Source organism: Acinonyx jubatus, chromosome B3 (genome assembly GCF_027475565.1).
Source record: "Acinonyx jubatus isolate Ajub_Pintada_27869175 chromosome B3, VMU_Ajub_asm_v1.0, whole genome shotgun sequence".
Taxonomy (NCBI): domain Eukaryota; kingdom Metazoa; phylum Chordata; class Mammalia; order Carnivora; family Felidae; genus Acinonyx; species Acinonyx jubatus.
The window spans coordinates 48,240-171,003 of record NC_069386.1 but is presented as its reverse complement, the minus strand read 5'-3'; the positions used below and the strand labels follow the sequence as shown (position 1 = coordinate 171,003).

At 46.9% G+C, this 122,764-nt stretch overlaps 3 protein-coding genes across 5 annotated transcripts; 1 reads left to right on the top strand and 2 right to left on the bottom strand.

Moving 5' to 3' along the window:
• The first annotated feature begins 14,994 nt into the window (after positions 1–14,994).
• On the top strand, positions 14,995–63,977 carry CHRNA5 (cholinergic receptor nicotinic alpha 5 subunit). 3 transcript variants are annotated; one of them, XR_003423390.2, is made up of 7 exons: positions 14,995–15,331; positions 49,835–49,986; positions 55,275–55,319; positions 56,425–56,534; positions 58,371–59,202; positions 61,547–62,086; positions 62,637–63,977. XR_003423390.2 is itself a non-coding variant. In XM_027068330.2 (7 exons), the coding sequence occupies exons 1-7, from the start codon at positions 15,205–15,207 to the stop codon at positions 61,888–61,890; spliced, it is 1,329 nt and encodes a 442-aa protein (XP_026924131.1). In that variant the 5' UTR covers positions 14,996–15,204; the 3' UTR covers positions 61,891–62,254. The 3 variants fall into 3 exon arrangements, 2 of the variants coding, with proteins under 2 accessions (XP_026924131.1, XP_026924133.1); XM_027068330.2 differs by lacking the exon at positions 62,637–63,977 and having other exon boundaries at positions 14,996–15,331; positions 61,547–61,576; positions 61,858–62,254; XM_027068332.2 differs by lacking the exons at positions 14,995–15,331; positions 62,637–63,977 and adding an exon at positions 15,899–15,984 and having other exon boundaries at positions 61,547–62,254.
• On the bottom strand, positions 63,439–80,276 carry CHRNA3 (cholinergic receptor nicotinic alpha 3 subunit). Its single transcript, XM_027068328.2, has 6 exons — positions 80,056–80,276; positions 78,515–78,654; positions 78,357–78,401; positions 77,142–77,251; positions 71,342–72,353; positions 63,439–65,593 (listed from the first exon to the last, which is right to left on the bottom strand). The coding sequence occupies exons 1-6, from the start codon at positions 80,150–80,152 to the stop codon at positions 65,465–65,467; spliced, it is 1,533 nt and encodes a 510-aa protein (XP_026924129.2). The 5' UTR covers positions 80,153–80,276; the 3' UTR covers positions 63,439–65,464.
• A 2,398-nt stretch (positions 80,277–82,674) lies between these two features.
• CHRNB4 (cholinergic receptor nicotinic beta 4 subunit) lies at positions 82,675–98,305 on the bottom strand. Its single transcript, XM_027068336.2, has 6 exons — positions 98,141–98,305; positions 94,054–94,202; positions 87,986–88,030; positions 87,774–87,883; positions 85,934–86,882; positions 82,675–83,077 (listed from the first exon to the last, which is right to left on the bottom strand). Exons 1-6 carry the CDS (start codon positions 98,193–98,195, stop codon positions 82,937–82,939), a joined length of 1,449 nt encoding a protein of 482 aa, XP_026924137.2. The 5' UTR covers positions 98,196–98,305; the 3' UTR covers positions 82,675–82,936.
• Positions 98,306–122,764: the final 24,459 nt, after the last annotated feature.

Here is a 122,764-nt window from a genome sequence, read left to right as displayed (position 1 = left end):
TTCACAGAGGGGCGCACACTTCTCTGGCTGGGTGGACGGCCTGTCTCCTCTCCAGGATTGTTCTGAGGAAGCACGTGAGGCCAGGCCAAGCCAGAATTGATGTTGGGCGCACAAGGAGGGAACGCTGAGGACCCTGTGATGGGCAGGCTGCCCAAAGCCACGTGGAAGGTTTGTGCAAGAGAAATTAGGGCCACAGAGAAAAGTGAAACCAAAGAGAGTAGTTTAGATGTGACAGAAGGGATTCTCATTGCCGAGTTTTCCTGTCATTAGGATAAAGTTCTTTGACGGAAGTACTGTGGGGCAGTGCTATGTCCTTGTGCGGACCATGTCAGCATCACCTGGGAATTGACTAGAAGTGCAAATTCTGGCATCCCATCCCAGAACAACTGAGTAAAAATCTCGGAGTAGAGCCCAGCAGTCAGCGTTAACAGACTGTGTGTTCTGCGCATACTAAAGTTTGAGAATCCCTGGGAGAGCTTTTATGCCTCCTGTGCCCAGGCTGTACTCCGTATCCATGGAACCAACCTCGGGGGTGGGACCCTGACAGTACCAGTTCTTTAAGTACCACCCTCCACTCCACTCCCACCAGCGGCTTCTGCCAGGGATGAGGACCAGCGCACCCAGCCATAGCTAACCCATCTCGCCTGTTGTCAGGCAATCAGACGTGGAATCTCAGCCGAATCCCTACCACGTGCTCTTAGGGAATAGCCATTTCGGGTGCTTTGTGCACACTAACCTCATGTTCATGCTAAGGTGTTTTTTCAACTCACCTTTGACAGTGCTTTTTTTTTTTTTAATGTTTATTTTGAGAGAGAGAATGTGAGTGGAGGAGGGGCAGAGAGAGGGAGACCGAGGATCCAAAGCAGGCTCTGTGCTGTCAGCAGAGAGCCTGATGCGAGGCTTGAACCCATGAACCGTGAGACCATGTCCTGAGCCGAAACCAAGAGTCAACGCCTAACCGACTGAGCCCCCCAGGTGCCTTGACGTAGTGCTTTTTAAATCTAAATTTCCTTTTTTTGTTTTTGTTTTTAGAGATCATGTGCAACTGGGGGAGGGGCAGAGAGAGGGACAGAGAATCCCAAGCAGGCTCCATGCTGTCGGCGCTGAGCCCGTTGGGCTCCATCTCATGAAACGTGAGAACATGAACTGAAACCGAGTCGATGCCTGAACAACTGAACCCCCCTCCCCCCCAGGCTCCCCTAGGTTTCCTTTTACTCTAATTTATACAGTTGGATGCTGTTACTCATAGCAGCTTTGTTCTGGAAGTTCATTATGAACACTGAATCAGCAAGTGCTGAACCATGGCTCCTGGGGGAGATCCCACGGAAGGTGCCTGTGAGTCTCTGGCCGCAACACTTGCGTCAACCAATCAATACGTAACTTTGTTTTATGCCTCTCTGTTAAAGACCTCTTAATACATGTTGGTAATTCATTAATCTTGAACTCGGGGCCAACAGCTGCAACACTTAAGTGAAGCTTGTCTAGTGCATTTTCTCTGTAAGGCTTAGCAGCCTTCCTGCACTTAACACTAGCCAGCACTTCAGCACTATGCTTAGGGGCATTTCAGCACAATCACCGACAGCACAAAGATGGGAAAGCTGTGGCGCAAAATAGAGCTAAAGAAAAACACTGGTTTACAGTGCCAGAGCTGAGGCGTGGAGGCAGTGTCCCCTCTTTTGATCTCAGCTGGGAACACGCACGTCAGACAATTCAGATCATTGCACGTCTGCGGTGACGTGGGTTTGGGGTCACAAGCAAATTTGCAACTGCAGAATCTAATGAGGATCCGCTGTGTGATGTAAATCGACCCTTTCAGTCCCGCTGTGCACAGACGCAGGTAGATGGTTTGCCCAGCAGGGACCCTGTGGCCACAGTCCCACACTGTGGGTTTCAGCAGCCTTGTGACTGGTCTGCTTCCGTTTCCTTCCTGTCCTTCAGTTCCCGGGACGGCAGCCACTGTGATACCGCTTTGCTCGAGATGCCGCGGTGGCCGCCCTTCCTGCTCAGGTGTCCTGTGTCCGGCCCCACTGCTGCCCTCTCCTTCACCAGTGCGCCCTCCTCACACTGTGTGCGTCCGGGTGAGCCTGGCTGTCCCCTGAGAGACCAAGCCTCGTCCGCCCCAGGGCCTCTGTTCTTGCCAGTCCCTCTGCCTTGAGGACACCCTTCCCTGGGAACGTCCGCATAGCCTGCTCCCTCCTGTTCGAACGTCCTCTTCTTGGGTCTTGGGCTACGTCAGGAGCAGCCACTCCCCCACGCACTCCTCTCTCACCCTCCTGGGTGTTCCCCACGCCCTCGTCACCGTCCGGAGCGACTGCTTACCGTCCGTCTGCGCCGCTGGAATGCAAGCTTCCGGAGCAGGGGCTTCGGCAGCTGCGTTCCGGTACCTGGGAGGGAAATGGGCACGTAACTGTTAGGCTTCAAATAAGGATTGACGAATGAGTGGTGGCCCTTGGTTCGCTGGAGTGAAACCCTAAAATCACTCCTTTTCCATCCAGGTCAGTAGAAGTGGTGGGTTTTCTATACTCTGACCGCCCCTCCAACACTTCCTATAGTTGTGGGCCCTGCAGAGGCTGTAGGGGACGAGAGCCCAGCCTGTTTACCACCACGTCTGGAGCAAGTCTTCAGAACTTGATCCTAATGACGGAAAGACCTTAACGGATGCACCCTTTTGTTGAAGTAATTTCATGCTGGGGGAAAAGTAAAAGATGGGGGCAGGGCGGGGGCTGCCCTAACTGGTTTTTTCCTGCACCAAGGCTGACTAGCCTAGAATCTCTCCCACCCTCTTCTCTCCCTCTGCTCTGTGGCGTATTTTTAGCTCTGGTTTCCAGGGCCTTGCCTGGTGCATCCCGAATGTAGCTTAGCAACCATCGGGAGAAAATGGGCTCTTTCTCACAGGCACGACCAATGCAGGAGAGTCTTGATAGGAATAAGTAGAAAACCAAAGAGCTAAAGGTTTAAAATCTTGATTTCATTTGGGTGAGTTACAAATTGTGTTTTTAAAAATAAATCGTGGGGGGGAAAAATGTATTCCCGTGTATAATTTGGCTTCCGTGTTTTTCTTAATCAGAAAGTAAGCAAGACTCAAATTTCTAGTCTGGCACTTTGAAAGCACCATGAAAGTATTTGTCTTAGCAGTGCAAAAATATTCCACGTTCTGAAAAAAAAATCACAAAGTAGTTTCATTTCTATTCCTATTTACCATGTTCCTGGTAATTTTAGGTGATGGCAATTTGTGGCTGAGTAAGACACGTTCTCAGTTATTAATGTGCCGTTTGCAGGACAGGCAGGGCTGTAATCAAGCGCTTGCTAATGTGGACACGTGCTCGACCCCTGGTGGCTGTGAACTGCGGCGAGGGCGTGAAGGCCTGGCAGGGGACAGCTTCCCATATTTATGGAAAGCCTGTAGCTGAGCAGAGCTAGAGCAGAGCTGGTCGGGGGAAGATGATTAATGACCAGAGATGAGGTTGGAAAAATGTACACCAAAGAGACGAGAGCTTCGCAGATCCTGTGAGAGATTTGAGAGAATCAGGGACCCAGGTTACGCTCTAACTCGAGTCCGGGAGCTGGATTGAGTGGCAAGAGCCAAGGAGGGAGACCAGCTGGGAGGCTTCAGAAATGGGAAGGGTGAGGGTCTCAGTAGTAAAGGGGACAGAGGAGGAGGAGTGCCCCTGGAATGAAGGATGAGAGAGGAGGAGGAGAGCATGATCCAGGCCTCCGACTCCCGAAAGTAGTTACACCCTGAGCTAAAAAGGCATCGAGAACACGGTGACCTGTCCCTAACCTTGCTTCCATTTTTGTTGTTGCTTCGGCCCGAGACGGAGGAGGCTGGTAAACCCTAAACAGCGAGTGAACCCATGTCAGCTTTGCCCCCTTTCTCTTCCAGAAAAATTTTTTTTCTTCTTCCGAGCTCTGCCCATCTCCTTGTCCCGTTTCCTGTCCCGGCACTTAACTTAGAAGCTCATCTGCGTTACAGCACCTTCTCATTTTAGTGTTTACAGTTTTGTTTTTAATCCTGATGACCGAAGGGTTTTTTGTGTTTAGGTAGGCAAAGCTCTTAATCGTGTATATTTCTTGTTGGTATGATACACATAAAGATATTCTCCACCCCAAAAACACTAATTTAAAGAAATACATGCACCCCAATGTTTACAGTATCACTATCGACAGTAGCCAAATTATGGAAGCAGCCCAAATGTCCATTGACTGATGAATGGGTAAAGAAGATACGGTGTACATGTACAACGAAATAGTCCTCGGTGATGAAAAAGAATGAAACCGTGCCATTTACAACAGCATGGATGGGGTGAAGTGAAATCTGTCAGAGAAAGACAAATACCATATGATCTCACTTGTATGGGGGAATTTAAGAAACAAAACAGATGAGCAAAAAAGAAACCAAGAAACAGACTCTTCACTACAGAGAACACAATGATGGCACCAGAGGGAGGTGGGGGGACAGGTGAGATAGGTGAAGGAGATTCAGAATATACTTACCTTGGGGCGCCTGGGTGGCTCAGTTGGTTGAGCCACTGACTTCAGCTCGGGTCATGATCTCGTGGTCTGTGAGTTCGAGCCCTGCGCCAGGGTCTGTGCTGACAGCTCAGAGCCTGGAGCCTGCTTCAGATTCTATGTCTCCCCCTCTTTCTTCCCCTCCCCTGCTCACACTCTGTGTTTCTCTGTCTCTCAATAATAAATAAACGTTTAAAAAAAAAAAGAGTATACTTACCTTGATACACTGAGTAATTGAATCTCTATGTTGCATACCTGGAACATAAAACACTGTATTTTAACTACACTGGAATTAAAATTCTTAAAAAAGTTTAAGTATGTACACGTTCCTCTAGTAAATTTGTGGTCTTATTACCTTTATCATAATTTGAAAAATATAATTGGTATCTTTTTTTTTTTTCAACGTTTATTTATTTTTGGGACAGAGAGAGACAGAGCATGAACGGGGGAGGGGCAGAGAGAGAGGGAGACACAGAATCGGAAACAGGCTCCAGGCTCTGAGCCATCAGCCCAGAGCCCGACGCGGGGCTCGAACTCCCAGACCGCGAGATCGTGACCTGGCTGAAGTCGGACGCTCAACCGACTGCACCACCCAGGCGCCCCATAATTGGTATCTTTTTAAAAGTCAGTATTTAGGGGCACCTGGATCTGGGTGGCTCAGTTGGTTAAGCATCTGACTCTTGATTTGAGCTCGGGTCACAGTCTCGTGGTTTGTGGGATGGAGCCCCACGTCGGGCTCTGCGCTGACAGTGTGGAACCTGCTCAGGATTCTCTGTCCCTCTCTGCCCCTCCTCCCTGGCTTGTGCTCTCTCTCTCAGAATAAATACATAATTAAGTCATTATTTAAATTAATTATGCAACTTTAATTCTCTTGTTCAGACTAATTTTCTTGAGTTAATTCAGAATTAGATGAATACTTACCTTTCTTTCACACATTTATAGGGACACTAATAAATAACAGTTACCTCAGCTTTATTGAGAGGTAGCTTTTATATCCCATGCAACTCGCCCATCTGAAGTGCTCACTGCAGTGGGTTTTGTTATCTTGCAGAGCCGTGCAGCCAGCACCGGTCGGTTTCAGAACACTTTTGCGAACCCAAACAAGCCCCACGCCGCTTTGTGGTCACCCCAGTCCTCCAGCCCCAAGCAGCTGCTGGTCTGCTCTCTGTGTGTGCACATCGGCCTGTTCGGGACGTTTCATGTGATGCAGCTCTAGAAGCCGGTCTGCGGGCTTCTGGCATCTTCCACGTGCTGTAGCGCTGCCAGGCTCACCGATGCTGGGCGAATGGTGGAAATCCACAGCTTACTAGATAAGGGAAATAATAGCGGGAGTCTGTGTTTGTTATTGCCGAATAAATGTCCCTCGTGTGATTACACTGCATCTTGTTCATTCATCGGGTGGTGGACGTCGGGGTTGCCTCCGACTGGGGGCTGCTGTGAATACTCATGTACAAGTTTTGTGTGGACTTATGCTTTCCTTTTTCTTGAGTATGAACCCAAGTGGAATTGCTGGGTCATATCTTGGTTTATTTTTAATCCGTCTTTGTACCAGACATTCACATTCGTGATTCACATTTAAAAGGAGTCTGCCTTCCCCTATTTTCACCTATAAGAGCCCCATATAAATGGAAGCTGGACTGACTCTTGAGTGAATGTATATGAATTTGTTAGTTACTGTTGAAGTAGGTCTCGCGGTTGGAGAGGACTTTTGATTCCTTTCATGTTGGCAGGAAGAATTTCTTCTCTAAGTTCCTTTATACCTAACACGAGGAAGGGCCAAGTCTTTGATTCTGTACCGAGAGCCTTATGTAATAACATTCTCTGAAAAATTGTGAATCATACAGAATGAGAGAATCCAGGGTAAATTGTCTTCTGAGTCCTGAGCAATCTAATGACTTACTTTTCTGATTATAATATGCTCGCTTTGGAAAATACACAACAGATTGAATAGAAATCGCCCGTATGATCTTCCTTAGGGTTAGCCACTGTTAACTCTCTCACTGGTCCAGTTTAGATGCTGAGTAAGTGTACTGGTGGACTGTGGCAAATTACAGGCCATCTATTTAAAAATAGTCTCCAAAAAAAATAGTCCCAAAGAAGAAATTAAAATATGTTTTTTTTCCTTCTCACTGGTCTTCGAAAGTATTTTGAAGTCTTAGAAAACCCTTTCTGGTCTACGGACACACCATCCTGAACGCGCCCGATCTCGTCTTATCTCGGAAAACCCTCTCTGTATACCACAGCAGAAAGTATCGTTTGTGAAGTAAACAGTATGTGTCAGTTACCTTATATTTGCTAATTCTCATAATAACCTTATAAAACATTTATTATAATTACAGCACTCAGTTATTGAGGGCCCACGACATGCTTGGTGATTTAGGGGCAGTCTTTCTATTATGTAGCTGAGAAAACGAAAGCTCGGAAAAGGACAGTGACTTGTGCCCCCACACAGCTCCAGTGCCCCCAGGCTGTCCCTGCCATCCTGGCCTGGGCTTCCGTGGTGCCTCTCACTTCTGTCCCCCTTCACTGCTAGAGTGACCTTCATGTGACAGAGCACAGAGCGCATGCCATGACCCTTTCACTGGTTTCCCATCAGAGAACTTCACAAATTTACAGGGATACAAATGAAGCTTAAGCTCTGGAGCCCCTCACTTGTGTGCCCCTTCCAAGGCCCCAGGGAAGGACCCTAACAATGTGTTCTCATGCTGACCTGCTTATGAAGTTTGCAAAAGTGAGACCTTTTAATGCAATTGATGAGTGCCACTGTCTATTTCCAAACTTCCCCTCCTTTTTGCAGTCTTTGCAGTGGTCAAGGCCATAAAGGAATCTATTTATTCTCACTTTTGCTAATCATCCCAGTGTAGAAACGGCTCCAGGGCATTTCCTTCCAACCTCTATGCCAGCCTACTCAGCATCATGACGGGAAGATGTCGCCACATGAACAGCCTCTTCTGTGATGTCCGTCATTGGAAGTGTCTGGACGGGGGTAGAGAAACAAGGCTGGACGGCTGGCGTCAGAATCTAGTGCATGGCAAACTCTTCCAGTGTTCAGATGTGCAGAACTGTAGGCTGAGGATTCAGTTCTCAGTGCAAAACAGAAGAAAAATTACAATATAGGTGTGTCAGTTCATCAAACCCAGTAGCTTTCTAGGCACTGCAATATTTGCCAACTTTTTAAAGATGTGTAGTTTATTGAGTCTTTTAAAATTCTAATTAAATATCCAATTTCATGCCCAAGTTTATATTTATACTATTGTATTCTTTTGCTTTAAGAGGACTCCCACCCAAACAATATGATAATTTTCAGTATGAACCTGGGTCACCACTGCTCTCCGTTGTCCCAAGAAGGAAACCCATTCTCTTCATTCTGACCTCTCCTCACTCCCCCATCTTGATGATTCACCTCTGTCCTGCCCTCACACCAAGTTCTCTTCTACCTTAGGGCCTCGCCCAAGCTGCCCCTTTATCTGGAATGCCCCCCCGCCCAACACGCACTGGACATGACTGATGTGTTCTCTGTCTCCTAGCTGAGGCCACCTCCCCAGAACCCTCACCCCAACCCCATCACTTTCTATTTATTCCCTCAAGAATTCTTAGCAAATTCTGAAATTATTTTATTTTCTGCCTTCCTCCCCTAAGCAGTAAGTTCCCTGAAAGCAGGGACGTATCTGTCTTGTTCACCACATCATCCCCAAAACTGGGCATGTGGTTGATTCCCAAATATCTGTTGAAAAAATAGCTAGGAAGTGACAGAGCGAGAATCCAAACTCATGTTTATTTGATATCAAAGACCAAAGGCTGTGCACTTCCCAATACGCCACCATTTTTCTGTGTTTCCTGTCTGTTATCCCAGAGCACTGGGGAGTGACTGAGAAGATCATATGTAATCAAGGATCCAAATTTCCTTTGGCATGCAGGTGGCTTCAAGTATTCTTTAGTTTTCAAAAAATTGAAAACACCTAAAATTAATCAGGCATGTTCTAGAAGAACAGGGAAAGATTGCATCTCAGGTGAGACAGCTGTGGACCTCGAAGTTACCAAATGATAACTGATTGTCGGAGACTTGGATCAGGTGGCTTAGAATTAGGTTAAAGATAATCAATTCTCTGGGACAATCATGCCATACATTACTCTAACCTTCAGAGGGAGCTTTTTGAATTGCCGAAACATGCTCATCTGGTCTTGCTTCTCCTCCATATACAAAAACTTGACATCAGTCGGCATTGTCTGGGAAATGAAGCTGGATGGGAAAGTCCACCCTTGCTAAATAAATATGGGTGCATAATTAGAGCAGATCCCCAAACATATTCTCGAAACTGCTCCATTTTGGTTTCCTTTTATCCTCATTTCCCTAAAAGCCTGATATGGCAGTTTGCAAATCACAAATGAAAGTGAAATCTATTTAATTTTGAATTTTTTGTGTGCTTCTGAGTTTCAGAATGTCATAATATCCCTTGATTGGAGTGGGAATAATCTGGAACAATTAAATTGGCAAGCATTAAACTAAATTCTAAGATGGCAGTTCTCCTGGTTGGTGTTGTAGCCACAAGTTTCTGGAGCATTTGTGGTCTATACCTGCAGTATAGTTTGTCCTGTGAACTTATTTTTGATATATGTAGCAGTGTCTATAAAGACCTCTCAGTTCCTGAATAGGAAGTGAGTGACATACAGGTTGTATGTTTGGTAAGAATAGTTACATTCTACCTTTTGCACAGAATTGAACATTTACAATTGTATCTTGCAGACATTAAAATAGGGGCATAGGGGCACCTGGGTGGCTCAGTCCAGTTGAGCGTCCGACTCTTGATTTCGGCTCAGGTCATGATCTCACAGTTCGTGGGTTTGAGCTCCGCGTCAGACTCTGCGCTGACAGTAGGAAGCCTGCTTGGGATTCTCTCTCTCTGTCTCTCTCTCTCTGTCTCTCTCTCTCCCTTTACCTCTGCCCCTCCCCCACTTGCTCTCTCTCTCAAAAATAAATAAACATTAAAAAAAATAAAGACAGGGGCGCCTGGGTGGCTTGGTCGGTTAAGCGTCCGACTTCGGCTCGGGTCACGATCTCACCGTCTGTGAGTTCGAGCCCCGCGTCGGGCTCTGTGCAGAGCCTGGAGCCTGTTTCAGATTCTGTGTCTCCCTCTCTCTCTGCTCCTCCCCTGTTCATGGTCTGTCTCCCTCTGTCTCAAAAATAAATAAACGTTAAAAAAATTTTTTTTAATAAAAAAAATAAAGACACTGTCCTAAAAAATAAAAATAAAATAGGGCATAAATTTATTTATTTTATAAATTTATTTATATATAAATTTTATATATTTATAAATTTATTTTTTTTATTTTATAAATTTATACTAATATGCCACCTATGAAGAAGAGGTCACTTAATGCAATAAATATTTATATATAATGGGTTGTGCTTATTTAGTATACAAATGTTGAGCTTAGGTATATTTAAGTAATTGCAAATCTGCTGAAGAAATTTATCTACAGAAATCCATATTTGTATTTTTTCACTGTAGAAATTTTTATTTTTTAGCAGCTTTATTGACATAGCATTGACATATAATAATAGTATCTATGGCACCCAACTTGATGTTTAATAAATGTATACATTGTGAAATGATCACCACGATGAAGCTAAGTAACCTATCTAGAACCTCTACATGGTTACCATTGTGTGTGTTGAGAGGATTTAATTAAGATATATCCTTTTGTATTTATGTTTTTAAATTTTTTTAAATGTTTATTTATTTCTGAAAGAGAGAGACAGAGACAGAGTGCAAGAAAGGAAGGGCAGAGAGAGAGAGGGAGACACAGAATCCCAAGCATGACCCAGGCTCTGAGCTGTCAGCACAGAGCCTGACGCAGGGCTTGAACTCACGAACCGTGAGATCGTGACCTGAGCCGAAGTCAGACACTCAACCGACTGAGCCCCCCAGGCGCCCCTTGTTTATGTTTGTTTTAAATGAAAAATTCTTGGGGCGCCTGGGTGGCGCAGTCGGTTAGGCGTCCGACTTCAGCCAGGTCACGATCTCGCGGTCCGTGAGTTCGAGCCCCGCGTCAGGCTCTGGGCTGATGGCTCGGAGCCTGGAGCCTGTTTCGAGTCTGTGTCTCCCTCTCTTTCTGCCCCTCCCCCGTTCATGCTCTGTCTCTCTCTGTCCCAAAAATAAATAAAACGTTGAAAAAAAATTAAAAAAAAAAAAAATAAATGAAAAATTCTTTCATGATGTGATTCATCACTCCCACATGTAAAAGTTATGACATTTAGGGGGCATGGGTAATTGTACTGCACTTTCTTTAGGTGGAAAACAGTATCTTTATTTGTAACAAGAGCTGATATTTGTCCAGGGTACCTTAATGTGTGTGTGTGTGCGCGTGCGCTATTATTAAAGTCTATTGAGACAGCTCAGTTATATATATGGTTTATATTTTTGTGATATGTGATTTTATGCACTACTATTCAGCTATTACAATCTAATAAAATATGGCCAATTACTTTTCTTTCTTAAAGCTCCATATATTAAAATATGTCTGCCCTTTTACATTTTGATTACAGCCATTGAAATAGCCCCTGAAAAGGAACTTTTATTTTTGTATCATTTCTTTTGAAGGATTGAATATTAATACCCTATCAATACTTGCTTTTTTTGCTTTAATCTGTGAAAACATTTAATTGCAGCAGGAAAATTGACAGCATCCATTTTTATCTTTAATTAACTTTTCAGTTTGGCTTTCATCTTAAAGGCTCATAGCAGAATTTATCACCAAACTGCAGTGGAAATGCTGAATAGGAGATTTAGACAATCTGCCTGGCCTTGCATTTAGCTCAGTTGACCCCATTATAAGAAAGGAAGTCAACAACAACATCGGTGTGCAAGACGACTCATCGGGTCAGTCCACTTGCAGATGACAAGGCCTGTCTGACTCCTGGTTCCCTTCCTAGGTGCTCTTTTTTCCCCGCAAAGCACCAACAGCCCTTTGCTTAAGGGTTTTGTGAGTGCAAAAGCACATCAGAGAATAATTGCCCCATAAAAGGTAACGGCTGCCAGCTACTGGACACTGGGCCAGTGGCTGAGCCCCTACAGGCTTCCTCTTCTGCCTCCAGGTTTTAAGGCACCGCTTAAAAGGTGGGGCCCAGAAAGAGAAATTTCATGTAGAATGGTTGTCTCTGAAGCCAGTCGCTTGGGCTTGAGTCCCTGCTCTGAGATCTTGGGCAAACTACCCAACATTCATTTATTAAACCAGTAAACATCTTGAGCATCTATGTGTGCTCCATGTATGGGGCACACACTAGTGAACACCACAGACACAGCCGCTGCCCTTTGGGAACTAATTTTCTATTGGAGGAATCGCATAGTGAAGGGTGTGTAATTACAAACTGTGCTGGGTGCTGAGGGGAAGTGTAGAGAGTAATAGGCAGAGGGAGTGGAGGACCCAACTTACATAGGCTGCTTTTGTCTCTCAAGTGGTGACAGTTCTGCTCACTCTTGGAGGAGTAGGAATTAGGCAGAGCAGGGGAGGTGGGGGGTAGGGAGAGAAGGGCAGGCAGAGAGAGCAGTTATGGGAAGGGCCTTGAGGGGACACTGCTGGGTGGTTCCTGCAAGGGGGAGGAGCGTGGTGTGGAGCTGGTGAGGGCAGCGGGGGCTACTCGGGGACCCTGGCACGGATTTGGGCTTTGGCTTCTGTGTTGGGACGATCACTCAGGCCGCCATCTGCAGAATGTGCTAGAGAGTGCAGGGCAGCAGTCTCAGCTGGAGATCAAGCATGGACATTACCACAGTAGTAGGAAGGAGGAGTCGGGCATGAGTCAAGGTGTAGCCAAGGTGAGCAGCAGGAAAGGAAAGGGGATTAGACGTGCTGAGTGAAGCAGGGCCGTGAACCAAGGATGCTGTCCAGGTTTTCAGCTTGAGTCACTAGTTGGATGGTGATGGCACTGAGTGAGATAGGAAGACAAAGAAGAGACAATGGTTTGGGACATACTAAGTGACATGTTCGTCACATACCCAGCGGGACATGCTGGAGCTCAGTGGTGAGATCAGCACCTGTGCATCTGGTTATTGTCAGCATGTGGAAGATGTCTACATGCATAAGATCACAGGGAGTGGGGTGTGCACACAAGAAAATTGGTCCCAGATGCGCGAGTGTGGAGTTCCCAGCGTGCAGTGAAAGAGAGGGAGCCTGCTAAGAGGACTGAGGAGAGGGCAGACAAGGGTAATACACACACTGCCCTTGTTGTCCTGCCTGAGAACGAGTGCGCAAGTGTATTTAAAAAGTGCTTCAATTATTACATTTCCCTGCTGCTTGGCGAGGTTAATAGGACAATGATTAAGCTCCACTTTCTATGGCAAGGCACTGACTGGTAGTGCATATTGTAACCATGAATAAACCTAGATTCTAGTCCCAGGAGCTCATTACCTAGTAGAGGACAGAAGATTTATGGAGAAATAGAGAAGAAGATGGGAAGTAGGAAGTGTTGTCAGAGAAATAAAAGTGAAGTGTTCAGGGACTTGACGGACGTGGCTGTGGCTGGGGGACCCGGCTGTGCTTCATGGGGTGAGCGGCATTTGAGGTGGGTCTGGAAGAAAGGGTGGGTGTGGATGTTCAGAGAAGGGGAGGAGGAGGATGGACGAAGGCAGGGAAGTGTAATACAAATCCCACACAAATCAGAGGAAGTGTGTCTGGGAGGCAGGTGCACTGTGATGACTGTGCAGCAGTCCCTTGGGTCAAAGCTCAGAAATCTGGCAGACAGATGCCACGTCAGGGGACTTAGTGGCTGCAGTAGCTGCGGTATTAATGCCTTTTGTCAGCCACGTCTCCTAGCAGTGTGAAGATGCCTCTCATCCGAGTCAGGTGCAGCCACTGCGTCCAGCAACTGGGGGTAATTGGCATATCCTTCTAGAAAAAGCCATCCAAAAAGCATACTTTATATTCCATAATTATTTGCTTGGATTTTAAAGCGCCCAACAAATTACTCACTTTGCTTTCACAACTAGTAGTCCTTTTCACAGATTATGTAAATAACCATTGTTCTTGTGGTTATTGATAGGATACCCCAGGGAGGTCCAGGAGTTGCAATTATGCTTGCTGTGGCTGAGCTAACAACCTTTTAATTCTGGTTTTTCCACTGACAGGTACTGTGACCTTCAGCAATTATTCAACCACTCTGTTTCAAGTCCCCCAGCTGTAAAAGTAGAATAACACTTGACTTTCTCAAACACTGTTAGGATGAATTGCATAAGTGTCTGTATGCCCCATATATTGTTCATAGCAAAAGAGAAAGTTGCAGTGAGGGGACGACGACTTCCTTCCTATGCAGGAGTGTAATTAATGACTAACCTGCTTATCATCTTATGGATCCCTTTTCTGTGGCCCCTTTGGCTTAGGCAGAGTTGCTTCATTGGATATGGTTTCCATGTTCCTGGTTGTACTTAGACATAGGAAAAAAGTCCTACCTAAATTTTATCATTTGCATTCTTTACAACCAGGTTTTTAAACAGATTTACTGAGTCTGGAGCTTGGTGTCAAATTCCTGCTCACAAGGAGTGTTAGAGGTGTCAGCTCCATAAAGCTTTCTGTGAAGAATCAGTGAAATGCTCTGCCACGGAAGTTTAAAGTTAATTTGCCTGAATCTCTTCAGCCAAATGAAGCTTTCGAATCAATTACGAACAGAGAGGATGAAACGTTGGGTCTGCAGAGATTAGAGACAGTCCTCCAGCCGTCAGCCCCAATCACCTTCCAAGTGGCTTCGTGTTGGTGGATGGAGCCACCAATCTTTATAGACCTTCACTGCTGGCCACACTGCGGGGGCTGGGGGGCGGGCAATGGTTACAGATGTTCACTGCTGGCCACACGGGTGGGGAGCACTGGTTACAGATGTTCACTGCTGGCCACATGGGGGTGGGGCTATGGTTACAGATGTTCACTGCTGGCCACACGGGGGTGGGGGTGGTGGGCACGGTCTGTGCTGAGGAGCTGCACTTCATTTTTTGGGACGTCTGAAGGAGGGTCTGGGCTGGGCCCTCTGGTCCCCCCGCCTCGCTTCAGAGACGAGGGAGCGGGCAGGGGGAGAGCCCCCTCCCCCCCTCCCGAGCTTCAGCCAAGAGCTCTGTTCTGGGGCAGAAACTTCCTCCAGTCGGCTGGGCGCAGTCTGTTCGTCTGCTTTCCCCGGGTGGTGAGCACAACGCAGACGTTAGTTGATGGTGGTGAACACAGGGAGGCGGGGGCCTGCCCGGGTCGCCGGAGGCCAGACGTCTCACCGGCCGGCCGACCAGCTGCACGGTCCTCTCGTCCTCTGTTTCCCGGGCCTGAACGCAGGACCCTCTCGGCGGGCTTTCGGGCCCGGGGGCGGAGCCAGCCAGGGGCGGGGCCAGGGGCGGAAAAGGCGGGGCTCTAGCTCGAAGCTGAGCGAGGCCAAAGGCGGGACCGGGAGGAGGGAGGCGGGACTCCGAGCAGACGGGGCGGGGCCAGGGCGAAGGGGCGGGGCCAGGCGCGCGAGCCGCCTCACGCGCCCCGAGCCCGCCGGAATCTTCGCGGCTGAGGTGGCCTCGCCGGCCGGGGTCTGAGGAGCCGAGCGGCCCCTCCTCGGCGGCGTCCGCTCTCCCTTGGCTCCCGCCCGCCTCCCGGCTCCGACCCTCCGGAGCCCGCGTTCCTTTCCCGCGCGGCCGTCGTGAGGCGTGTGCCCGCGTTCCCGCGTGGGTCCCGGCGATGTCGGCGTGGGGCTCATCGCCCGCGGTCCTGGGTCTCGCGTCCCGCCCGCTCCGCCTCCTCCTCCTGTTTCAGCTGGTCGCGGGGCGCTGGGGCCCGGCCGGCGCGGGGGGCGGCGCGCCTGGAGGTGAGCCTGGGCGTCGGGAGGGCGGCCCTCAGAGCAGGGTCCCGGGGGCGGCCGGGGGTCGCGGGGCGGCTCGGGGCCGAAAGACGTGGTCGCAGAGCGCGGTTTTCTCCTGGGGCTTGAGTGAAGTTTCCGTTCAAATGGCCAGATGCGTCCACTTAGATGCCGAGAAGGCCACTTGGGGTTTTGTTCCCTGACCCGCATCACGGCGGACTGCGGGGTGCATAGCGTACACCTCGGCACAACTTTCTCAGGGACAGATGCCATGGTTCCCCTCGGGCTTTCGGCCGGGCTTCCCACGTTGTGACTTTGTCCACGGCAGGTCTGCGGGCTGGCCCCAGGCGTTGAGATTTGGTCTTCTTCCCCTCGCCGCCGTCCTCCTCCCGGGCTCGTCCCGGCAGCCAGCTCGCACGAGGGTGGCAGGTGTCAGTTGTGGAAGGCGGGGCGGCCGGCCCCCGCCGCCCCCCCACCCCCCCGCACCCTGAGGTCTTGTTAGCCCCTCAGAGCGTCGTGCGTGTTCAGACCCTTTGGACGGTAGAAACGACAAAAGAAAATACTTAGTACGTGCTTTAGAACATTTCAGGGTCCTGTCAGTGTCTTCGAGAAAAATACGACCGTTGATGCAGCGCCTGTGATGTGGTCTAAACACAGGAAAGGTAAGGATCTCCTCGGGGAGATGAACGCCGACGTTCACATCAGTGTTTCGGTTTTTAGGCGTTAGTTTCTTGGAGGAGACGTTATTTGGGTATGGGGAGAGGCTTTTCTTGTCTTAAGCTTTTTTTTTTTTTTTTTTTAGCGTTTATTTCTTTTTGGGACAGAGAGAGACAGAGCATGAACGGGGGAGGGGCAGAGAGAGGGAGACACAGAATCTGAAACAGGCCCCAGGCTCTGAGCAGTCAGTACAGAGCCCGACGCGGGGCTCGAACTCACGGACCGCGAGATCATGACCCGGGCCGAAGTCGGCCGCTGAACCGACTGAGCCACCCAGGCGCCCCTGTCTTAAGCTTTTTAAGCTGATTTCTGGTTCTAGGAAGTAATGATCTGGAAGATGAGCATTATTTGTTGCAGGACGCACCGCCTCCCTAGACTGACGAGAGAGAACGTGGAGGTGATTGAAACATTTGGAGAAACCCCTGGGCTGGGGCGCCTGCGGGGTTCAGGGCGTTAAGCGTCTGGCTCTTGGTTTCAGATCAGTCACCGTCTCCCGTTTGTAGGTTCGGCCGCGTTGGGCGCTGCGCGGACAGTGCCGAGCCTGCTTGGGATTCTCTCTCTCCCCCCCTCCCCCCCGCCCCTCCCCTGCTTGCCCAGGCTGTCCCTCCAAATAAATAAATAAACATTAAAAAAAAAAATACAAAAATTTTGGAGCCAGACAAACCTGGGCTCAGATTATGACCGGTGTATTGTTTGTTTTGGTTGGCTTCCTTTGCAAAAAATGGGGATAATATCGCTTACCTCTGAGTCATCTTCAGAATTAAGTAATATGTATGAAATGCCGGGTGCTGTGCCTGACAGTTCCAGAAAATGGTGCTTCCCTGCATCTTTTGGTGAAAGTGGAACTTTTCCTATGTTTTTTTTTTTTTAAATAATGTTTATTTATTTTTTATCTTTGAGAGACAGAGCTCGAGCAGGGGAGGGGCAGCGAGAGAGGGAGACACAGAACCCAAAGCAGGCCCCAGACTCCGAGCTGTCAGCACAGAGCCCCACGCGGGGCTGGAACCCAGGACCCACGAGATCATGACCTGAGCCGAAGTCCCACGCTTAACCGGCTGAGCCGCCCAGGCGCCCCTTACCTGTTTTAATATAAAACATTGCAGCCAAGCATTAGCCAGGGCCGGTAGCTATGTGTTCCTGCCTGGTGTTCAGTGCTATCGTCAGACAATCAGGGCTGATTAAGCCCTCCTTTCTGCCCCCACTCTGCTTAGCAAATGTCTCTTTTAAAGTAGCTTTCATGCCGTATTACTTTTATGTTCTCTTTTCCCTTTTCCCCACACGAGCTCCTTAAGAGCTGGGATCTTTCTTTTTCAGTTTTAATTCCAGTATAGTTGACGTACCACACTACATTAGCGTCAGATGCACAATAGAGTGATTCAAGAATTATGTACGTTAGTCGGTGCTCATCATAAGTATACCCTTAATCCCCTTCCTCTATTTCACCTGTTCCCCCCACCTCCCTCTGGTCACCATCAGTTTGTTCTCTGTAGTTAAGAGTGCGAACTGGGATCTTACCCTGTTTATCTTCATGTCTCCAAGAGCTGGCTTGTTGTAGGAGTCCCGTAAATGCTTGTGGATGAATAAATGCAGCAGTAAAAATCTCTCTCTGGGTATTAGTTTACTCATGTGTAAGATGAGGGATCATTAATGGCTCCCCAGCACTAGCTCTAACGTTCCAAGATTCTGTGTGCTCTTAGTCAGTGATCATTTGTGGACACAGTGATATTAAGTGGATGATGGAATTGCACACTTGCTCCTAAATGTTGATAGGATGTGTGTGTAACCGCCTTTGAATGTAGGGTGGCAGAAAGTACTATCTGGAGACCTGCCCACTAGCTTGCTGTTTCCTTGGGCAGATAACTTGACCTTGCTGATTTTTTTATTTCTCCCTCTTTAAAATGAGAAGGTGGTAGTTGACACTTATGTCCTTTCAGTCATAATTAGTTTTATAATTACATTTTGTTGTTTTTATATTTATCTTAGAGTTTTAGTAGTCACTCTTATGGTTTTATGTGAGCCAGTCCTCGGGGAAAAAATTGTCTTGTCTGCCAGCAGCCATACTTACATGGGTAATGGAAGATTGCAGAGTTTGAAAGTGGCTCAAGAGGCAATTTTGTCTATATTAAAGAATAATTAGTGTGGCGCCTGGCTGGCTCAGTCAGAAGAGCATGCAACTCTTGCTTTTGGGGTCATGAGTTCGAGCCCCCCATTTTGGGAGTAGAGATTACTAAAAATAAAAAACTTAAAAAAAATAATTATGCATTAAGGTAATACAAGCCTTTTAAACTGACCTGACCATGGTTGGGACAATGATTTATGGAAAATAGTCATTAGTTATATTTCTTAGCTGTGTGACATTTTAAATGGTTGAAACTTTATTTTTAGTGTGTATGGTAACTGAGTTCTGTCATTAAGAGGGAACTAAAATAACTATTTAGTAGAAAATGAGAGCTATGAAAGATTTTTTTCTTCTCATCTGTAGTTATTTTCATTAATATTTTCAGAAGCTAACAGAAACACACATAGTGGCTGTCATCTCTACTTTTGTGATTACATCCAAAAGAGTCTCTAGGTGCCTCAGGTCGTTAGGCAAACTTTTCATACTATTTATAATTAAAAATTATTTTGGTTTCCTTGCAAATACTGAACATGCTCTATGAGCTAGAGTGCGAACACCTGGAAGGTAGGGTTGTCTGTACATTTCCTGATGTAGCTGAGTTTATTAATGTAGTCTATTAATGTTTCTTTGAAAGGTTTTCAGTCATTTGTCAGAATGGGCTTTTTTCCATTTATAATCTACAAATTAGATCTAGCAGGTAATTTTTTATAATTAGGATATGGGTTTTTAGTATAGTAATTTTAGGACAGAACATTTTTCTTCTAATAATATTATTCTTCTCCCTTAAGAATTGAAATTAATTTTTTTCAGATGTAATTTTAAATTTAATAGTAAATAAGCATGTCTTGACAACGTGAGTTGGTAAATATTGGAATAGTTTTTGAAAAAAAAAGCTTATAACTTGTTTGATTAGAAGTTTGCTCCCCAGAATAGGATAGGTATAGTTTTATAATGACAGTAGGATAGAAGAGGTTATTTTAATGATCCTTTTCTGTCTTTAACTAAAATTTTAATTTAAATGGTCAGTTTCCATTTTAGGGAAGCATGATCTTATCTCTCCTGTGTTTAATTCAGAAAATGTATACTCTTTTTTTCTTAAGTAGAATTATAAAATAAAGCCTTTTACCAGTAAAAATAGGAATTAACTATGAATATTTGAATTCTGACAAAAAGCATAGCGTGGACTTTTTTTTTTTGAGGAGTGAATCTAATATGTTTTGACAGTTACATAAACAAACATTTGCACCAAAGTGTGGTAGGGGCTTTAGTAGAAACATGCCAGGCATAACAGTCTCAAAGGAAAGTGAGGTCAGGATTCTACAAAACATTCTCTCCACCTCTAGGTCTTAGCAGCCTGGCTCACCTCAAACAGATTTCTCTGTAGCCCTCTCAAATGCTGCTTTTTGCCCCATTTTTATATATGGTGGAGCCTGGAATGTGGGTATGCTAGTACTCTATTGCTACATCCACACCATTACCTTTTGTTTTTCTCACTTTTGAAAAGAGTATTCTTTTCTAGTAGGAGTTTACATGTTGTTTTTTTTTTTTTCCTAAGGCATAGTATGGACTTTTTATTCTTTGAATCAGCATTGACTTATTTTAGAACCAGAACATATAACATAGAAAGCGTGAAAGTTTTTGAATTTGAAAATACAAATTTATACAACATAAAATCTCAAATACACGTGAAATATTCAAGTGAACAGAATTAAAATGATAAATTGCAAATTTTCAAACCTCTTTGAAATTAGTACTTAATAGTTCTAACAATATTAGCAGAACTCTTAGTATTCTTTCCTTTTCCTTGCTTCTTCTTCTTCTGGTTTTTCTTGTCCTCCTCCTCCTCCTCCTCCTCCTCCTCCTCCTCCTCCTCCTCCTCCCTCCACCTCCCCTTCTCCTTTTATCTCTTCTGTTTCTTCTTCTTTTTCTCCTCCTTCTTCCCTTTCTCCTCCCCCTCCTCCTCCCTCTCCCCTCCTCCTCCTCCTCCTTTTCCTTTTCTTCTTCTTTGTATTCGTCTTCTTCCCTTTCTTCCCCTTCTTCTTTTTGTTTATTTAAAGTTCATGTCTATAGGATAAATCCAAAGCATGCTACAGTTCATTTTACATTTTGATTACAAACAACCTTTTATATTATTTTATTTTTTAAATTTTATTTTTAAAAAATTTACATCCAAATTAGTTAGCATATAGTGCAACAATGATTTCAGGAGTAGATTCCTTAGTGCCCCTTCCCCATTTAGCCCATCCCCCCTCCCACACCCCCTCCAGTAACCCTCTGTTTGTTCTCCATATTTATGAGTCTCTTCTGTTTTGTCCCCTTCCCTGTTTTTATTTATTTTTTTCCCTTATGTTCATCTGTTTTGTATCTTAAAGTCCTCATGTGAGTGAAGTCATATGATATTTGTTTTTCTCTGACTAATTTCACTTAGCATAATGCCCTCTAGTTCCATCCACGTAGTTGCAGATGGCAAGATTTCATTCTTTTTGATCGCCGAGTAATATTCCATTGTGTGTGTGTGTGTGTGTGTGTGTGTGTGTGTGTGTGTGTACGTACACACACACACACACACACACACCACATCTTTATCCATTCATCCATCGACGGACATTGGGCTCTTTCCATACTTTGGCTATTGTTGATAGTGCTCCTGTAAACATTGGGGGCATGTGTCCCTTTGAAACCGCAGACCTGTATCCCTTGGATAAATACCTAGTCGTGCAGTTGCTGGGTCGTAGGGTAGTTCTATTTTTAGTTTTTTGAAGAACCTCCATACTGTTTTCCAGAATGGCTGCACCAGCTTGCGTTCCCAAGGAGTTTAACGTGTTTAATGCAAAAAAAAAAAAAAAAAAAAGAAAAAGAAATTGGAAAGTTTGCCCTCGTACACCAACACCTGCAAGTGCCAGCTAGTAACTGCTAACAATTTGGTATTAGTCCATTCATATTTTTCTCTATGCATGTGTGGTTCCCTTTGCTGTGCACAAGCTTTCAAGTATTGTGTAGCTCTACGTATTTTTGCTTATGTTAATTTTGCTTTTGGTGTCAGATTCAGAAAATTATCACCAAGACCTGTGTCAGGGAGCTTACCACCAACATTTTCTTCTAGGAGTTTTGTGGTTTCAGATTAAAAAAAAATTATTTTTAATGTTTATTTATTTTTGAGAGAGAGAGACAGAGCACGAATGGGAGAGGGGCAGAGAGGGAGGGAGACACAGAATCCGAAGCAGGCTCCAGACTCTGAGCTGTCAACACAGAGCCCGATGTGGGGCTCGAACCCACGAGCTGTGAGATCATAACCTGAGCTGAAGTTGGAGGCTTAATCAACTGAACCACCTGGATGCCCCGCAATTTTTTTTCTTAACATTTATTTAAAAAATTTTTTTTAACATTTATTTATTTTTGAGAGAGAGAGACAGAATGTGAGCAGGGGAGGGGCAGAGAGAGAGGGAGACACAGAATCCAAAGCAGGCTCCAGGCTCTGAGCTGTGAGCACAGAGCATGATGTGGGGCTGAAACCCACGAGCTGTGAGATCATGACCTGAGCCAAAGTCGGACGCTTAACCGACCGAGCCACCCAGGCACCCCATGGTTTTCAGCTTTTACGTTCAAGTCTTTAAACCATTTTGAGGTAGTTTTTGTGCATGGTATAAGGAAGTGGTCCAGTTTCATTCCTTTGCATCTAGCTGTCTAGTTTTCCCAACACCATTTATTTATTTATTTTTACATGTTTATTTTTTTTAAATGAAATTTATTGTCAAATTGGTTTCTATACAACACACAGTGCTTATCCCAACAGGTGCCCGCCTCAGTACCCATCACACACACCCTCTCCCACCCCCCCAGATGTTTATGTATTTTGAGAGAGAGAGAGAGAGCGAGCAAGCACATGCATGAACATAGGCATGGGAGAAGGGCAGAGACAGAGGGAGAAAGAGAATCTTAAGCAGGCTCTACGCTCTCTGTGTAGAGCCTGACATGGGGCTGGATCGCAAGAACCTGGGAGCATGACCTGAGTGGAAATCAAGAGTCAGACACTCAACAGACTGAGACACCCAGGTGCCCGTTACCAACATCATTTATTAGACTGTCCTTTCCTCCTTGTATATTCTTGGCTTTTTTGTCATAAATTAATTGACCGTGTAAGCATGAGTTTATTTTTGAGCTCTTTATTCTGTTCCATTGATCTGTGTGTCTGTTTTTATGGCAATTCCATACTGTTTTAATTACTATAGATTTGTAATATAGTTTGAATCCAGGGAACATGATGACTCCAGCTTTGTTCTTCTTTCTCAAGATTGCGTTGGCTATTCGGGTTTTTTTTTTTTTTTAATGTTTTTTTTTTTTAGTATTATTTGTTCTATTTCTTTGAAAAATGCTATTAGAATTTTGATAGGGATTGTGTTGAATCTGCAGATTGTTTTGGGTAGTAGAGACATTTTGACAATGTGTTCAATCCATGAGCATGGAATATCTTTCCATTTGTTTCTATTGTCTTCAATTTCTTTAATGTCATGTAGTTTTCAATATGGGTGTTTCATCTCCTTGGTTAAATCTATTCCTGGGTATTTTATTCTTTTTGATGCAGTTGTAAATGAGACTTTTTAAAAAAATTCTCTTTCTGATAGTTTGCTGTTAGTATGTGGAAATGCAGCACATGTTTTTGTGTGTGTTGATTTTGTATCCTGCAGCTTAACTAAATCTAACTGATTTTAAATCTTAACTTTAACAGTTTTTTTGGTGGAGTCTTTATATATAACATGTCATCTGCAAATAGTGACAGTTTTACTTCTTCCTTACCAATGTGGATACCTTTTATTTCTTATTCTTTTTTTTTTTTTTTTGAGAGACAGAGAGAGAGAGAACAAATGAGTGAGGGGTAGAGAGAGAGGGAGAAGTGGGGCTCACCCGCATCAGGGCTTATGCTCACCCAGTGTGGGGCTTAAGCTCACCCAATGCAGGGCTCAAACTCATCCGATGTGGGGCTTGAACTCATAAACTGTGAGATCGTGTCCTGAGCCGAAGTTCATTGCTTAACTGACTGAGCCACCTAGGCGCCCATTATTTCTTATTCTTGCTTTATTGCTCTGGCTAGGACTTTCAATACTATGTTGAATAAAAGTGGTCAGAGTGGGCATCCTTGTCTTGTTCTTGATCTTAGGAAAAGCTTTCAGCTTTTCATTATTGAGTTTTGTGTTAGCTGTGGGCTTGTCATATATGGCCTTTATGATGTTGAGGTAGATTTTCTCAGTGTCCACTTTGTATTAGTTTTTATCATGAATGAACATTGAATTTTGTCAAGTGCTTTTCTGTATTCAGATGATCATGTGATTTTTATCCTTTAATTTGTTAATGTGGTATATCACGTTGACTAGATTGTGGATTTTTTTTTTAATTTATTTTGAGAGAGAGAGAGAAAGCACTAGTGGGGGAGGGTCAGAGAGAGAAGAGAGCGAGAATCCCAAGCAGGCTCTGCACCAACAGTGCAGAACCCGATGTGGGGCTTGAACCCATGAACAACGATATCATGACCTATGCTGAAGTCGGATGCTCAACCAACTGAGCCACCCAGGCACCCTTACTGGATTGTGGGTTTTTAAAAACAGTTTATTTATTTATTTTGAGTGAGAGAGCATGAGCAGGGGAGAGGCGGAGAGAGAGAGAGAGAGAGAGAGAGAGAGAGAGAGAGAGAGAGAAAGAGAAAATCCCAAGCAGGCTCCACGCCATCAGCACAGAGCCTGATGGGGGTCAATCTTGAAAACCACTAGATCATGACCTGAACTGAAATCAAGAGCTGGGTGCTTAACAGACTGAGCCACCCAGGCACCCCTGGTTTGTGGATTTTAAACTATCCTTGCACCCATGGAATAAATCCCACTTGATCATGTTGAGTGATCCTTTTAAGGTGTTAGTGATTCAGTTTGCTCACATATTTTGTTGAGGGTTATTGCATCTATGTTTATTAGGAATATTGGCCTGTAATTTTCCTTTCTATGGCATCCTTGTATGGTTTGGGTATTGGGGTAATACTGGCCTCATAGGATGAATTTGAAAGTGTTCCTTCTCCTTCTATTTTTTTTTTTTTTGAAGAGTTTGAGAACAATTGGTATTAATTCTTCTTTGAATATTTGGTAGAATTCACCAGTGAAGCCATCTGGTTCTGGGTTTTTCTTCTTTGGGAAGCTTTTAATTACTGATTCAATCTCCTTACTAGTTATCAGTCAGCTCAGATTTTCTATTTCATCATGATTCAGTCTTGGTAAATTTTATGTTGGTAGGAATTTATCTATTCTAGGTTGTCCAATTTGTTGGCATATAACTGTTCAAAGCAGTCTTTTGTGATCCTTTGTATTTCTGTGGTATCATTTGTAACATCTCTTGTTTAATTCTGATTTTATTTATTTGGGTTCCCTTTTTTTTCTTGGTGAGTCTAGCTAAGAGTTTGTCAGTTTTATCTTACAGAGAATCAGCTCTTAGTTTCATTGGTCTTTGTTTTATTTTTTAGTTTTATTATTTCATTTATTTCTTCTCTAAGCTTCATTATTGGGCTTTGTTCATCTTTTTCTATCTCATTTTTTTTTAATTTTAAATTATTTTTATTTTTTATTTTAGAGAGAGAGAGAGAGCACAAACAGGGGAGAGGGGCAGAGGGAGAGAGAGAGAGAGAGAGAGAGAGAGAGAGAGAGAGAGAGAGAGAGAGAATCTTAAACAGGTTCCATGCTCAGCATGGAGCCCAATGCAGGGCTTGATCCCACAACCCTGATTTCATGACTTGAGAGGAAGTCAAGAGTCTGAATGATGTTCAACTGCCTGAGCCAACTAGGCACCCTGTCTAGCTCCTTGAAGTGTAAAGTTAGGTTGTTTTTTTTAGACTTTTCTTGTTTCTTGAGGTAGACGTTTATAGCTATGAACTTCCCTTTTAAAACTTTTTGCTGCATCCCATAAATTTTGATATTTATATTTCCATTTTCATTTGTCTCAGGATATTTTTTGATTTCTCTTTTGATTGCTTCTTTGACTTGTTGGCTTTTTGGTAGCATGCTGTTTAATATCTGCATATCTGAATTTTCCAGTTTTACTCATGTAATTAATTTCCAGTTTCATGCTGTTGTATTGGTAAAGATGCTTGAGGTGATTTTAATCCTCTTAAATTTGTTAAGACTTGATTTGTGGTCTACCATATGATCTATCCTGGAAAATGTTCCATGTGCATTTGAGAAGAATATGTATTCTGTTGCTCTGGATGGAATGTTCTGTACATATCTAAGTCAATCTGATCTAATGAATCCTTTAATGCTGATATTTTCTTGGTTTATGTCTAGATGATGTATCCATTTATGTAAGTGGGATATTAAAATCTCCTACTATTATTGTGTTGCTATCTATTTCTCCCTTTAGATCTGTTAATATTAGCTTTATATATTTAGGTCCTCCAAAGTTGGGTGAATAAATATTAATAAATGTTACATCCTTTTTTGGACTGTACCCTTTATCATTATGTAACAATCGTATTTGATTGTTTTGTAGTTCCTCTTTGTTTTTGCTATCTTCCTCTGTGGTTTGATGATTTTCTTTAGTGGTATATTATATTCCTTTCTCTTTACCATTTGTATATTTATAATAGGTTTTTGCTTTGTGGTTACCATGAGGCTTACATAAAACAACTTATGTGTATAACAGTCTATTTTAAATTGATAACAACTTAAGTTTGATCCCATTCCAAAGCTCAATATTTTCACTCTTTCCCTGGCCCATGTTTTACATTTTGCAATTTTTTATGTTGGGTTTCCCTTAATTAGTTATTGTAAACATTGCTATTTTTACTATTTTTGTCTTGTAACTTTCATACTAGCTTTGTAAGTAATTAATCCACTATTTTTACTACATATTTATCTTTCCAGTGAGATTTATTCTTCCATATATTTTTTTGTTACTAATTAGTGCTCTTTCTTTTCAGCTTAAAGAGGTCCCTTTAACATTTCTTGTAAGGCTGATATAGTGGTCATGAACTTCTTTAGCTTTTGCTTGTCAGGAAAACTCTTTATCTCTCCTTTAATTCTGAATGATAAATCTCCTGGGTAGCATATTCTTGGTTGGAAATTTTTCCCTTTCAGCACTTGGAATATATCATGCCATTCCCTTCTGGCCTGCAAAGTTTCTGCTGAAAAATCTGCTGGAGCTTGTTTGGGACTCTCTGGGCTTCCTGGATTGGGATGTCTGTTTCCTTCCCCAGGTTAGGGGAGTTTACAGCCACTGTTTTTTATTTTTCAGTAGGCTTCATGCCCAGTGGGGAGCCCAACATGGGGCTTGAACTCACGACCCTGAGATCAAGACCTGAGCCAAGATCGAGAGTTGGACACTTAACTGACTGAGCCACCCAGGTGCCCCAGCAGCCTGTTATATTTTTAATAGCTTCCAGTAGGTGAAGATGTGCCCAAGACTTGTCAGCATACCTAAGGGGAGGATCTTAGTACCTACATTCAGAGTGTTTGGTAGCCAGACCCTCAGGTAGCAGAATTTAATTTAATTTAATTTAATTTAATTTAATTTAATTATTTAACTAATTTGTTTATTCAGTTATTTAAAGTAAGCTATATGCCCATTGTGGGGGTTTGAACTCATGATCAAGAGTCACAGGCTCTACCAATTGAGCCAGCCAAGTGCCTCTCAGGTAGCAGCTTTTAAAAGCATGCTAATATATATAGTCCTGTGGGACCACAAGAGTTAGCCCCTTTAGCCAGGTGATCTGGCAGTATCCCCTGGGTGACAGTTGTAAAAACCAGGGCTCCATATGAGTGTATCAGCTCTTTTCTGGGAGATGTTGGCCATCTGGAGCAAGGCAGAGGGAGAGAACCAAGATGTTGTACATAGCCAGTGTTCCTTAAGAGCATCCATAGTCCACTAGGTATATGCTAAGCCTGAAGCCTGTCTTTTACGGTAAAGCTCTGGGAGAGGCACAGAGGCCTCCTTCCCAGAAAGACTGGGGGAATATGTTGTCTTTCTGTCTGTCTGCTGTCTGGGCAGTGCCCTAGGGGTGGTGGTTTGCCAAGAACTGTCTCTTCCATTGCCATGGTCCCATGAGACCCAGGAATGCAACACTCTTCACCTCTTCCCTCGCCCAGAGCCATGTGATCATGGGGCATCCTCTGGGCAGCAGCTGCAAAAACTGGGCACCAGCTGTAAAAGGTCACCGGCCATGTGTAGAGCTTCCTTCCAGGAGATGAGACACTGGTCCTCTGGAGTGCAACAGAGGGAGAGAGCAAAGATAGTGCCTCCCCTCTGAGGTCTCTGGAAGAGTTCACAGTCAGCCCTTAGATGAGTGTTTAATGAGAAATCTGCCTCTCAGGCCATAGCCATGGTGGTTAGCTAGTAGGCCTCTTTCACAGGAAGACTAAGCTCACGGTTCTGTCGCCTCTTGCTATGGCTTGGGGGTCGTAGCTGTTTGAGAACTCTTTTTCAAGCGGTTACAGTCCTGCAGGACCCACCAGCACAAGCCCCACTGGCCACCAGAGCCAGGTGATGAACAGATGTCCCTTGTCAGTAGCTGCAAAAATCAGGGTTATCAGACAGGAGTATGAACTACTTTTTGGGTGGCATCAATTGTTACAGCCCCACGGGACCAGGAGAGCAGGCTCCACTGGCCTTTAGAGCCAGGCAGTCAAGAAGCGTCCCCTGGGTGGCAGCCACAGAGACGGGGAGACCAGATGCGTGCACGCACGAGGGTACTGTTGCTCTGCATCATGACAACAGGAGAGCTCAAAGATGGCCCCTGGCAGTCTGCATCCCTGGAGACTATTCCAGTAGACTCCGGGTGCATGTGTTACATCAGATGCCTACCCATCAGAACAGTGCTTTAAGCCAGTGAGGCTCCTTCACTTTAAGTCTGGGCAATGGGCTGCCTCTGAGCTGCTCCCTGGGCTGGGTAAGTCTGCTTGCACAGGCCCTGATGAGAGCTGTCTTCCAAATTGTTACAGTCTTGTGGGTCTCAGCGTGTGAGCCCTCTTGGTTTTCAAAGTTAGATGTTTGGGGGCTCATTTCTCAGTTGCAGGGTCTAAATGTTAAGGTGCTCGATGTGGGATTTGAATCCTTTGCTCCTTGTGGGGAAGCTCTGGGTTTTGAGTTTTCTCCTGGTTATGGGTTGCTCTGCAGGGTTGGGGTTGATGGCAAGATCGTGTCCCAGGCTGTCTTGCCTTCTTGGATGTGGTTTTCTTCTCATTTGCCTTATGTATAGTCATAACTCAGCCAGCCTTTAGGTTTATTTAGGAAGAAATTGTCCCATATCCAGCTGTAGACTCAGTGTGTCTGTGGGAGGAGGTGAGTGCAGGATCTTCCTACATCACTATCGTGAACTGGAACCTCACAGTATGAACCCTTGATATTTTTATTTCTCTTTATTTTACGATCAACAGTGTACATATGGAATTGGGCAAAACTTTTTTTATCTTAAGTCAGAGTCTCTTTTTTATGGGAGATAATCCTGTGCATTGTAAATTGTGAGGTGGCATTTCTGGCCTCTATCCACAAGATGCCTGTAGCACTCACCAAAAAATGTCTCCAGATATAGTTAAATGTGCCTTAAGGGACAAAATTGTTCACCTCACCCCTACCCTTTGAGAATCACTGCTGTAAGTCTTGCAGACTATGGCTTCCTAAACAATGTGCACTGGAATCCCCTATGTCCACTGACTGATGAATGGATAAAGAAGATGTGATTATATATATATGTGTGTGTGTGTGTGTGTGTGTGTGTGTATGTATATGTATATAAACGTATATATATATCTCCATAAAAAAGAGTGAAAGCTTGCCATTTGCAATGAAATGGATGGAACTAGAGTGTATTATGCAAAGTGAAATAAGTTAAAGACACACTATGTAATTTCACTCATGGAATTTAAGAAACAAAACAGGTGAACATAGGGGAAGAAACTAAAAATAGGGAAGCAAACCATAAGAGACTCTAACAATAGAGAACAAACTGAGGGTTGAGGGAGAGAGATGGGTGGGGGATGGGCTAGGTGGGAGATGGGCAATAAGGAGGGCACTGTTGGGATGAGCACTGGGTGTTGTATGTAAGCGATGAATCACTAAGTTCTACTCCTGAAACCAATATTACACCATATATTAACTAACTAGAATTTAAATAAAAACTGAAACAAAAACAAACAAAAAAAGAGAGAATGCAGATGCTGGTTCGGTAGGTGGAGGCAGGCCCGAGATTCGCATCTCTAACGAGCACTCAGGGGATGTGGGTGCTGCTGGTCAGATTTCCACACCGATTAGCAAGCTCGCAGATAGCTTTCCATTCATCTCAATTGAGTGAATTTTCAAGAGGATCCGATGACAATAATTATGGAAATAGTGAATTTAGAGTAAACTATAGCCCAAACAACATAAGACCAATGGAAACCAAGAAAACAAGCACTGTCCCTCCATCCTAACAAATAGCAGCTGCCTTCACTTTTCCCTGTTTCCTTCTAGCCCTCAATGTTCATTCACAATTAGAGAGCTCTGAGGAGGAGATTTGCAAGAATCAAATCAAGGTCAACTAGACTGTAGCAAACTGAGGCAACTCATATACCACCAGGTGCTATAATTTATAATACTGTAAACACACTAGCTCATAATACACGTCTTTGCCTGTTGAGAGGTTTAGGGTGTCAAATTAAGACAGTGAACTCTGCATTTACTTGATCTGATGATGTTCGAACTTTCTTTTTTGTGTGAAAGTGTGTTCTCTCCTTGAGAACTATTGACTGGACCTAAATTTAACACTGTCTAAGGTCATTTTCTTACTGCAGGTTTTCCGAGAGTCAGGGAAATATGTTAAATTAGGTTTATTAAAGCTTACCAGTTACAGAGAAACTTTATCCTATAATTCTGTTATAAGAATCAATAGAAAATGTAATGAAATTCCTGGAGTGAAAAAAATCCTCTGCATTTCATCTGTAATCCTTAAAATAGTGATTGGTAAGCATACTTACTTGTCACATTGAGAATGTTGGATACAGCACACATTTCTTCTCATTTACAAAATGATTGATTATGTTCACTGCTTTATCTTGCTATTGCTTAAAATAACCCTCCTAGGACTGCTGTAAAGAGGTTTATTGTTTTTTTTTTTTTAAAGGAATACAAGTCACTTTTTGTTAAGTTAAACAATACAAGGAGCCTGGAAAAGTGGATTAACTGCCCCAGCAATGGTTTAACCATGAACTAGGGATGTGTAAATACATTGTACGTCACTTCTATAAGCCTCTTTAGGGGCATTATCGTATTTCATTCTTGTGACTGCCTGTGAAGAAGAAAGGGATGCCGTTGGCAGTATTCCGCAAAATTTAAAATGTGTATACCCCTGACTCAGCAGTTCTGCTTCTAAGAAGTCAATGCCATAGAAACCCTTATATAAGTGTGGAAAAATAGATGTACAAGGATGCCAACACAGCATTTTTCCCATTGGAGTGTTATTAGAAAACCGGAAATTGAAGACTACATAGATGCCCATCAATGGTGAAAGCTTAAATAAATTATGATACACTCACAATGCACACTGCTTTGCAGCTTATGAAGGAAGGGTGGAGAAGAGTGGAGAAGAGTGGAGTGGAGAAGGAAGAGTGGAGAAGGATTATATTGATGTATAATACTGGATGAAAACAGCAAGTCACAAGACTTAAAAAGAGGAAAACATTTGCTCTTTTGCGTGTGTATTTAAAAAAAAAAATTAAAAATTAAAAATGTAATTAAAAAAATGTGTACATGGGGGCGCCTGGGTGGCTCACTTGGTTGGGTGTGCGACTTTGGCTCAGGTCATGGTCTCTAGGTTTGTGAGTTTGAGCCCCGTGCCAGGCTCTGTGCTAACAACTCAGAACCTGGAGTCTGCTTTGGAATCTGTGTCTCCCGCTCTGTTTGCCCCTCCTCCACTCATACTGTCTCTCTCTCTCTCTCTCTCTCTCTCTCTCTCTTCCACTCTCTCTTTCTCATTCTCTCTCAAAAATATTAAAAATTTTTTTTAAAGTGTACACATCAAACTTAACAGTGTTTACCCTTGGAAGAAGGGATATGGGGAGGAGGATGAGAATTTCTACTTGTTATGTGCTTCAGGTTTGAATCTTGACAATGAGCATATATTACTTTTGTAATTAAAGTACTATTTTGAGAAAATCGAAAACAAACTGGGTCCTAGTTCTACCCCTGCTAGTTGTGTTTGACCAATGATTCTCATCTGGGGTAGTTTCGCAACACACCTTCGCCATTCATCCGACATTTGGCATCGTCTGGAGACATTTCTGGTTGTCACGTTGTCAAGAGGGGTATGTAGCGGGTAGAAGCCAGGGATGCTGCCAAACCTCCCGCAGTGCAGTAGTGCAGAGGACAGCCCCTCCGTAAGGAAGAATTACCCAGCTCCAAATGTGGGAGGTACTGAGTTAAGAAATCCTGTGTCAGACTGCAGGGCTACAGCCATGTTCAGGTATGCAGATTGTGCCTCTGACCGTATCAGGGAATGCCATTCACACTGTGAGGAAATCTCTGCACACCATGCAACGTTGTAGTTATTATCAAATGAAAAATAAACATGCAAATTTGTACCCCAGGGGGCAGGCACTGGAGTTTTCTGCTTTATCGTTAGCACCTCGCCCAGAGGCTGGCACATTAAGCAGCCACACGAATGAAGGAATTTAACTAGATCTCCCACATTGGCTCTATTATACTCAGGTTGGAGCAGATGCTGAAGATTTAAGAATTTAAGGAGAAACTTAAAATTATAGCAGATGATGTCTGCTAATTTATCTTCAGTTGAGGATTGACAAATACTGCTAATATACATATGTAGCTGTAGAACACCTTGGTTCACTTTTCCCAACGCTTTTTGATAAGAAAATCATGTTTCCTCATGAAAGAATGTCAGTAAAGGACACTATTGTGTCTTATCTTTCTAGAATCGGTTTAATTTTTTTTAAATTTTTTTTAACGTTTATTTTTATTTATTTTTGAGACAGCGAGAGACAGAGCATGAACGGGGGAGGGGCAGAGAGAGGGAGACACAGAATCCGAAACAGGCTCCAGGCTCTGAGCTGTCAGCACAGAGCCCGACGCGGGGCTCGAACTCACAAACCGTGAGATCATGACCTGAGCCGAAGTCGGACGCTTAACTGACTGAGCCACCCAGGCACCCCTAGAATCGGTTTTAAAAGTCCCTAGCTATCTAGGGTCGCCTGGGTGGCTCAGTTGGTTGTGTCCAACTCTCGATTTTGGCGCAGGTCATGGTCTCGAGGTTCATGAGTTCGAACTTCTCCCCCACCCCACCACTCCCCCTCTCAAGCTTGCACTCTCTCAAAATAAACTTAGAAAATATTAAAAAAAATTTTTTTTAATGTTTATTTCTGAGACAGAGTGCGAGTGGCGGAGGGGCAGAGAGAGAGAGAGAGAGGGAGACACAGAATCTGAAGCAGGCTCCAGGCTCCGAGCTATCAGCACAGACCCTGACGTGGGGCTCGAACTCACAAACCGTGAGATCATGACCTGAGCCGAAGTCGGTTGCTCAACCGACTGAGCCACCCAGGCACCCCACCCGACCCCCCGCCAAAAAAAATTTTTTTTAATCATTAGCCTTAGATATCTTTTGGCTGCATACTGAATTTAGTGAAGACTTTTAAAAATCATTTTATTTATTTTAATTTATTTTTAATTTATTTTTATTTTTAAAGTAATCTCCACACCCGATATGGGGCTCGAACTCATGACTTCAAGATCAAGAGTTGCATGCTCTTCCAACTGAGTGAGTCAGGTGCCCCTTAAAAACATTTTAAACTGTAGACACTGCCTGACTTTGTAAAATAATGTACATTATTTTACTTTATCTGCGTAACAGTGAGGCAGCAAAGAAGAAGGTATTCTTTTTATAATGTTTTATAGTGGAAAAGCTGAAAAATACACAAGAATATTCAAGAATAATGGATTGAAGAGTTTTTGCCATACACTTTCTTTTCTTAAGTTTATTTATTTATTTTGAGAGAGAGCATGTGAGCAGGGGAGGGGCAGAGTGAGAGAGAGAGGAGGAGAGAGAGCATCCCAAGCAGGCTCTGTGCCATCAGCATGGAGCCCAACACAGGCCTCAGATTCACAAACTGTGATATCGTGACCTGATCCCAAACCAAGTCAGGCGCTCAACTGACTGAGCCTCCCAGGCATGCCACCATACACTTTTAACAATTATTGACATTTTGCCAGCAGATATCCTTATTTTAGAAAATTGTGACATATGGAGGTTAACAGATAATTAGTGTCAAGTATGTAGACTAAGTCTTTCAGCTTTGAAGTTCTGTGTCCTTTCCTATTCATCCGACTAAAAATTAAGGAGAAAGGTTACGTTTTTTTGAAAATGTATGTGGTTTCGTTAGGTAACTTGAAAGTGAAATTCTTTTGGTAAGACATTCTCATAATTCCTCCAACTTGAGACAATACTGGAGTAATGATGTTCAGAGTTAAAACTGAATTTGTAAAACCCAAATTTAAATCCTTCAGAATGTTACATTATCCATATTTGTACTTTTTAGGTATTCAATTTAGTTTTTCCCTTACTAGTTGTATCTTTACTTTGGAAGAGTCGCTCCATTTGTTTTTTGTTGTTGTTCTTATCTTATTTTTAGTGTGCCTCACTCCTTGGTTCCCTTTGTTTTTCTGAGATGTGACTTAGGATCTTTACGTAGGTTGATTTCCTTTCTTTTCTTTTCTTTTTTTTTTTTTCTGGGGGGGGAAGAAGATTCTTTTTTTTTTTTTTAAGTTTATTTATTTATTTTGAGACAGAGAGAGAGAGAGAGAGAGAGAGAGAGAGAGAATCCCAAGCAGGTTCTGTCCAGGAGCCCAACATGGGGCTCGAACCCATGTACTGTGAAATCATGACATGAGCTGAAATCAAGTTGGATGTTCAACCGACTGAGCCACCCAGGTGCCCCTGATTTTCTAATTATTATTATTATTATTAGCTTTACAGCATATAGATTTGAGGAAAGCTTCTAATTGAACTGTCATTGCACTGTGTCTAGAGTGCTCAATGCACAGAAAACTGCTTCCTTCTGCTTTTGCAAGGTTTTACTGCCTAGGGTAGTCTGCAGGAAGATCATCTTTGTTGGGCTATTGAGGAAGTTTTAGGTAGAAATCAGTGATTGTGGGATCTCTAACTTCAAGAAGCTATGTCTAGGGACTCAGTGGTTAAGAGCAAATTTGTGTAGCTGTGTAATTGTTGCTGAATCATTAGAGATAAATGGGAATTGTCAGATGGTGCTGATTCATTTATTCAATCATATATTCAACACACTGAGCACCTATTATGTGCCACTATGTTGTCAGGTGCTGAGGATATGATGAATAAAACACCCATTGCCATCAATTTACACCATAGTGGGGAAGACAGACATTGATCAAACACATGCAGGATGGTATAAGTGCACCCCAGGTAAGGAGCATGGTTTATGCAGAGGATCCTAATGGAGACTTTGGGGGCAGGGAAGATCGCTGAGGAAGTGATGCCTGGGCTAGCACCTGCAGGCCCAGTGGGAGTTAGGTAGGTGAGGGGGAGGGAGAGTGTCTCTGACAGGGAAGAAGCACACTGCTTGCTGGAGGGAAGCCGTGGTGGGTTCGAGCAGAGAGCACAGGGGAGAGTCACGCCAGGAGAGGCTGGTGGGGACAGACCGGGTGGGATGTGGCCTTAAGGATTTGGTCTGCCTTAATGAAAACCACAGAAGGGTTTTAAGCAAGGAGGTACCGTCAGGTCTGTGTTTGGAAAGACCGCTTGGCTGTCTGCATGGAGAACTGACTGCGGGGGCTGAGAAGCTGCGAGGAGCCTGCTTCGGGCAGTGGGCTTGCTCTGGCCCTGATGAGAGACGCACACAGCTCGTGCTGTCGCTGCTAGGACAGCGGCAGTGGGGTGGATCTGAGAAACATTTAGAGGTGAAACCAGCGGTCTCCTGATGGGTTGCATGTGCGCGTGAGGGAGAAGGTCATGTAAAGGACAACTGCTAGGTTTTAAAGTTGTAACTCGGCAGACGGTGGAACCATTCACTGCAACGGGCAGGACAGGGAAGGTCGTGTATTTGGTTATGTGCACGTTGAGTCTGTGGTCCCTTTACCATGTCCCTGTTTCACACAGATTAGAGAATTGTGGTAAATGGAGGTTAACGGGTGATTTAGCGGTGCCGAGTGTGCAGATTAAGGGTTTCGGCTTTGCAGCATCCCTCCCTCTTGACCACACTAAAATGAGGGAGCAAGGTTACATTTCTTTGAAACTGTATGTGGTTTCACTATCTTGAATGAGAAATGGACATTCAGGTGTGGACTCAGAGGAGCGCTCTGTGTCGGAGACACAGGTGCCTCATGAGTGGTCTTTCCTTGAGTTCGTTTTAGTTGCAGTATCCTTGGAAATGACCTTTTGGGATTCTCTGTTATAAATAAATGGAGAGCTAGAGTAGAATTCTTAGGATCTCCATTGCTGAGTGAAATTTTACAGGCCTCCTAAAACATTTCTGCAAGTAATTGTTGGGTACCTTGAAACAAAAGTCTCTGTAAGTAAGGGTTGGAGGCACCCGTGCCAGCAGCTTCCGGGAGACTGTAGCTGGATCAGCATTTCTGAGGTCTGTCCGATGGTCAGCACCGGAATTAGAGTTTTTTGCAAACCACTCACAAACTTGAAATGTAAGATTAGCTATGGTTTTTCCCTTTTTGTGTTCTTAGTATTTGCCTTCTTAAGGAATGTGCGTTTAGTGAATTGACTGTCTTACCTAACACGTTAATGGTGTGGAGTTTAGCTAGACTTCGTGTAATTTAAAGATTATTATTGACATTAGCTTAGTTTGCTTTTTTTGTTACTATCATTTTGCATATATCCCCTTTTATAAGAAGGATCTGTGGCTAACACAGTGAAAATAAATAGTAATGTACAATTCATAATTTTGCCATAAATGTAGTGTGCATACAGAGTGTAAGTCTGTATGTGGTCAGATAAATCAGTCTGCAAGTATAGCGATGTCACATGTACTCCCCAAAAAGGAAAGCAAAACCATGATTATCTGAAAATCAGATTTAACCATATCAATAATCCATTCCCCAGTACCCTAGGGTTATTTTACTGTGAAACTTTGTCAAATAATGGCAGCCCAGAAAGCATTTATGTTTGCAAAAGACAGTGTCCTCTCCGGTGAACCAATTCTTTTCTTGAATAAATAATATAAAATTGAGGAATTTTGTTACCAAAGCAAGAAGAGAGACCAAGATCCCAGAGACATCATTCAAAGTAGAATGAATTCTATGTGACAAAACTGGGTTTAAGGCCTACTGTAGGTAAGAAGTTCATAAACCCAGGCACAAAGTTATTCTCCTTGAAAAGAAAGCAGGAGTGACTAATGACAAAATTCCTCTATTAAGTGACATGTTGGATATCATATTAGCACGCTATGACGGAGAGCTATTACTGTCATGCGTGTGTGTGTTCTAGTTTTTTACTTTTTGGTCAGACAAAACCACTAATGTAGAGTGTGAATCACCTTCTGGCTTGTTCATGGTACACGAAGGAGGTGTGCCTGACAGCATTTTATTTTTATCAGTAAGAACTCCTAGAATAAGAGATTTTGATTTTAGTTAGGATTGTTTGTGATCGCTGGTGTAGACTGGAAAAGTGTTGAGAATGGCTCTGTGGGCAGCAGGGAAGGCGTTGTTGGACGAGGAAGGAGGTGGCTGCACGGGAATGCCCGTCCGTGCACCGTCACTCGCAGGTAGCAGCCGGTGGAAACGGTGCGCTTCCTGATTTTGACCGAGTTGGAGACAATAAAGAACTGAAAGTAAGGTCAAATCACAGGCACCAAGTGTGTCCGTCACTGCTGCAGGAAGAGGCGGGCGCTGTTGCAAGCCTCTGCTTTTCCACACGGAGGTACCCCGACTCTCCAGGGGAAGTGCACACACCAGTTCTTAAACTTGGGGGATTTGAGAGAGACATTTCTTCATGACACTGACAAAGCTGTTTTTCTGGTTTCAAATGTTGGAAGTAGCATAGCTCACCGATCCAGTCATTTCTTGATAGGTAGAGCTGGGTATTCGAGGGGCAAAATGTGATTTTTAGTTTTGAGGAGATCAGTGTGACAGATAATATTTTTGAAATATGAAATGCCCCTTTTATGTTGTTCCTGTTTTTTTTTTGTTGTTGTTGTTGTTTGTTTGTTTGTTTTTACGCTTTGGCCCTTCCTCCTACCTGCTCCAGTCAGGTAGTACTGTGCTCATACTTGAGATGAAGCAGGATGTGACAGCAAACAGACATAAGGAGTTAAAATTTGCCTTTTTTTTTTTTTTTTTTTTTTTTAGTTTCTAAAACCTAGTCCGCCATGGGGAACAGAAGGGACTTGGTACACGCTATAATGGCAGTGTTACAGGAGGGTGGGAGAGACGCTGGTCCCTGTCTCTGGGGACAAGGAGTGAATCTTGGGACAGCAGAGAGTGAGCAAAGCGGCAGAGTTTATTGAGCGAAAGCACAAAACTCTGAGAGTTACAAGGGTCCCCACTGGGTTGATGCCAAGGATTTTTGTCCCTTTTTTTGGGGACCTTATCAGGAACTGGATAACAGTTTGTGAGACTGTTCATGGCACACAGCACAGGCAGGTCTGTGGAATTTATCCTTTTTTTTCCTTCCCCCAAACCTGCTGCCCTGCAGCCCCCCCACCCACAGCCACAGCCAGTCCCCCTCCCCGGGGCCCCTGTCTGTCCCTGCGTGCTGTTAACCCTTTCACTACTCATCAGAACAAAGCTGCTACTTGATAGGAGAAAATAATTCCCTTGCTGAGCGGAGGAAAAGACGGAGGAGAGAAGAGAGCGAGAGGAGAGTGCAGGCCCTGGGCTGAGGGGACACTGGGATGACAGCCAATCTAAGCGTCATGCGGGCTCAGAGAATTCTTCAGGGACCTGAGTTGAATTTCCACATCTACCACCACTTGCTTCTGTTCCTGATAACACGTAGTTATGAGTTGGAAGTTTCTTAGTAGAATGAAATGTAGGAAAGGGTATTCGTTAAGCAGAAGCCTGACCTGTGGCTTAAACCACCATTATAAAGCTGGGCATGTGAGAGGAAGGGGCCATCCGCTCATTCCTAAGGTCCAGTTCTTAAGTAAAAATTCTGCTTCACTTTTCTGCTAGTAACTGATACCTAAAATTTACCTAAACTCAGCACTTTGCCTGTGTGCTGAGCACATATGAAGGTGTGGGAGCGTTTAAGAAACTTGTAGCTTATGTGAAGAGTGACTGCTTGAGAATTATGTTTTTAATTTAGTGCAGTGTTTTCCCCCTTTCTTGTTTGTATTCTCCCCTCCCCACCTCTTCTGTCTCCCTCCTTTTTCTTCAGGCATGTAGAATCATAGAGCTAGGTAGATTTTAATCACTGATTGCTTTACAAGTCTTTTCTGTACCTTTTTCTCTGTAGCAGTACCTCATGGAAATTCATATTGGCCTTTTGTCGCGCTTTGTCATTTTTTTATTTGATGCGGCTTATTACAAACTTTTCTTGCATTGAAATTTGAGATGTCTTTTGTGTGGGTGATAGTTTCAATTAGAGTTTTTAAAAAAGAGTTTAAAAAAGTATTTAGTTGTAAAAAAAAAACCCATATAGCATAAGATTTATCATCGTAACCATTTTTAAATATATGGTTCAGTACTGCGTGTTAAGTATACTCACATTGTGCTATGGATCTCCAGAACTTTTTTATCTTGCAAAATGGAAGGTCTGTACTTACTGAACAAAAAGTCTCCGTTTCTCCCGCTCCTTGCCCCCAGTGACCACATCATACTCTCTGTGTCTATGAGTTTGACTGCTTCAGATGCCTCATATAAGTAGAATCATGCAGTATTTGTCTTTTTGTGACTGGCCTGTTTCACTGAGCATAATGTCCTCAGGATTCATCCGCATTGTGGCAGGTGTCCGTATTTCCTTCCTTTTTAAGGCTGAGTGATACTCCAGTGTGTTGCATGTCCCACATTCTGTGCATCTCTTCATCTGCAGATGGACATTTGGGTGGCTTCCGTCACGTGACTGTTGTGACTAGTGCTGCTGTACACGTGGGTGTGCAAGTTATCTCAAGATTGGCTTTCAGTTCTTTGGGATATATATGCCCAAGTGGGATTTGTGGATGCTATTGTAATTCCGTTTTTAATTTTTTGAGAAACTTCCATACTATTTTCCACATTGTTGCATCATTTCACTTTCCCACTAACGGGGCACTGGGGCTCCAACTTCTCCAGTTCTCTCCCACACATGTTTTTCTTTCTTTTTTTCTTTCTTTATTTTTTGATAGAGGTGATACCTTGTGATTTCGATTTGCATTTCTCTAATGATCAGTGATATTGAGCATCTGTTCACATGCTTGCCCACCATTTAAAAAAATTGTAATGTTTATTTTTGAGAAGGGGGAGGGGCAGAGAGAGGGAGACAGAATCCAAAGCAGGCTCTGAGCTGTCAACACAGAGCAGGACATGGGGCTCAGATCCATGGACCGTGAGAAAATGACCTGAGTTGAAGTTGGACACGTAACCGACTGAGTCACCCAGGCACCCCTTGTTTCCCTTTTTAATGTCATCTCTGGAGAGGTGTCTGTTCAAATGTCTATTTGCTCATCTTTAAATTAGATTATTTGTGGGTTTTTTTTGGTTGTTGAGTTGGAGTTTTTTTTGTAGTCTAGATATTAACCCTTTAGTGGATACATGATTTGCAAACATTTTCTCCCATCCCGTAGGTTGCCTTTTCACTCTGTTGATTGTGTCCTTTGATGTAGTTTTATTTTGAAACTTTAAAAAAGATATTTATTTTAACTGAGTGAGTTTGACATTTAATATTGTATAAACTGAGGATGTACAGATGTTACTATGATACATTTATATGTTGTAATAAGCAATATTTATCACATGACAAAATTACTGTATAGTACTATCGTCTATATGTGTCATATCTTACTTTGGATCTCTATGGCTTATTTACTGCTTGTTACAAGTTTGTACCCGTGAGCACTATCAGTCTTATCCCCCCACTGATGTGCACAAGTTTTTTTGAGTTAGAGGTGTCCCATTTGTCTATTTTTGTTTTTGTTGCTTGTGCTTTTGTTGTCATAACCAGGAAATCATCACAAAGTCCAGTGTCGTGAAGCTTTTTGCCCTGTGTTTTCTTCCAGGAGTTTTTTTTTTTTAAATAAATTAAAAAAACTTATTGATTGAGAGAGAGCGAGAACGCATGCACCAGCAGGGGAGGGGCAGAGAGAGAGAGTGTGGGAGAGGTAAAGAGAGAGAGAGGGAGAGAGGGAGAGGGAGAGAGAGGGAGAGAGAGAGAGAGGGAGAGAGAGAGAGAGGGAGAGAGAGAGAGAGAGAGAGAGGGAGGGAGGGAGAGAGGGAGAGAGAGAGAGAGGAGAGAGAGAGAGAGGGAGAGAGAGGGAGGGAGGGAGAGAGGGAGAGAGAGAGAGAGAGAGAGAGAGAGAGAGAGAGGGAGGGAATGAATGAGAATGAGAATGAGAATGAATGAATCCCAGGCAGGCTCCATGCTCAGCGCGGAGCTCATATGGGGCTCAGTCTCATGGTGGTGCATGACCTGTGCTGAAATCAGGCTTAACCAACCACCTGGGTGCCCCTCTTCTGGGAGTTTTATGGTTTTAGTTCTTACATTTAAATGTAACTAAATCCATTTTGATTTTTATATATGGTGTAAGGTAAGGGTCCAGCTTCTTTTGTGTGTGGATATCAGTTTTCCCAATACTATTTGTTGAAGAAACTGTCCTTTCCCCATTATGAGTGGTCTTGACACCATTGTAAGCCTTTTAACAACTGCATCATGTATGTCATGGACAAACCCCACTCTCTTTGGTTGTGTTGTGTCCAGGTATTTGCTGTAATGTTCACGGAGGTAAACTTTGGTGTAAGCATGTCCCAATGTATCGGTGCTTTTATTGCTTTGGGAGTCAGGTGTGGGGTTGCTAGGTCAGAGGGATATATACTTTCTGGTAAATTTTGCAAGATTAAAATATTACAAGATTATTTTTCAAAGAGGCAGTAACACTTTCGTTTGTACCACTAATGTTTGAGAGCAATAGTATTTATTCTTCTTTATGTAATTCTGTGACAATTGGCATCAGGAAGGCATCAGGATCCCCTCCCAGGGGAGGGATCACATCTATGACTAAAAAACATAAAGATATTTCTCTATGTCATTATATATGTTAGTGCTTAACATTTAAACGCATAAAGAATCCCTATTCTCAAATTTCTATAATCTCAGGAAACCTAAGAGGAAAGAGGACTGACCTGAGTGGCAGAGTTCTATTAACTGGCACTTAACCTAAGCAGGTGCAATCAGTGGATGTGGAAAAACATGGGCTTTGGTGACAAATCTGGCTTCGCAGCCTGATGACAAGTCAGCCTCCCAGCCTTTTGGTGTACGATCCTGGGCAACCTCTCACACTTCAGCCTGTTCACTTATGAAGGGTGTCTGCGCTTTTGCTGTTGATGTTGAATGTGCAGATGACATTTTCGGGACTCCTATGCTGTCTCAGTTGGTTCTGCTGTAACACAGTGTAACAGACTGGGCAGCTTGTAAACTACAGGGATGTATCTCTCACACTTCTGGAGGCTGGGAGTCTGAGATGAGGGTCCTCTTCCAGGACACGTCTTGTGCCCTCACATGGCAGAAGGGGCTGGGAAGCTCTCTTTTTATGAGGCACTAATTCCAGTCCTGAGAGCTCCATCCTTCCTCATGACTTAAGCACCTCTCAAAGGCCCTACCTACTCATACCATCACCTTTGAGGGTAATGATTTCAACCTGAATTGGGGGGGGGGGGGCACAAACATTCAGACCATAGCAAATGTCATTTTCTATTTGTCAAAATAGTCCTCAAAAATAGACTGTTAAAGATAAAACTATGGAGACAGTAAAAAAGATCAGTGGTTGCCAGGGGTTGTGGTGAGGATGGCCGAATAGGCAGAACACAGGATGCTTAAGGCGGTGAAAATACTCGCTCTGATATGGTAATGATGGATGCATGCCATTATACATTGTCCAGACCCATAGAATATATAAGACTAAGGCTGAACCATAGTGTGAATCATGGACTTTGGGTGATAATGATGTATTAGTGTTGGTTCATCATTTGTGACAAATGTGCCACTCGGGTGGGGGATGTTGATAAGGGGAAGGCTGTGCGTGTTGGGGGGCAGGGAATATGTAGGAAATCTCTATCCCTTTCCCTCAAATTTGCTATGAACCTTAAACTGCTCTACAAAATAATCTCTTAAAAACAGTTTTTAAATTATTTTTTACGATCACCACAATAAGTCTAATTAACATCCTTTACCATGCACACTTTCAATTTTTTTCTTCTGATGAGAATTTTCAAGGTCTACTCTCTGAGCATCTTTCAAATATGCAACACAGTATTATTACCTACAGTCACCATGCTGTGTATTGTATCACTATGACATTTTACTTTATATCTGAAGCCTTGTACTTTTGATCCCCTTTATGCGTTTTGTCCAGCCGTTCCACCCTCGCCTCTGTTAACCATCAATCTGTTTTCTGCATTTGTGACCTTTTAAAAATAAATATTCCATATATAAGTGAGGTCATACATTGTCTGTCTTTGACTTATTTCAGTTAGTGTAATTCCCTCAAGGTCCATTCATGATGTCAGAAATGGCAAGATTTCCTTCTTTGGAGTTGAGTTGGGTTAGTGTTGAATCAGCGTTTTCATTTTCTTCGGATAAATACCTAGAAGTGGGATTGCTGGATCATATGGTGGTTCTATTATTAATTTTTTGAGAAATCTGTATACTGTTTTCCAGAATGGCTGCACTAATTTACATTCACACCAACAGTGCATGAGGGTTTCTCTTTCTCCACATCCTTGCCAACGCTTGTCTTTTTCTTGACTTTTTTAATGATAGCCATTCTAACAGGTGTGAGGTGGTATCTCATTGTTGTTCTGATTTGCGTTTCCCTGATCATCAGCGATGTTGAGCACCTTTTCACGTAGCTGTTGGTGATCCGTATGTCTTCTTTGGAAAAATGTCTATTCATATTCTCTGCCCATTTTTAAATTGGATTGTTTGTTTTGCTAGTGTGCTGTAGGAGTTCCTTAAATTAAATTTTGGATATTAACCCCTTTACAGATATATGATTTGCAAATATTTTCTCCCATTCAGTAGTTGCCTTTTCATTTTGTTAATGGTTTCCCTTGCTGAGCAGAAGAATTTTGGTTTAATGTAGTTCCACTTGTTTATTTTTGCTTTTGTTGCCTTTGCTTTTGGTGTTGAGTTCATAAAATCATCGCCAAGGTCAATGACAAGGAGCCTATTACCTATGTTTTCTTCTCGGAGTTTTATGGTTTCAAGTCTTACATTCAAATCTTTAATCCATTTTGAGTTAATTTTGTGTATGGTGTAACATAGTGGTCCAGTAGCATTCTTATGCATGTGGCTGTCCAGTTCTCCAAACACAATTTCTGAAGGATTGTGCTTTTCCCATTGTATATTTTTGTGTTGGCTTCTTTGTCATAAATTAATTGATCATATTTGCATGTATTTATTTCTGTGCTTTATATTCCGTCCCATTGATATCTATGTTTGTTTATATACCTAGACCACACTGTTTTGATTATATTTTACTGTAGCTTTGTAATATAGTTTGAAATCAAGGAGCATGATGCCTCCAGCTTTTTTGTTCTTTCTCAAGATTGATTTGGCTATTCAGAGTATTTTGTAGTTTCATACAAATTTTAGGATTATTTGTTCTATTTCTGTGGAAAAAGACCATTGGAATTTTGATAGGGATTACGTTGAACCTGTAGGTTGCTTTGGATAGTTTGGACATTTTAACAATACTGATTCTTACAATCCATGAGCATGGAATATCTTTCCATTTATTTGTATCATCTTCAACTTCTTCCATTAATATCTTATAGTTTTCAGTGTACACATCTTTCACTTCCTTGATTAAGTTTATAACTATAATTTAATGCAGTTGTAAGTGGGATTATTTACTTGTTTCTCTTTCTCATAGTTCATTATCAGTTCAGTATTGAAATGCAACAGATTTTTGTATATTGATTTATTGAATTTGTTCTAACCATTTTTTAAAAAAATGTTTATTAATTTATTTTGAGAGAGAAAGTGAGAAAGGGAGGTGGAAAGAGAGGGAGAGAGACAGAATCCCAAGCTGGCTTTGTGCTGTCAGTGCAGAACCCAATGTGGTGCTTGAACCCACAAACTGTTGAGATCCTGACCTGAGCTGCAACCAAGAGTCGGATGCCTAACCAACTGAACCACCCACGTGCCCCCTAACCACTTTTTGATGGAGTCTTTAGGGTTTTCTATATATAGCATCATGTCATCTGTAAACAGTGAGTTTTACTTCTTCCTGATTTACATACATTTTATTCCTTATTGTTGCCTCATCGCTGTGGCTAGGACTTCCAGTACTGTTTTGGATAAAAGTGGTGAGGGTGGACATCCTTGTCTTTTTCCTGATCCTAGAGAAAAAGACTTTCAGCTTTTTACTTTTGAGTATGGTGTTAACTGTAGGCTTGTCATATATGGCCTTTCATTTTTAAAAGCTTATTTTGAGAGAGAGAGAGAGAGAGAGAGAGAGAGAGAGAGATTGAGAGAGCGAGCAGGGGAGGGGAGAGAGAGAGAATCCCAAGCAGGCTCTACACTGTCAGTACAGAGCCTGACATGGGGCTCGAACTCACAGACCATGAGATTATAAACTGAGCCAAAATCAGGAGTCAGATGCCTAACTGACTGACCCACCCAGGCTCTCCTTTATATGACCTTTCTTATATTGAGTATGTTTCCTCTGTACTCACTTTGTTGAAAGGTTTTTTTTTTTTTTTTTATCATGAGTGGATGTTGAATGGATGTTGAAAAAAAAGATTCTTTTTTTGCATCTGTTGAGATGATCGGATGGTTTTTATCTTTCATTTTTTGAGTGTGGTTTATCATATTGATTTGTGGATATTGTTGATATTGAACCATGTAGCATCCCTAGAATAAATCCCACCCATTCATGGTGTATGATCCTTTTAATGTGTTGTTGATTCAATTTGCTAATATGTTTTGTTGAGGATTATTGCATATGTGTTTATCAGGGATATTGACCTTTGGATTGGATTGGATTTTCTTTTCTGTGGAGTCCTTGTCTGGTTTTGGTATCAGGGTGATGCTGGCCTGGGAAAATGAATTTGAAAGTGTTTATTCCTCTTTTGTATTTGGAAAGAATTTGAGAAGGGTTAGTGTTAATTCTTCTTTGAATGTTTGGTATAATTCACCAGTGTTTGTTTAGAGGAATAAAGTCTTAATTAAAAAAAATAGACTATTACTAGGAAAGGTATAAAATATTAGAAAGAAATAAAGAAAATAAGTGCAGTGGCATTGCACATTTGGTTTTATTTTTATTATTTGCAAAGGAAAACTTGTGGGGTAACTATTCAAATAAGATTTTTCCAAAGGTTATAGCTATATTGCTTGTTACATGTTCTCAACTGTGATTCACTGCTGTATTGTACACGTATTTCCTAGTCATAATTCAGTCATAAAGAGGTTCTCTTTATATATATATGTGTGTGTGTGTGTGTGTGTGTATAAATTTATATATATGTATATAAATTTATATATATATATATATATATTTAAAGTTTATTTATTTATCTAGAGAGAATACAAGCAGGGAAAGGGCAGAGAGAGAGAATCCAAAGCAAGTTCTGTGATATCAGTGCAGAGCCCGGCGTGGGGCTTGAACTTACAAACTGTGAGATCACAACCTGAACCAAAATCAAGAGTAGGCTACTTAACTGGCTGAGCCACCAAAGTGCTGTAAGTTTCTCTTTTTAGTAACAGCATTATCCATATATAATTCCCACACCATTTAGTTCACCTATTTAAAGTGCATGATTCACTGATTTTTAGTATATTCAGGCTAGTGTGACTGTCATCAAAATTGACATTTGAACATTTTTTTCCTCCCTCTTCCCCCAAACCATCCTCTTTGCCTATTCTGGATAGTTCATGTAAATGGAATCATATAATATAATATATAGTCTTTGTGACTGGCTTCTTTTACTTAGCATAATACTTAATACTTAAAAAGTTCACCTGTATCGTGTATCATTAATTCACTAATTTTAATGGCAAATTAATATTCCATTGGATATTCCACATTTTATCCATTTATCATTTGATGGACATTTGGGTTGTTTCCACTTTTTGGCTCTTATGAATAATGCTGTGAACAGTCGGGTACACGTTTTGTGTGGACAGCTGTTTTCATTTGTCTGGGGTGGGTACCAGGAATGGAATTGCTAGGTACTGTGACCCTATATTTAACTTTTTAAGGAACTGCCAAATGTTTTCCAAAGCAACTGCACCATTTTACATTCCCATCAGGAGTGTATAAGGGTCCCAGTGTCTCCACACCCTCTCCAACACTTGTTGCTGTCTCAGTGTTTGACAGCAGCCCTCCTACTGGGTGGGAAATGGTAGCTTTGATTTGCATTTTTCTGATGGTAAAGGTGTTGGATATCTTTTCAGATACTCACTGGCTGTTCCTCTTTGGAAAAATGTCTATTCAGATCCCTTACTCATTTTAAAATTGGGTTATTTCGTCTTTTTATTATTGGTTTGTAATGGTCCTTTATTCTAGATATACATCCCTTATATAAATGATTGCAAATACTTTCTCCTAGTTCTCTCTTTTTAAGTCAGTAAGGGAAGGAAAACTAAAATGTATTAAGGGAACTATTGTGATCAGCATTATACTTAGGGCTGTAGAAATGCTAAAGTATAGAAATGATTTTTACCTTTTAGGACATTGGTTTCTTTGGAGATCCAAGACTTATGTGATATAATTGGAAAACAGCATAGAGCGGTATATGCTAAATAGTATACAATCTTGGTCAAAAATAGTATGAAAAAGAAATGCCCTGGGACTCTAAGGAACCGAGGTTCAAAAGTAATTAAGTCATTTATTTTGAGTAGAATGAGCAAATGTTAACTATTCAAAACAAGTTTTTAAAAAGAATATTTCCGTTTGATTCAGTTTCTTAAAAAAATTTTTTTTAAGTTTATTTATTTTGAGAGAGAGAGAGAGAGAGAGAGAGAGAGAGAGAGAGAGTGGGAGAGGGGCAGAGAAAGAGAGGGAGAGAGAATTCCAAGCATGTACTGTGAGATAATGACCTGAGCTGAAACCAAAAGTTGGATGCTTAACTGACTGAGCCACCCAGGCCCCTGATTCAGTTTCTATAGAATGTAGCTTACATACAGTATCACATACACTTTGTCAGTCTTTCCTACTGTCTTTGTTTATCCATGTGTTCCCAGTACTTGGCACAGTGCCTAATATGAGGCACGTGCCCAATAAATATTTGTGGAATGAGCAAAAATCAGTATGGGCTGGAGCTCTCAGAGAGTGCAGCACCAGTTAAGCACTGTTACAGAGTTGTCACAGGTGGAAGATGTTAGGGCGGAAAGAGCAGGAGGCGGAGGGGAGCCCTGGGTGCCCTTCCCAGCTCCGCCGTCAACCAGCTCTCTAGTCCTGGCAGTTTTGGTCATATATCCTTGTTTTGAAGTGAGGGGAATGAATTGGATCCTCTCCTTTTTAACATTCAGAGGTTTATGAGCAGCATAAGCCCAAAACATTTAGAGCCAGCTGAAAATTCTCTAACGATTGAATGCATGATTAAGGTTTTGTGCTAAAATACCACAGACATTAGTATCTGCCATTTGTGTAAAACTGTGTTAAAAAATGACATTTATAATATTGAATGTACTAAGAAGATATTTACAAGGCAGTATCTTAAGGGTTATCATTAGTAGAATGTTGGGATTAATTTATCAATTTATTTATGTCCTATCTTCTTTCTTCCAAACAAGATTTGAAGTGGCTATTGAAGCTAGTATCTTTTCCCCTAAGGCAAAAGGTTCTTAGGTGCTATGAAAATACATATTATTTGTTATTTTTATCCTTCAAACAACCTCAAACTTTTGGTGCTTCAGAGGCTATAATTTTTTTTCAGAGTCCATAAAATTTTTAAACAGGATTAGGAAAGGAGAAATGTTTCAGTAATTCTATTTTATTTAAAATTTTTTAAAATTTTAAGTAGGCTCCACACCCAAAGTGGGGTTTGAACTCAGAACCCCAAGATCAAGAGTCACATGCTGTACCCACTGAGCCAGCCAGGTACCCCAGTGATGCTATTTTAACATGAAGGTCTAAAATTAATGGCTTTTAAACATTAAAAAGAATGACTTTCTAATACAAACATTCTAGTTGAATTGAAATCTCTCCAACACTGTGCATTAAAAAAAATTTTTTTTTTAACGTTTATTCATTTTTGAGAGACAGAGAGAGACAGAGTGAGAGCAGAGGAGGGGCAGGGACAAAGGGAGACACAGAATCTGAAGCAGGTTCCAGGCTCTGAGCTGTCAGCACAGAGCCTGACACTGAGGAGGGGCTCGAACCCATGGACCGCGGGATCATGACTGGAGTTAAAGTCGGATGCTTAGCCAACTGAGTCACCCAGGCACCCCACCAATGCTGTGCATTTTAACATAAGGAGTCTTTTATGGGAGGCATGGTGCAAAATCTATGGTATTTAGGGATTAAATCAAGTATCCTAAATTGCCCAGCAAGGGAGCAAGACATAAGCTCTAGGAATAAGCTGCATTCCTGATGGAGAAATAGGCATTTCCTCTGGCTGGAGGAATGAGATGCTCTTTGATAGCTGCACATAGAAAACATGGTCTGTTAGAATAAAGAGAGAAGATTCTGTGAAAGTGCTAATTCTCTGTCAGACCATTTTGTTGAGGTTGGGGAAGGACCGTAATGAGCTATAAATCCCTGCATGTGGACTTTATGATAAATAAGCCAGTGATATTTTGGTTCAAGTAAATGTTTTTTCTTTGTAAAATCATGAGTCTTGAGTCAATGTCATGCTTGAATTTCACACATCTCAGGTATCCTAACAGAGACTCCAACCCATTCAATACTGAAACTCTCATTTCTTCAGAGATGTTTAACTAAGCTTCATAGAAGTCTGAACGTAACTGTGACCCATAAATCTAACCAGTCTTTGGCTATGGCATCTAAAATTTTTAAAATTTTGTTTCTCTCTCTTTTAAGTGTTAGGTCCTAAGGTAATTTTATACAAATGGATAGCAAACAAAGGTATGACAAATCTGAATAATTCATTCAGTATTTGTATGTTTGTATATTAAAATCATATAAATTAAAGCTTATGTATTTTATATTTACAGTTGATAAATGAACTTTACTGGAACATATCTATTTTCTAGGTTTGGAATTTTATGACAAGCAACCCCTCTAGCCCTGGTAACTTATTTAAAAGCTTAAAATCTTTTATTACAGTACTCTGTATTAAGTACTGAATGTTTCCTAAGGAACTCAGTGTACTTCCATGTGAGTAATCTGATTTAACTAAGAAATGTATCTAAACCACAGTGTCCCTTATTGGTCATAAACATTTGTATCAATGTTTTATTTTAAGAGCTCCATTAATAACCTAAATAATAGTTTGGTTCATTGATAAAGCCAAACATTTTTTAAAGTAGAGGTATTTGGTGGGAGAGAAGTTGATACACTAACTTTTCAAAATTTGTTGTACAGGGTTAGCTGAACCATCCTTTGTTGCAAAACATGAAGATAGTTTGTTAAAGGATTTATTTCAAGACTACGAAAGATGGGTTCGTCCTGTGGAACACCTGAATGACAAAATAAAAATAAAGTTTGGCCTGGCAATATCTCAATTAGTGGATGTGGTAGGTGTGCATATCATTACATACTCAATTTCATACAGGCTTCCTGAGAGCATCATGGGTGCCTAGGCACTCTGTTGGGAGGCACAGATTACAAAGGAGAATGAGACATAGTCATTTTCCTAAAGGAACTCAGCAGGGAAGGATAATTATTACTCAATAGACATAGAAATACACTTTTTATATAATATTGTATGTTAGAAATCATTTACTTGGTAATAGGTCAATTTAAAAAATTTTTCAAAAAATATTTATGTATTTTTGAGAGAGAGCTCACACAAGCAGAGGAGGGGCAGAGAGAGAGGGAGACAGAGAATCCCAAGTAGGCTCTGCACTGTCATTGCAAAGCCTGATGTGGGGCTCAAACCCACAAACTGTGAGATCACAACCTGAGCTGGAGTTGGATGCTCGACCAACTGAACCACCCAGGTGCCCCAAGTAATAAGTTTATTTTTAATAAGTTGAAATATATTAAACATTTTATTTTTTTTAATGTTTGTTTATTTCTGAGAGAGAGAGACAGAGCATGAGTGGGGGAGGGGCAGAGAGAGAGAGGGAGACACAGAGTCAGCACAGAGCCCGACGTGGGGCTCGAACTCACAAACCGTGAGAGATCATGACCTGAGCTGAAGTTGGTCACTCAACCGACTGAGCCACCCAGGCGCCCTGATATTAAACATTTTATATGGAAGTTTCTTATTAAATTTGTTTAAAGATATGATAAAAAGTCAACATTTTAAAGAGAAAAAGTCCAAGAGTAGATTTGTAGATTTTTAGGACCAAAAAGTATCTCAGATCATTGTTTCAATATCACACTTAAACTATACCAGAGATTTTTCAGTATGACATCCCCCAGGGAGTATCAGTTCCCTTGTAACTCGTTCTGACTATCAAGAGATCCTTTCTATTTAAACTAAAAAGTTCATGCTAATTGTTAAATTAGTTCCTTCTTGTTCTGATCATGTCAGTCAATAGTTATTTCCCTGCTGAGTTCCCAAAACAGTGAGTGTGTGTGTGTGTGTGTGTGTGTGTGTGTGTGAGAGAGAGAGAGAGAGAGAGAGAGAGAGAGAGAGAGAGAGAGAAAGATTGTACAATAACACTTATAGGCATGCCTTTATTTTCTACATAATTTTTGTAGAGAATTTGGAAAGTGCAAGTAAATACAAATAAGGAAATAAAAATTGACTGCAATTCTACCACCCAAAGATGCCTAATGATAACATTCTGCTGTTTCTCTTGCCGGTTTTTTCTTTGTGTGTATGTTTTAAAATTGGAATATTAATTTAGACGTAATGAAGAATCTTTTCCCTTCAATTCCTTTTCCAAAATTGAAAAATTTTAATTCCAGTTAGTTAACATACAGTGCTAGTTTCAGGTATACAATATATAGTGATCCAACACTTCTATGTATTAGTGCTCATTTTCTCTCCTGTTGTTAAATGAAGAACATTTCCCTGTGTCATTACATAATCTTCAAATATAATTTTAATGGCTATATGATATCCCATTTATAATTTATTGAAATATTCTCTTGTTGGCAGAAGTTAATTCCCAGGATTTCCTATTATAAATGACAATGATGAATATATTTGTACACAAATGTCTGATTTTCTCCTTTCTTTAAGAAAGGCAGTTAATGAATCAAAAGATATACTTTTTTATTTTTTTATTTTTATTTTTTAAAGTAAGCTCCATGCCCAACATGAGGCTTGGAGTCATCTGCTCTGACCAAGGAGCCAGCCAGGCACCCCAAAAGATATACATTTTAAAAAGTCTAGTGTGTTGATGATGTCACCTTAATTGCCTCCAGAAAGATCCGTGAATATGGACTGTGTTGTGTCCTTCACCCTCTGCTAGGAGATTTTCAATATAAGTACAAATAGGGAAGTAGGAGGATGAGTGGGGCTCCCTCTCAAAGACCTGTCTTTCCAGTTGGGACTATCAGCAAGTAAGTGGAGTGACTATAGGACATTGCAGGACTAAATTGTGATACCACAAAAATCTGGGGATTCAGACTTTGATTATTTAGGTCACTAAAGAACACAGGCGGAGGCCCTCGAGCTGGCCTTGTCTGGAGTGTAGGATCGGACACGCGGAGAGGAGGGTAACAAGGAGCAGTATGATCTAGGCTGAGCAGTGAGAGGGAGCCTTTCTGTTCAGCTGCTCGGATCAGAAGGTCACTGTTGGAGGCCACTCCCTGGGATCATCTGACGGGCGGTAGAGGGGCCTGCACTGTGCTTTCTCTCCTGCCATTTTTCGACTGGAGAGTTTTACCTCTTGGAAGAAGTCACTTATCCTTCAAGGCCCAATTTATTTGTCTGACTCTTTGTGAAATCTTTCCAGAGTTCCTAAGACAGTCTCCTCTGTTCACGTAGCCCTTTGCACTGCTGGCACCTGTGTGCCCTGGCATGGCACCCTCAGAGCAGGCTAAGCTTCATCCCTTGCTTCTGTCCCAGAGCCCAGAGTGGTTCCTGGCACATGGCAGTTGCTGAGTGAGTGGCAGATGTGACAGGCAACAGATGTGGTCACAGCAGTGCTTTAGGAAGGGCTGCAGGTCAGTTAAATACGTGGTTTTGAGGAGTGAGAGAGAGAGGAGCTTCGGAGGCTGGTTAGAAGGCCAGGCAGAAGCAGGAGCAGGTCGTGACCAATGAGCACCGAGGGAGGCGTCAGATTTTGAAGCCTGAGTGGTTAGAAGAGAAGAGTGACGGATCCGGAAGATGGAATCAGTGGCTGTGGGGTCGGACAGGGAAGATGGTGCTCTCCGCTGTGATGGCAGGTGATTGTGCCACATTCCTGAGGCCCTTGGAAAGTCAGTGCTGGCTCTGTGGGCAGAGAGGAGCTGAGGGTGTCAGTGTGGAGACCCTGGCCCAGCTGAGCATCGAAAACATTGGACTGAGGAGTTTTAAAGTGAGCAGGGAATGCAGGCAAGTTGATCCCTGAGGAACATTCATAGAAGGTGGTGAAGGAAGGATGAGCCCAGAACAGAAGTCGGGGATGGGTTGCTTCCTGTGAGAAGAGCCCAGGACATGTAACGTCAGTGACGATGAGAGAGAAAGAGGACAAGAGCAGAGGGAGAGGAGGCGAGGGCCCTGGACACGGAGAGTAGAAGCTTTATGTCCCTTTAACTGCGAAGCTCTTACCCCTCTGGCTTGTGGTCATGTTTGGGGGCTCCTCCTCAAAGTTCGCTCAGATTCCTGCCTTATTTCCTACATGTTCGAACTCTCTCTGTCTCTCAAATCCCCACGCCGGCTGGCTTGTTGGATGCTAGTTTTATGGTCAGGTTAAAAAATCTATTCGGGGTTTAAAAAAACCCCTAAAACTTTTCTGCTCTACTTACGTGTGGGCACATCTCTGTGTTAATGTGCCTCGTCCTCTTGGGTGCAGTCCTGCGTTTGTCCTTCGTCCTAGGTTTTGTTTTGGTTTTGTTTTTTTGCATCCTGCATTGTGCTGAGCACATTATAGGTGCTTGGGAGATACCTGAGGTCACCTTAAGTTAGGCTGTATCCCCTAAGGTAGTGGCTAACCCTCACATCTGGGGCCAGTTGTGAACTTAGGTATTGTTCTTGTATCTGTGTTCCTGTTGAGGATACTAAGTATTGACTGGGTCCTACTCCATTTTGCAAAATTTATGTGTGTTCACATTTTTCTGGGGAAAAGGTGTATAATTTTCATTAGCTTCTCAAAGATGACCTATTGCCTTACAGCGTCACAGGTAATAAGTATACCGGAACTTTCCTAATTGTTAATGCCTCTGTTTAGAACTTTTGCCTACTAGGAATATTCTGATGCAGAGGTCAGCACTTTCTCTGGATGGCGTGTGCCTTTGGGATAGATAGTAGAGCTGGTGGCACAGAGTTTAAACTCAGGAGCTTTGAAGTCTAACATTAGCTCTACTACCAATTGGCGGAGTGATTTTAGGCAAGTTGCCTCATTGGGCTAGTTTCTTTTTGCAGAATGAATGATTTAACTAGATGAGATCTATAGGTCCTTTTCAGCTCTAGTGTTTTACTCAAGGACAATTGCCCTTTGGAACCACAGTGTAAGAGTGATGGCCATGCTGTATTTCCTAGTAATTGTTCCCATGTAGGGATGTCACAGATGTCTTTATCTCAAGGGATGTGCTTCCTCGGTCTTCCTTCTTTCTCCTGGGCCACTCATGTGTTTTGGAATGAGCCATCTAAACCTCTGTCCTCTGTCCCCGGCTATGGGGATTGCCTCATCCTTCTGTGGGTCTGTCCTGCCCACGGTGGAATTGTGTTTGGTCATCATGATGGTCTTGTACTGGTCCAATTGGCTCCATGATATTTCAGTAAAATGTAATGGAAGAGCTATCTTTTTTTTTTAATTTTTATTTTTTAATGTTTATTTTTGACAGAGAGAGAGAGAGAGAGAGAGAGAGAGAGAGAGAGAGAGAGAGGGGATGAGTGGGGGAGGGGCAGAAAGAAAGAGAGGGGAGACACAGAGTCTGAAGCAGGCTCCAGGCTCTGAGCTGTCAGCACAGAGCCCGACGCGGGGCTTGAACCCACGAACCGTGAGATCATGACCTAAGCCGAAGTCAGACGCTTAACCGACTGAGCCCCCCAGGCGTCCTGAGCTGTCTCTTTAATTAGGCCTTGAGAATTCAGTGAAAAACTGGTCTTAGCAAAGATACAATGACAGAAAGGTGTAAGTAGCAAATATCAAAGACCCCAGTTTTCTAGAAAAGCAGGCTGTGAAAGCTTATGAAGCTGCCACTCCGGACAGTGGCCCCAGTATTTTTTTTCTACATAGCAGCTCCTCAGAGATTCAAATCCCTGCCTCAGCAGAGGAACATAACTGCAAGTTACAGTCCTGCAGGAAGGCACAGAAACAGTGTATCTCTCATTCTGATGTGCACACTCTTCCACATTTCAGCACTTCTGAAATCAAGATGTGTATTATAATTAATGGCAACTTAAAATTCATTGTCAGCCTTTTCCTTTCTTAGTGCCAAGTACATAAACTAATGTGCGCGCTTGTTTCTTAGATTGTATCTTAGATTTCAGGATGTAGAGTGGGAGTGTATGAATGTTAAATCTAATGCCAGCGGTGTACTGCAGGGCGGTTCAGCTGAAATTCAGAGCATCTGGAAAGGGATAATGTGAAATTAGGCTGGAAAAATGATCCTGTGTTTCCAGAGAGCTGCACCTATGAACAGGATATAGGTACTATATGGACAGGCATGTTTGTGTAAAACTGTGAAAATTCGTATTTGAAGAAGTATTGCTTCTGTCCTTGAAATAATCAGCCTTATTTAAATTTTTGTTTCACAGGATGAGAAAAATCAGTTAATGACAACGAATGTCTGGTTGAAACAGGTGTGTATGAAGCTCAGAAGGCACCTGACTGATTACGGGTGCTGTTGTGCCTGTAGGGTTTGCAGCGCAAAGAAACACGAGCATGTGGTCTTTTTGGATTGGCAGGATGCAGAGGGTTGAGGGTGGGTGGGGTTCTCGTATTCGTTCAGGCAATGCTGGAGTGGCTGCCGTCTGCCAGACGCTGTTCTGGGCACTGGGGAAACAGGCAACAAAACGGACAGAAGTCCCGGCTGGCAAGAACTTCATTCGAGTTGGGGAAGAGGAACAGGTAAGCTGTTACAGTACCTCGGAAGTAGACAGGCTTGGAGAAGAACACATTCGGTGTGGGTAGAGGTGAGCAGGGGTGTGTAGATGAGGTCAGAGAAGCAGTGGCAAGCCAGCGGTGTAGCGAGCATCTAGGCCTCTGTGAAGATTGTGGTGTTTACTTGGAGCTGATGGGAATGGGCGATGAATTAGTTTTACATTCGTAGCCCCTTTTTAGAAGAGACTGCTTTTTCTTCGATGCCATCATAGCTTTGTCCTCAGCTGCTGTTATGTGCTTCCCTTTGCTCTTTCTTTATCATCCCTAATTTTAGTACCTGCTGCCAGTTCCCTGACTCTAACTCCTACAAGGCTTGTATGCTTTCCTTGGTGTGCGAGTCCTAACTTGACGTGATCACAGAATTGTCACTATGTGGAGCGTGGACAAGGTGTTTAAATGTGGACTATGTAATAAATCCAATTCCCCTGGCATGCACCAGTCCAGCCAATGACAATGCACCTGGAAAAGACAATGGAAAAGGTTTAAGGCCTTAAACCTGGACCTTAGATGCCCATGGCTTTGGCTCCTGGGTGTGGCCAGTTGGTGTGAGAGGAGGTGCTGAACAGAGCTGTGAACACACCCACGGCGCACACCTGTGTCTCAGGAGGACCGGGGCTGGAGTCACCACACGGGGGCAGGGCTATGCTTCTGTACTCTTAAGAAGGACTTGGAGGTGAATTTTCTCTGTGACGAGTAGAGATGATTTTATGTCTAGGATTTCTGGACTTGGCATAAAGAGTATAGTTTTTATGACTTATGACTATCAATTTCATCGAAACTGAGCCTGTTGTCTTTGCTCTGCAGGAGTGGATAGATGTAAAGTTAAGCTGGCGCCCTGGCGACTATGGCGGAATAAAAGTTATACGCGTCCCTTCAGACTCTCTCTGGACCCCAGACATTGTTTTGTTTGATAAGTAAGTTTTTATTTACTAAATATTACTTTATGTTTTCAAAAGAAAATGCTTGTATATTAGCCACTAGTAATTTTTCTTCCTTCTGAAAATTGTTTACGTATAAAATCAAAAGACTTGATCTGTGTTCTGTTGTGAACCTCCAAATAGGTTCTTTGGGTCCTCTCCTGTTTTTGGTGTCTTGTTTCCTGATCATAAAAGTGTTCTTTGCTTTCCAAAACGTGTAAAACATTTGGGAAGTCTAGAAAGGTGTAAAATTGGGGGCGGGGTGTCACCTATAATCAGTCCCATTATTCATTCCAGCATTAGAGGCAGCCATTTGCACGAGCTCACACATAGAACTTACTCTGTGCCTGGCCGCATGTGCGGTACCTTTCTGCTTTATGCATTTGATTCCCAGCAGTACCTTTAAAATGGCATTTCTGACAGATGAGGAAACAGGTGAGGGCATTATAACCTTGTCCAACAGGTGAGGGCATTATAACCTTGTCCAAGGTTGCACAGTTTGCATGTGGCAGGGTGGGGTTCACACTAGGGCGGCCCGACATCCCTATTTATCCTCCTATTTAATAGACTATATATTTGGCAGATTGCCTTCAAGATTTTGGGGGTGTTTAAAAAATAGTTGAAGTCATACTTTATGTTCAAATGTGCGTCCTTCTAATTTTGCTTAAATACTATATTAGATTATCCCATGATGAGGAATGTTGAGTGAACTCATCTTTATAGGCACCCTACCTAGGTGTACTTTGAGGATGGTTTTTAACTTGGGGAAAGGATGATTCTGGGTGTGAGTTTCATTTTTTTCTAGGACAAACCCAAGGTAAATCTTGGGAATTTGTGCTTATCCTAAAGCATTTTGTATTATTTGCAAGCAGGCATTTGGCATGAAGACAGAGCAAATGCTGTGTGAAAAATATTAGTCTCTAAACACCTTTTTCCTCCATGTTTCTCAATAGGTAAAGAGGAAACAAAACTATAAGGTAGCAGGATATAGCTTCCCAGAGCACCATTTTACTCTAGGTAGTAGTAAACATTTTTTTTTTTAAGTTTATTTATTTATTTTGACAGAGCGCACACATGTGAGTGGGGCAGGGGCACAGAGAGAGAGGGAGAGAGAGAATCCCAAGCAGGCTTTGCACTGTCAGTGCAGAGCCCGATGCAGGGCTTGAACTTGTGCATTGGGAGATCCTGACCTGAGCTGAAATCAAGAGCCCAACACTTAACTGACTTGAGCCATTGAGGCGCCCCAGTCTCTGAAAAACATTTTTACATAAACATGAGTGTATAAAAGAGTAGTGTGCAAAAGTCACATGAGTTTTAAGATAAAAAACAGTATTTTATAGAAATCTTATGTTCCTACTAGACTTTTCCAGTATAGGAGCTCACATGGTGGCAGAACTCAAGAGGCACAGCTTAGAGCTAATGTTCCTTCCTGCCCCTGTAGTAACTGTCCAGTATTTGTGATGGAGGAGAAGAGCACTGTGTGGAGAGCCTAGAAATGTGGATTCAGGTTCTGGCCAATATTTTATTGTTTCAATAGCCTAATTATATTTTGTATGTAAAGGGAAATCTTTCAGCCTCTAAAATCTCAGGATTCTGTGAAATAGAGATCGACTGTCAGTCCTGGAGTAGATGCGGAAGGAGTTCAGTTCTAGTAAAGTCGGATATTTACATAAGATGTCCCTAAAACAGAGTCCCCTACACATAGCAGGTATATCTCAAGCATAATAGTTTAAAAAGTATCTCATGCCATGGTGTCGACTTTCTCTCATCTCAGGCTTGTGAAGGCCTGCGTTGTGTAGTCTCTGCATTGTTACGTGCATGTGTTTATTTCAGTGCAGATGGACGTTTTGAAGGGGCCAGCACGAAAGCAGTCATCAGGTATGATGGCACTGTCACCTGGACTCCACCGGCAAACTACAAAAGTTCTTGCACAATAGATGTCACGTTTTTCCCATTCGATCTCCAAAACTGCTCCATGAAATTTGGTTCTTGGACTTACGACGGATCACAGGTTGATATAATTTTAGAGGACCAAGACGTGGACAAGAGAGATTTTTTTGACAATGGAGAATGGGAGATTGTGAGTGCAACGGGAAGCAAAGGAAACAGAACGGATGGCTCCTGCTGGTACCCTTATGTCACCTACTCATTTGTAATTAAGCGTCTGCCTCTCTTTTACACCTTGTTCCTTATTATACCCTGTATCGGGCTCTCGTTTTTAACCGTGCTTGTCTTCTATCTCCCCTCAAACGAAGGTGAGAAGCTCAGTCTCTGCACGTCAGTCCTGGTCTCTCTGACTGTCTTCCTTCTGGTTATTGAAGAGATCATACCCTCGTCTTCCAAAGTAATACCTCTGATTGGAGAGTATCTGGTGTTCACCATGATTTTTGTGACGCTGTCAATCATGGTGACCGTCTTTGCTATCAATATCCATCATCGTTCTTCCTCAACACACGATGCAATGGCACCTTGGGTCCGCAAGGTATTTCTCCACAAGCTTCCCAAACTGCTGTGCATGAGGAGTCACGTAGACAGGTACTTCGCTCAGAAAGAGGAAACTGAGGGCGGTGGTAGACCAGAGTCTTCTAGAAACACATTGGAAGCTGCGCTTGATTCCATCCGCTACATTACAAGACACGTCATGAAGGAGAATGACGTCCGTGAGGTTTGTGACATGTTGTGTTTACAAGTGCTCATCCGCTTCCATTCTGAGTTTGGGAGTAATCAGCATGGCCCTTGAGACTCAGTGTAGGTTGAGGGCCAGAAACGCTGACACATTGTTCGGTGGAAGATCTTTACCAAAATTTGTTTCAGTTAAAACATCTGCCAGTGGGCATCTATGCAGATCTCACCTCTCCATTCCCCTTAGCAACTTTGCCTTGTGCCGACTGTTGTTACTCTATTCTAAAGAGTAGGAACACTGCCATTTGTTTTTTTGACTCTGACATTATTATTTTAATTCTATCTTCTGTAACTTTGTTTCTGAATTCTGTTGTAATCTGTAGGCACAATGGGCATTATAATTTATCAAAAGCTATTTTATTTTTTAAAAAATGAGCCTAATGTAGGCTCTATAAATTTCAGCCAAGGTATTTTTTCTAGAATATGTCTTTTTCTTGTTCATTTATAAGAGAATGTCAGTGAAATTGAAAGCAGTAAGATATTCTTGGATGTTATATATCATATGTCAAAGTGTTCATGTGAAAGTTAGAAATAGTGCTTAGTAATATTCTTAATTTGCTTAAAACCAAAAATTTGCTTAAAACTTTATTATAGAAAAATAACTCTCATTGGCTTAAGATCAATATTTACAATGTAAGAATTGAACATGAATACATTTTACTAATGTGATGTTAAATTTTCTTTCAAAACATGTCAAATTTTAATCTTGTCACTGTATTTCTATTGCGTTATATTTTTATTAAAATTTTTTTAAAATGTTTATTTTTGAGAGTGAGAGAGAGAGAGCAGGGAGGGACAGAGAGAGAATGGGACAGAGGATCTGAAGCAGGCTCTGAGCTGTCAGCACAGAGCCCAACACGGGGCTTGAACCCATGAACTGTGAGGTCATGACTTGAGCTGAAGTTTGAGGCTTAACCCACTGAGCCACCCACATGCCCCCTACTGTGTGATATTTTTAAAGCTAGGACTATAGTAGTATTTTCATAATTGAATTTGCTTTGAATAGTCCCCATTACAATTGTATGAATTTTCATTTCCAAACCTTTTTTAAATGGAAAAATTTCTGGCAGGTTTGGGAAGCAAAGTGAATCTGGTAAAATTACAGTCCTCCTCACAGAAAGAACATATAACAGATTTCTGGAAGACTTCAAATGTTTGTGGATTTGTAAAATTTCTATTTCATGGTAGTGTGATTAGTATATAAGGTCTGAAGCTATCGATGGAGTCTTTAAAATGTAGATATTAGTTAAATAATGATCTGGATTATATAATATCTGGATTAATAAATGTCTGCAAAGTATTGTGCAGAAGGGCCAGGGCTCATCCCCCTAGGGCCAGTAAATGGTATTTGTCTTCAGGGGGGTACTTAGAAAAGCAGTAGAGTGTCGACAGCTACCTAAAGTCCACATTCTCTCATAGCTGAGGGGGCAGAGTTCTTGTGGGGGACCTCGTGCACCGTAAAGGCAGGGGCCAGGGAAGGCCCTGTGAGGGGAGCCTCTGGTGTTCAGGGGCCTGTCTCAGCCTGCCCTTTCTTTGAGGTCACTTGGAACTGCTGAGCTAGCTCCCTGCTTAGGCTGCAAAACGGGGGGTGAAATGAGGTCCAACCAGCAGATCTGAATTCATGAGCTTAGATTAAAATAGCCCCTGGGGAATCCAAAACTAAATAATGCACATTGTGGGGTGAGAAGATTAATAGCTAATGCATATTATCCTTTTTTTTTTTTTTTAAAGTTTAGTTATTTTGGGGGGGAGAGAGAGAGAGAATCCCAAGCAGGCTTTCCACTGTCAGATTTCATGAACTGTGAGATCATGAGCCGAAATCAAGAGTTGGACACTTAACCGACTGAGCCACCCAGGCGCCCTGTAATCATTCTGAACCAGTTGTTAATTTGGCTTGAGATTAATCCCAGGCTGGATTCTCTTTAGAAATTAAAATAAGTAAGCACTGCTGGACAAGAAAAAATGACAGAAATAACTGTATGTAATATGAATAAAAGTGATTTTTTTAGTTTATTATAAAATATCCAAGTAGTATAAATATTCTAATTTTATTAAAAGTCTATAAAAAATGTCACTCGTAATATATTACAAGTCAAGAAGTACATTAATAGATTGTGTAGCGTCTCTGAAAGCTTGTGGAGGCTCTATGTTCTAGATTGTCAGGGGAGTGTCTGTCCCTGAGCTCTGAGTACAAGGTCACTTACGTTGTGAGACAGTAGCGGGAGGCAGAAAGTGATCTGGCCTCTGACTCAGTGTGTAATATCTTAAAGTAATTACACAATTTTAAATTATGTATTTAAAATGTTTTTTTTTTTTTATTGCAACAGGTGGTTGAAGATTGGAAATTTATAGCACAGGTGCTTGATCGGATGTTTCTATGGACTTTTCTTCTGGTTTCAATTGTTGGATCTCTTGGGCTTTTCGTTCCTGTTATTTATAAGTGGGCAAATATAATAGTACCGGTTCATATTGGACATGCAAATAAGTGATCCTTCCGTAGTGGTGTCATCGTAGGAATTTAGTTACCAAAGGCACCTATGCCTCTGGCACCCTTAAAATTAGAAAATGTAAATTGTGTTTAAAATTTGAAGCAAGCTTTGTCAGATTAACAGTTCCTAACTTTGGTTTATCTTAATAGACTGCCCTGAGAACATTTTACCTGCATGACTGAAGTGATAGCTGACTCAGCATTTGAGCTAAAAATAGCAGCAAAATGTTATCTGAACTGTACTAGTGAAAACCTAATGTTGGTGTCCTGGCAAACAGTACCAATTCGTAATCAACGTGAAGCTCATCTTTTGATTGTATTGGAAAGTTCCTGTTGTATTTGAAGACTGATTTCAGGACTTTTTCTGCATTTGGTAAAGGTACACATTTTAAATTTCTTTCTTTCTGTCCTGTATCCACGGAGTAACAGCTAATCTCTAGCATAATATTATACTGCTATGTTAAATAAGCTAACTCCTTGGTATGATAACAATTTAATGTGATGCTGCTTTTCTATAACCAACATTGTAAAAAATGAAAAATGGGAATTCCTTTAAAGCTTACTTTATTTCTTAGATGCTTAAACTGAACAATTATTGTATTAACTGTTTTTGTAGCTTACCTTCAATTGTAAAATCACACAATAGGTAACTTGTGGACATGCACTAGTAGCTTCTTAACATTAATTTCAACCCCCTTATCCACATTTTCCACAATTAACCATCTTCTATATAAACCGTAGCGTTTCTGTACCCTTCATCTTAGAAGGCGTCCTCTACAATTAAGTGAATCCCATTTTAAAAACACGTCCATGGATGCCACCAAATCATACTGTGAAAAACCATCTTCCAAGATTAAAGATGGTTTCTAATTAGGTGGAAGCTCATTGTCACATGGCTGTCACGTACAGTTTCATCTCCTTCTTTCCAGCAGTCACAGTACTGGAGCCATAGAGTTGCAGGGCCTCTAGGTGTGGTGCAGTCTCACCGATTACTGCTCATTCAGGACTGTAGTGGCACGCGTCACAGGTAAACAAGTGAGATTCCATCTCTGAATGCCCTGATTCAGCTACGATCAGGAATAAAACACTGTTGAAGCTCTGCATTTTATCTGGAACTCTTAGCCCTTGAGAGAACAAATGCCTTATTTATAGTAAGTAACCCATCTAAGGTCAGGTCGACACTCTTTGGAAGGCAGAGGGGATCCTGTCTCATTTGTATTTTATTGTAGGTACATGTTTAATGTCATTTAATGAGTGAAAGTCTGGTCTGATGAGTTTAAATGCCTGTTAGATCTCTTAGCACGTATATATCCCTGATTCTTCTTCTACCTCTGTTACTGTTACATAAAATTTCTATAGGTGAGTAAATTTTGTAGAAATCTTCCTTTGACTTACCAAAACATGAGTCACAGTTGGCTGCGATTTTGTCAGTTTTATTTTCGCAAAGCCAAAACATCAAAATGACTAGTGAGAAGATTAAAATGGTCTCTGCAAACCCTCATCTCCTACCTATTCAGATTCAGGACTGCAGTACTCCATACTGGAATACTGTCTTCTTAATAATCTGTCTACAGCAGTGGTTCTCAATCGGGCACAGTTTTGTGCTTGAGGGACCACTTAATTTTTGGAGACATTTTTGGTTGTTATAACTGGCAAGGGACCCGGGGGTATGTTCTTGGCACCTAGTGGGTAGAGGCCAGATGGAGGCTAAAAATCCTACAATGTCTCTCCAGCACAGAGTTATCTGGCCACAAATGCCAATAGTGCCAAGGTTGAGAAATGCTGCTCCAACGGTTTACTAGCAATGGATGTGTGACTGGGCATACCTTTTCATAGCATAGTTCCTTAGGATGATGCGAGATAAAGGCTGAGGCGTTCTGTGAAGGAGGCACGGCCCTCAGACTCTTGGAAACCAACGATGAACAAGGAGTGGGACAAGGAGTGAACATGGGAGGAAATGGTAGTAGGTAGGGCATTGCTGAAATGGTACAAAACTTCAAGGAGATCACAGGCCAAGTAAGAAAACCCTTGGGAAATCTGTTGTGATACTGAACCAGATGGATTTCCACATTTGTGAGCAGCAAGTTTTCCTGTCCAATTATGCCTCAACCAGCACAAAGGGGAAACCGTTTTCATATTTAGCCCATATTTACATATTCTTTAGTAGCGTATATTACTTTACACTGCAGAACTATATTTTGATGTTTCTCTACCTTACCAAAAAGGCTGGTTAAATGTTCAGTTATCTATAATAAATACCCTTGACTTTTTTCTTGCACGAATCTCTTTTGATAAAAACCAAGACAACTGGATAAATAAGTAAACCTTGAAATGCTAAAAACAGTGCCAGTAGCTTGATGATAGAAAGTGTGAGAAAGAGCCTAAATGTAAGAGTTAAGCAGTAAAACTCCTGGAAGAAAACAGGACAGATTCTTTACAAGACTGGATTTGGTAGTGATTTCTCGGATATGACACAGAGGAACACAGCTAACAAAAAGTTGATAAACTGGACTTAATGAAAAGTTAAAAATTTTGTGCATCAGAAGACACTAGCAACAGAGTGAAAAGGCACCCCAGAGAGTGGGAGAAAATATTTGCAAATCTTGTTTCTGATAGGAGATTAATATCTGGAACATCTAGAGAACTCCTAAAACTTAACTAAAAACCACAATCAACCCAATTGAGAAGTGGAAAAGAAAGGGCGCCTGGGTGGTTCAGTCAGTTGAGCGTCTGACTTCAGCTCAGGTCGTGATCTCAATAGCTTGGCTTGTGAGTTTGAGCCCCGCATTGAGCTCTCTGCTGTCCGCGCAGAGCTGGCTTCAAATCCTGTCTCCTCCCTCTCTGCCCCTCACCTGCTTGTGCTCTTTAAAATAAACTTTAAAAAAAAAAAAAAAAAAGTGGAAAAGGACCTGAACAGACACCTCTCCAAAGAGACACACAAATGGCCAATAAGCACAGGAGAAGATGCTTCGCATCACTAATCGTTACATAAATGCACATCAAAACCACAATGAGATACCACCTCACACCCGTTAGGATGACTATTATAAAAAAAAAACAGAATACAAATGTTGATGAGGATGCGGAGAATTGGAGCCCCTGTGGGAATGCAAACTGGTGCAGCCATCCTGGAAAACAGTACGGTTGTTCCTCAGTTGAAAATAGAATTACTACAGGACCCAACAATTCCGCCTCTGGGCATAGATCCTAATGAATCGAGAGCAGGGTCTCAAACAGATAATGTTGCTGTGAACATGGACGCACACGTATCTGTAACAGCCAAAACGTGGGGGCCGCCCCAGTGTCCCCTGCCAGACGAGCGGATAAGCAACATGAATAGACGTGCAATGGAACACGGCTGAGCCTTAAAAAGAAAGGAGATTCTGACGCCTGCTCCAACATGGGTGAGCCCCGAGGACATGATGCTGAATGAAACTGGCCGATCACAGAAAGACAAATAGTGTGCACTTCTGCTTATATAAGGTACTTAAAGTAGTCAAAACAGTATAATGTGGGTTTCAGGGGGAGAGGGGACAGGGAGTTAGTGTTCAGTGGGTGCGGAGATGCGGTCTTACAAGACGAAGAGTCCTGGAGATGGCAGTGGCGGCTGCACAACGATGACTATTTAACACCACCGAGCTGTGGGCCTGAACACGGTGAAGATGGTACATTTTATGGCCAAGTGTATTTTACACAATAAAAACAAACGAGTCCCCCTCTGCATGCCAGGAAGCCTCTGGCAAACACAGTTTGGTGCTTAAGCGTCATCCCTTGCCATCAAAGGTTGCAGAAACAATCCTGCTGTCCCTAGAATGCACACCAGGATGAAAACCCACAGAAAAATTCGATCAATAACCATGGCGACATACTTCCAATCATCTTGAATCTGGAAAACAAAAACAAAAACAAAAATTGTGAAAGAGGAAAACGTAAAGCAGGAAGGGAAGGGCAGAGTGGACACATTTTCAGAACTGAATACCGAATAAATATGTCGCGGCAGCAGAAGCCATTCTGCAAGAAGCCCTGTTTCCTAATGGAGTCTGAGGAAACACTGTTCTCAAGTCCCCCTTTATGCATTACAAGAGGCAGGTATAAAATATTCACATTCGGTCTGTTTTGAATCAGAAATTTCTTGGGGCACCTGGCTGGCTCAGGCGGTAGGGTGTAACAGCTCTTGATCTCAGGGCTGTGAGTTCAAGCCCTGAGTTGGGCATACAGCTTACTTAAAAATAAACAAAAAATGAAACAACCAGAAATGTCTTCATGTATACATAACCTATTTTTTTCTAAACTGAATTCTAATTTATAAAGTTAGGAAAACCAGTTACTTGACTTGTGGACTCCTGGACTTTGTTAGAGTAACTAATACAATCCAACCATCGTTTACTATTGCTTCAAAGTGCTGGTTCTTATCCAGTGTTAGATACTAATTTCCATTTAACATCTGTTCCAAAAGGAAATAAGTAAAGCAGGGCAAGGCCATCATCTCTCTCCCTCTGCCCCCTAGCCCTGCTCAGCTAACCAAATATCTTCTTCAACACTAAGGCCAAAGTATTGTGGAACTCTGAACAGTGAGAGGACAGGCTGAAAATCAGAAATAATTGCTGACAATAAAGTAAAAGACGGTAGAAAGAGCAAGACTAATTGTCTATAACACAGCCCTAATTCAGGCTTGAAATAGGAAGGAGAATTGTATGTTAATTACACTCCTAGACAACTGGGAAGACAAGGAAACTGTAATTGAATTGAGGAAGAGAGAACCAATGAATCAACTGATTTTGAAGAAATAATCACATAAAAAAGAGGCAGCATGTGATTTAGTGATTTAATTAAGTACACTGAAATGGGACTGGGAGACAAGGATTTTCTTTTACTGCCATGAACTGGAGATGTGTCCTCCTGAAGATACTAAGGAATTTGGCTAAAATTAGAATTATAACGCTAGTACTTTGTGTGGATTCCTAGGACTGGTTTCTAAGTGCCTCAAACACACAATGAACCTGTGGTTCCCACCCACCCCTACCAGCTAACCCTCCTAAGGCTGTAGCAGGTAGACTTTGATTTTCATCGCAGCGTCTGAGAACCTGGGTAAGTTATGTGACCTCTCTTTGCCTCAATTTCCCCATCTGTGAAATGCAGATAAGAACAGTACTCCCCTCAGAGGGTTATGATGAGGATTAAGTGAAATAATATTCTGACACAGAGTCCTTAATGAATAGTACCTATCGATAGTCACACTGATTAAAAAAAAAAAAAAAAGATGACCCTCATCCAACCACAGATCTTCCTCTGACAGCAATTTGCACGGCTTTGCCTGGTGAACACAGACGGGACTCGAGTTTTCCACATGAGCACAAATGTACTGCACAAACACAGCTGGGTGACAATTTGTGTCTAACTCTGAAAGTCCTGAAGGCATCATATGGGCCCGGAAACTTTGGGACTAATGATAACAGAGAAGCGTCAGGCAATACGGTGAACTAGTGCAAGCTCTTGGCTCCTTCTCCTCGCCCGGCCCTAGAGATGTCCCAGAAGCAAGGGGAGCCCATATGTTAGAGGCTGTGGCACCGGCCAGGTTCCACTAGGGGGGCCAGAGGAGGGCCTCAGGGACAGGGCGGGGGTGGGGGAGATTTGGGCTGTGCTGTTCTCACCCCTAGGGCTCTGCCTCTTTGCTCCCTGCCTGGTCCCAGCCCAGAGATGCAGGTAACGTGTGAGTGAGGACAGCCTGGCTGAGGTGAAAAGCTGGGAGGCTGAGAGACATCCCTTGAGGGACAAGGTCACCTGGAGGGAAGGAAGCACCTTTGAAGGGAGGCCTAGTCTAGTCTGGCTACATGGGCCTCCTGCCTTGTGGAGCCTCCCCAAATACCATCCAGCAAGGCTGATGCCCCTGAAAAAGTGAGTTTATAGGCCTCAGAACACAAACATAACTATCTGGAAGGAAATTCACAGAACAGACAGGTTAAGGGTTTAAACTACAGAGGATATCCCCAGAGATCAGAGAGAGCATAGGGAACATGAAGCAATGTCACAGAAGAACCAAGTAAAAATGTGACAGAAAAGCGGAGGAAAAGACTCAGGATGGGGACAGCTGGCAGAAAGGAACCCGTGAGGAGGGGTGAGGGTGGCAGGAAGGAAGAGGTGGGGGGCTGGAAGCAGACGTGTGCAGTTCAGGGAGAGACATGGGGATGGGAAATCTTCACGGAGGAAACCTCGATTCCCTCTGAACCAAAGATGAAAAACCTCAGGATAAAATGGCTCCTAAGGATGCCGAACAGTTTAGGAGAGATCCACACCAACACACTGTGTTTGAGGTCACTGGATTTCTCTACAAATTCCAGTAGCTTCTAGATAGAATCGATTCATCGCAAAGAAACAGCATTCAGATTAACTTAAAACTTCATTAGTGATACTGAAGCAAAAAGGCAACGGAGGAGGGTTTAAGTATTTAAGAAAAAACTTCTAGAATTTTGTATCCAGCTAAACTGCCTTAAAAATGAGTTTTTACACTTTTAAGCCTACAGGCCTCAGAAGGTTTAACCATGAACACTTGGGATCAAGGTGGGTCAGTGTGGAGAGAAAGCCAGGAGGGCAGGGGGGTAAGTCAGTGGTTTAGTGAAGATGACGTAAAAAAAAAAATGATACAGACTAGAGAAAGGGTTGGCAAAACCCAAAGCTGTATTCCCCCAAATCCACAACTGAAGCTCTGGTCATATCCAGTGTGGCCGGGCAGTAAGGAAGACCAGAGGGGAGGACAGTGGGGTCAGGGGCAAGATGCAAAGGAGTGAGGAGACGGATCTGGAAGAGCTCACATGTGGGTCTAAGTCACTGAGGCACAGCTTCCAGAACAGAAACGGAACACATGGCTTTCCAGCCAGCAGAAACAATTCAGACTTCCCCAGTGCTCAGGACGAAGTGAGGCAAAGAAGAAAAATAAGTCGGGAAACATGCAATAAGATGACAGAAATTTAGCCTTGATCAAACAGTAGTTACAACAAATGGAAACTCCCAAATCGCTGATCAAAAGTCAGACTCTGGAAGGAATGAAAATATGCGCGTAGAGATACACGTGCACACCTATATACAGATCTATACACGCAGAGACGTATCTGTGTGTGTCTATGCATGTGTGTCTCAGCCCAACAGGAAGCCAGCTATCTCAGAATGTCAGCTCAGAAGACCGTGGCTCTGGCCTGGGCACACCTCCAAGACTGAGAGAACTGCTCGCATGGTGGAGCCAACCCCAGGGTGAAAGACATACCGCCAACAAAGAGCGCTTCCGTGCGACCCCAAGTTTGTGTATTAACAGTAATTAAACTTCTTACTAATACGGCCAAACGTGAGCAAGCAGTGACCCACACAAACAGCTGGAGAAGGGAACAGCCAAGGCAGGCAGCCACCATGGTGTTCCCCTGCCGGGAGGGCCATGGTAGTCACACACAGGCTCCCCACACCCTCAGGAGGCGGCCTGGGAAAGCAGCCCTTAAGTGAGGTCCCTGGGGGCCACGCACAGTGCGAACCAGCCATGCTGAGCTGTAGACCTAGGAAGGTAAAGCCTCTCTGGAAAACCGTGTTGGTGGCGTGGCAGTCACACAACACAGGCAAAGAAGACCTTCTTCCGACAGCTCGAGTCTTCTCAGCATGGACAGGTTGTGCTCTGCTGGCCTGTGGGCCAATTTCTATTTCTGGAAAAATGGGAGAGCTATGACTGGGCCCAAGTCCCCTGTGGTGACAGATGACCAGAGATGAGCAGTGGTTGCCACTTGAGATGAACCACTTGCCACAGTTTGCCACTAATGTATCTTCTTGTCACTTTGGTTGTGACTTCCCTTTTAGTAACAATCTTTAAAATGTCCTTTTGTACAATAGGTCTTAGACCCTCGTGAAACTAACACTTTGTCAGGTGCCTAGTAAGTAATTTTTGAAATAGAGTTAATTTCTAATAACTTGATGGAGTCTTCAGTATTTAGATCTCAATCTTTATTAAATTTTTGCTACCTGAAATGATTCTTTTCAAGATGGATAAAGAAAGGGGTAGAGAGCACGTGCAAACGTTGTCAGTGTTACACAAACGAGAGATGTTCACGGATCATTTACTTATGCTCCAACGGTTGCTTCAGCTGAAGTTAAAGGTGTGCCTGACTTGTTGGCTAAATTACAGGCTCAGTAGGAGGCTCTGCCTTTGTAGAGTCACATGGTGGGCTCACAACTGTGCCGGTGGGTTGGGTGCATGGACAGACAGCTGTTGCTCTCTCCCTCCTGTTTCCTTCACTTTCATGTGCCATTCAGGGTATAATAAAAGAGGCCCCAGTCATTCCCTGTCAACGGTAATCACCTACAGTGTGTGAGGAGCTGAAATGATCAGTTAATTAGCTCTTTGCTAATAAGCAGCTTAAGGCAGAGCCAATTAATTTTAAAGCAAAACTTCTCATAAAATTATCAGATCTGATTCTGATAAACTTGGGAGTAAACAGGGTCAGGGAGCAGCCAGACATTTGATATTATTAAGTGTAAAACTTCTCTATTCCTAATACTTGACATTAATTCTAGCATGAGATCTTTGGAGGAAATCTAAGTTCACCCAATTAAAATAAATGAGCAAAAGAGTTTGACTAGATAATTCACAAAAGAAGATGTACAAATGGCCAGTAAGCATAGGAAGAAGATTCCTAATCGTTACTCAACAGGGAAAAGCTAATTAAACAGCGATGAGGTACCACTTCACACATGTGGGTGAGGATGTGCGGCAAGTGGACTCTCAAACGTTGCCCAGGGTGGGGTATCAACGCATCAGACACTTCGGAAACCTTACAGTAGCCACTGAAGTTAAAAATACATCTCTCCAGTGATCCAGCAATCCCACCCCTAGGTGTACATTCAGGGGAAATGAGTATACGTGTTCACCAAAAGACGTGTAAGAATATTTATGGAAGCTTTCCTCACGATAGCCCCAAACTAGAAACAGCCCATGTCCAACAACTGTAGAATAAACAAACAGAAGGTGGCGCAGCCCTAGCGTAGAATACTATCCACCCTAAAAAACCACGAAGATGATAAGCCTCAAGGCATTTTGTTGAATGAAAGAGGTCAGATGTGAAAGGGTCTATACTATGGAGTTCCATCTACATGAGGTTCAAGAAGAGGTAAAACTAACCAATCGAGGAAGTCAGATCAGTGGTTAGCAAGGGGGAGGGGCTGCTGCCTGGGAAGGAGCACGGGACACATCCCATGTGCTTACTGCACTCAGGGTTACATGGGAGAACACCTAATGTGAAGACGTGTACACTTAACAGGCATACACTTTATACCTCAGTAAGGGAAAAAACACAATCGGAAAGTAAAAGCTGTCAAACCGGCTGGTCTCGTGCCCTTTTCCAGCTCATCTCCTGACCAAGTGTGTTGGCACTGTCCTGATGGCCCAGATGGCTGGCAGCTCAGGGGCCAACGCCAGGGCACACCGACAGGCTCTGTCGTTCCACTGTGCGCACGAGGGGACTGGCTCCGGTAAGTGAGGCACACGTCCAGGGACCCCTACCTGGTAAATGGAGGGGCCGGTCCAAGCACAGGCTGCTGACTCCTGACCCACCTCAGATGTTTGTCGAATGAACAAACGACTGATGTAATAACACATCCTTACCTCTTTGGCTTCATTTTGTGCTTTCATATTTTCGGCAATATACTTGACACTCTGGATGGCGTCTTTGATTTCCGGTGACAGAGCAGATAGGGACAGCACAGCGTTGACAGACTCAGAACTGGAGCTTCTCGGGAGGTTGGCACTGAAGTTTGAGATTTTTATTCTGCGGTGGTGGCAGTGGCCACACATCCCGTCCTGGCAGGGACAGCCTTCCTTGCAGCCTCTGGACTCCGGGCGGCTGAAGCAGTTCAGATTTGAGAGCTCAGCACTGTAGGAGGGCCTTGGCTTCTGGGTGTGGCCTTCGCTGCTCGCGGGCCTGGTCATGAACATGACCCTGGGAAGCACGTGCAGAAAAACGGTCTTCACCCATGCGGGCATGGTGTGCGTGGTCGGGGTTCTGTAGTGCACGTTGAGCACGAAGACGGTGATGACGATGGACAGGGTCACGAAAATCATGGTGAACAGGAGGTACTCGCCAATGAGGGGAATCACCAGCGAGGTGGAAGGGATTGTCTCGGTGATGACCAGGAGAAACACGGTCAGCGAGAGGAGGACCGAGATGCAGAGGGTCACCTTCTCGCCGCAGTCGGAAGGCAGGTAGAAGACCAGCACGGTCAGGAAGGAGATGAGCAGGCAGGGGATGATGAGGTTGATGGTGTAGAAGAGGGGCAGGCGTCGGATGTAGAGCGAGTACGTGATGTCGGGGTAGATCTCCTCACAGCAGTTGTACTTGATGTCGTGCTTGTAGCCTGGGGCTTTGATGACTGCCCACTCGCCGCTCTCCCAGTACTCCTTGAGGTTCATGGATGAACCGATCAAGACCAGGTCGATTTTTGCCTTGTCATAGGACCAGGAGCCGAACTTCATGGTGCAGTTCTGGTAATCAAATGGAAAGTAGGTCACGTCGATTTTGCACGAGCTCTTAAAGATGGCGGGGGGCATCCAAGTCACCTCCCCTGTGTACTTGAGTAAAGCTTTGGTCTTGTCGTCCACCTGGAAGTCCCCAACAGCACTGCAGAGACAGGTGGCAAATGACACACAGTCGTTACCACGTGGTTGCCCGGGCCAGCTTCTCACACCACCCGCAGTAGGCAGCAAGTGGTGGCTTATAAAACCACAGAACGGGAGAGCCCCATGTGCCATGCACGGTCACCCGGTTTACCTCCCCACTGACCGACGGGGACACTGAGGCCCGAGGCTCCATTCCTACAACAATCTGACATGCTTCCCCCACCCCTGGCATGTCACTGGTTTGTTTTCAATATAACTTGGCCTTGATATCGACAGACCGTCTCAAATGCCAGAAAGGGATTTTTCCCCCTTTAAAGAAATGAGATGGATGTTGTCCTCGAGGCAGGAAACCTTTGGGGATATCTGGCCCTCCTGCTGCTGAGGTTTGGATCCCGTTAAAGCCTCGTTCAGTCTCCACGTGGGCACCTCCTGTGTACGTGCACACATGTGTGTGAGGCCCAGCTGTGGGGAGCCCACTCCCACCATACTGAGCCCTGGCAGATGGGCTCCCACCAGACCTGAACTGTGACCCTGTGTTCCCCACACCCCCCCCCCCCCCCCCCCCCCGCCTTGGGTTGAACAATCATGTTTTCTGATGCCTTGTCTTTCAAATCCAGCACAACGGGCTCCCGTGCCTTCAGTTTCCTGATCTTTCCGTGGTTTCTCCCCATGTCTCGTCTCCCTGCAATACCCGCACTCTCCTTTTATGCAGAGACCGATGTACCAAGTCCTGCATCTGAGAGAGCAGCCGGCCCTCAAGTGGTGGCCTTGCCCGGGGCAGGCTCCACACATGTCCCTGGGTCAGCTCTGCTGGCGGCATAGAGTTCAGACCCTTTAGAAGGAGCCACCACCCATCTGCCTGAAGAGCTGACGCACGTGACAGACCCAAACATGCAGGGATCTCCGTGTGTTCCTGCCGTGATTTAGTAACACGTGGAGACAGGCTGGGACGTGTCCTGCCCATGTCCTCCATCTGCTGTCTGGCCCTCCCCTTCCTGTGCCTCCGTGGAGCAGGGCAGTTGCTACCAGTTAAGACCCCAGGCTGCCGCCTCCCTCTTGTCTGGTCGGCCGGTTTGTCCAGAGGGGCCCTGCTGGCTTTGTTCGTGTTCGGTCCTCACAACAGTCCTGCTGTGCCCTCCGTCCTCACATGGTAAGGGGAGGGGTGCAGGGAGGGCCCACACAGCCCTCACTGCCTTGGAAGACAGTGTCCTGGGTCAACAAAACGTCAGGACAGAAGGGGACCTCTTAGTGCGGCCTGCAGGCCTGCCCCTTCTGTGACGACATTTACAGGGAGGCTGCTTTCAGAGGCAGAGGCCGGCCCACAGATGTAAAACACTGACCCAGTCCTTCACAGGAGCCCCACGCCGGCACCTGCCTTAGTCCAGCCCCTCGCTTTACTGACCAGGGATCAAAAGGTCAGAGCGCAGGGCCTCTGCTCTCTGCCACTGGCAGACGGGCAAGGCCAAGACCCCGCTGGGCCCTGGGGTGCGGCACAGCCTCAGCCACAGACAGGGCACCTGGTGGGTCTCGTGGACTAAAAAGAATGACCAGAAAACCCATGGTCTTGCCCTTGGGGTGTTCAGGGGATGGTCGGCAGTAAGAGCCAGCGGGGGTGGGAGGGGTCCAGGAGCCCATGTGCGAGGCTGTCAAAAAAGAGACGCCCAGGAGGGTGCACACAACCGGCTGAGGGCTCGTTCTAAGGGAGACTGAGCTTCGGGGGAGGCAAGGGTGGTGACTGGTGTGAACATTCTCCAAGTTCCCAGCAAAGAAAAGCCTGTGACCATGTCATCACAGTCAGGTTACATGCAGCTTCCCACGAGCGGGTGGGGTCCAGTGAGCAACCCCAGGGCAGCCTGCCTGGACCATGCAGGATCAGCTGGAGGTGGTGGCCGCCAGGGAAAGAGCCCCAGGCACAGAAGCCACCAAGAAGCATCCGTCCCTCAGAAAAGAGGACCTCAGTCTGCGTTGACTCCTCAGCAAGGGGAACAGTGAAACACAGGCCTTACAGCTTCCAGTTTCGGGGAGGGAACCAAAAAGGTGGTGGGGCCCACTGGTGGTCTGCAGGGAAGGCCTTCGGGGGCTGGTGTGGGCTCGAGGGCTCCCCCCGCCCCCGCCCAGACTCCCTTCTGGAAGGACTGAGACCCGCCCAGAAAAACGCTGCTTAGGGTAGGACCCAAGTTAAACCAGGTCAGAAACAGGCTGAGAAGAGAAATATGGGTTACAAGCTGGAGAAGCAGGCATCCAGCAGCGGCTGGGCTCAGGCCCAGAAGCCTGCCTTCCCAGGGGACCTCAAGCTGATGAAAAGAGACCCCCACCCACCCTGTTCCCTCTGGGAGCCTGTCCTAAACGTTTAGCAAAGGCCACCAATTTCAACAAGAGCAGTGGAAAAGGATTATTGTATTGTAAGAAATGGGTGAAGATGAATATCTGAATCACAAGCAGAGAAGCCATACCCCCAACAGGACAGGCCCAGAACAGGTGACAGTGACAACCTACCTGGGATTACAGATTAAGAAGTGCTAAGTGATCTCTGGAAGCCATGAAGGAGCAGCATAATCAGAAAATGTTAAATAACTTGGCCAGACAACAGCAGGTGTATCAAGAGCCGATACCTTAGGAAAGAGTCAAAAACCATCTTAGAAGCAACGGCTAAAAGAAACAAGGTGCCAGAGAAAGCACAGTCACAGGAGTGAAACCAGAGAGAGAGAGGGCAAGTTTTACATCAAACAGAAACAAGAACTTGAGCAAGAAGAACAGAGAATGTAGGTGAAGTTCTGACGTACACGAAGATGGAGTTCCTGGAGAGAAAAGCCAAAGCAAAAGAACAAATCCTAAGACCCAGAACTTGAAACCAGCTTTCCTGGAGTAAAGACGTGTCACATCTGTGGCACAGAGTCAAACAGCTGACTCTCCAGATGAAGGAAGAAGCCTGTGGGTGCCTGAGCTGAAAGAACACCCCCTGCCAGGACTGTACCTCCCGGTTCGCCCAGGACAGAGCTGGTTCACTTTGTGGTCCCCACATGCTGATAGGCAGAGTCCCCCTTGTCTTCCAATGCCACCCAATTTGACTGGCATCAGATTTTGACAGCGACACTTCATGCTGGAGCAGTCGGCATTTTTCGAAGATTTTCACGAAGGAAGATTTCAGCCAAGGAGTTTCTCTATCCAGCTAAGTAACCTGAACATATTCTCTAAAAAGGCTGCAGTGAATTATAAACATGTAAGAACATAAGGCATCTTGTGCCCATGAGCACTTTCTGAGGATCCTGGTAGAGAATGAACCTGAGAAAACAAACCATAGGGGAAGCTTTGGCACGAGGACGTAAAAGGTGTTTCTCCTGTCAACATGAAGAGACTCTCAACGGAGGATCAGTCCCGAGAAACGACTTCTAACTTGGAGGGGTTGGGTGACTTTCTTTACAACCTATCTTCAGTTTCAGACTCAAAGGAAATTCCTTATGATATTTGCTCCTCACCACACTCAATTTGAATCATTTCACTGTGACGCAGCACCATTAAACTCACAGCCTAAAGTCCTCCAGCTGTTCACTCAAGATTGCCGGCTAGAAAACAGCTATAAAATTCAAATCATGACACGGGGCGCCTGGGTGGCTCAGTCGGTTAGGCATCCGACTTCAGCTCAGGTCACGATCTCGCGGTCTGTGAGTTCGAGCCCCGCGTCGGGCTCTGGGCTGATGGCTCAGAGCCTGGGGCCTGCTTCTGATTCTGTGTCTCCCTCTCTCTCTGCCCCTCCCCTGTTCATGTTCTGTCTCTCTCTGTCTCAAAAATAAATAAACGCTGAAAAAAAAAATTCAAATCATGACATTAAAATTTTTGCACATTTTCTTAATTCTAGCTTAGCTAAAATTCTCAACACTCTGCCCAGTTCCCTAAGAGCCTGTGGATCAGAAGACTGGTAAGACTGCTCATGTTTTGCAAACCACTTGAGTTTACCTTGTCCCAGTTCTGTGAGGACTAAATTTACAAATACAAGTTGTCTGAAAGAAACATTTATGAATGATGTATTTCCTCGGAAAGCCAATAAATAAAACACGGCCCATCTGTGGAGTGGCTAAAGACCCTTCTTTCAGTCAGTGACCAGAAAGTGGGACTCAGCCAAAAACATAGCTTCTGCAGTCCTAATAGTTAAAGCATATGAGTTTGTACTAATATGGCATAAAAACCTAAACACGGAAATGCTTTCAATCGTTAAAATCAGATTAGTTCTATAGGAAGTGCTCTGCTGATAAATGCTTAATGGTTAAAACATAACCTTAGAGATAAAGCACAGGTATAAAAATGATGTTTTTCAATACCCAGAGAACAAACTAGTACATACTGTAAAACATCCATTAAATTTTATGTTTGCTGAATAACAACGCTTAAATGTGGAAAGAGGCCAGTTTAGGAGGTGCCATGATGGGCAGCTGAGCCTGGCAGAGGAAGACCCTGTGAGATACAGCGGAGAGGCTTCCTGAAACTGTGGGCTCAGTCACCGAGGGCAGAGGAACCAAGTGGTCCGTGGTCCTGACCTACAGGGAAGGGCAAGTGCCAGTGAGGGCCCTGGCAGCAGACCGCCCTTCCTCCCCCCACCCCCCTATCCGGTCTGTTACTGCACATTTGGATATCACAGTTCATGCCTGTCCCCTGGTGTGTGGTAAAGTCCTGGAGTCAGGGTGGCTCTCTCGGGCATCTGGCCCATAGCAGGTGCTCAGTAAACACCTGTGGAATTAACATCTCAATGAAGCCCTCTTGGGAAAGGTCCCAGGAAGGCCAGGCAGTCCCTTACTTGTTATACAGCACAATGTCCGGCTTCCAGATCTTCTGTGCAGGGACACGCATGAACTCCGCCCCATCATACTCAGAGGGGTCCCACTTCAGTTTGTAGTCATTCCAAATCTGTGGGGAGCAGGCAGGGAGAGAGGAGGCGGCAGTGGAAGGACAGCACGGTCCCCTTCCTGGAAACCAGCTGTTCTGGGGAAGCCCCCACCTCCACGCTGCAGACCCCAGGAGCCCCACTTCTCACGTGGGCGCCTGTGGGGGGGATGGCACTGGGCTGGGTGTGCAAGCTGCTTCCCGGCTACCCGGAGACACTGCCTCTGTGGCTGGGCAAGCGCAGCCCCTCACCAACCAGTGAGGGTCACTAGTGCTTCCTCCAGTCAGTGCTGGTGCTGGCCAGGTGCATGCTGTAAGCACCTGCCATTTACGTCCCTGAAACAGCTCTCTGGGAGCTTTTTCAGACGTGTTCCCCACTGGCAGGAGCAGGGTGCTAATGACACAGCCCTCTTCCACCTCCAGGTTAAGCGGGGCTGGTGTCTGAAGGGTTCTGGGGAAGGAGCCATGGTCCCACCGGGGCCTGAGAAGTGTGTGGGAATAGAGGCTGGGAGATGGGAGGAGAGACAGGTGAGCCTGTGGACAGAGTGCTGAATGGGCACTGTGCCCTCCTGGCTTTCCAGCCTTCTGGGTGTGGAAAGGCTGTGTAGGCTGGCGAAGGGTCACACTGGTCCAGAGAGGTATCTGCCTAGATCTGGGCAAAGTCTCCCTGGGTCGGGGGGTGGGGGGGGGGCATGTGGAAGCCTGTTTCTTTGGCCTCAATCTGAACAGGAAAATCCAGAGCCTCTGCTCCCACTCTACCAAAGAAAGCAACAGCATCTGATTTGAACTGAAGGGCAAATTTTTGGCAAGAAGGGAAGGAGGTGGCCTCAGGCACCAGCCCAAAGTCAGGGGCTGCGCTCCAGGCCCAGGTCTGTCCTAGTTTGCTGTGTTGCTGAGGAGGTCTCTCCTTCCAACCTGCGATCTGTCATCTGTGACTTGAGGGGCTGACTTCCAGGGGGAGCGTGGAGTAGTGCATGTGACTCCAAGCCCAGGAAGAGACACACTAGCCAGTCACCCCAATCTGGGTTCACCAGAGTGAAGCTGGCTGTTTAGGCTCTTTGTGGGTCCCGCACAGCAAATACAAAAGACACCACCAGGGGGCAGCAGCGCCCAGGGTCCGCTCACTTACTTGTTTGAGCCACAGGTTGGTCTCCATGATCTGGTTTACTTCGTCCTAGAAGGAGAGATAAAAAGTGCACAGTGAATTCAAACAGGAGGCTGGTTCTGGGGAAGCCTCTTCCAGAAGCCCCGCACCCCATGGCCATGGCCTGCGGTGCCAGCACTCACCACCTTCACCAGCTGAGACATGGACACCTCAAACTGGATGATGACGGGGTCAGACACATTGGCTACAGGTCGGATGATCTCGTTGTAATCTTCGAACAGCCTCTCAAACAGACGGTGCTCAGCCTCGGAGGTGATGGCCACTGCAGGAAGTAATGGTCACTTTTCCCCTCACCAGGGACACCACCCACCTATAGCCTCCTTACCACGTGCTGGGGGTACTCTGTGGAGCTCCGGACTCCCAGATGAGCCCCACTCCCTCAAGTTACGGGCTGGGAAACTGAGGCCAAAAGACACATGAGGTCACACTCCTCCAGGGAGAAACTGTGGTCACAAGCCTGGGCTGGAATTTGGAAAGATCTGGTGCAAATCCTGCCAAACTACTTGAAAGCTGTGTGAGCTCAGGCAAGGGGTTTAACCTCTCTGAGCCTCACTGTCTTTGCCTAGAAAAACGCATCCACCTCACAGGGTTGTTCTAAGTGAAGTTCTCAGTGCTAGCACCCCGTAAGAGCTCAAGCACCACCCTTACCTTCAACGTCATTACGGGCATGGTGGGATGCAAACACAGCCAGCTTAGGCCCGGCCACTTGCTACCTCCATGATGGAGAGATGGCCAGTCCACTCTGCGCGCCAGGGCCGCCCAGGGTCACCCAGGGCCAGATGTTCTGCAGCCCAGGTCTGGGGCTCTCCTTCATCTGCCTGGGACCCCATGGACGTTTGGCCACCAACACTCTGAGAAACTGGGTGTCTACATGGCTCCCATGATCTTGAACTGAGACCCGTGGTTCCTGCTGAGTGTGTCTTTACAGCCTGATCAAAGACCTTACCTCTCTGAAACCTTGGGGACCCCCTTTGTTCATTAGCCACACCCCAGGCCACGTGAGTCAGCTGTGTGCCTTCCCAGTTACAGAACTGAGGATAAACTGGGGCGGGTGGGGGGGGGGGATGAGGGGAATCCTCAGGGAAGTCGGGTTAATCTTGAAATGGGGTCTTGCCCGCTCCCCCCTCCCACACCCGGGAGAGGCCACAGGCAGAAGCTGCGTGAGCGGTGGTGGGGTCCTCAGCGTCCAGGGGTCAGAAACCGCGCTCTCCCGACAGGCTCCCCTTGCAGCCAAATCCCGGGCCCCTCGGTGTCTGCCGCCCTCCCAGACCGCCAGCAGGCCTTCCGGCAGGGTCAGGGCAGGCTCGTCCGGGACGCGCCCCTCTCCGAGACCCGACACCCGGCGGGAGGCGCCGCCGGGAGCGCGGAGAGGCGGGCGCGCCGGCCCCCCAGCCGCGAAGCGACGCCCCTCTCCCGACGGTGACACCGCCCAGTCTTCAGCCCTCTCCGGCCTCAGTTTCGCCATCTATTCATAGGACGAGGGGGTGGGCGGGATGCAGACAGCGGAACCGACGGCCCTCCCGGCTCGCACCCAGAAGACCCGGGGAGGGGTGGCCGGAGGGGAGACGGGCCTCCCCGACCCCGCACCGCCCGGCCTGCGCCCCTTCTCTGCCCTCCCTCCCGTCCCCCCCGCAGCCTCGCCCCTCCGGCCCCGCGCCCGTACCTGGCGGCGATAGCAGCAGGAGCAGGAGCAGAGGCAGCGGCAGCGCTCGGGGCGGCGGGAGCCCCGCGACCACGGCAGCGCGCGGGTGGGCGCCCATGCTCGCGGGGGGCGGGCGCGGCCCGGCGGAGGCGGACTCCCCGGCGGCTCCCGGCGCAGCCCGCCCGCTCGGAGCCGGACGCGGACGCGGGGCGCGGGGCGCGGCCCTGGCCCCTCCCGCCGGCGTGGGCGCCCGAGGCTCGCGGGCTGCGCTCCGCGGAGGAGGCGGGGCGCGCGCGCGCGCGCGGGGGGCGGGCTCGGTCCGCCTCCCGCGGGGTCGCGCCCCCACCCCCTCCCGCAGCTGCGCGCGGACACGCCCTCCGAACGACGCCTCCGCGCTCCGACGCCGCCGTTCAGTAAGCGCCAGGTGTATTGGGTGCGATCCTGGGGTTCGTGTTTCGTCGGTAGTTTAGGAGGGGGAGGGGGCGTCGGAAGCAGTGTCGGCCCTGAGTTGGTAATAGCGGAGGGTCGACGCGGAGCACCTGCGGGTTCTTAGGCCACGCTGCTTTCGAATACGTTTGGAATGTTCCTTGACGAACGGTAAAGAGAAAGGAGAGAGACACACACACAAAAATGAGGCTTCGAAATGGAGCCGTCAGAGCGGCACCTGCGCTCCCGCCCCGCTCCCTGCAGAGCCTTCTTCTCCGCGTCTACGCTGCGCGCGGGGCTTGCAGAGCCTCCTCCGTGTCGACACTGCGCTGCCTCAGGGCTTGCGGTGAGCAGGCCTCCGGACCCCCCAGGCCTCCGGACCACCCCCCCAGGGCCGGACCACCTCCGGCACCTGCAGGTGAGTCCAGAATGGGTTGCTTACCCACATTAAAACCAAACAAAAGGAGACATCCTACGGGACTCAGAATATAAGAATTGGGGCCAATGTCTGAGGCCCCCATTTGGAGCGTTCTCATTCCCTGGGCAAAATCCCCTTCATTTGGAAAAGATTGCAAATCAGATATACAACCAGGGATTTGTACCCAGTAGATATAAAGAGCCCTCAAAACTCAGAAGTAAGAATAGATAGGTATGAGGGTCTTGGTGGGGGTGCAAATGTTCTAAAACTGGATTATGGTGATCACCTTACTAAAACTCATTGAATTGCACACTTAAAATGGGCAAATTTTATAATATGTACGTTATACCTTAATAAAGTTGTTTTTAAAATCTCAACACTAAAATAACTAAAGCCCATAAGCAAAAAAAGAATTGGACACTTCACCAAAGAGGATATACATAGGCTAAATAAATAAAATAGATCACATGAAAAGCCGTTCAGTATCAGCCATTAGGGAAAAGCAAATGGAAACCTGGCTGATGCACCAGTGTGCAGCCACTGCGATGGCGAAAATAAATCAAAACGGAGGGCAGACCAGGGTCCAGAGCAGCCGTCTCTCTCACACCTTGCTGGTGGGGATGCCAACTGGTGCGGCTGCTCCAGAAGGTAGTGTGACAGAGTGACAGTTAGACGTACGTCCCCATATAACCCAGCGATCACACTCCTGGGTATTTATCTTGAGGAATGAGAACGCCGCTTCACACAAACTCCCACACACGTGAATGTTTATAGCGGCTCTTTTCGCAGTTGCCAAAAGCTGGTGCTTCGGCCCTCACGGGAGGGAGTGAGTGCTGCTCCGCAAGAGGAAGGGGCGAACCCTTGCTACCCTCAGCAGCATGGTTGAGTCTCAAAGAGGCCATGATGCCGAGGGGCAGAAGCCGCTTACTCTCTAGAGGTTACACACGTATGACTCATCGGAATGGCATTCTCGGAAGGACCAAGCCCCAGGGATGGAGAGGCGTCAGTGGTCGCTAGGGGCTTGGCAGGGAGGGAGGCGTCTGGGTGATGGGGCCCTCCTGCGTCCTGATTACACGAATCTACACACGTGTTAGCATTCAGAGAACGATACATAGAAAGTCACTTTTATTATGTAATTTAAGAAATGGAATCTTTAAAAGTCCTCCTCTATTCCACGGATACTTTAAGAGCCTGTCACGTGCCAGGCACTGGGCAAAAGCAGTATGTGGAAGGACCAGTCAGAGCATCTGGGAGCGAGACCCCTGAACCTGGCCTTGATAGAAAGCGGAACGTGACCAGAGCTGTGGGGAGGGCCATTGTTTCAGGAGGGGAGCCAGGGGTGGCTGCTCAGGGGAGGGGCATCGGAGCTTGAAGGAGGAATAGGAGTCATCCATTCACTCAACAGACATTTATTAAGCACCTGCTGCGTGCAGAGCCGCGTCCGAGGCCCTGGGGATGGTGCACGCAAACGAAGGTCCAGGTTCCTGCTCTGACAGAGCTCATGCTCTAGCGGGTGACGTGTGGACAATGAGCTGAGGACGGCTCGAGGCACCTGGGGTGACTGGGGCACAAAGGGTGGAACGGAGCAGAGCCCTGGACGGTGCAGCCACCGCCAGAGCTTGGGAGGCACCGGGGGAGGAAGGTCTGGGTAGAAGGTCCAGCAAATGCAAGGGCTTTGAGCCGGGAGGGTCTGAGAGAAGACCAGCGAGCCTCGCGGGCTGGGGGAGTGGAGGGTGATGGGGGGGGTGGAGAGGTGGGCGGGATATGGCAAGATTCCTGGTACACAGCGGGTCCTCATGCCCCGCGCGCGGGGACGGAGCCTGGCCGAGCTCCTTCTGCCGCACTTTGCTGGGGCTCCTCCAAGGCCTTCGGAGAGGACAGTCCAGGGCTCCCATCTGTCCTCCCCCGACCGTGGCTGTTTGAAGGGGCTGATGGCTGATGGACTCAGGTACTTGGCGCCTCCTCAGCCGTCACTCAGGAGGAAGCAGGAAACTGCCCACGTGGCCGCTCATGTCCTCTCACCCCACGACCCCGGGGCCCCGGGGCACGCAGGGCAGCTTAGGGCCCCTCAGAAGGTGTGTGGGTCTGGAAGAGGGGAGGTAGGAAGAGCCCCACTGTGCCGAGCACACACACAACCACAAAGACCCACAGGAACAGCCGATCCACCACCATGGCCACGTACTTCCAGTCCTCAACGACCTGTGGGCAGACAGAGGGGCTGGTTACAGGTGCCCAGACCTCCCTGCTTCCGCCCCTTCGTTCAAGTTGGGCCCTCACTATCGGGCAAGGCCCCCCCCCCCCCCCCCCGCAGCCGGAGTCACCTCTGTGCCTCTCAGGTCCTCAATCCCCTCCCCCCAGCATGGCAGGGCCCCCGACTGTCCAGGAAGCCTGGGCTAGAAAGGTTATTAATACCACACGTTGTGACTCGAGAGCCCAAATCTGTTGTAAATAAGAGGGACGCGGCCTGGGAACGCAAGGCCCCCTCTCTTATGTTCACCCTGAGCTGCGTGGGGGGCAGGCAGTGGGGCCTGCAGGACCCCTGGATGCCCTGCTGCTTAATCTGCTCACTAGTTCCTGTGACTGGGGCCCAGCCTCCACCTCCACTGAATCTCCTCAGCCGCCGTGGGGTGTGGGGCCTGCTGTGAACCCTGCCGGCCTCCAGAGGCACCGCCACCTTTGCCTGGGGGACCCGGGGCCTGCTCTGTCCCCCCGGAACGCCCCCTCCCCCCGGCCCCAGGCTCACAGCTTGCCCGTGTGGCCACTCGGCCTGTCTTCCCTGCTGGAAAGCGGCCTGATCAGAACCCAGCAGAGGCTCTGGGATTGGAAATGTGGGCAGCAGCGGACAAGCTGACGTCAGTGACCCAGTTTGTCCGGGTGCCTCAGGGGTGTGCGTCTACCCTGCAGAACAGCCCTGTGTCAGGCAGCCCCCACACCCCGGCCACGCTCACGCCGCCTGTCCCCAACAGCAGTGGCTCTCCAGGCGGGCTCTCTCTGGCTTTCTTGGGTTTCGTTTTGACAGCCCTAATTTCGGATGGCTTCTTTTTCAGTGTGTGCGTGTTTTCCCCTCGTTTTATATTTGTGTGCTATTTATAGTGACCAGTTGGTCACCAGGCGGGTAGGAGTGCTGAGCACGAGGTGTGCAGCCTGGGCGGCTTTGGGGTGGCCGTGCCCGGGGGGGGAAGAAAGCCCAGCATGAGAACGTGGACCACCCAGTAAGCGCACGTGTGCTCAGTGCAGGGAAGGGAAGTTGAAGGAGTCAGAAAGATCTGCAAGCGGAGCCTGGCTCCGCCCTGTGCCGGCTGTGTGACCCCGGGCAAGTCAGTGAGCCTCTCTGAACCCGGCTTTCCCCCTTGTGAAATGAGGTTGGAGTACGTGCCACTTCCAAGGGATCCTGTCAGGTCCTGGCAGGGCCCCTCGTGTGTGCTTGCAGCTCAGTGACCCACGATGATGGTGGGTCCTGCCTGGCTGCTCCCCACAAGAGGCTTTTAATTAATTGAATTAGAAATGGCCAGAGGGCCCTGAGTGTCACAGGGGTGGCGAGACCTTCAGAAGAGAGCACTCAGGGCGGGTGCACGGGAGACCAGTGCTGCTTGACTTGCACGCACACCGGGATCTCTGGGGGTCTGCTTTAAAATGCCGGCTCCGGGTGCCTCCCACACAGGCCCTGGCTCACTCAGAGCGTGGCTCCGGGTGGGGGGTGGCCCCGAATTGTGAAAAGTCACCCAGAGGTTCTCACTTAGCCAGCAGGGCCCCATGCTGTGTATTAACATCTGGGACCCAATAAATCAGGTGATGCTGAGCCACCCAGTGGTCTTAAAGGAAGCACAATCAACTTAATTTTTGAGGAGGTGAAATCTGATGCTCCTCTGGAGCTTTAGGCACCGGGCTGTGTGCCTCGTGGCCTCGTGGGATCCGGCGAACACGTAGCTCCGTGTCAGCGGGGCCGGGGCTGTGTTTCTCACGCCCAGGACCCCAGGCCGAGCCGCTCGCGCTCACGTCCCGCTTTCTGTTGCTTACGACTCTCTCCTTTCTGTTTCACAGTGTGATTTTGGAGTTTTCCCGGCCTACTCCTGTCTCCTCGTGCTACTGGAGACCAGCGTGTCCCTTGAGCGTGCGGCCAGTGGGAGGTGAGACTAGGATGTGCCCTCTGTGTTTGTGCAGCCGTGTGCCTGTTGTACAGACCTGTTCAGAGCCTGGTCTGAGACGGTGTTGAAGTGAGAATGTTCCCAGCACCGTGGGATGTGTGGGGATGTGTGACAACCTCCAGCCGTCGCCATCGCGTTCTGCGTTCGGTTGTCACAGGGTCATCCTGTGAAGTGTCGTCTGTTCAGAGCAATCACTTGAGACGCCTACGCTTTAGCGCCTGTTGCTTTGTCCTGTGAAAGTCAACTTCACCTCCTTTTAAAATCTGTAACTGTCATCGCCCTACCTGACATCGTTACATTATTAACGTAGCGATGATAACGTTCTAATCGATGTTTCTGTACTCCTGAAAGCCCTCGTGTTTGTAGGGGTTCTGGGCAAGCCGGACGAGGATGGGAGCCGGTGCCCTTGGTGTCTGTCCCGCCCTCGTCCCTAAGGGGTTGACTTGGGGCTCCTGCCTCTCCTCTGTCCCGGGGCTTTCTCCAGCACGGGGCTGCTGGCTGCACAGCCTGGAAGCGATGGGGAGTTGATGCCCTGGGGCCACCCTCAGCCCTAGGGGTGGGTGCTGATGCCCCCTCAGAGGGCCTCCCGTGGACTGAGCCCCCAGAGCCCGGGGCAGTAACCAGTGACCGGCCCGCCCTCCGCAGTCTCTCTCCTCCTCACTGTGCTTCCTGAGCTCACTTCTCAGGTAATGTGTGTCCAGGCCCTCACCTCAGTGTCTGCTTTTGGGGACCCCGAAACAAAAAGGGAGCCCTGGTACTTCCTTCCTCTTTCCCAACGCACGGAGCTGTGATAAAACTCAGGCCACTTTGGGACTCCGTACTCCAGCCCAGAGATGGGGTTCTCGTCCCCTGTGAGTGCGCTGCGGGGAGTGGGGAACCGGCAGGGACAGGGACCGGGCTAGGGACTTACACTCTGGTCTCGGTCATCACTCTTCATATGCTGGGCAATAAAGCTGACGCCCTCCAAGGCCTCCTGCACATCCTGCTGGAACCTCCCGGAAGACCTTGGCCGGAAATCCTGGAGGCCTGCGGTGCGGGAGCCCGAGCCGCCCGGGGACTGGGGAGCCGCAGAGCACGTGGAGCTCCCGCAGAGGCTGGAGGTGCTGGCGGCCTCGAGCCTGGTCAGGCGAAGCTGGCCGGGCCGGGGGGCCCTCGCAGGGCTGCTGTCCGGGCGCTTCATGAACAGGAAGGTGGGCAGCTGGCGTAGGAAGCAGCGGCGGACCCAGGGCGCCATGGTGTGGGTGCCGGGCGAGCGGTGGTGCACGTTGAGCACGCACACGCTGGTGACGATGGAGAAGGTGACCAGCACCATGGTGAACATGAGGTACTTGCCGATGAGCGGCACGTCCAGCGAGGTGGGCGGCACGATCTTGGAGATGAGCAGCAGGAAGACGGTGAGCGCCAGCAGCACGGAGATGCACAGCGTCATCTTCTCGCCGCAGTCGGACGGCAGGTAGAAGACGAGGATGGCCAGCGAGGTGATGAGCACGCAGGGGACGATGAGGTTGATGGTGTAGAAGAGGGGCTTGCGCTTGATGATGAAGTCGTAGGTGACGTCCACGTAGCTGGGGTCCCGCGGGTTCACCGTCCTTCGCCCCGGCAGCGCCACGATGTCCCACTCGCCGCTGGGGGTGAAGTCGTCCATGCTGGCCGTGGGCGACTTGAGAACCATGTCGATCTCCGTGTGGTCGTAGGTCCAGGAACGGAACTTGAGGGTGCAGTTCTGCTGGTCGAAGGGGAAGTGCTTCACCTCGATCTTGCAGGCGCTCTTGTAGATGGCGGGAGGCAGCCAGAAGATGCTGCCGTTGGAGCGGACCACCACGTTGGTGTAGAGGGACACCTCGTAGGTCCCGTCGGCGCTAGAGGCGTGGACAGGAGAACGGTGTGAAGTCCGCAGGCCTGGCCTTCTCTCAGAACTCGCCCACAGGCCCTGAGGATCGTTTCTCACCGGTCATCCTTCCTTCCAGCCTCTGGTGCCCTCACCGAAGAGGCCGCCTTCCAGAAGGCCCTCCCCACCCCACCCCCACCCCCATCACTCCCCACCCCACCCCCGTCACTCCCCACCCCCCCACCCCCCGTCACTCCCACCCCCCCACTTCCCGTCACTCCCCACCTCCCCCCCCAACCCCCGTCACTCCCCACCTCCCCCCCCCCACCCCCGTCACTCCCCACCCCGGCTGGGGTCTTCACGTGCATGAGCTGAGTGAGCCTCACAGCAAGGAGCTGGGTTTTGTGGTTACCCCATTTTACAGATGGGAAAACCGAGGCTCAGGGAAGTGAAGTGAGACTACCAGCTAGGATCCCAACTCAGGTCTGTTGTCCCCAGACCACAAACGTGTTTCGTGCCTCCACTGGTAACACTGACCTCACAAGAGTCTCTTGCTCCCTGTACGCTATTTACGCATCGTCAGCCAATGCTACCAATGCCCAACGTTGACAAAGCAACTGAGGGTCAACGAGACAGTATGGAGGGCAGGAAGAGCCCTGGGGTGGGGTGCAGATGCCAGCCCTGGCCCCCCAGCTGTGCTGGATGAGCGAGCGAGGCCCTCCCCTTCTCTGGGCCTCCAATTCCCCGCTGGTGACAGAGGGTACCGGCTCTGCTCATTCTAATTCCTCTTCCAGCCTCACAGCCTAGAGGAGCGAGGGAAGCACAGCTGAGGCCCGGGGCTGACTCACGACCTGCCGACCCCCAGAGGCTGGGGCTGCTGCCCCGGCCTGGCCCTCGCCGCCTCGGCAACCCTGCCACTCACTTGTTGTAAAGCACAATGTCAGGCAGCCAGATGCGCTTTGCAGGGATCCTCAGGATGTTCACGCCTTCGTAGCGGGAGCTGTTCCAGGCCAGGCGGTAGTCGGTCCACTCCTGGGCAGGCAGGCAAGGCCCTGTCACTTGGAGGTCCGGAGCCACCGAGAGGCGGCCCTGGAGGAAATGCCCCCCGTGCTGCGGGGCCTGGAGGACACTTACCTGTTTCAGCCAGACGTTGGTGGTCATGATCTGTTCCCGCTCATTCTGGGGAGGGAAACGGGGCTATGAGTTCGCCGGTAGGGGCCTCACGCTCGCTCCAGGGCTGTGTGAGCTCCCCCCCCACCAGCCGCACCACCTCTCGGGTGGCTCAGAAGGGTTTCACACCCAGCGTGTCTGAGACTAAGCTTGTGACGGTCACCCAGATCTGGTCGTCCACTGGCATTGCCTTCCCCGTGAATGGCACCCCCAGCCATGACCCCCACAAGCCAGACTGGTCTGCTTCTTCCTGTCTTGGCTGCCACCACCATCTGTCACCTGGACTACTCTAGTGGCCTCCCTCTGGTCCTCCTGCTCTGCCCCAGCCTGCCTTTAGCCTCTACTCAGAAGCCGGGGCTATCCTTTTTATTCTTATTGTTATTCTTCTTTAAGTAGGCCTCATGCCCAGCATGGAGCCCAACGCGGGGCTTGAACTCATGGCCCCGAGACTACAACCTGAGCAGAGATCAAGAGTCGGACACTTAACTGAGTGAGCCACCCAGGTGCCCCCAGGGTGATGCTTTTAAAAGGTTCTTCTCAACGTCTCAGACTGTTGCTCCACTGAAACCCTGCACTCCCTCTCATCCCACGCAAAGTAAAAGCCAACATCCTGCTCCGTCTGCCTCCCCGCCCTCCTCCCTCAGCTCTAGAACCTCATGCCCTCCCATCTGCTCATTCTGCTTCAGCTTCTTTCTTTGCTCCTGCTGTTCCCTCTTTCTGGAAACCCAGGCAGCTAATGTCCTCACTTTCTTCAGGTCCTCCCTGACCTTCCTGCACAACACAGAACCTTGTCTCTCTCCCTCTTACCCTGCTTTATTTTTCTTCATGGCTCTGGACACCATGGCTGCTGGATGCCATCTATGTGTGTGCTCTCTGCCATAGAATTTAAGTTCCTTGAGGACAGAGGGCACCTGGAGGGCTGCCTGGGATGTGTCAGATACTTGGTGAATATTTTCTGAAGGGCATAAGAGTCCTACCACAATAATTCAGACCACCATAATCCATCTCTCACCTAGACCACCGTAAGACCCTCCCAAGTAGTCTGTGTCTATTCTGCACCCCGCACTCCCAACATCCGTCCTCCCTGTGTAGCCAGGTAAACTTTCCCTCTCAATCCTGTCCCTGCTCGAGTCACTTCTGTGGCTTCTTTCACATACATAATAAGAATCTAACTCCTCCAGAGGGTCTGCAAGGCCTTGCCAACTGTCTCAGCCCCATTTCACCTCCCCATGCCCCTTTATTCTGTGCTCTGCCCACCCCCTGGCCTTCCTTCCCCCTGTGAATGTGTTTACAATCTATACCATTTTCCCTGCCTTCTCTTCACCAAGATAACTTCTAGCACCTTGATCTCAGCTTGGGAGTCACTTCTGCAAAGAGCCTTTCCTGAACCCCCACCTGGGTAAAGATATCAGTAGGATGAGTTTCAACTGTGACTAACAGAGACCCAGGGTAACACTGGCTTAGAGAAAGTTTACAGTTTGGACATATATAGTGGTTTTGCTCTACAGAATCCTTAGATACCCATGTTCCTTCCAACTCTCTTCTCTACTACACCTAGAGTGCATGGTCCAGGCATGGTCCAGTGCATGGCTGCTAGAGCTCCAACCATTGTGTCCACATTCCAGAAGTGGGAAGAAGCAAGAGAAGGATGCGTGCCAGTTGTCTTGTTTTACTTAGAGTATTTAGACCATTTACGTTTAATGTAGTGCTGGTTATATTTGGGTTTAAACCTACCATCTATTTCCTGTACATTCCCTTTTCTTTTTCTTGCTGTATTTTAATTATTTTATTATGCCATTTTCTCTGTATATTAACATGACTCTTATTTTTTTTAAATTTTGTATATGTTTTTATTTATTTTTGAGAGAAAGAGAGACAGAGTGCGAGCAGGGGAGGGGCAGAGAGAGAGGGAGACACAGAATCCTAGGCAGGCTCCAGGCTCTGAGCTGTTGGCACACAGCCTGACGTGGGGCTCGAACTCATGAACCACAAGATCCTGACCTGAGCCGAAGTCGGACGCTCAACCAACTGAGCCACCCAGGCACTCCATGACTCTTAGTAGTTACCCTGGTGACTACAATACACATGTACCTGATGTGTTAGAATCTAATATAGATTAGTGATTACCACTTCCAGAACAGGGGCAAGAACTTTAGAACATTTCAGCTCCATCTGTCCCCTTCTGACTTGTGGGTTAATGTTGTCATTATTTAATTTCTGTATTTAATTACAACCTTGTGAGTTATTGTTTTATACTGTCAATATTAATTTAAATTCTCCCATACATTTACACTTTCTGTTGTGCTCATCCTTTCCTACATTTCTGTGTTTCCTTCTGGGGTCATTTTCCTTTATGGTTAATGCCTCCTTTATATTGGGTCTTCTTATGTTAAATTCTCTATTTTTTGCTCAGAAAACATCTTTACTTAACCCTCATTTTTGAAGTTCTTACTGGGTATCCACTTCTAGGCATGCTGTTTTTTTTCTTGCAACACTTTTAAGATGTCATTCAGTTTCCTGGCTTCCGATTTTATCTGTTGGTGTTATTATTGCCCCCACCCTGCCCCCATCCTCCCTGCGGGGACCACTTTTATGTTTTTCTCTTTGTCTTTGGTTGTTGGGAGTTGGAGTAAGATGAACCTGGGCATGGTTTTCTTTACATTTATCCCTCATGGGGTTCACAGAGACTCTTGAATCTGTAGCCTCATGTCCTTGGCCAGTTTTGGAAAATTCTGCCAGCGTCACTCACACACTGTTTCTGTCTTATTCTTTATTTTCACTTCTCCTGTAACTCCAAATACATGTGATAGAACTGACCCTTTTTTCGTGTACTGCATTATATTCTTTTCTGTGTTTTCCATCCTTTTTTTCTGTCATTTGTTGATTTATTTGCTATTTGCCTCTCCTCCAGTTCATTAACCTTCTCCTGTGCTACATTACCAATCTGCTATTAAACTCATCCAATGGGGGTGCCTGGCTCTCAGTCGGTGGAGTGTGCGACTCCTGATCTTGGAGTTGTAAGTTTCAGATTAAGTAATTCTACACGTTGGGTGTAGAGATTACTGAAAGATAACAAAATCTTTAAGAAAAAAAAAACCACGTAATGAATTTTAAATTCTCCATATTATAATTTTCTTGGAGGTATAAGTATTATTTTCCTTTTAAGAATATTTATTTACTTAGAAAAATTAACCTAGTGTTAAATTTCTTTATTATTTATTTTTAATAGTGGTAAAATACACATAACATAAAATTTGCTGTGCTAATGGGAGTTGTTTTAAAGTCTGTGCCTGATCAGCCCAATATCTGAATCATCTGTGGGTCTGTTTCCATTATCTTCTTTTTTCTGTCTTTTCTTATTTCATCTTGTCTTTTTGTGTACCTGGTCCATTTTTATCTGACTTTATATGCCTCCAGGGAGTACTGACTTTGGCTTATTGGCAGGCAGTTACAGGAGGAGTAGATCATCTTAATCTAGTTTGTGACTGAGCTGGTTCAAAGCAGGGTTAGTTTTTGCGAGGTCTGGTCTATTTTTGATTCATTTGTACTCTTATGGGTGGTCTTTGCAGGGTCTCCACCAAGGCCTCATCTCCCCATCTCATGGGGCTCAAACTCTGGCATGTGTCCCCTAGCCCTGTGAGAGCACCAGACATTCAGCTTGGCTTCCAACCTCTTAGCCCCTCAGCCCTGGGCTGTTTACCGCTCTTCTCTTCGTATGTGGGGAAAAGTACCAGAGACCGAAGGGTCACCTCCCAGAACCTGGTTCCTCAAGTCCTGGCTGAGCTCTCAAGAACTTCAGACGGTTTTTTGCAGGGGGAGGCATTTTTGTACAGCTTTCCTAGTTGTTCTCATGGACAAGGTGTCTTTTAAAACATTTTTGTTTGAAGTTGAGGCATAATTTACACACCGTGAAACGCACAGGTCTTAAGTGTACAGTGTGATGCTTTTAACAAACATATTACCCACACAGCCCATCTCCTTTCAAGACGTATCACTCAGAAAGTTGTCATGGACCTCTTCCTGTCCCTCACTCCTGTTCACTCCCCAGTGGCTGCTGAACACACCTGAGGATACCAGCTCAAGACCCCGGCCACCCCAGGGAGCTGCTGCTGAGGACCTGCCCGCCTCACCCAACACATACTCCTTGCTTTCCCTCTAGAAACTGCCGTCTTTAAACTGGTCGTGCCCATAATCCTCCCTCCTCGAAAGCCAGACCCTGGAATACAGAAGGTAAAACCCCTAGAACTGAATATTCGTTCTGTGCACAGCTTTCAGGGTGATAACAGCACACAGGGGGACACTCCTAGGCGTAGGGCTGGAGGCTGTGTCCCCTCCTTCTGGTAACTTCTGTTATGTCACAGGGCCCACGGAGTAGATCTGGCAGGGGGCAGCCTTAGCCTGGAGGCATGACCAGAGCCACCTGCCTGCTTCCCCTAACCAGGGCAACAGCTGCAAGGTGGCAGCTGGGCTCACCCCATTACGCAAAAAGCCCTTGGCTGGACAGTAACAGACACCAGCCTGGGCCTGGCCTGAAGCCCTTATTCTTTTCAGTCGGCCTGCGGAGGGAGGAAGGACAGAGAGGCTTTCTGTCCTTCCCCCATTCTCGGGCTGTGCTTCCTCCCAGGGCTCTGCTTGGAGGGGCCGGGTTTGTGGGGGCCGGTTGTGCTCGGGAGAGAGAAGGCAGCCACCTGTCCCCAGGAGGTTCAGCCCCTCGATTATCTCCTTCCCATGACCGGACACAGCGCCTTACAATGCTCCCCTCAGAGCTACTGCTCGGGACAGGGTCCAAGCCCGTGGGTGGGGACGCGGGAAGGGCCACACAGGGAAGGTTCACTGTGGACCATGGTTCCTTTGGACACCCCCAGCTCAGAGGCCAGGGAGGGGAAGGGGAGCTCCCTGATACCTCAGCCTCCTCAGCACCCCTACGCCTGCCCCACACCCACACATCAAGAGCTGACAACCTACTTGTGAACTCTGCAACCCGTTCCTCCTTTCCAGGGCTGCACAGCTGCCCTCCTCTGTCCGGACTCTCGCCCACTTGGCTGGGCCCATACAGCAGCTGGTCCTGTCCAACCTGGGCCTCTGCAGGCAGTTCCCACAGCCCAGCTCCCGCCTCCCCCAACAAGTGGGGGAATGTGAGGTCATCTATTGAACAGGCCAGGGGAGGCGATAATAGGGTAGAGCTTCAAGGACGAGGAGGAGTTTCTGGCCATGCTGGAGGCCCATCTGCTAATGGCAAGCCCGTTGGCTGTCTACCCAACGGTCGTTCCTCCTCCACATCTCCTTTGTTAACAAAACCATGACTTTGTTAGATGTTGGACACTCATGAGCTTCACGGACCCTTCTGCAGCCTCCTTGCCATGTATCCACAAGTCTTAGCCAACTCTGGGTAAGGCCCAGGCATGAGCTGTAGCCCCGGGTGCCTCCAGGGCAGGTCTCTGGGACTGTTTTCCTCAGACTGAAAACGACACCCAAGAAAGGATCCACCACAGATGTTATCATGTGAGGATCTTCTGTTTGGAGTGGTGGCCACAATCTTACGATCATGGGGGAGAAACAGAATCACAGAATCCTGCCATCACGGACAGCAGCCTCGGGTTCTGACACTGACATTGACACCATTGGCCTGCTCTTTTCTTGGGTTGTCCTTACTGTTTTAGCCACTTGTACTCGGATGTCCTGTGACTGGGGAGTTAAGGCACTGTCATCAATATAGAGATCATGGGCTAGCAGGTGGCTCCAAGCTGTGGACTAGTGTGCACAGACCGGCAGGGCACGCCCAGCAGAAAGAACACACACAAAGGCACAGACTGGAACAAAAAAGTCATGACTTAGAGGCAGTCGGGACCTTCTGAGTTTAGGCAGATTCCTTAATTTATGCATGTGGAATAGGAGCGGATGAATAATCTGAGCTTGTCTACGAGTCTGGGAAAGCTGGAGGTGAAACCCTGCGCCCTCTGGCTCGGCTCTGCCCCCCGCCCCCCTCCTGTGCCTGGAGCCGGGGCTGCGGAGCCATCGCTGTGGGCACCTACCACGCTGATGAGCTGGGCCAGGGAGAGCTGGAGCTGGATGGAGATGAGCTGGGCAGAGCTGGTGGCCGGGCGGATCAGGTTATTGTAGCGGGTCTTGTTCAGAAGGTCGTCCACGAGCTTCTCCTCTGCATTGGCCACGCGGCAGTCCCCTGGGAACACACACAGTCAGCCCTGCTGGGCCCTGAGCGTGCTGATGCCGGTCCTGGCGGTGAAGGGGCCAGCTCTGGGCCAGGGCGTGCAGGTGCCCTCCGGGCTGGCCAAAGCGGCAAGGTGCTGGCAGGCCCGCCCCTCCACGGGACCCCGTGCATCCAAGGTGGAGCTCAGCTCTGTCCCCCCCGTGAGCTGCCTCTTCCTCTCCCACCTCCCTCTGGGATGAATGGCAGCCCGCACGCAGATGGTTAGTCCAGAAACTGGGTGCCTCCAAGCGTCCATCCTCCCCGCCCGCCCCTCCTGTCTTGTGCCAGGTACCGTGTTACGTGCCTCGGTAACAGCAAGCAGAAAACCAGAAATGACTCCCGCCTCAGCTTCCAGCGCAGTGGAGGGGAGATGTTACTATGGGCTCTATGTGCAGAGTGTGGTGGACGGTGGTGCCTTCACAAGGAGAGAGCAGGGCTGACTACGGGATATTTCCTGAGTTCAGACCTTCAGGGTGCAAAGTGCCTTTAAAACAGCGAATGTCGGGGTCCCTTTGGCTCCTGGCCTGGAGCTCAAAGGAGAGGCCTGGGTTCAGAGCCGTAATTAAGACGCGGGGAATGCAGCCTCCTGCAGGAAGCCTGGCCTATCCATGGGCCCCCCTGAGCCCCCGCGGCCCTAGATCTCTTGCCAAGCGGTATGTGGGTCTTTGTCCCAACTCCTTCACACGTCTGGGAGTGAAGGTGAGGTTCCAGGACTTGGTCTTGTTTACTGTGGCATCTGGGAGAATGTGTCAGCAATGGGCCGAGGTGGGGGTGGTGCCCTGGAAAGAGACTCTGAGGAAGGTCGAGGACACTGGAGCAGGAGAGCAGCAGGGAAAGAGGAGGAGTTGTGCAGAGGAAGCAGAGTAGGGGCTGGAGGGCAGGTGGGAGGAGGACTGGGGAACAGGGAGGCGAAAGAGGTGGGAGTGAGGCTGCCAGGAGGGGCTGGGTCTCCTCAGGGTGGGATTCAGATTACATCCTTCTCTGCAGGGCGTGCTGGCTTTTTGCCAAATCCCTCCCTCTGGGTGGGGCCAGTGGGCCCGTGGTGTGAATTGCCCGCTAAGCAAGTCTGAGGTGGACTCCTGGGTGGGGGTTGGGCTGGACACGTGGCCTGGGGAGCAGCCACCACTCCAGTCTGCTCTGTGCACTTTCCAAGTCGCTGCCTATCTGGAGCACATGCAATATTTAGTGCCTCGTGAAAGATGCTCCCGGGTGCACCTGCTACCCGCCATCCCTCCCCCAGACTGCCTGGGGCTGTCCAGAGGGGGTCCTCTGGATGCTTGGCCTAGATTCTGAGCTCTGCCTCTCAAACCCTTGACCCCTCCCAGAGGCCAGCTGTTTGAATACCCTGGAAGCCAGTCTGTAGCCCCAGGCTAAAGCTCTGTCCCTCCCAGAGCCCCTCTTTAGTAGGTATCTTTGGGCTGACCTGTCATTTCAGAAAGCTGGGGGGGGGGGTATCACTTGCTTAAGCCCATCTGGCATTTCTGAGGCAGTTCTGGGGTCATAATCTGCAGCTCCAGGTCCTACAGGATGGGGACGCTGGAACCCACATCTCTGCAGCCCCAGGAGGCTGGTCCACCGGGTTCCTGACAGGCCAGTGCTGCTCTGTGGGCTGTGGGGGCTTGTACTCCAGCTCTGAGCCCGGCTGCTCCCCTTTGGGGCTGTGTTGCCTCCTGGGCATTCAGCTGGCCTGAAAGACCCTCCCCAGTCTTGAGGATGGGCTAAAGGTTTTGAACACCTTAGAGCATATAGTCCAATTCCCTGGTTCTCAACTGGGGAAACTAAGACCACGGAGGGGAAGCCCCAGCAAGTCAGAGGCAGAGCCAGGTCTCAGAGCCTCTTTCAGAGAAGGGGGCCTCCCTGCCCCCAGTGCCTTCTTTCCTGCCCCCAGTGCCTTCTTTCCTGCCCTCGCTAATTCCCCCCAAAGGAGACTGCCCCTGCAGAGGCCCTATTGGTAACCAAAGCCGAGTGTGTGTTCATGCCCATGCCTGTGTTTGCGCTTGTATGTGTGAGTGTGTAGGAGGGGGTGGGAATGACCAGCAGGGCTGCTGTGGGCTGGACTGTACTCCCCAAAAGTCTGTGGGAGCCCAGAACAACACATATTTAGGTTTTCCACTCTGTTTTTTTCTGCCTCTGAGTTCAAAGGACAAGGGACTGACCTCTCACCCCTACATGACAATGGTGGTCCAGAATGAGTGGAAGCCTCCAGGGCACCATTGGGGGGTCACCTCCCAGCCCTGGGGCATACCCTGTTAACCAGAGAAGCCACCACTAGGGGTCGGTCATGACCCAGTGATTCTGATGAGTCGAGGCCTGACCTGTCTCTGTCCAGGGCCTGGCCTTCCGAGGCCTTTCCTGGAAACACTGATCCAGAGCAGAAAGGGACTTAAAGTCTGAGAGGAAGCCGTAGCTAGAATTCCAGACTCTGTTGAATGTGTATACAGGTCGACAAAGCTTGATTTAAAAATCTAATATAGGAAAACTGAAAAGATAACACCTACCGTTTGGATACAAACTAGGGAAGGAAGAAAAGACCAACAGCATACCCTTGGCAAGTTGGCATCCAAAAGGCAGAGTGATTTTCAGTTTGGGGCGTGTGGTCTTAAGTGACGAAAGGAACAAGAGATTTGTATTTTTAAAACGTGGCCATAGATTTTTTAAAAAAAGATCGAAGTTTTTACCTTTTACAAAAAGCTCACCATATATTATCAGTAGCTTCTCCAGTCATGTGTAAGAATCACCTGGATGCTTGTATAAAGGCAGGTTCCCTGCCTCCATTTCCAGAGATTCTGATGCTGTGAGGCTAGGGTGGGGCCCAAGAATCTGCACGGGGTAATTCTGATGCAGGTGGCCCCAGGACCATGCTTAAGAAGCAGCCGACACACCCGAGTCCTCAAGTATGTAGGCAAGGTGTATTATCCCTATAGAACAGATGGGGAAACTGAGGCCCAGAGAAGGGAATGGCATGGGATCACCCAGCAAGTGGTGACGGAGCCCAGACAGACACATTGAGGGGCGACACCACCTTTGGCGAGAACTTCGTTTCCTTATAGGAGCTTGTGTGTCCTCTCCCCACCCCACCCCAGTGGGGTGTCTCTGTCCGAGGAAGGTGTAGTCCTGGTTTTCTAGGCTAACTAGGGCTCAGAGGACAAGCTTGGGTGGGGCGATAGGAGCTGAAAGAGTCGTTGGAACTCAGGTGGGGGAACTGAGGCCCAGAGAAGGCAGTCCAAATCACATCTGGACTCTGCCTGGGAAGGGCTGTTTGGGTCTCCCCTTCAGGCGTCAGAGACTGGAGAGGGTCCACTTTGCCAGCCTGACCCAGCCTGACCCTGTCCAATCCAAGCCAGCCCAGCCCCAAGGGTCGGTAACCAGGAACAGTGGTGTCTTAAAAGTGTGTTTCTTGGGAGACCCTCCCCGCAACTGCAAAACTGGAGATTTTGGGCAAGTCTGGAGATTTGGGCAAGTCCCTTCCCGCCTGGGCTGAGTTTCCCTGATCTCTACCCTAACGGCAGGGAGCCCCTCTCAAGGCCGAGCAGCGGGGTGTGCTCCCTGGCGTCTACACCTGGCAGGCGACGAGCCTGTTGGGACCTGAAATCGGTGGCCCGCAGCCTCCCCTCGCGCTGGTGCAGGGCCCGTGCCACTCGGTCCCGGCTCAGCCCAAAGGTACTCGCCGCGGAGGCTGCCCGGGCAGGTGCACAACCCCCCCCTCCCCCCACCCCGCCCCGCCCCAAACCTCACAGACCCACCGCCCTGGCCCGCCCCCGAGGCCTCGGCCAGTGGGCTCACCCCGCCCGGGCTCCCGTCCGGCCGGGACGACCTCCGGCCGCTCCCCCGGGCGCCGGCACCCTCCCCTTCCTCCCACCTGTGGCCATAGGACCCGGGCGCCCCTCCCTCCTTTCCCGAAAAAGACTCACCGCGCCGGCAAAGGGCAACCAGGGAAAAAAGGACCAGGGGCTGCGCACTCCTCATGGCGGGCGGGGGCCGAGAGGCAGCCTCGGCGAGCCCAGCTGTCGGACCACCCGGGCGCGGGAGAGCCGCGAGCAGCCAGGGAGCGCGGGTGCCGGCCTCGGAGTCTGACGGCGCCGCCGGCGGGCACTAGGACCCAGCGGAGAGCCCGGCCGAGCCCCGCCCACCCGGGAGGGGCGGGGCCGGCTCGCGCTCCGGGACCTGCGGCCGCGGGTGGTCGCCCCCACCCGGCTTCCCGCAGCGCCCGCGGCGTAGCCTTCCCCGCGCGAGGCGGGTCGGACTCCGCCCGCCCCGCTCGTGCGGTGGGGAGACCAGGGGACGTTTGCGCGGGGTCCCTGCGTTGTTGGGGAATGTGGTTGTGGTCCAGGAGGGTCCTACCCCTGGGGTTTGCCGGAAGGAAGGAGGGTTGCAGGGAGTAGAGAGTGAGCTGGCGGGAGTGGGGCTCAGCTCTCTGCAGACGCGGGCGTGGGGGGGGGGGGGGAGGAAAGGGGCGCTCAGGAAAAGTGTGTGCCACTGGGGAGGGTGAAATAGCTCAGGGCCCTCTGACCTAGCTTGGGGAGCTGGGAAAGCCCGGGGTGGGCTGCCTGTGTCCCCTCCCCTTCCAGCCTCGGCCTTGCAACCTGACCTGACCTGAGGCAGCTCAGGTGACTCAAGGGAGCAAACACTCTCTCCTCCAGCCTGGTGGTCCTCATCAGGTGTTGGGATCCTTCCTGGGGGTTCGGGACTTCACGGGGACAGGCATGACCACCAGGGCAGCCAACCCTACCTGTGGACTTGGCCAGAATTGGTGCTTGAGTCCGGGATCTAAAAGGGCCTCGGGTGATTCCTGTAGCCCGTGGCCCACCCTGGCTCCCAGCCCTCCACTGTCTCACTACCCCACCTTCTTGTGTGTCCACCTAGATCACTTTCTACAGAAAATCCTTGCAGCCAAATCCTTGTCTCAGCCTCGGCATCTAGGGGAGCCCAAATGAATCCATTTTTAAGCAATAAAGGTGACATGGGGGCCGTGGGTAATGGAGCTTATTAAGACGCAGTTAGTAGTTAGATACAACGCCACAGAAGTGAAGACAGTGAAGTGTTGTCAAGGGGATGGACAAATAGACCACGGAAAGAGAATGAGAACACAGCAATGGACCCAGGACACGTGGACACTTGAAATGGACAGGGGTTGCCTTGTAGATCAGGGGGGAAGGATGGAATCGTCATGAACAGTATTGGGACAGGGGATTATCCATGTGAAAAGTAAATACAGTTAGATCCCTAGCTCACATCATATCAAAGATACATGGCCAGGTTGTTTAAAGATCTAGCTGTGAAATGAAAAACTAAAAACTTTTAGAAGGGAACATGGTCCTGTGTGTGATGGTGAAAAGTTGGGAGCCTCTGGAATGTTCATCTGTAGGAACATGGAGGCATGAACTGTGGGATATTCATACATTAGAATAGGACCTAGAGCCCAGGCTGGCCCATGGCCTGGTTTTGCACAGGCCCGAGCTGAGAAGAATGGGTTTTACATTATTAAAGGGCTGTAAAAATCAAAATAACAATACAAGCAAAACAAAGAATATGCAGCAAGAGACCAAATGTAGCAAAGCCTAAGATACTTACTATCTACCTTTCTACAAAAATGTTTGCTGACTCCTGATCTAGAGTTATGTTAATAACATACTTAATTCCTTTTTTTTTGTCATTTTTATTTTTTTATTTTTTTTAACATTTATTTATTTTGGGGACAGAGAGAGACAGAGCATGAACGGGGGAGGGGCAGAGAGAGAGGGAGACACAGAATCGGAAACAGGCTCCAGGCTCTGAGCCATCAGCCCAGAGCCCGACGCAGGGCTCGAACTCACGGACCGCGAGATCGTGACCTGGCTGAAGTCGGACGCTTAACCGACTGCGCCACCCAGGCGCCCCCATACTTAATTCCTTTTTAAAGATTTATTTGAGAGAGAGAGGGAGCAAGAGCGAGAATGAGTGAACTGGGGAGAGGGGCAGAGAGAGAGAGAGGGAATTCTTGACATGGGGCTTCATCTCACAACCCTGAGATCATGACCTGAGCCTAAATCAAGAGTCAGATGCTTGTCCAACTGACCCCGATGTACAGAATTCTTAAATCACTATCTTGTACACCTGAAAGTAATAGAATACTGTATGTTAACTATATTGGAATTATTTTTAAATTTTTATTTATTTTTATTATTTATTTTTGAGAGAGAGAGAGAGAGAAAGCATGAGTGGGGGAGGGGCAGAGAGTGAGGGAGACACAGAATCTGAAACAGGCTCCAGGCTCTGAGCTGTCAGCATAGAGCCCAAGGGCAGGGCTTGAACCCATGAACCACGAGATCATGACCTGAGCTGAAGTCGGACGCTTAACCAACTGAGCCACCCAGGTGCCCTGGAATTAAAAAAAATTTTAATATGGAAAGAAAAAAAATGCTTTATCTCTTTAAGAAAAGAAGGTCTATGGCAATTATGGCTAAATGTTAGTAAGTTCTGATAAAGCCAGATAGTGGTACCCAGGTGTTCATTATAGGATTTCCTACAGATTTATGTATATTTGAAGTCTTTTGTAAAAGGAGTGGCTTTTGGTGAGTGGGGCCCAAGGAGAACAATGACTCGTGGACATGGCAGGGCCCTCCTGCTGAATGCCTGGTCCCTCAGACGGCCTGGCCCCAGCTGCAGGCTGAGCAGTCGTCCGTGGTCCAGACAGGCTGACGTCCTGGCCCAGGACTCTGCCCACGACCGCCACATGCTCCCTCTGCAGTCGCCTTGGCAGTGGATGAGGTTGGGTGGCTCACAGCTGAGGCCCGGCTGCGGAGGCTGTGGCCAGAGCTACAGGGTAGCAGTGTGGGATCTGCCACGAACTTGTAGCAAGACCCAGGGCTGGTTCCTCCATCTGCAGTGACGTGGTGGGTTTCATGGTCTGCATGGATTCTTCCAGCTGAGTCTCCCTGGGTCTGGGGTTGGTCCCGAGGCCTGTGGCTGCTGGTGTGGGCCCCAGCCCCAGGTCATAGTGGTGAGCTGGTTGGGCTCCAAATTCCTGCCTCCCCCCCACATCCTGCACTGCCTTTCCCATCAGTGCTGGTCCCCACGTGGAGGAGCCTTTCCTTCTTATGGAGAAAGAAACACTGCGCCCAAGCATGCACACACAGAACACCTGCACACGCCTGCCCGCACACGTGCACATCAGCACACACGCGTGCACATACACTCGCGCACACGTGTTCTTGGGTACCATCCAGCCACGAGAGGCCTGCTCGCCCATCCCCACTCCAAGGAGAGCTCATCTGTGGAGGCTTGTAAGTCTCCCTGCCCCCGAGGCTCCGGGTGGGACACAGAGACGTGCTGGACAGACAGACAGATGGGTTGAGAGGTGAGGAAGTAAGAGCCGTGAGAGGTTAATCGTGACTCTAGTGATGGGTAGTTTCCAGTTCACCGTGAAATGGTTTAACTTTTCTTTTATATTTGCTTCAAGCACAGTCGAAACACGGTTGAAACATTTTGTGAGGCTGTTTGATAGTCGTGATGAGAGAACGGTAGCATCCGTGTCAGCTCGGTGCCCCGGCACCTTTGGTCTCTGTCATTCACAGTGTATTCTTCCTGGTGCTTGTACAACAGGGGTGGGGGGGGGAGTGTTAGGTTTGTTCTGGACATTCGCATGCGTTGTTTTGAAACTCTGGAGTTTATTTCAGTGTGCGTCTTCGTGCTAGGTGGGTGGACGCCCAGGTGCCCGCCCGCAGGGTTGACCTCAGTCTGGCTGGGAAGGTGGGAGGGGGAGAGGAGACTCTTCCTCAGTGACCCCAGCCGTCACCCTCCCCAGCGGGGGTGCAAGGATGGAGGTGTTTGCTAATGGCAGGTGTGTGAGGCTGGAACACAGACACTGTTTATCTTTCTGTCTTGCAGGGCTATGCCTTTCCCCATCGTGTGCTTACAGAGAACAGCCTTATGGTTAGACTTTTCTGTCTGTGCCCAGTGGTGTTTCCGAGTTGCTGGCCTCTCTAGCTCCAAGCTGGGTGTGTAGCAGACAAAAGGAAAACCCAGGCTCCTGGCCAGTCTGCCTTCTCTCTGTCTTTGGTCAAGGGGTTTTGGCTGCATTCGTGATAGGATATGGATGGGTACTGTCTTCTTTTGAAACTGCAAGTTGTGTCAACTTTTCTTTTGTTTGAAATTGTGTATACTAAAATTTTGGGGAAAAAAGGTGATAAGCAACCAGCACAAATTAAGGAAAGGAAAACCAAACAAAACCACCTCCAAACCAGACCTGATCAACCACTGCTGGGGATGCATGAAAGGAAGCAGGGAAAGATCAGGACAAAACTCTGGGAAGGCCATGCAGAGTCTTAAAGCATTCTCCAGCATTTGTGACTTCTCTGCAGTCCCCAGGCCAGGGGTGGGGTGGGGGACAGGGGGATGGGTCTAGTGCTGGTCCAGTCTTAGGACAGGAGGAGGGTGCTGCTCTGGGGCATAGAAGCAGCATCCAAAGGCCGTCTCCCCACAAGCACCAAAACTTAGAAACGCTGTGTTTCCTGGCATCTCGAGTGATTCTCCACACAACCCATGTGAGGTTGTCAAATCTAGCAAAATATGCCCCAGATATAAGCATGGAGACATATTTATTCGTTGTTCATTTGAAACTCAGATTTGACCGGTGTTCTGGATTTGATTTAACAACTTATCTCAAGGAAGGTCACACTTGGTTCCCTTCTCCTCCTCCTCCTCCTCCTTCTTCTTCTTCTTTTTCTTCTTCATGTTTATTTCTGAGAGAGAGAAACAGAGTGCGAGCAGGGGAGGGGCAGAAAGAGAGGGAGACACAGAATCCGAAGTAGGTTCCAGGCTCTGAGCTGTCAGCACAGAGCTTGATGCGGGGCTCGAACCTGCAAACTGCGAGATCATGACCTGAACTGAAGTCAGATGCTCAACTGACTGAGCCACCCAGGTGCCCCAATTCTCTTCTTGTTTTATAAGAAGTCAGATGAAAAATCACCTCCCTCCCTGTCCTACTCTTCTTAAATTCAAGGGGGAAAGGCTTGGAGCTGAAATGTTAAATAAATCATTTTAAGAGTGCCATTTTGGGGGTGCCTGGGTGGATCAGTCGGTTAAACCTTCAACTTTTGATACTGGCTCAGGTCATGATGCCGGGGTCGTGAGATCGAGCGCTATGTCAGGGCTGCACTGACAATGAGGAGCCTGCTTGGGATTCTCTCTCTCTCTCTCTCTCTCTCTCTCTCTCTCTCTCTCTCTCTCTCTTTCTGCCTGCCCCTCCCCTTCTCACTCTTTATCCCTGTCTCTCAAAATAAATAAATAAACTTAAAAAAAAGAATGTTGTTTTGAATTTCCTTCTTTGGAATATAAAGGAATAGGTGTTCAGGGTAATGGCCCATTAAAAAAATAAAAATATAAAACACATTTAACACCACCTTTATATTTTTTTAAAGTTCTATTTATTTATTTTGAGAGTGGGGGGAGGGTCAGAAAGAGAGGAAGAGAGAAAGAATCCCAAGCACAGAGCCCCATGCGGGGCTCGAAATCTTGAACCATGAGATCATGACCCGAGCTGAAACCAAGAGTTGGATGCTCAGCTGACTGAGCCACCCAGGCCCCTCCCCCCCAACCTGTATTTTATCTCTACTTAAAATTGTCTTACTGGGGACTCCTTACTGGGGGGGGGGGTTCTGCTGCAGTGATGACAGTGATGACAGTGGTGACACTGATGACAGTAGTGACGGTGACCGTGGTGACCATGGTGATGATGACAGTGGTGACAGCAATGACACTGATGATAACAATGACAGCAGTGACAGTGATGACAGTGGTGACCATGACAACAGTGGTGACAGTGATGACCGTGATGACCATGACAGTGGTGACAGTGGTGACCATGATGTCAGTGATGACAGTGGTGACAGTGGTGACCATGATGACCATGATGACAGTGGTCACTGTGGTGACTGTGATGTCAGTGATGACCATGACGACAGTGGTGACAGTGGTGATCATGATGTCAGTGATGACAGTGGTGACAGTGATGACAGTAGTGACAGTGGTGACCGTGGTGACCATGGTGATGATGACAGTGGTGACAGCAATGACACTGATGGTAACAATGACAGCAGTGACAGTGATGACAGTGGTGACCATGACAACAGTGGTGACGGTGATGACCGTGATGACCATGACAGTGGTGACAGTGGTGACCATGATGACCATGATGACAGTGGTCACTGTGGTGACTGTGATGTCAGTGATGACCATGATGACAGTGATGACAGTGGTGATCATGATGTCAGTGATGACAGTGGTGACAGTGATGACCATGACGACAGTGGTGACAGTGATGACTGCGATGACCATGATGACAGTGGTGACAGTGGTGACAGTGGGACAGTGGGCAGGGTAGGTGGGGGCGATGGTTGCACGAACTGTGAATGCATCAAATACCATGAATTGCACGCACTAAAGTGACTTGTTAGGTGCACTCGTCCTCTGTGTGGTTTATCCTGTGTCAGCATGGCTGAGCTGGAACTGAATTTTCCAGAATCCCCTTCCCTGTTTGGCTCTGGGCAGAGCGGGCCAAGAGAGGGATCTGCATGAGGTTTGGAAGGGAGAGGAGGCAGTCGTTACTACTGCAGGCGGCCGTGCTGATGTCCAGTGGTAGGCGGAGTGGTGCCCTGGGCGTCCAGCTCTTCTTCCTGACTGCTGGCCCTGCTGGCGGGCGCTGGCCCCAGGCCACCAGCAGATGCTTCGGGGCAGACCCGCAGGTGTGGGAGCTCCCCAGCTCACAGTGGGGAGTCATGGCCGCCCACAGACCCCTTCGGGGCTTCCCTTTGGGCTTCCCACTAGGGTGGCTGGACTTGGCTTCTCCGACTGACCTCTTGGTGACCTCGTCTCCGATGGTCCGGCTCCTCTGTGTCCCCGCGCTACCACGGCTGCGTGCGGTCTACTTCCTACTCTAAATCCCTTGGCCCATCCCTCCTGGTGGCCTGTTTCTTCCCTGGTGGGACCCTGACACTCCCTCCAGGCAGGTGGAAGTGGCCAGCACTCTGCTAGAATATTCCGTCCTCCCCTCTGTCCCTCAGCAGCTCCATGGGGAGACTGGCTCCAGAGGCCCCCTTGGTGGGATTGTTGGTTTCAAGGGCCCCTTGGTGGGATTGTTTGTTCCCCCTACCAGTCTGAAAGGGCTCCGGGACAGACAGATGGGGTTCTTTGATCCTCGTTTCTTGGGGTAGGTGGGGGAGGAAGCCACAATGTGCCAGACCTCTGTGAGGTGCTATGTTTGTGTTTTTTTTTTTTTTTTATTTTGTTTTTAATCTTTATTAAAAAAATTTTTTTTTGAGAGAGAGAGAAAGAGAACAAGCAGGGGAGGAACGGGGCGGGGGGGGGGGGAGACACAGAATCTGAAGCAGGCTCCAGGCTCCAAGCTGTCAGCACAGAGCCCGACACGGGGCTTGAACTCATGAACTGTGAGATCATGACCCGAGCGGAAGTCAGACACTCAACCGACTGAGCCCCCCAGGCACCCTAGTGCTAGGTACTTTGTGATCAATTCTCTCGTTTTGTCCTTACAAGAATTGGGTGTCCCGTTTTACAGCAAACTAAGGGGAGGGTGGTTTCTGGAGCTGGTGTGTGGCCTCAGGACTACCAGGCACGAGCCCATGGCCCCTCCACGTGTCCACAGCCGGCGTGAGAAGTGGAGTCCTGAATCGTCCATGCCTGGCCTCTGGGCCCCACGGCCCGCATCCTGACCCAGCTGCTCTCCGCTTCCCTCTTCCCTCCACCCGCTCCCTCTTTCCTGCAGCCCCGTTCAGTGTGGGGGCAGAGCCAGCAATGCTCCTGGCTCTGCAGCTGGGGCTCGGGGACACAGTCGGGTCTGGGGGCACAGACTCAGACTGAGACCTCACATGTGCAGCCACAAGGACCGGCTACTGGTCCTCCCCCTCCAGCCGCCCCGACCCAGGCATCTCTGAGGGCTTGCCTTGGGCTCCGTGCCACCTCGGTGCCCACTGCTAGCTTGACACCTCACCGGGTCTCCATTGTCCTTCCAAGCCCAGACTCTGGGGCTTTCAGACTGTAGGGTGGTGGTTAAGGCTGTGGGGTCGGCAGACAGGGGTTCCCATCCTGCTCTGCTACTCGGGAGCTACCTGCCCCGTGGTTACTTTCTCCTGTCCTCGTAGGACTGTCCCGATAGCTGTGTGAGGGACAAGGGTGAGCACAGCGACTGGGCACTTAGTGCTTGGGAGTGATGCCCCGGGCGGGGGGGGCGGGCGGGGGGTGTGGGCATCTATGGCTTGGGAAAGGCGCAAGAATGTTTGGTCGGCCTGACGTGGGCTCAGATCCCAGTGTGGCTACTTAGCAGCTGTGGTGGGCAACTTACCCAGGTAAGCTCACCAGCTGTGGGTGAGCTATCTTTCTGGGTCCTGGCTTTTCTATGTGTAGAGAGAGGATGATAATCACAGCTGCTCCCTGCAGGGCTGGTCGGGGTCATGATGGCTGTGAAGGGCTCAGAAGGCAGCACACAGCCTCTTCCCTCTTCTTTCCTCTGTCTCTTCCATAGTCTGCAGGCACCCAGTAGGTGCTTAGTAGTTGGATTATCCTTCTAAGAAGTAATCCTGACTTTCGCTTCTTCAACCCTCAGGGTCATAACTAATGATGTGGGTTTGTGTCTCGGAGTTCTGAGGGAGGCAGGAAATCAAACTCTTTTAACCCTTGGTTTAAGTCTAAAGTGTCTGCCCTGTTTTGTCCTCAATGGTCTCCTCTGCACTTCCCATTTATCAGATGTGTCTGGGCATTCAGGGCTCCCCTCCAGCGTCCCCTCCAGGAAGCCTGCCCTGATTACTCCCAGTCTTTATGGTCTCAGCTCCTGACGGTCCTCCTCAGTCAGTATTTGATTCTTTATATCTGATCCCACGTGCCACCCTCTCCCCCAGGTGTTCCTGGGCACCCAGGCAAAGATGGTCATTTCTTCTTCAGACACTAGGCCTCTGGGGCGTAGATGCTAGTCAGATCCTGTGTCTCCAACGGTGCTGCGAGCAGGGCAGGCAGGTGCTGGGTGTGTTTCTTCCCGTGTGGCGCGGCTCCCACGATGCTCAGATCTCTAAGCGACAAGGGTGCAGTTAGCTGCCCGCCTCCCGTGGCCGGCGTCTGCCAGCCGTACCTCAGCCTGTGAATGCGGCCACGCTGGGTAGCTCCCTGTCAGTGAGTGAGCACAGCAAGGAGCCCGAGACCCCGGAACCCCCCGAGACTTCCCCTGGCTCCTGGCACGTGCCCCCCACAGCACCCCTCAATGTGGCACCCTCAGAGCCGAACTTCTACTTCCCCTCAAGGCTGTTTCGTATCCTGTGCTCCCTTTACAGCTCCCAAGAGGGGTAACAGGGGGTTCCCAACAAGCACTTGCTGTAAGGATGAGTGAGTGAAGGCCTGTGGTCTAGAAAGTGGTCTTTCTTGGCCTGTAGCTTCCAGGGAAGCTGCCTCAGTGAGCTGGCTTGGGAAGTCCCAGGCCTGTTCCCACAGTGCTGGAGGCATCATGGCTCAAATAAAGCTCCATGGAGCTCTGCGTGCCTGAGCTGCATCACTCTGGGGCCTCAGCAAGACCACAGCGACCAGCAGGGACAGGCTGGGGGCATTTCTGTTGCCGGGGACACATCTGTCATTCCCTGTGATGGCCGCTGCCTTTTCATTTCCGTGTCACCTGTGCTCAGTCCTGGAATGCAGACGGTACCAACATTCATTTGAAGGAACGTGTCCATGATTGAGCAAAGAGAACAACCCCGTGGTCTAAGTACTATGACTCTCTGATTATAGATGAGAAAGCAGCAATGTTGGGGTGCAAACCTAGTTATCCAGGTTCCCAGACTGTGTCCAGCCCCCACCAGGAAAGATGTGACTGCCAAGTACAAATTTCATTTCATTTTCCTTCCAACTAATGGTTCTTAAGTGCACCCTGCATGCCAGGCATTGATAACCGGATGAACGAAGATTGCATACGGCTGTTACTGTCCTTCTGAGAGCACATACAGTCAGCCACAGGACTGGGGGGACGTGCCTCTCTCCTGGGACGCTGACCTGAACCAGCCCTTGGTCATCCAAGACGGTGGTCTGCACATAAAGATTCTCCAGGCCTCCCCTGGAAATTCACGTGTTCGTCTGGAGGTGACATAACTCCTGCTTTGGGGTGGTTGGTGTGGTGAACAGCCAGTCTCCGGAACAGTCCAACAGGAAGGTTCCACACAGAAGCCTCACGAGGGCAGAGAGGAAGCCCGTCTTCCCTCTTTTTGTTTGCAAGTGTCGACTGCACACTTACTGTGTCCCAGCTGGTGTTAAGTCTCAGGGATATGGTAAGGGAGAAAGTGAAGTTTTACTCTTGTTCAGGCTTGGGGGGGCGGGGGACAATGAACAAGTGAAGACACAGATGAAGAGGAGAGTGTCTGATTGTGGCGAAAGTACAACAGATTCACGTGGCATGATGGGGGGTGGGGGGTGCTGGCTCTGTGAGGGAGACGGGGGGCGGGGGGACTCCGGGAAAAGGCTGATCCAGGCAGAGGGGTAGAAGATGGCCCCTCTGCACAGACGAGCAGACATGGCACGTGCGGCTGGCATGGTGTGAGCAAGGGGGAGGACCGTCCAGAATCGGGGGAGCGGACAGGAAGCACCTCAGTTAAGGCCTTGCAGTCGAGCCGGGGGTTTAGATTTTCTTCCAGAGGGTTTTAAGCAGGGAGTGTCGTGACGTGGTTGCTGTAGTTGGCTTGTCCTGGCCGCTGGATAAAGACGACAGTCTGGGCATCCAAGTGGTAGCAGGGGACCAGCTGGAGGTGATGGTGGCTCGGGCCTGGGTGGGAGAGGTGGAGACGGAGAGCGATGTCCACGCTGGAAACACAGCTGCTGGAGGTTGGAGGACAGATGTGTGGGGGAGGTGAGGAGGCAGGGAGGGTCAAGGACGACCCCTCGGTGTGAACTGGGTGAACGACTCACTCAGTGACATGGGAGAGCTGCGGTGTGTGCTGGGTTGGACGACACCCCCCCCCCAAATTCATGTTCACCCAGACTCCTCCGAGGCCTCTCTCAACTAGGCCAGAAACACTGAAGCTTCAGCCTGAACGATTTTGCCCACCCCTACCCCCCTGCCCCGACACCGACAGACTGGAACGCAGGCTAGCAGCTGGAGTAGCTTCTAGGAGTTTCTAACAGCACAAGGCCACGTGCCTAACATGAACCCAGCTCCGCTTCAAGTGCCTGCCCGCGAGAGCGCCAGGCTGCCAGGAGGTCCGCTGTGTGTTCCAGCCGGAACCTGGTAATGGGCAGGCCTCCCGAGCCTCCCCCCCCCCCCCCCCCCCGTCCCCCAGCCTCCGCCCCCCCCGTCCCCCAGCCTCCCCCCCCCCCCCCCCCCCCCCCGTCCCCCGGGGACGGAACCTGGTAATGGGCAGGCCTCCGGAGCCTCCCCCATCCCCGGGGGACGTTCCGTCAGAAAGCTTGCAGTTGTAAACCTTCTCTCTAACCCTCTGAAGCCTGGATCTTCCACTTCCCAGAACCCCTTCTCCAGGGCCTGAGAGCTGTGTCTTCGAAATGGAGACCCTTTTCGCTTTTCCCTCCCAGCCCAGTGTGCACCTTGTTTTACTATGTCCTGTCTTGGAGGTTCTCTTCTCCTCCGTAAGCACCAGTTAACAAACCCAGTCTCTGCTGGAACCCTGGCTCATGCCATAAAATGCCTGTCACCTCTGCAGATTGGCACTGAGTTGGGGATCCTTGTCCCATTGCGATGGTTATAACCGAAGAGTCTGTTCTTACCACTTTAAGTAGCATTCGGCCTCACGGCCTCACGTTTGACACCACCCAGGACCTGGGAATGTGACCTTTTTTGGAAACGGGATCTTTGTAGAGGTGTCACTGAGATGCCTCAGGGGAGTCTCATCGTAGCACCTCCCCTCCATGCTATTGCAGACCACTTGTGAATCACCTGGGGATTCTGTTAAAATGCAGGTTCTGACTCAGCACAACCCAAGTGGGGTCCAGGTTTCTGATTTCTAACAAGTTCCCAGGTGATGTGGATGCTGCTGATCCACCTGCCACACTTTTGAGGGAGCCGTGGGAGCAGGTGGGGCGGGGGGAAGAGAGGGAGCCGTGGCCGTAGGAGTAGGGAAGGGGGAAGAGAGGGAGCTGTGGCCATGGGAGTGGGGGTGGGGGGGAGAGGGAGCCATGGCCATGGGAGCAGGGGGTGGGGAGAGAGAGCTGTGGCCTTGGGAGCAGGGTGTGGGGAGAGGGAGCTATGGCTGTGGGACAAGGGGTGGGGGAGAGGGAGCCGTGGCCGTGGGAGCAGGGCGGGGGCAAGAGAGGGAGCCGTGGCCGTGGGAGTGAGTGGGGGGAGCGAGGGCTGAGGTCTGGGTGGCTGTGCTGCGGCGTCTTTGGGCTCATTCTCACCATCTCTTTCCGATTCTACTTGTGTTTCTCTTCTACTCTTGTAAATTGTCTTTAGAAACCTTTCTTAATCTCCCTCTGTGTCCTGCCAATGATATAAAGAGAGTTTCCTGAGCATCAGGACATCCGTGTTCCTGTCCTGTCCAGAGAAGCCCAGCCCCGCAGTTAGGACTCCAGAGTGCCAGCCAGCTGGCTCCTTCCCTCTCTCTGCAACCTTGCGCCAGGGTGGAGGCACCCGTTGCTGCGGGACTGTGGTGGAGCGGGGAGAGCCGAGGAGAGGCCCTTCCTACTTTTACTTTCTAGGACTCTGGCCTGGCCCACAAGGCACAGGGGGTAGTGAAGACAGATGAATGGCTTCCTCCTATCAGGCCTTTCAGCTCCTGGGGCCGGGGAACAGAGAAGCTGGACTCCCAGCAAGGCCAGGAGCCCACTGGATCTTTCTAACATGGCCTTGGATCTTTCAAATGTGCTCTAATTGGGGCATCAGAGTCTGAGAGAGAACGTATCTGTGAATGGGAAGTTATCTTCAAGTTAGTTTGTAAGTTCTGATCTGTACCTAAAGGAATTGTTTGTGGGGAGGAGGGTGGTAGTGAACTTGATAAATCCATTGTAAACATCACTCACAGCTGGGAGAAAATAGTCAAACATTGGAAGAAAGAAAAAGGATATATTGTAGGAGGCTATGATACTTATAAAAGACATGCCAATGTAATATAATAAAAAGGCCAGAAGTCCCAAATATACTTTATTTAGAATATAACATGGTGGCATTTCAAAGGAGGTAAGAAATGAATAAATATGGCTGAGAAAATTAAGGATTTTGTTTTCCCCCAAACGACATACTAACACAAATTCCAAACGGGATAGAGAGTTAAAAGTAATAAATGATACCAAAAAGATAACAAAGTAGAGGAAAATATTTATATAATGTCAATGTTGGGGAGGCCATTCCAAGTTTGATACTGAAAGCAGAAACCAGCAAGATGTGATAGCAAAAAGGTTTTGTGCATCAAAAAATATCATGAAGTTATAAGCAAATGATAAATTGGTAGAACACAGTGTTCTACCCTGTGAGGTTCTCTAGCCCTTCTGAGGAAGGGTTAATACTGTTGCAGTCAATAGGAAGAAGACATCCCAGAAGGGCGTGGGCATGGTGCAGACAGGAATTTAAAAGCAAATACAAATGAGCCTGTGTAAGCATTCGTAATGATGATGGTAATAAGAGAAATTCAGCTAGGGGCGCCTGGGTGGCTCAGTAGGTCGAGCATCTGAGCCTGGAGGCTGCTTCAGATTCTGGGTCTCTGTCTCTCTCTGCCCCTCCCCTGCTCACACTCTATCTCTCTAAAAAATAAATAAACATGAGAAAAGATTTAAGAAAGAAAGAAAGAAAGAAGGAAAGAAAGAAAGAAAGAAAGAGAAAGAAAGAAAAATGAAAGAAAGAAAGAAAGAAAGAAAAGAAAGAAAGAAAAGAAAGAAAGAAAAAGAAAGAAAGGAAGAAAGAGAAAGAAAGAAAGAAAGAAAGAAAGAGAAAGAAAGAAAGAAAGAAAGAAAGAAAGAAAGAAAGAAAGAAAGAAAGGAAGGAAGGAAGGAAGAAAGAAATGCAGCAAAAACCACCAGGGACCTCTTTTTGCCAGCTGAACTGGCACCGATTAGAAAGACATTTTTCTAAGTCACAGCTGGGCAGGGAGAGTGTGGGTTTACAGACACCGACACTGCTGCCCGGGGCTGTGACTTTGTACAGCCGTCTGTCAGGCAAGAGTCCTGAAAACCTTCCATCTGTTTGCACCAGAAATTCCATTTCTCGAAACTGACCCTGAAGAAATGATTGGGTGTGCGGATGGAACACAAGGCTGCGTATGCATGGCAGTGGCACTCACGCGTGGGGAATGACAGCTGGCCAGACGTGGGTCCATGAGCGCACATGCCCCTCCACGTCCCCAGTCAGTTCCTGAGGCTTTTAGGCTTAGGGCTGTGATTCCCTGTAGGGGGGCGGCCGCCAGAGCTGTGGACCGCAGGGCCTTCCCTTAGAGCTGGGCATGCCTACCAGGACCAGAGGGAGCAGGCAGCTGCTGAGGGTTCCCTCGTGCTTTCTCTCATGGTCCTGGTGTCCAGAAGGAATAGGAAGCATTTCCTGTCTCCCCAGGGGCTTGCTTTGTTTCGAAGACCTGGCCTCTAGCTGCTCTTGGGCCCTCAGAGCCCCCCATGTGGGCTGCTCACCCCTTATCCCCCACACCACTGGGAAGCTTCTTAGTAGCTCCAACTACCCCAGCCTTCATCTATCCATCTATCTATCTATCTATCTATCTATCTATCTATCTATCTATCATCCATCTCCTTCCTTCATTCCCAAGTTTTTATTTAAATTCCAGTTATTTAAATAACATACTGTGTATGTTATATTACAGTGTAATGTATTAAATTACATACAGTGTAATATTGGTTTCAGGTGTGTGTAGAATTTAGTGATTTATCACTCCGTTACACCCAGGACTCATCACAACACGTGCCCTCCTTGACCCCCATCACCCATCTAGTCCATGACCATCAGTGTATTCTCCAGTTAAGAGGCTGTTTCTTGTTTTTCCTCTCTTCTCTGTTCCCCCATGTTCATTTGTTTTTGCTTGTTAAATTCCACATATGAGTGAAATCATATGATATTTGTCTTTCTCTGACTGACTTATTTCACTTAACATTATACTCTCTAGCTCCATCGATGTCATCGCAAATGGCAAGGTTTCATTCTTTTTGATGGATGAATAATATTCCATTGTATGGAATAGTCTTCATTCATTCATCATTTGGTGGACATTTAGGGTCTTTCCATAATTAGGCTATTGTTGCTACTGCTGCTATAAACATTGGGGTGCAAGTATCCCTTCGAGTTAGTATTTTTGTATCCTTTGGGTAAATACCTAGTAGTATTTACTACGTAGTGCAGGTGCTGAATCATAGGGTAGTTCTATTTTTAACTTTTTGAGGCACCTCCATACTCTTTTCCACAATGGCTGACCAGTCTGCATTCCCACCAACAGTGCAAGAGGGTTCCCCTTTCTCCGCATGCTTGCCAACATCTGTTGGTTCCTGTGTTGTTTATTTTAGCCATTCTGACAGGTGTGAGGTGATATCTCATTGTGGTTTTGATTTGCATGTCCCTGATGGTGAGTGATGTTGAGCATGTCTTCATGTGTCTGTTGGCATCTGTCTATCTTCTTTGGAAAAATGTCTATTCGTGTCTTCTGTCCATTTTTTAACTGGATTGTTTTTTGGGGTGTTGAGTTTTATAAGTTCTTTGTATACTTTGGATACTAACCCTTTATCCTATATGTCATTTGCAAATATCTTCTCCTATTCCGTAGGTTGTCTTTTAGTTTTGTTGTTTGTTTTTTTTCACTGTGCAAAGCTTTTTATTTTGATGAAGTCTCAGTAGTTTATCTTTGCTTTATTTCCCTTGCCTCTGCAGAAGTTCCCTGTGGCTGAGGTCAAAGAGGTTGCTGCCTGTGTTCTCCTCTAGGATTTTAATGGTTTCTTATTTCACATTTAGGTCTTTAATCCATCTTAAATTTATTTTTGTGTATGGTGTAAGACAGTGGTCTGATTTCATTCTTTTGCATGTTGCTGTCCAGTTTTCCCAACACTGGCATTTGCTGAAGAGACTGTCTGTTTTCTACTGGATATTCCTTCCTGCTTTGTCAAAGATAGGTTGACCGTACAGTTGTGAGTTCATTTCTGGGTTTTCTATTCTGTTCTATTGATCTATGTGTCTCTTTTTGTGCCAATACTATATTGTCTTGATCACTACAACTTTGTGATATAAATTGAAGCCTGGAATTGGATGCCTCCAGCTTTGCTTTTCTTTTTCAAGATTGCTTTGGCTATTTGAGGTCTTTTGTGGTTCCATACAAGTTTTAGGATTGTTTGTTCTAGCTCTGTAAAAAATGCTGTTGGAACAGAGAGGGAAGCAAACCATAAGAGACGCTTATAATACAGAGAAGAAACTGAGGGTTGATGGGGGTTGGGGGTTGGGGGGGCAAGGAAAATGGGAGATGGGCATTGAGGAGGGCACTCGTTGGGATGAGCACTGGGTGGGTATGTAGGTGATGAATCATGGGAATCTACTCCCAAAACCAAGACTACACTGTATACACTGTATGCTAGCTAATGTGACAATAAACTATTTAAAAAATGCTGTTGGTATTTTGATAGGAGTTGCATTCAATGTGTAGATTTCATTGGGTAATATAGACATTTTAATAATATTTGTTCTTCCAACCCATGAGCATGGAATGTTTTTCCATTTCTTTGTGTCTCCTTCAATCTCTTTCATCAGTATTTTACAGGTTTCGGAGTACAGATCTTTCACCTCTTTGGTTAGGTTGATTCCTAGGTATCTTGTGGGTTTTGGTGCAATTGTAAAAGATTGATTCCTTGATTAATCTTTCTGCTGCTTCATTCAAATCTGCTACAGATTTCTGTACATTGAGTTTGTATCCTGAGACTTGACTGAATTTGTCTATCAATCCCGGCAATTTTGAGGTGGAGTCTTCTGGGTTTTCTATATAGAGTATTGTGTCATCTGCAAATAGGGAAAGTTTGACTTCTTCCTTGCTGATTTGGATGCCTTTTATTTCTTTGTGTTGTCTGCTGAGGCTAGGACTTGCAGTACTGTGTTAAATAACAGTGGTGAGAGTGGACATCCGTCTTATTCATGAGCATAGAGGAAAAGCTCCTATCCCCATTGAGGATGATATTAGCTGTGGCTTTTGTATATGGCCTTTATTATGTGGAAGTATGTTCCCTCTAACCCTACTTTGTTGAGGGTTTTTATCATGAATGGATTTTAAACTTTTGTCAAATGCTTTTTTTGAACCTGTTGAAAGGATCATATGGTTCTTTTCTTTTCCTCATGTGGTGTATTATGTTTGCTGATTTGTGAGTCTTGCATGACCCTTGCAACCCAGGAATAAATCCCATTTGATCATGGTGAATGATTCTTTTAATGTATTGTTGGGTTCGGTTTGCTAGTATTTTATTGAGAATTTTTGCATCCGTGTTCATCAGGGATATTAGCCTGTAGTTCTTTTTTTTAGTGGAATCTTTGGTTTTGGTATCAGATCAGATCAAAATCTACTGGTTTTGAAAATTGATCTGTTCTACTGATTGTTTTTGCTGCTGCTGTTACTATATCATTTATTTCTGCCCTAATCTTTGTTATTTCCCTCATTCTGCTGGCTTTAGGCTTCATTTGTTGTTGTTCTTCTAGCTCCTTTAGGTGTAAGGTTAGGTTGTTTATTTGAGATTTTTCTTGCTTCTTTATGTAGGCCTATATTGCTATATACTTGCCTCTTAGAACTGCTTTTGCTGCATCCTGAAGTTTTTGGACGGTTGTGTTTTCCTTTTCATTTGTTTCCATGTATTTTTTAAAGTGTGTTCTTTGATCTTCTGGTTATCCCATTCATTCTTTTTTAAATGTTTGTTTATTTATTTTGAGAGAGAAAGAGAGAGAGTGAGCAGGGGAGAGGCAGAGAGGGAGGGAGACAGAGAATCTCACGCAGGGTCTCCACTGCCAGTGCAGAGCCTGACATGGAGCTTGAACTCACCAACCATGAGATCATGACCTGAGCTAAAATCAAGAGTCAGATGCTTAACAGACTGAGCCACCCAGGTGCTCCTCCCATTCATTCTTTCATAAGATGTTCTTTAACCTCCATGTATTTGGGGGCTTCCCAAATTTGTTCTTGTGGTTGTCTTCAAATTTCATAGTGTTGTGGTCTGAAAATATGCATGCTATGGTCTCGATCTTTTTGTACCTGTTGAGAGCTGATTTGTGACCCATTACGTGATCTGTTCTGGGGAATGTTCCATGTGGACATAAAAAGGATGTATATTCTTCTGCTTTACAATGAAATGTTCTGAATATATCTGTTAAGTCCATCTGGTCCAAAGTGTCATTCAAAGCCATTGTTTCCTTGTTGATTTTCTGCTTAGACAATCTGTCTATTGTAGTAAGTGGGGTGTTAAAGCCCCCTACTATTACTGTATTATTATCAATAAGTTTCTTTATGTTTGTTATAAATTGATTTATATATTCAGGTGTTCCATGTTGGGTGCATACATATTTACAGTTGTTAGATCTTGTTGGATAGAACCCTTTATTATGATATAATGCCCTTCTTCATTTCTTGTTAGTCTTGGGTATAAAATCTTATTTGTCTGATGTAAATATTGCTACTCCACCTCCTTTTTTGACATCTGTTTGCATGATAAATGTATCCCCATCCCCCCACTTTCAATCTGCAGGTATCTATATATCTAAAATGAGTCTCTTATAGGCAGCATATAGATGGGTCTTTTTTTTTTTTAATCCATTCTGACACCCTCTGTCTTTTGATTGGAGCATTTAGTCCATTTACATTCGGAGTGATTATTGCTAGATATGTATTTAGTGCCATTTTATTACTTGTTTTGTCATTGTTTCTGGAGATTTTCTCCATTCCTTTCTTTTTCTTCTTTTTTAAAGTTTATTTATTTATTTTGAGAGAAAGAGAGGGAGAGTATGTGAGGGAGGGGAAGGGAGAGAGAGAATCCCAATTAGGCTTCACACTGTCAGTGAAGAGCCAGGCACAGGGCTCAAACCCACGAACTGTGAGATCATGACCTGAGCTGAAATCAAGAGTCAGATGCTTAACCAACTGAGCCACACAGGCCCCTCTCATTCCTTTCTTGTTCTCTGCTACTTTTGGTCTTTTCTTTCCACTCAAAGAGCCACCTTTAAGATTTCTTGCAGGGCTGGTTTAGTGGTCACAAAGTCCTTAAATTTTTGTTTGTCTGCAAAGCTCTTTATCTCTCCTACTATTCTGAAAGATAGCCTTGCTGGGTAGAATATTCTTGGCTGCATATTTTTCCCATTCAGCACACTGAATATATCATGCCACTCCTTCTGGCCTGCTGAGTTTCTGTTGAGGAATCTCCAGCCAGCCTTATGAGTCTCCTCTTGTAAGCTGGGGACTTCTTTTGTCTTGCTGCTTGTAGGATTTTTTTCTTTATGGATATATTTTGCAAATTTAATGGCAATATGTTTTGGTGTTGGCCTGCTTTTGTTGATTTTGATGGGAATTTTCTGTGCCTCCTGGATATGGATGTCTGTTTCCTTCTCCAAAATAGGGACGTTTTCAGCTATTATTTTCTCAAATAAACCTGCCCTCTTTACTCTCTCTTCTTCTGGGACTCCTAGGATATGAATGTTATTACGTTTGATGGAGTCACTGGGTTTCCTAAGTCTATTCTCATGATCCATAGTTCTTTCTCTCTTTTGTTCATTATTTTTCAACAGTTTATCTTCTGTATCAAGTATTTGTTCCTCTTATTCTTCCATCCTTGTGTTCATTGCATCCAGTTGGTTTCAAATCTCACTTATTACATTTTTCATTTCTTCCCGATTGTCTTTTTTTTTTAATTTTAGAGAGAGAGAGACAGAGAGCATGCACACAAGTGGGGAAGAGGGGCAGAGAGACGAGAGAGAGAGAGAGAGAGAGAGAGAGAGAGAGAGAGAGAGAGAGAGAAAGTTTAAGCAGGCTCCACACTCAGCATGGAGCCTGGCATGCAGTTCTATCCTACAATCCTGGGATCATGACCCGATGAGCCGAAATCAAGAGTCGGACACTCAGCTGACTGAGCCACCCACGTGCCCCACCTGATTGTCTTTTACTCTGTTACCTCTGTGTTAAAGACCTCCCTGAAATCTTCCATTCTTTTCTCAAGCCCAGCAGTATCCTTAGAATTATTGCTTTAAGTTCTGTGTCAGGCATATTACTTATATCTGTTTCACTTAGATCTCTGGCCCTGACCTTATCGTGTTCTTTCATTTGGGACGAATTTGTCTGTCTTCACGTTTTGTCTAAGTCCATGCCTTCTTCTCTGTGGTAGAAAAACCCATTATGTTTCCTGCTCCTGAGATCAGTAATGGCGTTAGGAAGAAGAGGTCATATAGTATTCAGGGCCTGAATTCAGGGCCTTCTTTTAGATCCTCATTGCGTTCCCCTTGGCTTTACTCCCTTTGCCAACCCTCCTGCCTGCTCACTTCTAGGCTGAGACGTCCCTGTCTCAGAAGCCCTGCCCTATCTCAGCTTCCACGGCCTCCTTCATGGCATACCCCAGAGGTTGCAATTGTATATCAATTTATGCAGCTGCTCGGTTTCTCCCTCCCTCTCTCTTCTCCAGGGTCCTCAAGGCCATGAGCTAGGACTGTGTCACTTTTAGCCCTAGGGTCTGCATGACTCGTAGCGTACATCGGGCCTCCACGTGGCCAACCATGGCTCTAGGAAGTTTGCTTTGTCACTCCTTCAATAACCCATCCCCTTCATTTTCCTTTGCTCTCTTTCCAGATTTCCAACTGACTGGATGTGGAGCTTCTTGAATTATTCCTCTAAGTATTATCTTTCCTCTCATGTATTTTGCTTTTGGATATTTTGTTCCACATTCTGGAGATTTCACCAACTTTATTTTCCAAACCATCTCTTAAAAGTTACAGTGACAAGTTTATTTTTTAATTTCAAAAATTATTTGTTTTCTATTTGTACATCCATGTTCAGCACAGCATTATGCACAGTAGCCAAAAGGTAGAAATAACCCAAGTGTCCATCAGCAATGTGGCACATAGAGTCAATGGAATGTGTTTCAGTCTTAAAACCGTAGCGCATTCTGACACTTGCTACAACATGGATGAAGCCGGAAGACATTAGGGTCGAGGAACAAGCCAGTCACAAAAGGACCAATGCTGTGACACTCTCCACTTGCCTGAGTCGTCAAGTTCCTGCAGACCGAAAGCCGATGGTGGTGCCAGGGCTGAGGGGATGGAGAGCAAGTGTTTGTTGGATACAGAGTTGCATTTTGCAAGATGGAAAGAGTTCTGGTGGTGGGTGGGGGTGATGGTTTTACAGCAGTAGGAAAGTATGTAATGCCACGGAACTGTGTGCTTAAAAATGGCTAAGATGGTAAATTTGGTAGTATGAATATTTTACCACAGTTTTTAAAAAGTTATTTCTCTAATTGTTCCCTTTTTTCTTAACCTCCTGTTTTTTCTCGGATGCAGTATTTTCTTGAGCTCTCCTGGGGGCACTGATTTCCTTTCTTTCTTTTTAAAGTTATCTTTTATTCCCTGAGTTTTTTCTGAGGACTCCTTTTCCTTTCTCCTTCATGTTGGAAGCTTTTGTCAAATGTGTGGGGCTATCAGGTGTCCCTTCTTATTTGAACAGGGAGGCCTGGGGTTTAGTACGTGTGGGCAGGGGTAGTGTGAGCAGATGGGAGGCAGTTGTTACACCCGGGAGCCCCTAAATGCTAGCACACAGAGGATGTTTTCAAGAGCACTGTACCCACTCTCACCAGGCAGCCTATTCAATTATTTAGAGAGGAAGCTGGGAATTTCTTCCTCAGGGGTAAGTACCTGGCTGAGTCACGAGTAGGGGTGGGGGCAGCATTAGCTCCCTACTTGGAGCTTCATGGGCTCTGTCTGGCCCAGCCTGCTTCCCTCCTGGCCCTCTGTGATGCTGGTCTTGGAGGCTCTGCTTCTGGACTTCTGCTCCCCGTCCTCTGTCCCAAAGGCCCCCACCTACTCTCCATCTTCCAGAACCGTGCTGAGATCACTTGTGTGCTTCTGGCCCCCTCCTGTCCTTTTTGTTGCTGTGGGTTTAAACCTTTTGGTCATTGATCCATCATTTGAATGAGGTGACTTCTCAGTGCCTGGAACTGGACCCTGACTGTCCTGAGACCTTACCCACCCCTCGTCCAGTTGTCACAGGGGTGGGATCCACACTAGCCTCGGCTTTGAACCCCTGAGCAGCCAATCACCAGGCCGCTCCATGAGGCCACTCCCTGTGTACCTCCTGGGACTCCACCTGTTGGGCCCTCTAGCCTCCCCGCCCCCCACCCCCGTTCCTACAGCCACTGCCCTCACTCAGCCTCACTGCTCTGTCCCCCAGCCCCTCCTCCCCCACCACACGCCGCCACAGCCAGAGTGACCTTCCCAAAGAGATCTGAACGTGGTGCTTCCCTGCGTGAACTCCTCAGTTGACCTTTAGGGCCAGCAGGATCAAATCTGCGATGCTTAGGGGACACTCAAGGCCCTTGTGAGCTGGACTCTGCTGTGTCTCTAGCCTCACGTCTTTGCAGCTTCTCAGTGAGCCGTGCGGTCTCACCCCTTCTATTCCCAGAGGGTTCAAATTCGTCTGCTGGGGGAGGGACACTCCTGTCCCCTCTTGGTGCTTCCTTCAATGTGGAAGGACTCTCACCTCCTCATGACCCACTTCCCCGGGGGAGCTCTTCTGGGAGCTCTTCCCCGTGGGGTCACCTCTTCTGGAAAGCGTTTAGTGCCGGCCAGGCTGGGTTTGGCCCCCCCTCTGTCCTCCATGATCACCTGTACCCTTAGCACAGTCTTTTCTTGTTTCATGAGCTATGATTCGGGAAGTCCCCTAGTACCTGGCATAGAATGTCCGTGGATGGTGTCACAGTTTCCTGGGACACCCCAGCCCCCAACCCCACTCCGATAACACACAGAGCCTGCAGAGGGACAGGTCAGAACAAGTCCAGGCTGTACGTGCTCCTTTCTGCACAGCCCACGTTCAGCCCTTCCAGCAGGCCAGGTGTCCGAGCTCCCTCCTGGCTAGACCCTCACTCACCATGGAGGCAGCAGTGCTGGTCCCCAGGCAGCTGGCAAGTCCTTCATCCTCTTGGCTCCCCCCTCCCTCCCCCACCTGCTCTGGGCCAAGGAAGGCTGGTTAGCAGGTGGTCCTCCTACCTCCCTCCCCTCTCAGGTGGGCCTTTGTTCCCAAGACTCCAGATGCCTATAGTCCTATCACCAGAGGAGGGGTCTCCCTGGTCCCCTATAACTGATCCTGTCCTAGAAGCCAGATGAATTGTCTCCCACCAGGACATCTTGGTGACCTGCTCTGTGTGCCCAGAATTGCACACATACCTCGTAGAAAGGCGCAGAGAACCCATTTGTGTGGATGTGCTAAAAACACCCGAAAAACAGGGTGCATATGGGACAGCATCTCCCTGTGTTGGGTCTGTGTCCGAAATACATCTGCCACAGGCTGGGCCGGGGCAACACTGGGTGTCTCCATGTGCCGTGTGCTTCAGGACTGCCCGCGCTTAAGTTGGGTGGCCTCCACTGTTTTCCAGGAAACAACTGGCCGTCCTTATTCTGGAAAACATGCTTGCATAAAAATATGTTTTATATTCACATATAGTGGTTTGTTATTTTTTTAAAATGTTTTAATGTTTATTTACTTTTGAGAGAGAGTGAGTGAGCAGGGGTTGGGCAGAGAGAGGGAGACACAGAATCCCAAACGGGCTCCAGGCTCTGAGCTGTCAGCACAGAGCCCAACTTGGCGCTCGAACTCACGAACCGCGAGATCTTGACCCGAGCCAAAATTGAAGAGTTAACTGACTGGGCCACCCAGGTGCCCCAATTTTTTTTTTTTTTTTTTTTAATTTTAGAGAGAGTGAAGGTGGGGGAGAGGGGTAGAAGGAGAGAGAGAAAATCCCAAGTAGTCTCCATGCCGGGCTCAATCTCACGGCTCTGAGATCATGACCTGAGCTGAAACCAAGAGTCCAATGCTCAACTGACTGAGCTGCCCCAAATACTTACCAGTTTTAATATTGAAAATGGTAAATATCAACAGAAATATCTCTTAGAAACAAAACCTCTTTGTAATCGATTGTTTTTTCCCCAGAGTTTTTGATATATAATTGACATATAATATTGTTTAAGTTTAAGGTATACAACGTATTGATTTGATACATTTGTATATTACAAAGTGATTATCACTGTAGCATTGGCCAATGTCTCCATCCTGTCACATCATTACCATTCTTTTTCGTGGGGAGAACATTTAGCATCTACTCTCTTAGCAACATTCAAGTAGATGATACCGTATTATTACCTTGCTGTACATTAGATACACAAAACTCCTTAGTCTTGTACCTGGAGGTTGGTACCCTTTGACCCACGTCTCCCACCCTCCGCCCCTGATGGCCACCACTCTACTGACTGTTTCTCTGAGTTTGGCTTTTTTAGATTCCACACGTGAAATCCTAGGTAATTTTTTAGCGCACCACTGCCGCCTGGGGCTGGCCTGTCTTCCTGTGGGAGAGACAGCTGCCTCGGGGTC

Bases quoted from the DNA above. Each gene is read 5' to 3' on its own strand.
- CHRNA5 (XM_027068330.2), top strand. From the start codon at position 15,205: ATGTCGGCGTGGGGCTCATCGCCCGCGGTCCTGGGTCTCGCGTCCCGC. The intron at 15,332-49,834 runs GTGAGCCTGGGC...TTTGTTGTACAG, and splicing joins GGGGGGCGGCGCGCCTGGAG to GGTTAGCTGAACCATCCTTT. The intron at 59,203-61,546 runs GTTTGTGACATG...TTATTGCAACAG, and splicing joins AGGAGAATGACGTCCGTGAG to GTGGTTGAAGATTGGAAATT.
- CHRNA3 (XM_027068328.2), bottom strand. From the start codon at position 80,152: ATGGGCGCCCACCCGCGCGCTGCCGTGGTCGCGGGGCTCCCGCCGCCC. The intron at 78,402-78,514 runs GTGAGTGCTGGC...CTCTCCTTCTAG, and splicing joins TGTCTCAGCTGGTGAAGGTG to GACGAAGTAAACCAGATCAT. The intron at 65,594-71,341 runs GTAAGGATGTGT...TTTGTTTTCCAG, and splicing joins CACAAAATGAAGCCAAAGAG to ATTCAAGATGATTGGAAGTA.
- CHRNB4 (XM_027068336.2), bottom strand. From the start codon at position 98,195: ATGAGGAGTGCGCAGCCCCTGGTCCTTTTTTCCCTGGTTGCCCTTTGC. The intron at 87,884-87,985 runs GTAAGTGTCCTC...CTGCCTGCCCAG, and splicing joins CCAACGTCTGGCTGAAACAG to GAGTGGACCGACTACCGCCT. The intron at 83,078-85,933 runs GTAAGTCCCTAG...GTCTGCCCACAG, and splicing joins GTGATGACCGAGACCAGAGT to GTCGTTGAGGACTGGAAGTA.